This window comes from Hyla sarda, chromosome 2 (genome assembly GCF_029499605.1).
Source record: "Hyla sarda isolate aHylSar1 chromosome 2, aHylSar1.hap1, whole genome shotgun sequence".
Lineage (NCBI taxonomy): Eukaryota > Metazoa > Chordata > Amphibia > Anura > Hylidae > Hyla > Hyla sarda.
The window spans coordinates 79,845,567-79,989,745 of NC_079190.1; the positions used below are offsets into that span (position 1 = coordinate 79,845,567).

Here is a 144,179-nt window from a genome sequence, read left to right on the forward strand (position 1 = left end):
TCCACTGCAATCCGTTCCTGTGCCTTCCACCGTGAAGGCTATGCAAGTTGACAGGTCTCGCTTGACATCTCAAGAGAGGACACAACGCCGCATGGAGAACCTTTGCCTGTACTGTGCCAGTACCGGACATTTCTTGAAGGATTGTCCTATCCGACCTCCACGTCAGGAAAGACGCACGCTGACTCCGCACAAAGGTGAGACAGCTCTTGATGTGAACTCTGCTTCTCCACGTCTTACTGTGCCTGTGCGGATTTCTTCTTCTACCTTCTCCTTCTCAGCTATGGCCTTCTTGGATTCCGGATCTGCAGGAAATTTTATTTTGGCCTCTTTCATCAACAGGTTCAACATCCCGGTGACCAGTCTCGCCAGACCCCTCTACATCGCCTCTGTTAATAATGAAAGATTGGACTGTACTGTGCGTTACCGCACGGAACTCCTCTTAATGTGCATCGGACCCCATTAGAAAAAATTTAATTTCTGGTCCTCTCTAACTGCACTTCGGAAATTCTTCTTGGATTACCGTGGCTTCAACGCCATTCCCCAACCCTCGATTGGACCTCCGGGGAAATTAAGAACTGGGGTACTTCTTGCCACAAGGACTGTCTTAAGCCTGCTCCCTGTACTGTCAGTCAAGACCCTGTGGTTCCTCCGATATCTGGTCTCCCCTGATATCTGATATCTGGATTATGCTGATGTTTTTTGCAAAAAGCAAGCAGAGACTTTGCCTCCTCACAGGCCTTATGACTGTCCTATTGACCTCCTCCCTGGTACTACTCCACCCCGGGGCAGAATCTATCCTCTGTCTGCTCCGGAAACACAAGCCATGTCGGAGTACATCCAAGAGAATTAAAAAAAGGGGTTTATCCGCAAGTCTTCCTCCCCTGCCGGAGCTGGATTTTTTTTCGCTTCCAAAAAAGACGGCTCCTTACGCCCTTGCATTGATTACCGCGGACTTAATAAAATCACTGTAAAAAAACGCTATCCCCTACCTCTTATCTCGGAACTCTTTGATCGCCTACGAGGCGCCCACATCTTTACCAAGCTGGACTTAAGAGGTGCATATAATCTCATCCGCATAAGGGAGGGGGACGAGTGGAAGACCGCATTTAACACCAGAGATGGACACTTTGAATATCTGGTTATGCCCTTTGGGCTTTGGAACGCCCCTGCCGTCTTCCAAGACTTTGTAAATGAAATTTTTCGTGATCTTCTATATATCTGTGTTGTGGTTTACCTAGACGATATTCAGATTTTTTCTGCTAACCTAGAAGAACACCGCCAGCATGTCCGCATGGTTCTTTAGAGACTTCGGGACAATCAATTATATTCCAAAATGTAAAAATGTCTCTTTGAATGTCAATCTCTTCCCTTCCTAGGATACTTAGTCTCTGGTCAGGGACTACAAATGGACCCAGATAAACTATCAGCCGTATTGGATTGGCCACGCCCCTCCGGACTCCGTGCTATCCAACGTTTTTTGGGGTTTGCCAATTATTACAGACAATTTATTCCGCACTTTTCCACTATTGTGGCTCCTATCGTGGCCCTAACCAAGAAAAACGCCAACCCTAAGTCCTGGCCTCCTCAAGCGGAAGACGCATTCAATCATCTCAAGACTGCCTTTTCTTCTGCTCCCGTACTCTCCAGACCTGATCCATCTAAGCCTTTCTCGCTGGAGGTAGACTCCTCCTCGGTGGGAGCTGGAGCAGTACTCCTACAAAAAAATTCTTCCGGGCATGCTGTTACTTGTGGTTTCTTTTCTAGGACCTTCTCTCCGGCGGAGAAAAACTACTCCATTGGGGATCGAGAACTACTGGCCATAAAATTGTCGCTTGAGGAATGGAGGCACCTGCTGGAGGGATCCAAATATCCAGTTATTATATACACTGATCACAAGAATCTCTCTTATCTTCAGTCTGCCCAACGGCTGAACCCTCGCCAGGCTAGGTGGTTGTTGTTCTTTGCCCGTTTTAACTTTGAAATTCATTTTCGCCCTGCTGACAAGAACATTAGGGCTGATGCCCTCTCTCGTTCATCGGATGCCTCTGAAGTGGAAGCTTCCCCGCAACACATTATTCCTCCGGACTGTCTGATCTCCACTTCTCCAGCTTCCATCAGACAAACTCCTCCAGGGAAGACCTTCGTCTCTCCACGCCAGCGCCTCAGGATTCTCAAGTGGGGACACTCCTCACACCTCGCAGGCCATGCTGGCATCAAAAAATCCATCCAGCTCATCTCTCGATTTTATTGGTGGCCTACCCTGGAAGCTGATGTTGTTGATTTCGTGCAGGCTTGTACAGTCTGTGCCCGGGACAAGACTCTTCGCCAGAAGCCTGCTGGTCTCCTCCATCCTCTGCCTGTTCCTGAAAGACCATGGTCTCAGATTGGTATGGACTTTATTACTGACTTACCTTTCTCCCATGGCAACACAGTTATTTGGGTGGTCGTTGATCGATTCTCCAAGATGGCACATTTTATCCATCTTCCAGGTCTTCCTTCTGCGCCTCAGTTGGCGAAACAATTTTTTATACACATTTTTCGCCTTCACGGGCTGCCCACGCATATCGTCTCGGATAGAGGCGTTCAATTTGTGTCTAAATTCTGGAGGGCCCTCTGTAATCAGCTCAAAATCAAATTAAACTTCTCGTCTTCTTATCATCCCCAATCCAATGGGCAAGTAGAAAGAATTAATCAGGTTCTGGGTGACTATTTGCAACATTTTGTTTCCTCCCGCCAGGATGACTGGGCAGATCTTCTACCATGGGCCGAATTCTCGTACAATTTCAGAGTCTCTGAATCTTCCGCTAAATCCCCATTCTTCGTGGTGTACGGCCGTCACCCTCTTCCCCCCCTTCCCACTCCCATGCCCTCTGGTTTGCCCGCTGTTGATGAGGTGACTCGGGAATTCTCCACCATATGGAAAGAGACTCAAAACTCTCTCTTACAGGCCTTATCCCGGATGAAAAAACATGCCGATAGGAAAAGAAGAATTCCCCCCATTTTTTTTCCTGGAGACAAAGTGTGGCTCTCCGCCAAGTATGTCCGCTTTCGTGTCCCCAGTTATAAACTGGGACCACGTTATCTTGGTCCTTTCAAAATCAAGTGCCAAATCAACCCTGTCTCTTACAAACTCCTTCTTCCTCCTTCTCTCCGTATTCCCAATGCTTTCCATGTCTCTCTCCTTAAACCACTCATCCTTAACCGCTTCTCTCCCAAAGTTGTTTCTCCCACTCCAGTTTCCGGGTCCTCTGACGTTTTTTCGGTGAAAGAAATTCTGGCATCCAAGACGGTCAGAGGTAAAAAAAAAAATTTGGGTTGATTGGGAGAATTGAGGCCCAGAGGAGAGATCATGGGAACCTGAGGACAACATCCTGGACAAGAATCTTATCCTCAAATTCTCAGGTTCCAAAAAGAGGGGGAGACCCAAGGGGGGGGGGTACTGTTACGCCGAGCGCTCCGGGTCCCCGCTTCTCCCCGGAGCGCTCACAGCGTTCTCCTATTCACAGCGCCCCGGTCAGACCTGCTAATGTTCCCAGCCGGGATGCGATTCGCGATGCGGGACGCGCCCGCTCGCGATGCGCATCCCGACTCGCTTACCAGACCCGTTCCCCGTCTGTGCTGTCCCGGCGCGCGCGGCCCCGCTCCTTAGGGCGCGCGCGCGCCGGGTCTTTGCGATTTAAAGGGCCGGTGCGCCACTGATTGGCGCATAAGGTTTTAATCAGTACCTTCACCTGTGCACTTCCCTACTTATACCTCACTTCCCATGCACTCCCTTGCCGGATCTTGTTGCCATTGTGCCAGTGAAAGCGTTTCCTTGTGTGTTCCTAGCCTGTGTTCCAGACCTCCTGCCGTTGCCCCTGACTACGATCCTTGCTCCCTGCCCTGACCTTCTGCTACGTCCGACCTTGCTCTTGTCTACTCCCTTGTACCGCGCTTATCTCAGCAGTCAGAGAGGTTGAGCCGTTGCCGGTGGATACGACCTGGTTGCTACCGCCGCTGCAAGACCATCCCGCTTTGCAGCGGGCTCTGGTGAATACCAGTAGCAACTTAGAACCGGTCCACCGACACGGTCCACGTCAATCCCTCTCTGGCACAGAGGATCCACCTCCAGCCAGCCGAATCGTGACAATTCATTTCTATGGGAGAGCTGAAAAGACCTGAATACAGCACTCGGGCATCATCGGCGCTCTCATAGAAATGCATGGAGTGCGTGCCATCTACCCGTAGACAACACACGCTCCTCAGTGAGATCACAGGGGTCCCAGCAGTTGAACCACCCACGACCAGCTACTTATCCCCTATCCTGTGGATAGGGAATAAGTACATTTTTGCCAGAGTTCTCTTTTAATCTCTCTTTTTTATGGCATTCCTTCAAGGGATTTTGACATTTTGAAGCCATGAAAAAAAAAATGTATTCCTGTTTTTGTTTCTGGAAAAAATGGAAATTTTAATTAAAAAAAAAAAAAAAAAGGAAGTGAAATATTTCACAAATTGAAATCCTTTCAATACTGGATGTTGGTCTCACCATTTTACTAAGAGGAGGAAAAGGAAACACCATTTAATCATCAGCCAGACAGCAAACATTAGCTGTGATGGGAGAGAACATTGAGGGTAGCAGATATGCAGCAGATTTCGCACAGCGTGAGTATATGCTATGTGTGACCCTACCCTAAAGGAAAACTGACTGACTTGTCAATCAATTAAAGAGAGACGCTGGAGAGACTATGCCACAGACACATCAGGTGCTACATCTCCCTTAAATTCACACTCAGCATATATGCTGGGGATTTTATGCTGAAGATGTCATGCTCAGTGTGTTCAATTATTTATTTATAGGGCTGGGCGGTATATCGGTTCATACTGAATACCGATTTTTTTCCCCTCACGATATGAATTTTGCCCATACCGCAATACCGGTTGGGCTCCTCTCCCCCTCAAATGAGTGAATTATCAGCGCGGTCCCCATATCGGGGAACTAATCATATTTGACCCGCAAGCGCTACTCTGCTTACCCCCCCCCCCCCTGAATTATCAGCACAGATAATCTGTCCCCACATCATGTCACCCGCGTGCGCTCCTCTGCTCATCCTCATACGATTTGCGGACCGCTGGCGCTAGAAATCTGTACTACAAATAACGCAGCAAAAATAAGCAAAACAATCTTTAACTTACCTTCCGACGTGGTCCCTCCGCTGTGGTCCTGGGGATGGGAACGTCACAGAGCTGTTAGCCTATCACCGGCCGCAGCGATGTCCCGCCTCAGTTTTTCCTACCTTATCCTTGTGGGCAAGGAAAATCAACAAAAGAAGAAGCTTTTGTCCTCATATGCCGACCCCAAATCCCCTCCTCCTATTCCGACCTCATATCTTGGCCTCATATTTTGTTCTCATATCTCAACCCCATATCCCGTCCCCATATCCTGACCCCATATCCCGTCCCCATAGCTAATCCTTATTTCTGATCCTCATATTCCATCCCCAGGTGGGGCCGTGTTGTGGTAAAGATATTGTAAGCAAAAAATAAAACGGGCGTGGCTTAAAAGGGTGGGCGTGTCTTTGTGAAATGGGATATGGCATACAGGGAGAGTGTTGCTTACCAGCCGGACTGACGCATTCACCAGGAGACGCAGAGTGGTGCTTGTGGAGTAAGGTACCTGAAGTCCTATATACTTTCATGGGACTTGAAACAAAAACCGCATCCTTCACATATGGGGGCAGGTTAGGGGTTAATTTATCTATTATATATTTTTATTTCACATATAAGTAACATGTGACCAAGTATTATCAAAATATCTCCAGCTGTTTGGAAGTTATGCAGTAACATATATTTCCCATAGACATCTTTAGAGGTTTGGAAGTGATGCTGCAACATATACACACGTTGAGATTTATATATATACATGTATATATATATATATATATATATATATATATAGGCAGCTACTGAGTCACAAATGTAATCTTGAAAATACTCCCTTAATACCTGCATCCTGTTTTGCCAACGTGTTACCAATGCCTTAATACTGACTATGGCCATATGGTGGCAGCCTTGTCACATCTTTTTCTTCTATAATTTCTTGATGCAAAGTGGAATTTTCAGATCTGCACCACCAATCCACTCAGCTACAACCATTTAATAAAAATACAGACCAATTTTCACACTGGTATTTTTTTTTCCAGACAATTCATAACATTTTGTAGGAAGGGAGCTTAGATTGCTTTGGATCTGCCCTAAGATTTCTGTTATTAGACACCATTCCAGGAAAAGGCCCTATTCAAATTAATGAAGGTAAGCAATAATATGGCTGTATCCCTTTATACTCACCCATCACACTTAATAGCGACTTATCAGATACTAACATGGTGGGGCCCACCCACTGTGCTCAGGGGAGTAGTTTACAAAGTGAAAACTGTCCCCTCATGCTCTTTTTAACTACATCTCTGTTCTAAGGATACAGATGTAGTTAAATTTTATAGAAGAACATTTTATGTACCAATGAATGCCATACTTCACTGGGTGGATGGACTTCTGGATGGCTAGTGAATGGCCACCCTGTTCAAACAAGACTGAAAGTCAGCAAGGAAGTGGTGGAGTGATGATTTGGGACAGAATATTGGAAATATTTGGGACAGAATATTGGAGAGTGGGTCTCTTTAGGATCCATGAGGGTTTTGAAATGACCCCTGAAAAATACGTGGAGTTTCAAATTTTCTCTCATGGTATAAAAAGAAGAATTGTGTTTTTCAAAATAAAATAATTCTCATTCAAGACAATGTACCATTGTTTTCTGCAAAAAACTCTATTTACTCCTTGTTTCCTATGGGCCTAAACAGATAAACAAATCATGGTTTGGTCACCACCATCTTCTGACCTCAATCCTATTGAGAATCTGTGGATCATCCTTAAAAGGAAGATCAATGAAAAAATCTATGAGAAAATATATGGCCGATCAGTATACCTCAAAACAGTGAGGCAGTAAGGGGGTATGACCTGGCAGCAGAGTCGGATGGCCACATGGTGTGAGAGCTCTGTCTTCAAAGCCTGAGAGATCGACTTAACCCAGCATCATCATTTTTGTATCTTTCTGTACCCAAAACCTTCCTGATCATGCCGATATGAAGAAAAAAGGCAGCTAAGCAGGGTACGCTTGCTAAATTCAACTTTACCTGCAAGTTCCCTACCTCAAAAAATGGCCTCAATCGTCACTATGGCTCCACGCTGCTCACTTCACAGCCAGACCTGCAACAGGATGTGTTGCCTCACAGTCTGAGCGGAGTTCGCCGGTCCACTTCAGACTTGACGCTGCATCGCAGCACTTCTCCAGGAAGAAGCAAGGATGATTCTTCTCCACCGTCTCCGGCCTCTGGGGGCCACGGGAAGGACACCCAAGATAGCAGGAGTTGGTTTGACCCCTTGTCTTCCGGAATACAGTCAGCAGCGGCTTCTCCTTCGTCAAACCTGGCTAAACAGCGCTCGCGCCTGTCGCAACCTAAGGTGAACTACCTAACACCAGATAGGGTCTTGAGGGGCACATTAGGGGAGGAGAAATGCCACTTCCTAGCTGCACTCCAGGTAACTGATCAAACTCTCACTGGTACTGCAATGAAATCTATGATGTTAGCCCTGCACCAGACTTTCCTAAAGGACATTTCTGGAGTTATCACCCCTCTGCAATCCTCTGTAGGGGAGCTGGATGAGAGAGTGACCCATATTGAAAATAAGCTAGAGGAATTCTCTATATTGCGAACACCCTGGTTGAGTCACACACTGACCTGAATGAAGAGGTCGTTGTGCTCCGTGCAAAGATAGCTGACCTGGAGGACAGGAGTTGGCACAAAAATTTTAAGCTATGGGGTTTTTCCGGTTCGCCTATTGATTTGCAGAGGAGATCTTACACATACCTCAAAGATCTCATCCACAGCGAGTGAAGAAGGACTGGGTGACCAAATTATCCAGTTGGATTCATTTCCCAAATGTACTCATTCCACTCAGGTGATGGGATGGCTGTCCCTCTTGGCCTCAGGAAGGACCTTGCCCTCAACCACCATACAGGCTCTCGGGGTCCAATATTACAACAGGACCCGGATCTTCAAAAGGTACTTCCCAAACAACCTCAAGTGACTGCGAGAAGAAGCAAGTCCTTGAGAGATTTGCTGGTAAGAAGCCACTATGTGTCTCCTCGATCCTCATATATCTTTTCGTCAAAAGGCCCGAAATGGGGATCGGTACCATGTGGAGATTGCTCAGTTTGCCATCAGGTTGAGAGGACAGACTCCTTTGCGGACTCCAGTGGGGAGAAGAAATTCCGTATAGTTCATCATATCAACTGTAAAACGATGGCAGTGATCTATTATGCCAGATGTCCTTGCGACTTATCTACGTGGGAATGACCTCTAGGCAAATGCGGGTGAGGATACAAGAACATTTGCGCGATATCAGATCTGCAATGAAAGTTGAGCTAACTGACTATGAAGGAATATCAAAACTAAAACCAATCCCACGTCATTTCAGGATCACACATAATGGACAATGGAATCTATATAAATTTAGAGGAATAGACCGACTGCATTTGGGCATTCGAGGAGGAGACATCCAGAAACAACTTGGCAAATAGGAATGTAAGTGGATCATCTCTCTAAAGACAACATCTCCTCTGGAGTTAAATGAGAACACTAGTTTCTCATGTTTCTTATATAATTTTCACCATCTCTGACTAGGGCTTGTTTCTATGTTTTTATTATTAGGGTAGGTTTTAGTAGTGGGGACAGACACAGGAGCATATTGGGAGGAGCTATAGATGTTGACTTGATTTGGGTTATCAGGTTGTACCAAAAAACATGTATTATTATTTTACTAACTGATGATATTTATTTTTACATAGATATACAGTGTTGGATATGAACTTACCTGGATCCATGGGAAATTTCATCATCTGCTGCGCCTATGGAGCAATTAAAAATTATGTTCATTATTAATCATGTTTTGGTCACCTATATACACTTGTTTTGCCTTATTTTATAGGAAACACGATAGGCACAGTTATTTTTATGAATTATATATTTTTCATATTTATTTATTATGATATATTAATTATCACTCATTAGTTACACTACAGTAGTTAGAGCACAGACATGTTCGTGATTAACCATATTTTTGTCACTCACACACATTTTCCTGGGTCATATATTATGAGTAAAATGACAGGCATGTTTATTATTATGAATTATATATATATTTTTACATTTATTTATTATGTTATGTTAATTATCAGTCACACTACAATAGCCTGAGTACAGACATCTCCTATGAATTTTATCTCATAGGGATGTCATCACATTTTTTGTCACACACCACATATTTCACCCATCTATTTTATTACACTTTTAGTATATATTTATATAGATATCATTATGTTTATTTAATTCATTTTTGGCACAGAATTTATCAACTGTAGTGTACACAGTATTTATTATGTCTTAGGTTTATTGATTAGTGTCTATATTTATTTATGAGTCACTTTTAGCTCATATTCATTATTCACCTTATATTGTTACTATTTATTTTGTAGTGTTATTAAGATTGAGTGTGGCACTCAATTGTGCACGTCATTATATATTTGTGTTCTGCATATATCTGCACGTATTTATTTATGTTTTCACTTTAGTTTTTCATTTTGCATGTTTCACCTCACATCACAATTTTTCTCTATGCCTAGTTCACACACTGCATTTCATAATTGATTACTTCTTTTATTCTCATTCCACTATTTATGCACTCACTCACTCACCCACTTATTTCACCCCACTTATTTATGGACATTTATCAACGGGTTTAGTCAGGTTTTCTTTACTATAATTGTCGCAAAATTGTCGCAACTGCGACTACACAATTTTTCGTGTGACATTTTGACTGGAAAGCGAGAAAAGCAAGTTTTCCTAAAATTTACTATGTAGTAATAATTTTAAAATGGACTATGGGTAGTCAGGTATTTATTAACTGCGACAGTCGCAACTGCGCAAAAAAAAGTCGCAACAGCGTTAAAAATTGACTAAATTTACTCCAGCTCAAACATGGAGCAGAAAAAGCTACTACCAAAGTAAAAAAGGAAAAATTGCTTACGTGAAAGAAAATTATCAACAAGCTGAAACCAGTTGATAAATACGTCGCACATAAGCAAAAAAAAAGTAAGGAAAAAATTACTAAAAAAAAGAATACATAAGCAAACATTGATAAATGTCCCTCATTGTTCACACTGAGGAATTGGGGCGGAAATCAAGCAGAAATTTTCTGCCTCAAAATATTGTTACTTTTCCACAAGAACGCGCTGAATTTCGCGCGGAATTGGTGCGCAATTGGCGCGGAATTGGAGCGGAATTCCACACGCGGAAATGAAAATTTCAAGCGGAGGGGAGGAGAAGAGTAGAATATATATATATATATATATATATATATATATATATAATCCTCTTTTTTTTTCAATTCAATTCTGCGCGAATTCTGCGTGATTTCCGCGCCATTTCCGCGCCAATTCCGTGTGAAAATGATTCTGACTGAAAAAAAAAATTAACATTGATCTCCATGGGAGTAAGACGCTGATTCCGCCTGAAAGAAAGGACATGTTCTTTCTTCAAGCGGAACAGACTTCCTCGTCAGAATTCTGCTTGAGGAAATTCCTCAGTGTGAACTGAGGGGCAGAAATTCTGCAGAGCTCTATGGGGATTTTCACTGCTGAATGAATTGGAGAGAAAAAAGCGAGCAGAATTACTCGTGGAAATTCCTCTCCAATTCCTCAGTGTGAAGATACCCTATCATTTTGCTCATTTATTGCTATGTTTATGTGCTTGTTTTCATTGTATTACCTAGAAAGATGTTAAGGGTGGTTTGCCCTGTTAAAAAATGGCCACGGGGCGGCTGTGCGCTTGAATGCGCATGCGCAGGTCTCGAGCCTCTCCGGATGCGGTCCTCCTCCCACGGGTGACGTCGCGTTAATGCCGGGCATGGCATACCAAGCGCCATAACGGAAGGCGCCACTGCATTATTGGTCAGTATCAAGGGCTCCCCCTATAAATAGCTCCTTGTGTCCCCCCTCCTCATCCCTCCTGGACGAAGCGGAGCGAAACGCGTTGGAGTGTGAGGTGGGGGAACACCGAAGCTCATATCATACCTATCACTGATGGGTATTTTTTGCTGCAAATATATAGGATTGGCACTTGCTTTGTCTGTATTATTTGAGCGCTACCTCCTATTAAAGGAGCATGCTATACTACACATATAGGCCCAGATTTATCAAACTGTGTGAGGAAAAGAATAGAGTGATTTTCTCACAAGAACCAATCACAGCTCAGCTTTCACTTTACCAGAGCTTGCTAGCTGAGCTGTGATTGGTTGCTGTGGCAAAATCACTCTATTTTTTCTCTCACACAGTTTGATAAATCTGGGCCATAATCTGTGACTGCAGCTGTTGCTAATTTTAGGTTGCTACCATATTACATTATGCCTTGAGTGGAGAGTTTATAATACTATACCCACATTTTCTGGATTGTGGCAACAAGTCTGTATGACTTGGCATACTACCCATGTGTTAATATATTGAATTTAAGATACTTAGTTGACACTGGTGTTCACCCCCCGCTTATTTTTTAACCTGTCTGTGTGCTATATGTTTTTATGGGTTGGGAATCAATAGGCTGTCCTTTATTATTAATATTGTCTATTATCAATAAAATTTGCTATTTTTCATACATTTGTGTATGCTATTTATTTATATACTGTAGGGGGTTTCTTTTGCGTTGTAGGTTGTTTATGATTTTGAGTAATACCCCCCTATTTGCGGTGATATTACTGAATTTGTATTTGTGGTCATATTTATGTAGGTTTCTCTCTATGTGTGAGCCTCATGCTTCTCATTTTGCTGTCACTTTTCAAATTTTCTTTTTTTTAAATGTTTTTTATATCAACTGCATGTGCGTGTTTTGCCCTGTTCACCATGATTGCCTAGCCTACGTACCTGGGAGGTGTGTGTGCTATATATATTTTTTTTATGGTTATAAAACTTACTAGCATTAATGCAAATGGTCTGAATGCTGCTGTCACGATTCGGCAGGCTGGAGGTGGATCCTCTGTGCCAGAGAGGGATAGGCGTGGACCGTGCTAGTGGACCGGTTCTAAGCTGCTACTGGTTTTCACCAGAGCCCGCCGCAAAGCGGGATGGTCTTGCAGCGGCGGTAGCAACCAGGTCGTATCCACTAGCAACGGCTCAACCTCTCTGACTGCTGAAGATTGGCGCGGTACAAGGGAGTAGACAAGAGCAAGGTCGGACGTAGCAGAAGGTCGGGGCAGGCAGCAAGAATCGTAGTCAATATGGCAATAGCAGGAGGTCAAGTACACAGTATGGACAAACACAGTAAACGCTTTCTCTAGGCACTAAGGCAACAAGATCCGGCAGGGGAGTGCAGGGGCAGTGATCAGATATAGTCTGGGAGCAGGTGGAAGCCAATTAAGCTTATTGGGCCAGGCACCAATCATTGGTGCACTGGCCCTTTAAGTCTCAGAGAGCTGGCGCGCGCGCGCCCTAGAGAGCGGAGCCGCGCGCGCCAGCACATGACAGCAGGGGACCGGGACGGGTAAGTGACCTGGGATGCGATTCGCGAGCGGGCGCGTCCCGCTGTGCGAATCGCATCCCCGACGGCCATGACAGTGCAGCGCTCCCGGTCAGCGGGACTGACCGGGGCGCTGCGGGGAGAGAGACGCCGTGAGCGCTCCGGGGAGGAGCGGGGACCCGGAGCGCTAGGCGTAACAGTACCCCCCCCCTTAGGTCTCCCCTTTTCTTTGTCCGGTAACTGCCTCCCCTGGGATGAGGACACCGGGAAAGAATGGAGGGTTTCCTCAACGGCAGGCAGTACAGCAGGAGTGGGAATGGGGAGGGAGGGCAGAGGGCGAAGCCTGGCACGGGGCAGTGTGACACCAGGACGGGGGCCATGAGGAGGCACTGAGGCTTGCCTGACGGGACTGGGAGGGGGGGAGAGGCACTTCCTATGGCAGGCAGAGTCCCAGTTCTTGATCTCCCCGGTGGTCCAATCAAGGGTGGGAGAATGAAGCCGGAGCCATGGCAGACCGAGGAGGACCTCAGAGGTACAGTTGGGAAGGACGAAGAACTCAATGACTTCATGATGGGGTCCTATACACATCAGGAGGGGTTCTGTGCGGTAACGCACGGTGCAATCCAACCTGACTCCGTTGACCGCGGAAATGTAGAGCGGCTTGACGAGACGGGTCACCGGGATGCGGAATTTATTCACCAAGGAATCCAGAATAAAATTCCCAGAGGCACCAGAGTCCAAGCAGGCCACGGCTGAGAGGGAGGAGTTGGCTGAAGGAGAAATCCGCACGGGCACCGTGAGACGTGGAGAAGCCGACTTTGAATCAAGAGACGCCACACCCACGAGAGCTGGGTGCGAGCGTGCGTTTCCCAGACGTGGAAGACGAATAGGGCAATCCACCAAGAAATGTTCGGTACTGGCACAGTACAGACAAAGATTTTCTTCCCTACGGCGATTCCTCTCTTCCTGGGTCAGGCGAGACCGATCCACTTGCATGGCCTCCTCGGCGGGAGGCCCAGGCGTAGATTGCAACAGAGACTGTGGGAGAGGTGCCCAGAGATCTAAGTCTTTTTCCTGGCGGAGCTCTTGATGTCTCTCAGAAAAACGCATGTCAATGCGGGTGGCCAAATGGATAAGTTCTTGCAGGTTGGCAGGAATCTCTTGTGCGGCCAGCACATCCTTGATGCGACTGGATAGGCCTTTTTTAAAGGTCGCGCAGAGAGCCTCGTTATTCCATGATAATTCGGAAGCAAGAGTACGAAATTGGATGGCGTACTCGCCCACTGAAGAATTACCCTGGGCCAGGTTCAGCAGGGCAGTCTCGGCAGAAGAAGCTCGGGCAGGTTCCTCAAAGACACTTCGAATTTCCGAGAAGAAGGAGTGTACAGAGGCAGTGACGGGGTCATTGCGGTCCCAGAGCGGTGTGGCCCATGACAGAGCTTTCCCAGACAGAAGGCTGACTACGAAAGCCACCTTAGACCTTTCAGTAGGAAACTGGTCCGACATCATCTCCAAGTGCAGGGAACATTGCGAAAGAAAGCCACGGCAAAACTTAGAGTCCCCATCAAATTTGTCCGGCAGGGACAAGCGGAGGCTAGGAGCGGCCACTCGCTGCGGAAGAGGTGCAGGAGCCGGCGGAGGAGATGGTTGTTGCTGCTGTAGCTGTGACTGAAATTGCTGTAGCTGTGACTGAAGCTGCTGTAGCTGCGACTGAAGTTGCTGTGTCATGGTGGTCAAGTACGACAGCTGGTGATCTTGTTGGGCGATCTGTCGGGCTTGCTGGGCGACCAGCGTAGTGAGGTCAGAGACAACTGGCAGGGGAACCTCAGCGGGATCCATGGCCGGATCTACTGTCGGCCGGATCTACTGTCACGATTCGGCAGGCTGGAGGTGGATCCTCTGTGCCAGAGAGGGATAGGCGTGGACCGTGCTAGTGGACCGGTTCTAAGCTGCTACTGGTTTTCACCAGAGCCCGCCGCAAAGCGGGATGGTCTTGCAGCGGCGGTAGCAACCAGGTCGTATCCACTAGCAACGGCTCAATCTCTCTGACTGCTGAAGATTGGCGCGGTACAAGGGAGTAGACAAGAGCAAGGTCGGACGTAGCAGAAGGTCGGGGCAGGCAGCAAGAATCGTAGTCAATATGGCAATAGCAGGAGGTCAAGTACACAGTATGGACAAACACAGTAAACGCTTTCTCTAGGCACTAAGGCAACAAGATCCGGCAGGGGAGTGCAGGGGCAGTGATCAGATATAGTCTGGGAGCAGGTGGAAGCCAATTAAGCTAATTGGGCCAGGCACCAATCATTGGTGCACTGGCCCTTTAAGTCTCAGAGAGCTGGCGCGCGCGCGCCCTAGAGAGCGGAGCCGCGCGCGCCAGCACATGACAGCAGGGGACCGGGACGGGTAAGTGACCTGGGATGCGATTCGCGAGCGGGCGCGTCCCGCTGTGCGAATCGCATCCCCGACGGCCATGACAGTGCAGCGCTCCCGGTCAGCGGGACTGACCGGGGCGCTGCGGGGAGAGAGACGCCGTGAGCGCTCCGGGGAGGAGCGGGGACCCGGAGCGCTAGGCGTAACAGCTGCATTAAAGGTCTTTTTTGTGTAAAGATCATTCAATATTTAGAAAAAAAAGACCTCACTGATAGTAGAAGCACACCAAAGGATAATCAAGTCCAAATTTTATTAAAAGACAAAAAATAGTTTACAAAAAACACCCACGAAATGCACACATAGTAGTTCATCAATTAATGACTTAAACCACATTAAAAATATTTAAAAAGTCTGGCTGACAAGAGTCATTGCACAACCTAGGGGAGGGGCCACGAACCCCCTCACCTACACTAACACCCGTCCTCATATATCACAAATAAATATAATAATAGATACACTAATCAGTAATCCAGTCTGAGTACAGATATGCAATATAACAAAAAATATAGCTTATAAGGTGCAAAATAATGTGCAATATATCATATAAAGTAAAAGTGCTTGATACCTATGAGATAATAGGATAAAACAGTAATATCAAATCACAATCATGAGAAGTTGCAACTCAAAGTAAGCTATCAATACTTGCATATCCTAATATCCCATATTAGAAGCGAGCGTCCCAGACCGGAGTAAAGCTAGTGTAAAAAATAGGGGAGGACGGGGTCACCAGAGACCCCACGTGTTCCGTTGCCCAAATGGCAACTTCCTCAGGGGTGTGAGGTGCCCCCTATCCCCCTCATATATATCTTATCTATTGAACCACTTGCCAGAGCCATTTGTTTGGATAGTAATATTACAGGCATATACATTGGTGACGCCCATCATGTTATATCTTTATATGCGGATGATGTCATCCTGTCTATCGAGCCCCTTGCGATCTGTCCCCGAAGTAATGAAATATATTAAAACTTTTGGTTCCCTATCATATTATTTATTAAATAGCTCCAAAATTCAAGCCCTCCCGATCAATTTGCCAGTAACAGATGAGTCCACCTTGAGAGCTTTATACAGCTTTGAGTGGCAATCCTCCCATATCCATTATCTAGGGGACATTCTTACTCATCCTCTCGTATCGCTTTACACAGCTAACTATGTACCCCTGTTATCCTCTTTGATGACCAAAGCTGACGCATGATCGAAAGCAATGATTTCATGGATTGGTAGGGTTGCTACAATAAAAATGTTCCTCTTACCTAAACTTTTATATACATTCAGAACCCTCCTTATTCCTCTCCACCAAATGTTTTTTGTGGCTGCACAACGCCTCCTCACTCATTTTTTATTTGCGGGGAAATAGCCTAGATTATCTCCCACTATCCTCACTAAATCGAAACTTGTGGGTGGGCTAGGTTCTCCGGACATTACAGGGCTATTACATCTCCACATTGGTAACCTCTATTAGAGAGTGGTGGCAAGACAAATGTCTCCCTTCCTTGGGTCCAGATTGAAAGTCACTCGATTACCCCATACTCTCTCTGAGATTTACTCTCTCTCCCTTTCTGGAATTTACCTCCTTTAACTAAACCTCTTGTCAGAGTGTCATATCTAGCCTGAAAACATTATCTTGCATGCACAGCTACGCAGCTCCCCACAGATGTGGGTACTATCTCGCTGTCACTGATACAGACCTCCATTCCTGATCTTGACCTAAAACATTGGTTGGGAGCAGGGATTAAGCAATTACATGACCTTTGAGAAGGCAATGCAGTGATGACATTTGAATCCTTGTGTGCCAAATACCCTATTTCCACAAGATTTTGATAAATACTTGCAAATTAGGCACTTCACTCAGGCTATAGCTACTCAGTCACATGGTATAGATACTACCAGGATACAGTTCCTTTTCTCTAAACGGAAGGGCTTAAGGCCTATATATACTGCCTTGGTAGGGTCTGAGTCTTGTGCAAAACACTACCCCCTCAAATTATGGGAGCTAGACTTGGGTCACTTGTTTCCCATCAGTGAATGGCATCAGACTTTTAAACGGATCCATAAAAGAATTGCAATGTAATGTTCTTCCCACATTGAGAGGGCCTTTAAAACTATCTTAAAATGGTACTATATGCGTGATAAACTAGCTAGGGTATACCCTGGAACCTCAAATCTTTGTTGGCGTAATTGCGGCCATAGGGGTTCCCTGTTTCACATACTCTGGACCTGTGTGGAAGATGACTGGGACCGTACCAGGAAGCGGAGTCTAAGGTGCCGCTGGTCTTCACCAGAGCCCGCCGCAAAGCAGGATGGACTTGCTGCTGCAAGCAGCACCCAGGTCGCTACCCCTGGCACGGCTCGACCACACAGGTGGTTGAGTAGATGCGAGGTACAGGAGGGATAAGGCAACGTAGTAGTCTGGATAGCAGAAGGTCAGGGCAGGCGGCACAGTAGCGTAGTCGAAGCGAAGCAGGAGATCAGTAGGCAGGCGGCAGAGGAGCAAGGTTAAGTCACAAGAGCAAGAGATCTGATACACGGCAAGGCAATACAGAGAAACGCTTTCTCAAAGGCACAAGGCAACTAAGATGTGGCAGGGAACTGAGGAGGGTGGAGGAATTTATATATGAGCCACAGGTGGATTACACTAATGAGTGTGCTGGCCCTTTAAATCTTAAAGCTCCGGTGCGCGCGCCCTAGGGGACGGGGACACGCGAGTCGGAGCAGAGAGGCAGAAGAAACACACAGAAAATGATGGACTGGGGCTCGCATGCTGGCGCGTCCTGCGATGCGAGTCCCAGCCCCGTTGGCAGCAGAAGGTAAGGGGACCATGCGCTCACGGCCAGCGTGTGTGGCCGGAGCGCATAACATAACAGTACCCCCCTTTGGTCTCCCCTCCTTTTACGAGAGAGAAAACTCCTGAGAAGGTCATGGTCCAGGATATTCTCCTCAGGCTCCCAAGATCTCTCCTCAGCACCGTAACCCTCCCAGTCGACCCAAAAAAATTGTTTACCTCTCACAGTTTTTGCAGCAAGAATCTGTTTAACTTTGTAGACGTCAGATGAGCCGGAGACAGGTGTGGGGAAAAGATTCTTCTGAGAGAACCGGTTTATGACAAGAGGTTTGAGAGAGAGACGTGTAAGGAATTGGGAATACGTAACATAGCAGGTAGATGGAGTTTGTAGGAGACAGGATTGATCTTTTGTAGAATCTGGAAGGGACCAAGGTAGCAGGGACCGAGCTTGTAACAGGGGATCTTTAAGCGGATGTACTTGGATGAAAGCCACACCATGTCACCAGGAGGACGGAGGAGGTCTTCTACCTTTATCCGCTTGCGCCTTCATGCATGAAGAAGCCTGGGACAACGACTGTCGGGTCTGTTGCCAGATGGTGGAGAAGTCACGGACCAGCTCATCAACAGCAGGCACCCCGGAGGAGACTGGGAGAGGAAGAGGAGAACGGAGATGGAGTCCGTAGAAAACAAAAAAGGGGGACGACCTCGTGGACTCGGAATCCTTATGATTATATGAGAATTCAGCCCAGGGGAGAAGGTCGACCCAATCATCTTGGGGAGCGGAAACAAAATGCCGAAGATAAGTCTCAAGGATTTGATTAACCCTCTCCACCTGACCATTGGACTGAGGGTGGTAGGCCGAGGAGAAGTCCAGATTGATGTCCAGACGGTTGCAAAGAGGAAGGCAGCAGAATGAAATGAGCCATCTTGGAAAACAGATCTACTATGACCCAGATGACAGTGTTATTATCAGAAGGTGGCAAATGAGTGATGAAATCCATGGCGATATGGGACCAGGGAGTCTCTGGAATGGGTAAAGGCTGTAAGAGTCCTGCAGGTCTTTGTCGAGGAGTTTTGTCACGGGCACATGTTACACAGGACCGAACAAAATCAGAAACATTACGTTCAAGATGGGGCAAACAGTAGTGCCGGGAAATAAGAAGTAGAGTCTTGCGTATTCCAGGATGTCCTGCTGTCAAGGAAGAATGACCCCATTTCAGGACCTTGCGTCTGAATCTGGCGGGCACAAAGGATTTTCCCGGAGGAACTTGCTGAATCTCGGCAGGAACAGCAGGAATCAAAAAGTCAGGAGAAATAAACCAATGACGTCAGAGGACCCGGAGAGAGCATCAGCCCTGATGTTCTTGTCTGCTTGAATGAATAAGTTGAACCTAGAAAAGTGACCATCTTGCCTGGTGGGGGTTCGAACGCTGAGCAGACTGAAGTTGTAGAAGATTCTTATGATCAGAGTAGATGCTGACCGGATGAGAAGAACCTTCCAATAAATGTTGCCATTCCTCCAAAGCTAGCTTGATAGCGAGGAGTTCACGATCTCCAATGGATTAATTCCACTCAGCAGGAGAGAATGTCTTGGGGAAGAACCCACGAGTTACTCTCTTGCCCTTGGCGTTTTTCTGAGTGCGAACGGCACCTGCTCCAATAGATGAGGCATCAACCTCCAAAGCAAAGGGCCTCTCCAGATCAGATTTTGTAAGCACGGGAGCAGAGGCAAACTCAGACTTTAAACGGGAGAAGGCCTCTTCAGCCTCTCGAGGCCAAGACTTAGGATTGGATGCCTTTTTAGTGAGAGCTACAATAGGAGCAACCAAGGATGAAAAATGTGGGATAAACTGACGATAATAGTTAGCGAATCCCAGAAAGCGTTGAATTGCACGTAGGCCCAAGGGACGAGGCCAATCAAAAACTGCAGATAACTTATCTGGATCCATCTGCAGGCCCTGATGAGAGACAATGTAGCCAAGAAAAGGAAGACTAGACTTTTCGAATAGGCATTTCTCCAATTTGGCATAGAGGTGATTCTTCCGTAGTCGATGAAGAACCAGACGAACATGAGCACGATGCTCCTCTAAGTTGGAAGAGAAGATCAGGATGTTATCAAGGTATACGACAACACAGGTGTAAAGAAGATATTATTAACGAACTCCTGGAAAACGGCTGAAGCATTGCAGAGACCAAAAGGCATAACAAGATCCTCAAAATGTCCCTCACAGGTATTGAAGGCAGTTTTCCATTCATCTCCCTTGCGGATACGAATGAGGTTATATGCACTGCGTTAGTCCAGCTTGGACACCACATAAACGGTCAAAAAGTTCAGAGATAAGAGGTAGAGGGTAATGGTTCTTGACCGTGATTTTGTTAAGTCCCCTGTAGTCAATGCATGGACAGAGTGAGCTATCCTTCTTCCCTACAAAGAAGAAACCTGCTCCAGCAGGAGAAGGGGACTTACGGATAAATCCCTTTTGGAGATTCTCCAGGATATACTCAGCCATGGCTTTGGTCTCAGGAACTGAAAGAGGATATATCCTCCCACGAGGAGGAGTGGTACCAGGCAGAAGATCAAAAGGGCAGTCGTAAGGACGATATGGAGGCAGAGATTCAGCCTGTTTCTTGCATAAATATCCGAGAAATCTTGGTAAGGTGGCGGCAAGCCAAATAAAGGTGGAAGACGAGAAACAACTTTACGCAGAACAGGTTGGAGGCAAAAATTTTGACTGGATTGTCCACAGGGAATGGCGTTGCAGCCAAGGAATCCCAAGAAGAATCTCAGAAGTACAGTGTGGCAGAACATAGAATTCAATCTTTTCTTTATGCGATACTCCCACTTGCATGAAGAGAGATTCAGTACGGAAGTGAACCTTACAGTCCAGATTTTGTCCATTTACAGAGGAGATGAACAAGGGCTTGGCAAGCCGAGAAAGGGGAAGAAGATACTTGTGGACTAAAGCTGCATCAATAAAGTCACCTGCTGATCCGGAGTCCAAAAATGCTTTAGCGCTGAAGGAAGACTTGGCTGAAGCGAAGACTTGTACAGGAATAGTTAAGCATGGAGAGGTAGTATTCACACCCAGGGACGCCTCTCCCACATACCCTAGGTGCGGACGAACAGTACAGTCCTTGAGAAAGTGCTCCGGGCTAGCACAGTACAAACACAAATTCTCATTGCGTCGTCGTGACCTCTCCTGCTGTGTAAGACGAGGACGATCTCCTTGTATAACTTCTTTGGCAAGAGGCGCAAGAGACAGAAGAGGAGAATGTTGGGACACAGGTGTCAGGCGGGCAGATTCCCTCTCAAAGCGCAATTCCTCCTATGTTTCGGAAAAACGCACATCAATGCGTGTGGCCAAGTGGATAAGTTCAGTCAAAGAAGAGGATCTCGTGCTGCAAGGGCATCTTTAATCCTGCTTGACAGTCCTTTTTTAAATGTGGCACACAAGGCCTCTTCATTCCAGGCAATTTCAGAGGCTAGAATGTGGAACTGAACCGCGTAGTCACCAACGGTAGAATCTCCTTGACAGAGATTCAGCAACGCCATCTCAGCTGAAGAGGCACGTGCAGGTTCCTCAAAGACACTGCAAAATTCTGCCAAGAATGCTGACAAATTGGAGGATACTGGATCACCACGGTCCCAAAGGGGTGTAGCCCAAGCCAGGGCTTTTCCAGAAAGTAGAATAATGACAAAGGCCACCTTACTACGTTCAGTTGGAAACAGTTCAGACATGAGCTCCAAATGTATGGAGCACTGTGTAACAAAGCCTCTGCATGACTTGGAATCCCCATCATACTTGGAAGGCAAAGGCAGGTGCAGCTGGGAACCACGAGAAACTGCAGGAGCTGGAGGTGGGCCAGATTGTGGTACCTGCTGCTGTTGCAAGGCCAAAAGCTGTTGCATCATGGCTGCAAGTTGAGAAAATGAGTGATGTATCACAATGGAGGAAAGATCTGCAACTTCAGGCAGGGGTTCCTCAGCGGGATCCATGGCCGGATCTTACTGTAACACTCATGTTTTTGAAGACAGGAACTCCGGTGTATGGGGATCCGCTGGACCTGTGTGGCAGATGACTCGGACCGTGCCAGGGAGCAGAGTCTAAGGTGCTGCTGGTCTTCACCAGAGCCCGCCGCAAAGCAAGATGGGCTTGCAGCTGTAGGCGACACCCAGGTCGCTACCCCCGGCACGGCTCGACCACACAGGCGGCTGAGGAGATGCCAAGCACAGAAGGGATGAAACAACTCGTAGTCAGGATAGCTGTAGGTCAGGGCAGGCGGCACAGTAGCGTAGTTGGAATGTAGCAGAAGTTCAGCAGGCAGGTGGCAGAGAAGCAAGGTCAAGGTCACAAGAGCAGGAGATCTGATACACAGCAAGGCAATACTATGGAACGCTTTCACTAGGCACAAGGCAACAAAGATCCGGCAGAGAACTGAGGAGGGTGGAGGAATTTATCAACAAGACACAGGTGGTTACACTAATGAGCATACCGGCCCTTTAAATCTTAAAGCTCCGGCGCACGCACGCCCTAAGAGACGGGGACACGCGCGCCGGAGCAGAGAGGCAGAAGCAGAGACAGGGGAAACACCCTGAGAGTGACGGACTGGGGCTCGCATGCGGGTGCGTCCCGCTATGCGAGTCCCAGCCCCGTCAGCAGCAGAAGGTAAGGGGACCATGCGCTCATGGCCAGCGTGTGAGGCCGGCAAAGCGTAACAGGAGGAACTGATAGCATACGATAAGGACAGACATGACATCCCTGGGACTCCTTCAAGGAGTCTCTGGAAAAGTCCCGATGGCTTGCCTGAGAGACTTTGGTTTGTTCTTCTATTTTTTTTTATCATTTAAAATAATATTTGCATGCAGCAAATACCATATTTCTGTTTGAAATTATATGAATGTTTCTCCAAACTGCATTTTGCAGCAAGGGTCCGATCAGCTCTTTTATTTTTTTATTTATTTGAGCCAATTGGACCCTAAAGGAGTCGGATGCAAACGGCTACTATTGGGTCCGGAAGGACCCTATTCACTTGCATGGGGTCCATCAGTGATGCGGTAATTTTACAGGAATTTAGCGGAGGGAAAAATAATGCTATTTTTTTCTCCACTAAACTCCCGTCCTTCTGGCTGGATTGCCGATGGGACTCCAAATAGCCAATATTTTGTGTTCTTTTCAAAATATAGATAACGACAGTGCCATTATCAGTACTTCAGTTTAAAAAAGCATCTGTATTGTGATATAACTGTTGAACATAAAGTAACCCTTTCACTAAATGACCGTTTAGGGACAAAAATAAAAATGCTACGTACAATAATGTGGAACATCTACTATGGAATGGTGAAACTTATCATATTTTGTTGTTTAGTAAACCTGGCCACTCAGCAACCTGAGTTCATATGGCGTATGAGGTCCCTAAATCTTCCTGGCTTCTTCCTACATTCCATAGAGAAGATAGGCAAACGGCAACCATATGAAGACACCGATGTATAGAGAGACTGGCACTTATATAAGGAGACATATATTATAAAGAGCCTGCACATATCTCACATTTTTGTACATATTTTATTGTATCTTTTCATGTGACAACACTGAACAAATGACACTCTGCTACAATGTAAAGTAGTGTACAGCCTGTATAACAGTGTTGAAAGGGGTTGTCCAACCAACTTTTTTGTATTTCACTAAATAGGGCTAAAATAACAATATTTGTAAATATATTACATATTTTTAAATGGCCTCATTCAGAAGATATTCCCCTACCTCTTGCCCCATGCCTTGTTCAACAATACTGTTGTCATTGGTAACATCCCACAGTGTTGCTCATAATCCTGGGTCACGCATGCCCAGCCTATATCTGCTTCCCTATTGCCACACCTAAATCATCCCCGCAGTGGTGACATCAGCATACTTCTGAAGCACCGCCTGTTCACCAAGCCCGTCGCCCAAATAAGATAACGAGTGAAGTATCATTATCATCAGTGTCATCCGCACTACCAGTCTGTGCCACTTCGGTGACACCGAAGTCAGAATCAGTTTAAGGCCCCCGTTACATATGTCCAGCATCAGTTGTCATTTCCCTCCGGCGGTGCAAAAGCTGCGCCGGAGGGAAAATGAAACCAAAACTGATCCCATTCATTTGAATGGAACCATTCACAATCATCCGGCATCTCAGTTTAGAAGCTGGATGATTTGACTCACCGGAATGTCGCATACAGGGGAACGCATATTGCTGTGTTCCCCATCCAGGTGGCTTCAGATGTCGGACCCCATGTTTCTCTATGGAGCGCCGGAGGCATCGCTGGACAGAACTCAAAGTACATTGCAAGCATCAGCTTTTGCCTCCGGTGCTCCATCACTGGCGTGAGTGGGTGGTATTTTTGGAGGGATCACTGTACAGGAAGTACAGTTCTCCAAACTTCCTTAATAAAGCCGTTGAAAAAAGGTAGGCCTAATCCTGGTGGGCTAATGCCTCCAGCATTAGACAGGGTGCCTCCAGCACTAGAACTTCCAACATGCCCGCTGGGACCTGCAGGGAGTTGTAGTTTTGCAATAGCAGAAGGCACCCTGGTTGTGAGACAATGTAGAATTCATTGAACCAGTCTAGAGCCAGGATTTTTTTCATTTTGGCAAGTAATGTACTTTGCCACTATGCTTTCAATTTCCTACCTACTTACCCATATAAGGGTTTGTTTTTTGTGCCACCAATTATACTGTATGACATCACTCATTTTACATCCAAATCTACAATGATAAGCTGTGCTTTAACCCCTTAACGACGCAGGACGTATATTTACGTCCTGCGCCGGCTCCCGCGATATGAAGCGGGATCCCGCATCATATCGCGTCGGTCCCGGCGCTCATCAACGGCCGGGACCCGCGGCTAATACCACACATCGCCGATCGCGGCGATGTGCGGTATTAACCCTTTAGAAGCAGCGGTCAAAGCTGACCGCCGCTTCTAAAGTGAAAGTGAAAGTGATCGGGCTGTTCGGGACCGCCGCGGTGAAATCGCGGCATCCCGAACAGCTGACAGGACACCGGGAGGGCCCTTACCTGCCTCCTCGGTGTCCGATCGGCGAATGACTGCTCCGTGCCTGAGATCCAGGCAGGAGCAGTAAAGCGCCGATAACACTGATCACAGGCGTGTTAAGACACGCCTGTGATCTGTGTAAAAGATCAGTGTGTGCAGTGTTATAGGTCCCTATGGGACCTATAACACAGCATAAAAAATGTAAAAAAAAAAGTGTTAATAAAGGTAATTTAACCCCTTCCCTAATAAAAGTTTGAATCACCCCCCTTTTCCCATAAAAAAAATAAAACAGTGTAAAAAAAAAAAAAACATATGTGGTATTGCCGCGTGTGTAAATGTCCGAACTATAAAAATATATCATTAATTAAACCGCACGGTCAATGGCGTATGCGCAAAAAAATTCCAAAGTCAAAAAAAGCGCATTTTTGGTCACTTTTTATACCATTAAAAAATGAATTAAAAGTGATCAAAAAGTCCAAGCAAAACAAAAATCATACCGATAAAAACTTCCGTCCTCATACCGCCCTGTACGTGGAAAAATAAAAAAGTTTTAGGGGTCAGAAGATGACATTTTTAAACGTATAAATTTTCCTGCATGTAGTTATGATTTTTTCCAGCAGTGCGACAAAATCAAACCTATATAAGTAGGGTATCATTTTAACCGTATGGACCTACAGAATAATGATTAGGTGTAATTTTTACCGAAATATGCACTGCGTAGAAACGGAAGCCCCCAAAATTTACAAAATGGCGTTTTTTCTTCGATTTTGTCGCACAATGATTTTTTTTCCGTTTCGCCGTGCATTTTTGGGTCAAATGACTCATGTCACTGCAAAGTAGAATTGGCGACGCAAAAAATAAGCCATAATATGGATTTTTAGGTGGAAAATTGAAAGGGTTATGATTTTTAAAAGGTAAGGAGGAAAAAACGAAAGTGCAAAAAACGGAAAAACCCTGAGTCCTTAAGGGGTTAAAAAAGAAAGTTAAAAATTAATTTAAAATAAATTTTTTGGGACAGCTTTAGTTTCCATGCAGTGCACTAAAATTATAAAATCTTTATTCTGCAGGTCCATACGATTACAACAATTCTTTCTCTTTTTGTCTGGTATGAAGTGACCAAAAATATGCAATTAATCTAAAAAAACAAACTAAAAAAACACAAAAAAAACACACCCACTACCATTTCCCATCATGGAAAAAACTGAGGCTCTGAAAAACTGATGGTACCTGATGACAACTGATGGTTTTGCCTGATGACAATGTATGCACTTTTTGAGCATCAGTCATGCCATCAGTTGTGAACAGTTTATGTAAAAAACTGAGCCTGACACAACTGACATATGTAAACCTAGCCTAACATAGTTGAGAATGCAGTGAGCACAGAGATCATATCCTTCTAGAATACCCCCTCCCATTGTGACAGAGGATTATGATGTATTTGCTACCTCACGATAAGTAAAACTAATTTAGAACAATGCATTTAAATATTTATTTGTGACAAGGAACTGATTAATTCAGATCAATGTTACTTGTTTAAAACCAGTGCTATTCACAAGGGCACAATAATATGTATTAAGACATGACTCGTCAGTTGGTGGTAGTGAATTATCTAGAGAGAAAACACTGAAATAGTTGTGTGTCACCTAGAAGGGCCTAGTTATAATTTTTGTTAAATGGGCACTCTCATTAAAACTAAATTTTGCTATTGCACTCCTTATGGTAAATAAAAAAGCTCAAGAGCACATTTACCCCATCTCATACACAGACTTTAGACCGAAGCCCAAACACAGGAAGTGCAGCCTGGAGTCTATGGGAAGGGGGCGTGATGGCCATCGTGCCGGGCATGATGTCACGAGGGCCGGCCCTGAACACGGAAGCCCGCAAACAGCGTTCGGAACAATAAACTTCCGGACGCTGGGGAGCGGAGCTTCTGACACAGGGCAGCGGAGTACCCCTTTAAGGACCCATGATGTACCGGTACGTCATGTGTCATGACGTACCGGTACGTCATGTGTCCGCTCCTGTTCTATAACGTGGGGCCACGGACACGGCATTCAAACTTCAACGCTGTGTCTAAAGTGAAAGTAAAACAATGCTGGTTAGCTCAGGGAGCTGTTCGGGATCGCCGCGATTAAATCGCGGCATCCCGAACAGCTCACAGGACAGCCAGAGGGTCCCTACCTGCCTCCATGCTGTCCGATCACCGAATGACTGTACATTGACAGAGATCCAGGCATGAGCAGTCAAGCGGCAGAATCATCGATCAGTGATTTCCTATGAGAAACCACTGATCAATGTAAAAGATCAATGTGTGCAGTGTTATAGCCCCCTATGGGAGCTATAACACTGCAAAAAAAAAGTGAATAATGATCATTTAACACCTTCCCTAATGAAAGTTTGAATCACCCCCCTTTTCCCATTAAAAAAAAAAAAAAAACAGTGTAAATAAAAATAAACATATGTGGTATCGCACCGTGCGGAAATGTCCGAATTATAAAAATTATATAGTTAATTATACCGCACGGTCAATGGCCTACGCGCCAAAAAATTCCAAAGTCCAAAATAGTGCATTTTTGGTCACTTTTTATATCATGAAAAAATGAATAAAAAGCGATCAATAAGTCCTATCAATGCAAAAATGGTGCCGCAAAAAATGAGCTCTCATACGCGGAAAAATAAAAAAGTTATAGGGGTCAGAAGATGACAATTTTAAACGTATTAATTAATTTTTCTGCATGTAGTTAGAATTTTTTCCACAAGTACGACAAAATCAAACCTACATAAGTAGGGTATCATTTTAATCGTTTGGACCTACAGAATAAAGATAAGGTGTCATGTTTGCCGAAAAATGTACTGCATAGAAACGGAAGCCCCCAAAATTACAAAATGGCGTATTTTTTTCTATTTTGTCTCACAATGATTTTTTTCCCCTTTTCGCTGTACATTTTTGGGTAAAATGACTGAAGTCATTACAAAGTAGAATTGGTGGCGCAAAAAATCAGCCATCATATTGATTTTTAGGTGCAAAATTTAAAGGTAAGGAGGAAAAAACGAAAATTCAAAAACAGAAAAACCCCAGGTCCCTAAGGGGTTAAGCTTTATATTACCACTAGACGTTACTATGAGTGTGGCAAAATAGCATATAGCAAAGCCAGCTTTGGTGAGGCTCAGCCCTATAAATATGCTATAAATATGCTGATGGAGTGTTTAGTCTGGAGTGATCTCAATATCACTTGTCTTTTTTTTCAGGCTTTTTTTTCATGTCGGTTATTTTTCTGCACAACTCCGAGCTAAAGAAATTAGTTGTGTGAGTCAAAATGGTTTAGACTTGTTTGTTTAAAATTTTTTTCCACGAATCAAAAGTATAATTTTTCAAACATTACAACAATTATCCTTGTATATCAGCTTGGGTGTTAAATTGATTTAAACCTAATATTGCAAATGTGTTAAAAAGAAAAAAATATATAAACATTAACTATCACAAAAGCATTCAATATTTTATTCATAAAAGTGTTGAACTGTCCAAAATGTTTTCAGGTTATAAGACAAGCTACTTTCACAAAAAACACAATGGCAAACAGTCCCTTGTTAGAAATCACTCCATTTTTGGAATTTCACTCGGCCTCTTGGCTGTCGGTTATTGTGTGAGGCAAACTCACACTTTTTCTCGAGTGATTTTGGAAGTACTACGAGTATTTTTTTGTCGGTAAAACGCCCATTTTTGCATAAAACACGCCCATTTCAGAGTTGCGACTAAAATTTAGGCACAATAACTGAGAAAAAGAGTCGGTTGGACTTTAGTAAATGAGGGCCAATGTGTGTGTGTATGTTTGTGTATGTTCCAGCATCACTTCCAAACGGCTAAAGGTATTAACATGAAACTTGGTACATGTTACTTATATGTTAACTACAAACACAGGATAGGTAATTTAACCCTTGCCCATCCCCATTTGCGAGAGTCTGGGTTTTTGCTTAAAGTTCCATACAAGTCTATGGAAAATATGTTACTGCATAACTTCCAAACAGCTTGAGATATTTCCATAATACATGTTACTTATATGTCGACTAAAAATATAGGATAGTTAATTTAACCCTAACCTACCCTTATTTGCGAGAGGTAGGGTTTTTTGTTTGAAGTCCAATGGGAAATCTATGGGAAATGTATGTTCCAACATATGTCAAATAAAAATATATAAATAGTTAATTTAACCCCTAATCTACCTTCATATGTGAAGGATGGTGTTTTTGTTTCCTATGCAAGTATATAGGACTTCAGGTACCTTACTCCACAAGCTCTGCATCTCCTAATTAATGCGTCAGTCCGGCTGGCAAGCCACACCCTCCCTGCATAACCTACCCCATCTTGCAAAGCCATGCCCACCCTCTAAGCCACACCCCTTTTATTTTCATCTTACAATATCTTTACCACAACGCAGCCCCACCTGAGGACGGGATATGAGGATTAGATATGGGGACGGGATATGGGGATGGGATAAGAGGTCAAGATAAGAGAACAAAATATGAGGACAGGATATGAGGTCGGAACATGAGGAGGGGATTTGGGGTGGGGATATGAGGAGGGTTGGGGTCAGGATTTGAGGAGGGCATATGAGGTAAGGAATTTAAAGGACAGGACATGAGGACAAACGCTTCCTTTATTGCTTTTCCTCCCCCACAAGGTAGGAAAAACTGGGCAGCGCCGGGTACTCAGCTAGTGATTATATGTAGAGTAGGAGCACATGTGCCGTATTTTGCTGTGTATTTGTGTGTTATTTCCTACCCAGTGAAGTCAATGGGTAGCAAAATACGCAGCTGATTTTGCTATCCATTGAATGGGTAGGAAAATACGCAGCAACATATACGGCACGTGTCACCCTACCCTTAAACTGCAAACACACTTTACGTAACTGTCATTTGGACACTTTCAGATATCTCTTCAGACTCTACCACAGTGAATCCCAACCGCGGTGCCGCAGCACACATGTGTGCCGTTCGGCACTGCCCGTGGTGCCGTGGGATTGTGCTGTGATTTTTAAATTTTTTTTAAAATATCCCACCCCGGCCTGCGTGCTTATGACTGGCGGCGCAGGGGGGAAGGGAAGCCTGCGTGCGCACTGCACACACAGCGTCCCCCTGTGTCCCACTCCCTCGTGTCCCCCACCCCCTTGCGTCCCCCTCTACCTTGCGGCACAGTGAGCCAAAAAAGGTGCCCTGGGACCGAACGAGCTTCATCTGCACCGGACTCCTGTGCCTGCCATGGACCTGCGAGCTGCGCAGGCCGGCTTGCTTAAGGTACCGTACCCTTTCCACTCCTCTGTTACCCCTTCTCAACCCTGTCCAAACCCCCCCACCGTCACCCAGGTCCACCCTCTACCCCCCCGTCACTCATGTCCACCCCCCTGTCATCCATGTCCGCCTTGTCCACCTCCCTGTCCATCCCTGTCACCCATGTCCACCCCCCCCGTCACCCAGTCACCCCTGTCCACCCCCAGTCACCCCTGTCCACCCCCCCGTCACCCGTCCACCCTCGTGTCACCCCCGTCCACCCTCGTGTCACCCCTCTCACCCATGTTCACCCCCCTGTGACCCATGTTCACCCTCCCGTTCACCATGTTCACTCCCATGTCACCCTCCTGTCACACATGTCCACCCCATGTCATCCCTGTCACCCATGTTCACCCTCCTGTCACCCATGTTCACCCCGTCACTCCCGTCCACCCTCCTGTCACCCATGTCCACCCCTCGTCACCCATGTCCACCCCCCTCTCACCCATTTCCACCCTCCTGTCATCCATGTCCACTCCCCTGTCCATCCCTGTCACTCATGTTTACCCCCCGTCTACCCTGTCACCCATGTCCACCCTCCTGTTCACCCATCTGTTCCTTTGTCACCCCAGTCACTTCTGTCCCTCTTTTACCCCCTTGTCCACCCCTCTGACCCCGTCTCCCATGTCCACCCTCCTGTCATCGTTGTCCACCCCCCCATTCAACCCTCTGTCACCCCTGTTCACCCTCCATTGTCCACCCCTCTGACCACATCATTGTCACCCATGTCCACCCCCTATTCACCCCTCTGTCACCCCCTATCCCCCGTCACACATGTTCACTCTTCTACACCCATCTATCACCCTTGTACACCTCCCTACACCCCTCTGTACACTCCTCTACACCCCTCTGTCTCCCATGTACACCAATCTATCACCCATGTACACTCCTCCACACCCCTCTGTCACCCATGTTCACTCTTCTAAACCCATTTGTCACCCTTGTACACCTCACTACTAGGGATCGACCGATTATCGGTTTGGCCGATATTATCGGCCGATATTCACGATTTTTGACATTATCGGTATCGTCAATTACTTTGCCGATAATGCAAAGCACACCCCCACCCTCTGAAGGGTTAATAGGGCGGGGCACAACGATCGGTGCCGTACGCTATTAGCCCAGGGTCCCGGCTATCATTAGCCGTGACCCCGTTTTAAATACCGGCGCAGGGCGTACAGGTACGCCCTGCGTCCTTAAGAGGTTAAAATATAAAAATTGTATGGACCTACAGAATAATTATAAAGGTGTCATTTTTACTGAAAAGTGCACTGCGTGGAATTGAAAGCCCCCAAAATTACAAAATGGTGTTTTTGTTTTTTTTTTGTCCCACAAATACATTTTTTTTTTGTCACCATAGATTTTGTGGTGGACTGATTGATGTCATTACAAAGTAAAATTGGTGGTGCAAAAAACAAGCCCTCATATGGGTCTGTAGGTGGAAAATTGAAAGTGTTATGATTAGAAGGGGAGGAAAAATAAACTAAAGTGAAACAATGAAAAATGTCCCAGTCCTCAAGGGGTTAAATAAGGTGCTCAGCTTCCAGTTCCCTGGCTAAGGCTCCATGTTACTGCTCAGGCCAACAGCCTTCCTAGGTACAACCACTGAGCACAGATTGGAGGATGTCACCTAGACAGGAGGCTGAAGAAGCTGTTCTACCACTGCGAGCATGTAGGATAATTCTGAATGTCACTGATCAATCTGATCCAAGTCAGCAGATCTGGAAGATAATTATAACATTCCACAGTAATTATCCCTTTATATATGTCATGGGAGAAATGTTAGTCACACCATTCAGCTGCCTTTCCAAGTCTGCATGAGCAAGTGGAGAATTCTCTTCACACTGTCACCTTTCATTGTCCAGTTTAGCATATGTAAGTATGATTTTCATTCCTAAGTGATGAAATAAATAAGAAAATGATGACTGCATCAGCCAGAATACTGTATACTGATGTGCCTAGTTTATCATTCAATGACATTCCATGACAGCAAGAGTTCTGCATGTGAACCATGATTATTTAACCACACTAGATTACAGATGACCACAAATTAAATCCCCTTTCACACTACCGTGGTCACCCTGTAAATTCTCTTGTAAGTTATCTTCCATTGTAAAATCCTGAAAAAGGCAGTCAAAAAATCCCATGTCAATGGTATTTATGAGTACCCGTTGTCACCAGTTAAAGCCTGTTATGAATGATGTCTGTTATTTTGAAGGGGCAAAAAACAGTGCATGCACAAATTTTTCTCCCGTCAAATTTAACGGTCGAATAACGGACATTAACATTTTAACATTAAAGTCGATGGATGACGGATACCGACAAATGACCATCCGTTAGTACCAGTTATTTGTATATTCCGTTATGATCCATTATTGCTACTGAGCATGTTCAGTAAAGCCTCTCAACCAGAAAGTCAAAAAGGGGTTAAAATTAGCGGACAATAACAGATCATAACGGATAAAATAACCGATCATAACAGATGGCCAAGGTCTGTTATTTTAACAGAATGTGTTGTACAATAATGGACATTGGCCATCCGTTATGATCAGTTATTTGATCTGTGAATTCATGATCCGTTATTGATGATTGACGGGTCAAGAACAGGCAGGATCATGACGGCAGTGTGAAAGTAGCTTAAAGTTTATAGTTAGTAGTATATGGCAGAATGAGCTATGTAGCACGGCTGTGGAACATTATAGGGCCCTCAAATATATGAACAGTATACATTATAGAATACTTAGAATATACAGTCATGGCCGTAAATGTTGGCACCCCTGAAATTTTTCTAGAAAATGAAGTATTCCTCACAGAAAAGGATTGCAGTAACACATGTTTTGCTATACACAGGTTCATTCCTTTTGTGTTTACTGGAACTAAACCAAAAAAGGGACCAAAAATGGACTGGCCAAAATTATTGCCACCCTTAACTTAAAGGGGTATTCCAGGCAAAACCTTTTTTTTATATATATCAACTGGCTCCGGAAAGTTAAACAGATTTGTAAATTACTTCTATTAAAAAATCTTAATCCTTCCAATAGTTATTAGCTTCTGAAGTTTTCTGTCTAACTGCTCAATGATGATGTCACGTCCCGGGAGCTGTGCATGATGGGAGAATATCCCCATAGGAACTGCACAGCTCCCGGGACGTTTTTTAATAGAAGTAATTTACAAATCTGTTTAACTTTCCGGAGCCAGTTGATATATAAAAAAAAGTTTTGGCCTGGAATACCCCCTTAATATTTGGTTGCACACCCTTCGGAAAAAATTACTGAAATCAGCCTCTTCCTATAACCATCAATAAGCTTCTTACACCTCTCAGCCGGAATGTTGGACCATTCTTCCTTTGCAAACTGCTCTAGGTCTCTCTTATTGGAAGGGCGCCTTTTCCCAACAGCAATTTTAAGATCTCTCCACAGGTGTTTAATGGGATGTAGATCTGGACTCATTGCTGGCCACTACAGAACTCTCCAGCGCTTTGTTGCTATCCATTTCTGGGTGCTTTGTGACATACAGTGGGGATCAAAAGTTTGGGCACCCCAGGTAAAAATTTGTATTAATGTGCATAAAGAAGCCAAGGAAAGATTGAAAAATCTCCAAAAGGCATCAAATTACAGATTAGACATTCTTATAATATGTCAACAAAAGTTAGATTTTATTTCCATCATTTACACTTTCAAAATAACAGAAAACAAAAAAAATGGCGTCTGCAAAAGTTTGGGCACCCTGCAGAATTTATAGCATGCACTGCCCCCTTTGCAAAGCTGAGACCTACCAGTGTCATGTATTGTTCTCAATCATCATCTGGGAAGACCAGGTGATGTCAACCTCAAAAGGTTTTAAATGCCCAGACTCATCTGAGCTTGCCCCAACAATCAGCACCATGGGTTCTTCTCAGCAGTTGTCTAGAAATCTGAAACTGAAAATGGTTGACGCTCACAAAGCTGGAGAAGGCTATAAGAAGATAGCAACACGTTTTCAGATGTCAATATCCTCTATTCAGAATGTAATTAAGAAATGGCAGTCATCAGGAACAGTTGAAGTTAAAGCAAGATCTGGAAGACCAAGAAAAATATCAGACAGAACAGCTCGCAGGATTGTGAGAAAAACTATTCAAAACCCACATTTGACTGCACAATCCCTCCAGAAAGATCTGGCAGACACTGGCATTGTGGTACACTATTCCACTATAAAGAGATACTTGTACAAATATGGTCTTCATGGAAGAGTCATCAGAAGAAAACCTCTTCTACGTCCTCACCACAAAAATCAGCGTTTGAACTTTGCAAATGAAAATTTAGACAAATCGGATGCATTTTGGAAACAAGTTCTGTGGACTGATGAGGTTAAAATTGAACTTTTTGGCTGGAATGAGCAAAGGTACTGTTACGCCGAGCACTCCGGGTCCCTGCTCCTCCCCGGAGCGCTCGCGGCGTTCTCCTCTCTGCAGCGCCCCCTTCAGACCAGCTGACCAGGAGCACTGCACTGACACTGCCGGCGGGGATGCGATCCGCATAGCGGGACGCGCCCGCTCGCGGGTCGCATCCCAATCTACTCACCTGTCCCGTTCCCCGGCTGTCACGTCCTGGCGCGCGCGGCTCCACTCTCTAGGGCACGCGCGCGCCAGCTCTCTACGATTTAAAGGGCCAGTGCACCACTAATTGGTGCCTGGCCCAATCAGTGTAATTAGCTTCCATCTGCTCCATGCCTATAAATACTCACTTCCCCTTCCCAGCATTGCCGGATCTTGTTGCCTCAGTGCCAGTGAAAGCGTTTTCTGTGTTTGCCTTACCAGTGTTACCAGACCTTCTGCCGTTGCCCTTGACTACGTACCTTGCCGCATGCCCTGACCTTCTGCTACGTCTGACCTTGCCTCTGTCTAGTCCTCCTGACCCATGCCACTCTCAGCAGTCAGTGAGGTTGAGCCGTTACCGGTGGACACGACCTGGTTGCTACAGCCGCAGCAAGACCATCCCGCTTTGCGGCGGGCTCTGGTGAATACCATTAGCAATTTAGAACCGGTCCACGCCAATCCCTCTCTGATACAGAGGATCCACCTCCAGCCTGCCGAATCCTAACAGGTACGTTTGGAGTAGAAGGGGAAAATAATTTAATGAAAAGAACCTCTGTCCAACTGTTAAGCATGGGGGTGGATCAATCATGCTTTGGGGTTGTATTGCAGTCCAGTGGCACAGGGAACATCTCACGAGTAGATGGAAAAATGGATTCAATAAAATTTCAGCAAATTTTGGATGCTAACTTGATGCCATCTGTGAAAAAGCTGGAGTTAAAGAGAGGATGGCTTCTACAAATGGATAATGATCCTAAACACACCTTGAAAGCCATGTGGGATTACATCAAGAGGCGTAAACTGAAGGTTTTGCCATGGCCTTCACAATCTCCTGACCTCAACATAATTGAAAATCTATGGACAGACCTTAAAAGAGCAGTGCTTGACAGACAGCCCAGAAATCTCAAAGAACTGGAAGACTTTTGTAAGGAAGAATGGGCAAAGATACCTCAAACAAGAATTGAAAGACTCTTGGCTGGCTACAAAAAGCGTTTACAAGCTTTGATACTTGCCAAAAGGGGGCAGTACAAGATATTAACTCTGCAGGGTGCCCAAACTATTGCAGATGCCATTCTTTTTGTTTTCTGTTATTTTGAAAGTGTAAATGATGGAAATAAAATCAAACTTTTGTTTTCATATTATAATAATGTCTAATCTGTAATTTGATGCTTTTTGAAGATTTTTCCATCTTTCCTTGGCATCTTTATGCACATTAATACAAATTTTTACCTGGGGTGCCCAAACTTTTGATCCCCACTGTATGTTTGGGATCATTGTCCTGCTGGAAGACCCAAGATCTCGGATGCAAACCAAGCTTTCTAACACTGGACTGTACAGTGCAACCCAAAATCCGTTGGTAATCCTCAGATTTCATGATGCCTTCCACACATTCAAGGCGCCCAGTGCCAGAGGCAGCAAAGCAACCGCAAAACATCATTGAACCTCCACCATATTTCACTGTAGGTACTGTCTTCTTTTCTTTGTAGGCCTCATTCAGTTTTTGGTAAACAGTAGAATGATCTGCTTTACCAAAAAGCTCTATCTTGGTCTCATCTGTCCACAAGACATTTTCCCAGAAGGATTTTGGCTTACTCAAGTTCACATTGGCAAAATGTAGTCTTGCTTTTTAATGTCTCTGTGTAAGCAGTGGGGTCCTCCCGGGTCTCCTACCATAACATTTAATTTAATTTAAATGTCGACGGATAGTTCGTGCTGACAGTGTTGCTCCCTGAGCCTGCAGGACAGCTTGATTATCTTTGGAACTTGTTTGGGGCTGCTTATGCACCATCCGGACTATCCTGCGTTGACACCTTTCATCAATTTTTCTCTTCCGTCCATGCCCAGGAAGATAAGCTACAGTGCCATGGGTTGCAAACTTCTTGTTAATGTTGCGCACTGTGGACAAAGGCAATATAGATCTCTGGAGATGGACTTGTAACCTTGAGATTGTTGATATTTTTCCACAATTTTGGTTCTCAAGTCCTCAGACAGTTCTCTTTATCTTTCTGTTGTCCATGCTTAGTGTGGTACACACAGACACACAATGCAAAGACTACGTGAAGTTATCTCCTTTTTATCTGCTTTCAGGAAGGATTTCTATATTGCCCACACCTGTTACTTGCCCCCAAGTGAGTTTCAAGGAGCATCACATGCTTGAAACAATCTTATTTTTCCACAATTTTGAAAGGGTGCCAATAATTTTGTCCAGACCATTTTTGGAGTTTGGTGTGACATTATGTCCAATTTGCTTTTTTTCCTCCCTTTTTTGGTTTAGTTCCAATACACACAAAGGGAATAAACATGTGCATAGCAAAACATGTGTTCCTGCAATCCTTTTCTGTGAGAAATACTTCATTTTCTTCATTTCAGGGGTGCCAACATTTACAGCCATGAATGTATAATACTTTTCTGCCCTTCCCCTGTCATGTTATCTGGCTGTCATTTCTAACTACTAATAGAGATTACTATTTTATGAGGGTGCTTATCCTGATTCAGCTTCTGTCAGCAAAGTCAGAAATGGTAGTTCAGCAGTTTTGTTAGGAGGTGAGTGCGCCATTTGATCCCACTCACTGGCCATACAGGCATGATCAATGCATCCTGATCCGTCAAGGAACAAGGCATCATAGATAAGAAAGATAACTCAGCTATTCATGGTGCTTTAGGTTAGGCCTCGTTCACATCAGTATTGTGTTCCATAGTAAGGAGCTCTGTTGCTGAGTCTGTCTAAATTACGGGATATTTTTTTTTCTAACACAACCGACACCTGATGGAAACTTGATGGACCCCATTCAAAGGCAATGGAACCTGTCAGGAGCAGGTGATGTCCATTGTGTTTCCGACCTATTCAGGGTCTATTCAGCTCCCCCAAAAAAAAAACAACGGACAGAGGACAACGCTAGTGTGAACTCAGCCTAAGAAGTATTGTAGTTTGCCCTTTTAAGGACATACAAACTCATTGAGGACTCACACACACAAAACATCTGTCTGGCGATTGGCCCCAGCCCCATCATGTGAGCATAGCTTTAGAAATAGCCAGGCTCTCCCAAAAGACTTACTATAGAATCTTTTTCCTACAGTGAGACGAGGAGAGAAGAGAAGAGCTCAGCTGAGTGCTCCTCCTGGCTTGTTCTAGTGGTCAGTGAGAGTCTCAGCACCCAGAACCCACCTGATCCAAACTTTTGTCATGTTATTGTGGCTTCCAGGGACAAATAAAAGAAAAAAATGAGAAATATTAATTGTGCAATGTAATTTGACCAAAAGTAGGAAAATAGCCGATAACTTATACCGGAATATCGGTATAAGTTATCGGCTATCGGCCTGAAATGTCACAGATTATCGGTATCTGCCCTAAAAAAAAAAAAATCTATATCGGTAGATCCCTAATTCACATCTGTCCATACAATAGGGTGCAATGCTCTGCATATACCCCATGTATTGCGGTATGTGTACTACACACACGTATAGCGGTATGTGTACTACACACACTGTTATACATGGGGAGAATGTGCAGAGCATTGCACCCAAGTGTCTGTACATTCCTATGTTAGCGGACGGGATTGGACAAAGAAAAAAAAAATCATTGGGAGTGGGCTGGAGCAGGATAGAAAAACCAGTCCCACGCAGGGCTCTCCTACATAGTGTATAAGGAGAACAGCAGGCAAGTTTAAAAAACACACACTTTAACCCCTTCCTTATTAAAAGGTTTAACCCCTTAAGGACGCAGGGCTTTTCCGTTTTTGCACTTTCGTTTTTTCATCCTCACCTTTTAAAAATCATAACTCTTTCAATTTTGCACCTAAAAATCCATATTATGGCTTATTTTTTGCGCCACCAATTCTACTTTACAGTGATATCAGTCATTTTATCCAAAAATCTACGGCAAAACGAAAAAAAAAAATCATTGTGAGACGAAATTTAAGAAAAATGCCATTTTGTAACTTTTGGGGGATTCCGTTTCTACGCAGTACATTTTTCGGCAAAAATGACACCTTCTGTTTATTCTGTAGGTCCATACAATTAAAATTATACCCTACTTATATAGGTTTGATTTTGTTGTACTTCTGTAAAATATCATAATTACATGCAGAAAAATGTATACGTTTAAAATTGTTATATTCTGACCCCTATAACTTTTTTATTTTACTGCGTATAGGGCGGTATGAGGGCTAATTTTTTGCGCTGTGATCTGAAGTTTTTAGCGGTACCATTTTTGTATTGATTGGACTTTTTGATAACTTTGTATTTATTTATTTTTTATATAAAAAGTGACAAAAAATACATTATTTTGGACTTTGGAATTTTTTTGCGCATACGCCATTGACCGTGTGTTTTAATTAATTATATATTTTTATAGTTCGGACATTTACGCACGCGGTGATACCACATATGTTTATATTTATTTACATGTTTGTTTGTTTTTTATGGGAAAGGGGGGTGATTTGGACTTTTATTTGGGAAAGGGTTAAATCACATTCATTAACTTTTTTTTTGCAGTGTTATAGCTCCCATAGGGGCTATAACATTGCATACACTGATCTTATACACTGTTCAATGCAAAGCCATAGCTTTGCATTGATCAGTGTTATCGGCGGTCGATTGCTCAAGCCTGCATCTCAGGCTTGGAGCAATCAATCGCCGAAGGGACACGCCGGAGGCAGGTAAGAGGACCTCCGCTCACGTCTTAGCTGATCGGGACACCACATTTTCACTGCGGTGGTCCCGATCAGCCCCACTGAGCAGCCGGGCAGCTTTCACTTTTGTTTTAGATGCGGCGTTCAACTTTGAACGCTGCGTCTAAAGGGTTAATAGCATGCGGCACCGCGATCGCTGCCGCGCGCTGTTAGCCCCGGGTCCCGGCTTCAGATACATGCCAGGACCGACCTGATATGATGCGGAGTCACCGCGTTATATCTCGGGAGCAGGCCAAGGACATAAATATACGTACTTGGTCGTTAAGGGGTTAAATCACCCCCCTTTTCCCAAATTCCATATAAAAAAATATACAAACATAAAAAAAATTAAGATATGTGGTATCGCCACATGCGTAAATGTCCGAAGTATAAAAATATATAGTTAACCTCTTAAGGACCAAGGACGTACCGGTACGTCCTGAGTCCTTTCCCTTTCTATAACGCGGGGCCACGACGTGGCTCCGAGTCATAGCAGGTCGGGCCCGGCCGTTAACGGCCGGGACCCGTGGCTAATAGCGCGTGGCAATGATCACGGTGCAGCGCACTATTAACCCTTTAGACGCGGCGTTCAAAGTTGAATGCCGCGTCTAAAGTCAAAGGAAATCACTGCCAGTTAGCTCAGGGGGCTGTCCGGGATGTTCGCGGCATCTCGAACAGCTGTTAGACACGAGGAGGGTCTCCTACCTTGCCTCCTGGTGTCCGATCGCCGAATAACTGCTCAGTGCCTGAGATCCAGGCATGAGCAGTCAAGCGGCAGAATCATTGATCACTGGTTTCCTATGAGAAACCAGTGATCAATGTAAAAGATCAGTGTGTGCAGTGTTATAGGTCCCTATGGGAGCTATAACATTGCAAATAAAAAGTGGAAAAAAAAAGTGAATAAAGATCATTTAACCCCTTCCCTAATAAGTTTGAATCACCCACCCTTTTCCCATTTAAAAAAGAAAAAAATAAATAAATAAAAATAAACATATGTGGTATCGCCGCGTGCGGAAATGTCCGAATTATAAAAATATATAATTAAACCGCACAGTCAATGGCGTACGTGCAAAAAAATTCTAAAGTCCAAAATAGTGTATTTTTGGTCACTTTTTATATCATGAAAAAATGAATAAAAAGTGATCAACAAGTCCGATCAATACAAAAATGGTACCGCTAAAAACTTCAGATCATGGTGCAAAAAATGAGCCCTCATACTGCCCCATATGCGGAAAAATTTAAAAAGTTATAGGGGTCAGATGACTATTTTAACCCCTTAAGGACTCAGGGTTTTTCCGTTTTTGCACTTTCGTTTTTTCCTCCTTACCTTTTAAAAATCATAACCCTTTCAATTTTCCACCTAAAAATCCATATTATGGCTTATTTTTTGCATCGCCAATTCTACTTTGCAGTGACATTAGTCATTTTACCCAAAAATGCACGGCGAAACGGAAAAAAAAATCATTGTGCGACAAAGTCGAAAAAAAAAACGCCATTTTGTAACTTTTGGGGGCTTTTGTTTCTACGCAGTGCATATTTCGGTAAAAATTACACCTTATCTTTATTCTGTAGGTCCATACGGTTAAAATGATACCCTACTTATATAGGTTTGATTTTGTCGCACTTCTGGAAAAAATCATAACTACATGCAGGAAAATTTATACGTTTAAAAATGTCATCTTCCGACCCCTATAACTTTTTTATTTTTCCATGTATGGGGTGGTATGAGGACTCATTTTTTGCGCCGTGATCTGAAGTTTTTATCGGTATGATTTTTGTTTTGATCGGACTTTTTGATCACTTTTTATTAATTTTTTAATGATATAAAAAGTTACCAAAATACGCTTTTTTGGACTTTGGAATTTTTTTGCGCATACGCCATTGACCGTACGGCTTAATTAATGATATATTTTTATAGTTCGGACATTTACGCACGCGGCGATACCACATATGTTTATTTTTTATTTTTTTTACACTGTTTTATTTTTTTTATGGGAAAAGGGGGGTGATTCAAACTTTTATTAGGGAAGGGGTTAAATGACCTTTATTAACACTTTTTTTTTACATTTTTTTTGCAGTGTTATAGGTCCCATAGGGACCTATAACACTGCACACACTGATCTCTAATGCTGATCACTGGCGTGCATTAACACGCCTGTGATCAGCATTATCGGCGCTTGACTGCTCCTGCCTGGATCTCAGGCACGGAGCAGTCATTCGTCGATCGGACACCGGGGAGGCAGGTAAGAGCCCTCCCGGTGTCCGATCAGCTGTTCGGGACGCCGCGATTTCACCGCGGCGGTCCCGAACAGCCCGACTGAGTAGCCGGGTCACTTTCACTTTCACTTTAGAAGCTTCTAAAGGGTTAATACCGCACATCGCCGCGATCGGCGATGTGTGGTATTAGCCGCGGGTCCCGGCCGTTGATTAGCGCCGGGACCGACGCGATATGATGCGGGATCGCGGCGCGATCCCGCTTCATATCGCGGGAGCCGGCGCAGGACGTAAATATACGTCCTGCGTCGTTAAGGGGTTAAATGTATAAATTTTACTGCATGCAGTTATGATTTTCTCCAGAAGTACGACAAAATCAAACCTAAATAAGTAGGGGATCATTTTAATCGTATGGACCTACAGAATAAAGAGAGTGGGTCATTTTTACCGAAAAATGTACTACGTAGAAACAGAAGCCCCCAAAAGTTACAAAATGGCGTTTTTACAAAAAATTTGTCTCACATTGATTTTTTTTCCTTTTCGCCGTAGATTTTTGGGTAAAATTACTGATGTCATTACAATGTAGAATTGGTTGCGCAAAAAATAAGTCATCATATGGATTTTTAGGTACAAAATTTTAAGAGTTATGATTTTTTAAAGGTAAGGAGGAAAAAATGAAAGTGCAAAAACGGAAAAAAAAACCCTGGTCCTTAAGGGGTTAATTAAACTGCACGGCGAATCGCGTACGCGCAAAAAAAAATCAAAAGTCCAAAACAGCGTATTTTTGGTCACGTTTTATACCATAAAATAAGGAATTAAAAGCATCAAAAAGTCTTATCAAAACAAAAATGATGCTGATTAAAACTTCAGATCACAGCGCAAAAAATGAGCCATCATACCAGCCCGTACGCGGAAAAATAAAAAAGTTATAGGGATCAGAAAGGAAAATTTTAAATGTATACATTTTCGTGCATGTAGTTATGATTCTTTCCAAAAGTACAAAATCAAACCTATATAAGTAGGATATAATTTTTATTGTATGGATCTAAAGAATAAAGATAAGGTGTCATTTTTACCGAAAAATATACTGGGTAGAAACGGAAGCTCCCAAAATTTACTAAATGGTGTTTTTTTCTTCAATTTTGTCGCACAATGATTTTGTTTCCCTTTTTGTTGTAGATTTTTGGCTAAAATGACTGATGGCATTGGTGGCGCAAAAAATAAGCCATCATATGGATTTTTAGGTGCAAAATTGAAAGGGTTATGATTTTTAAAAGGTAAGGAGGAAAAATGAAACAGAAAAACGCTTTTTTGCAAATCTGACCCCTGTCACTTTATGCATTAACAGCAGAGTTTTTTTTTTTTTTTTTTTCAGGACATTCTACTTTAAGATAGTGGTAAACTTTTGTCGATACTTACATAATTTCTTGGTGACAAATTCCAAAATATCATGAAAATGTAATTTTCTACGGAAAATGGATATGTTAAATTATATATTGATTCACAAATATAATATGTCTACTTTATGTTGGCATCATAAAGTTGACATGTTTTTCTTTTTGAAGTCATTAGAGGGCTTCAAAGTATAGCAGTAATTTTCCAAATTTTCATGAAAAATTCAAAAAAAAGGGGCCAGTTCAGTTTGAAGTAGATTTATTGGGCCTTTCTGTGAGGAATACCCTATAAATTACCTCATTATAGAAACTAAACCCCTCAAAGTATTCAATATTACATTCAGAAAGTGTTAACCCTTTAGGTGTTTCACAGGAATAGCAGCAAAGCGGAGGAGAAAACTCAAAGGGGGACATTCATCATTTGCTTTACACCACTGCAATGTTCTAAATGTCCCTACAAATTTAGCGCAATTGTATGCAGTGGAGATTTATTTATTATTTGCGCAAATTACATTTAGACATTTTTTTTGCTCAAAGCCCACTTTTTTTTGCGCAAATCTACACCATCTAATAGGACACGTACAAAAGTGAAAAGTGTCAGATACTATTTCTGCAGCCCACTGGTTTTTATAATTGAGCAAAATTGATCAAGTCCTGTGCACCCTTTTTTAGTAAATTTTTAGCAACTGTGCAAACAATACACCAAGCAAACAGGGGTAAAATCTATTCTACCTTACACCAACATTGATAAATGTCCTCCAAAATCTACATTTTCTTTTTTGCATTAACATGTTCTTGTAGCCCCATTTTCATAAGGGTTAAAAGGAGAAAAAGCCCCCCAAAATGTGTAACCCAATTTCTGTTGAGTAAGGAAATAACTTACATACATCCACAGATGAGGTATCTGTGGGTGCACTACAAGGCTCAGAAGGGAAGGAGCAACTGTGGGATTTTGGAGAGCAAATTTTGCCGAAATGGTTTTTTGGGGGGCATGTTGCATTTAGGAAGCCCCTATGGTGCCAGAATAGCAAAAAACACCCCACATGGCATACTATTTGGGAAAATACAACCCTCAAGGAACGTAACAAGGGGTACAGTGAGCCTTAACACCCCACAGGTGTTTGACGAATTTGCGTTAAAGTCGGACATGAAAATTATTTTTTCCGCTAAAATGATGGTGTTACCCCAAATTTTTCTAACGTCGGCATCTTCTGACGGCACTCCGTTATTGGTAGAATGTCCGCACGGAAATTTACTGTGCGGTCATTCCACCGAGTGAACTTAACAGGAGGTGCATAACCCGTTGATTACAATGGCTAAACTAGGTGACTCCATTCAAGAGGTGACTCCGTTTCAGCAAACTGGGTATTGCATCAGACCCTGCTTTTCAGTCCGCTTGAAATAGCACATGCAGCCCGAACGGAGTCGCAAGGTGACTTAGGGTCCACTGCACCTGTTAGCAGTATGTCGGCATTTCGTTTTTGGCGGGATGTGGACCAATGCGACTAAGGGGAGCAATAGTGCAGTATGGACTCTACTTTTTTTCCACTAAAAAGTATAAGTTAGCGGAGAGCAATGACGCGGTGTGAACGCACCCTGAGGTCCTCTGACCCTTCTGGTGAGGCCGCCACAGCCAGGTGGAGACCGGGATTAGGTTATCAGACAAGCTCGCTGTTGCAGTACTACAACTCCCAGCATTGGCCTGTAATGTTAGGAATTGTAGTTAGGGGACAGGTTGGGGTTCAGAACCCTAAATATAAAGGCAGGGGACACCTTTAAGGAATGTTTCATGATAATTAGGGTGGGTTCACAGCACGTTTTTCAAGTACGGTTCCCGTATACATTTTCATTTTTGAAAACGTATGGAACCGTATTGTAAACCGTATACATAGACAAATAATTGAAAACCGGATGCGTACGGTTTGCTTGCAATACGGTTTTCTCCCGTACTCAAAACTGTAATTGACCACGATTTTGTCTCTGGTTTAAAAACCGTACTGCAACCGCATACTTTTTTTTTTTTACATGGACGTCAATGCACATGTGCATTTGCATCCTAGAGTCCCCACCCAAGACCCCTCCCATAGACAAAATTTACAAAAATGTGTTTTAAATTTTTTTTTAAATGGACAGAACTGTTTGCATTTTTTAAAAAAAGCATACGGTTAACTTTTTCCCATACTGTTCCATCAGTTTTTTTGCCATACGGTTTTCTTTAGAAAAACTGATTGAAAACAGTATGGCAAAAACGTGATGTGGAACCGGTGCATTCACACCACGTTTTTGCAATACAGTTCCCGTATCAGGTTTTTGAGGAAAAACGGATTCTTCAAAACGTGTGTACAAATTTTAACCCGTATACAATTAAAAAACGTATACGGTTTGAAAACTGACATCCGGTTGCATCCGTTTTTTGAGAAAAAAACGTATACGTTAACTTTTCACTCCATTTTGAATAAAGTTTTACTTGCTTGATTGAAATTCCAAGAAAAAAAACTGTGCAAAGTCAAAAACCGTATGGAGAAAACTGTATGGAACTGTATGCACATACAGTTCTGTACGGTTCCCATTGGCTCCCATGTTTTAAAAAAACGTATACGGTTTAATACAGTTTTTCAACCGGACCTAAAACCGTGGTAGGCTGGGTTCACACTACGTTTTTCAACTACGGTTCCCGCATACGTTTTCTATCAAAAACCGTATGGGAAAAAAAACGGATGGAACAGTATGGGAAAAGTAAACCGTATGCGTTTTTAAGCAGTATACTGTTTTTAAAAGTGCATACAGTTCCGTCAGTTTTTATAGAAAAAAAAACATACGTTTTTGAAAATTTTGTCAATTTTTAATGGGAGGGGTCTTGGGTGGGGACTTTAGGATTCAAATGCGCATGTGCAAAGTAAAAATGTATACGTTTTTCCCATATGGAACCGTATACATGTGCGTTTCCCATTGACGTCCATGTTAAAAAAAACGTATGCGGTTGCAGTACGGTTTTTAAACCGGAGTCAAAACCGTGGTTGACCACAATTTTGTCTCCGGTTTAAAAACCGTACTGCAACCGCATACGTTTTTTTTTTAACATGGGAAAAACTTATACGTTTTTACTTTGCACATGCGCATTTGAATCCTAAAGTCCCACCCAAGACCCCTCCCTTTAAAAATGGACATTTTCAAATACGTATGGGTTTTTTTTCTATAAAAACTGACGGAACTGTATGCACTTATAAAAACAGTATACTGTTTAAAAACGCATACGGTTTACTGTTCCATCCGTTTTTTCCCCATACGGTTTTTGATAGAAAACGTATGCGGGAACCGTAGTTGAAAAACGTAGAGTGAACCCAGCCGCAGACTACGGTTTTGGGTACAGGAAAAAAAACCTGACAAAACCGAACAGGATGCAAAACGGCATCTTTTGGCATACGGTTTTGAATGGAGAGTCAATGCATAAGTTTTCCAATACGGTTCCATACGGTTTTCACATAGAAAATGTATACAGGAACTGTATTGCAAAAACGTGGTGTGAATGCACCCCATAGGAACACACATTTGTGCTCCAGTTTCTGTCAGGGTTCAGTAATGTTCCCGTAGGTCGTGTCTCGCTCCTGTACACACTACTATGCGTCTTCTTCACACGACGACTAATATTCCTGTCAGGTTTTACCGAGGCGCCCTGAAGCTTATCTCCAGCCGTTACTAACTACGTCACTCGTCGTCTCGTCCAATCACGTTGAGGTTCCCCGTCTCCGGGCGATCCCATAGGTGGAGACATGGGCGTGGCCTGTGAAGCCCAGAGAAGACCCAATGTAACCAGATACCGGCCGAGGCTGCGGTCACTGCTCGGCGAGGACGTCTTGGCAGAGTACGGGCAGCGCTTCTGGAGCCCTGGCTTCCCTATTAGTTCTTCTCGGCGTTGTGTGGAACCAGCTGAGGGGGCGCCATGCTGCCCGAGGATGGAAGATTATCAAGACGTGTCGCTTAGAGAGCAGCTATTTCACGAATGGGTCCGGGAATGCATAGTGAGTGCGGGGTGTAAACGGTTAAACGGTGCGGGAGGGGGCTGTGTTAACCCTTCAGTTCACTGCTTCAAATGAGGTGAGCAGTGCAGAATGTGAGGGGTTAATTTACTTTGTCGCCATTGGGGAGGGAAACTACCTGTGGCTGTGCAAACCCAGTGACGGTACATGCTGGGACTTCTAGTTCTCCACCCTTGTACCCTACTCTATATCCGGGATCAGGAAGCAGATGTGATTGTGGTCAGTGATGGGCCTGACCAGTGCCTGAGGGTCCTGGACTAGTGGGGGATGGTGGGTCATCCTAGATTAGTGTTTCCCAAGCAGTCTGCCTCCAGTTGTTGGAAAACTACAACTCCCAGCATGCCCGGACAGCCGAAGGCTGTCCGGGCATGCTGGGAGTTGTAGTTTTCCAACAACTGAAGTCACATTGCTTGGGAAAAACTGTCCTAGATCCTGTCTATTAATATATTATCTTCTCTTTATACTTGCGATGTAGTGTGTTATGAAGGAAAATGGAAACGTGTGTGTGTGTGTGTATATATATATATATATATATATATATATATATATATATATATACATTTTTGTTACAGTAGATTCAGTTTTGCTCTATGCAGAAACGTAGCCAGCTACGCTATTGTGTATGCCAAAAAAAAAAAAAAAAAAAAAAAATATATACACACACACACGTTATGGTCCATTTGTGTGTTTTTATTTTTTATTTTTATTTTTTATATTTTTTTATAATATGACATGGATGGAATGGAAAATGGATGGAATCCCTTACTGTATGTATTTAAAAAAAAAAATTATAAATAAAAGTTTAAGTGAAAACAAAACCACGGTGTTAACGCACCCTTATATGGCTGTGCGTTTTGATGTGGTTTTCCTGTATTTTTTTTATTTTTTTTTACAAAAACACATAAAAAAAAAAAAAAAAAAAAAAAAAAAAGGCTCCATCGTTGCAAGAAAAAAGACCTTTGGAGATCTATCACAGACCTTGTCCAGAGGATAAGTTGCTGAGTTGCCCAGAGCAACCAATCAGATCGCCTCAGCAAGCGGATTGGTTGTTATGGGCAACTCAGCAACTTTTTCCTCTGGACAGGTTTTGATAAATCTACCCCCCGGTTTGCTTTTGTGTTGCAAAACTCCCCCCAAATTTTTTTTTAAATAAATAAATGTTTTACTCGTAACTACGACCATATTTTTGAACCTCAGAATTAGGGATCGACCGATATTGTTTTTTTAGGGCCGATACCGATAATCGGTGGAGGTTAGGGCCGATAGCTGATAACTTATACCGATATTCCGGTATAAGTTATCGGCTATTTAACCCCCTGCGACACCGCTGCAGATCATTGATTTAAAGCGGGCGCTTTAAATCAATGATCTGCAGTGGCTTTTGCGGGGCTATAGGCCGCCGCCGTCACCACCCGCTTCTCTCCCCCTACCTGTCAGGGTGGTCCGGGCTATCCATCCATCGTTCCTGTAGTGTCCGGGGGCGTTCCGGGTGGAGGGTGGTCCGGTCCGGGCTGTCCTTCTTCTCCGGTGGTCATCTTCTCCACTCCGGGCAGGCTCCGGCCTAGTACGCTGCATAGACGCCGCTGCGCAGCGACGCACCTGACGTAGAGGCGTCTATGCAGCGTACTAGGCCAGAGCCTGCCCGGAGTGGAGAAGAAGACCTTGGGAGAAGGACAGCCCGGACCGGTTCACTCTTCACCCGGAATGCCCCCAGACACTACAGGAAGGAAGGAAGGATGGATGGCCCGGACCACCCCCATTACGGGTAAGTTTAATTTTTTTTATTGACTCCGAGGGTGGGGGAGGGGGGGGCGTTTGCGGTGCGGGTGGCGGGGCATTATCGGCTTATCGGCAAGGTAATTGCCGATACCGATAATGCCCAAAATCGTGATTATTGGCCGATAATATCGGCCATACCAATAATCGGTCGATCCCTAATATATATATATATGCGCAGAATCCATGCTGATTTATTTGTCCAACGTCAAGGGGGGGGGGGGGGGGATCACTTTTGAAAAACCCATTTCCTTTGACTTCAATGGGAAGCAGGACACCACTCAAAAGAGAAGTGACAGCTCATGTCTTTTCCAGGCGGTCAAGCTCTGTAGCTCCCATTGAGATCAATAGGAGCTTCAGGGATGTTTGTCTGCTTGGTCCCCCAAACCCCCAATTCTTACAATTCTTGTAACATTTGTAGGGTATACTTCCCGCAAAATTAAATCTAGTTCATTGGAACAACTCAATGGGGGACATGTATCAAAGATTTTACCCCTGCTTTGTGTGTATTATTTTGCGCAAGCCCTTTTTTTGCGCAATTTTGTTGCGCACGTTTTGGTAGAGCATGTCCTCCAGATGTGGCTGAATCGGGGTACCTTGGAGTGACATCTATAGTACACATGGATTTATTAACTGCATACTTTTTTTTTACACCAAAAATTTTGCCGCAAGAGCTGTTTTTTTTGCGCAAATATAAACCATCTTGGACTTAATGTAGCAAGATGCTCTAAATCATTGATTCTATTTTCCAAAGAGTGGATTGAGGAGATCACTATATTTACCCGCAATTTATGAAGCTCATTGCACTTGATTGATAAATTTAGCTCTTCTGCACATAATTTAGAATTCGGGAAAAGGGGTAAAATGCTTCTACCATACACAAATAATGATACATGTCCCCCAATGACCTCACAGAAAAAACTTAACGCAATAGATCAGCTGCTTCCATGCATTTCAGAACCGTGCATGATGGTAACATATCTTCCTTTTGTATCTATGGCATTGAGCAAGTATTTATGGGACCACACTAAGGATGCTTGCGCAGGAAATTGTTAGAACGTGAAGCATACTGGCGATTCACACTAGGTACTCGTCCACCACAAGGTATGACCCTAAGGCGTGAATTGCTGTCTCATTATTAGTGTCAGTTTTGCCTTCCGTTCAGACACTGCGTTTTTCCTGCTTTGTGATGCATTTATTATTTTTTGAATTTTGACATATTTATTATAGTGGTTTTCTCACTATGCATTCATACTATTGTAATGCATTGCCATGTATCATGTATCACCGGTGTTTGTTTAATAACTATGAGGGACATTTATCAATGTTTGCTTATGTATTCTTTTTTTTTTTTTAACTTTTTCCTTACTTTTTTTTTTTTTTTTTTGCTTATGTGTGACTTATTTATCAACTGGTTTCAGCCTGTTGATGATTTTCTTTCACGTAAGCAATTTTTCCTTTTTTTACTTTGGTAGTAGCTTTTTCTGCTCCACGTTTGAGCTGGAGTAAATTTAGTCAATTTTTAACCCTGTTGCGACTGTCGCAGTTAATAAATACCTGACTACCCGTAGTCCATTTTAAAATTATTACTACGTAGTTCATTTTTGGAAAACTTGCTTTTGTCGCTTTCCAGTCAAAATGTTGCACGAAAAATCGCGTAGTCGCAGCTGCGACAATTATAGTAAAGAAAACCTGACTAAACCCGTTGATAAATGTCCATATATGTTTTTAGCATTTGTATACTGATACTATTGTTGAGGTAATTTACCTGTCTCAGGTATTCCGCTTATAATTTGCAGTTGATTGGTTGGGAGTTTTCTCCTCCCACTGTGCACACTATATAACGGAACTCTAGCCTTTGATCAGGCATCACTGATGAAGCGTGTGCCTGAAACGCGTCTGATGACATGCTAACATTTGCTATACTTGCGTTTATTGTGGATTGTTGAATAAGGCCCCTTTCACACCACAGGTATCATCCTGTGAAAAACCTCTGTTAGGCTGGGTTCACACTACGTTTTCCCCCATACGGGAGCGCATACGGCAGGGGGGAGCTAAAAGCTCGCGCTCCCGTATGTCACCGTATGCGCTCCCATATGTCATTCATTTCAATGAGCCGGCCGGAGTGAAACGTTCAGTCCGGTCGGCTCATTTTTGCGCCGTATGCGCTTTTACAACCGGACCTAAAACCGTGGTTGACCACAGTTTTAGGTCCGGTTGTAAAAGCGCATACGGCGCAAAAATGAGCCGACCGGACTGAACGTTTCACTCCGGTCGGCTCATTGAAATGAATGACATACGGTGACATACGGGAGCACGAGGTTTTAGCTCCCCCCTGCCGTATGCGCTCCCGTATGGGAGAAAACGTAGTGTGAACCCACCCTTATTACTCCCAGCAAAAAGTCCTGAAAACGGCCATCAAAAAATCCCATTCATGTCATTGGGATTTTTTGAACATCCATTTGCATCAGTTATGTCTGTTTTTACTAATGTCGGTTATTTTTGCTGGCACAAAAGATTAAAAAAACACAAAAAAAAAAAAACATGCAGTAATTTTTGGTCCGGTGAAAAACTGGACATTAAATTTAACATTGAAGTCTATGGGAACCGGGTGTTAAAAAATAAATAAATAAAATAAAATTAAAAAAAAAACATCCGTTATCCTCAGTTATTGTCAGGTTTTTTAACATCCGTTTTTTGTACTGAGCATGCTCAGTACAGCTTTACATAAAAAGGGTTGAAACCTGATAAAACACAAACGGATAGAACTTGTAATAACTGGTCATCAGTTATAATCCGTTATTACCAGTTATTGCATCCGTTTGTTTTTTCCCATCTGTTATTGTAAAATAACGGCAATAAAAAAGCAGGATGATACCTGTAGTGTGAAATTTTCTGACGTTGCTGGATCATTGCTTCTTTTCCTGAACCCAAACCCCCCACGCCTGGAGATAATGGTGGCGCAGCACGCCGGTGAGGTTTTTGCTCATGCGCGCAGTCGTTGTGAGAATAGATCTGTTACATAATAAGATGGTTCCTATAAGACGGATGACTTCCACCACGGATGATCAGTCCTGTTGGTAGCAAAAATTGTAACAAATTAGAATTGAGTCAGAATCTGTCATCTCCTCCCGACATTCACTGTCTATATAGGTGTAATTGTGCGCACATGCCTCACACCGGTCATCCTGCCCTCTGTCTACCTTCACTTGTTACTGGCTGGGAAGTCAAATATGAGGTGTGACAGGTCGCTCTGACAGCATGTTCCTCCTGTGTATGTTGTCAGGCAGATATCAGTGACAGGGGAGGAAAGGCTGCAGGATCGCTCCAGGATGTACAGAGAAGCCCAGGTCCCTTATAGCTCCTGCATCAGTGTCAGTCTTGTATATGAAACCTGACCACACTTGGTGCCACGACCTATGCAAAAATGTATGTGTTGTCATTCAGGCTTTTCAAGCTTTTTAAGAGCTGGGTAGGTCAAAGCTGCAAGACATGTACCCCCTATCCAGCATCTGGATCATTCTGGAGTTACGACTGACACGCTGGATACCAAGAACCTTGCCATTCACAACCATTGGATTGTTTCTGGAATTGCTGATTATCTGACTGTTTGGTAAAACCAGGGTGCCTCCAGCTGTTGCAAAACGACAGCTCCCAGCATGCACAGACAGCCTTCGGCTGTCCGTGCATGCTGGGAGTTGTCGTTTTGCAACAGCTGGAGCCACCCTGGTTTCAACACACACTGGTCTTACAAATGGTGCTATAGAAAAAAGGTTACAACATTCCCTATAGTTTCAGGAAAAACTCAGCATTTAGAGTGTTCTCTGCAGATCACGTTCACACACTATGATGGGGCTGAGAAGGGTTGTACAGTAGATCCAATCAAACAAAGAGTCTGAAATCAATATCATTTAAAAAAAAAAATTTTTTTTGCAACAGCTGGAGGCACCCTGGTTGGGAAACACTGGTCTAAGCACAACAAATTCTCTACTGTGATAAGTGGGGGGGGGGGGGGGGTGAATTGGCAAGAATCTGGCGATACAATATGTATCACGATACACTTAGGACAATACAATATATCTCGATTCTGTCTCAAAGATGATATATTGTGATTTTTTTTTTTTGTGAATAGCATGGCTCTTGTCGTAGTCCTTACTCCCTGGTTTATTATAGAAGTCAAAATGAGTCCAATTGTCTGCTTAGTAAATCCCCGGAGACTCTCGTATCTCTTTCTCATTGCCAGCCATGTTTTGAAGCAGCGTTCACTCTGCAGCAGCTACCGCGAGACTACAGAGCAAACAGGTGGGAGACCATACGCAGGACGACTCTCGCGGGATCTCGTTGTTTCTCCGCTGTGGGTAGGACAGAGCTGGTGAATAACAGGCTCTTGTGTGGTGCGCTGCCAACTAGTGGTCGGGAGTTTAAGTGTTATACAAAAGTAAGACTGTGAAATACAGTAAATGTTACTTATAAATAGTTTATAAAAGATCGATTTGAACATATTTTGAATTGATACTTGTATTGTCCAATGAAATATCGCGAAATTTGACAGAATCTTTTTTTTTTTTTTTTTCCCCCCGACACCTCTAGTGGTAAGTATTAGGTCTGAACAGGTTTTCAGCCGCTAGTAGTAATATGGAATAGGATTCTGAAGATGTGAGGTCATTGAACAATGGGGGGAGATTTATCAAAACCTGTGCAAAGGAAAAGTTGCCCATTGCAACCAATCAGATCGATTCTTACATTTTGCAGAGGCCTTGTGAAAAATGAAAGAAGCGATCTCATTGGTTGCTATGGGCAACTGGACAACTTTTCCTTTGTACGTGTATATGGTTGAAGGATTACTTGTATCCTGTATGTTACTGTATCCTCTCCACTATATTCTTTGAGTGCTCGGTGCACAGGATGGTTATTCTTTTCCTCCGCTCACTAGGTGTCACAGAACACTGGGCAGCTGAGAATGTTCCATAGACGTCACTGAGCCTCATACCTCCGGGCCGGGGTTATCTGCCTTGCAGCGTCTAGTCTTTTGTTTAGTGTCTTGTTCACTATATGCGCAAGGGAGGAAGTAGTTTTTATTTAGCAGTAGTGACTGCGTTTGTGTTTACATTTTATTTTAAGCTATACACACACACACACACACACACACACACAGAGATGTGGAAATTTATTTAAAAAAAAAAAACTACTTGTCCACGGGACTAAAATGGAGCAAAATCTACTTGTCCCTCATGACGATCCACTTGTCCGGATCAACTTGTCAATTTTCGCTTTTACGCTCTCGTTTTTCCTCCTCGCCCTATAATTGCAATAACCAACTACTATAATGATAACTTTTAATTTTCCGTAACATATGCTCCGAAATAAAAAGAAAAAATATAGGTGAAGTGAAATTGAAATAGTGAAAGATAATTTAGTAAATTTTGTGATTTTCTTTTCTACACAATTTACCTTGTGGTTGAGATAACATGTTGTTTTGATACTTTTGGACGGCCTGATTACAGCAATACCAGATTTGTATAGTTTCTGTCATGTTTTACTAATTAAAAAAAAAAAAAACAGAACTTATTCAAATTTTTTTTTTTAATTGCCTTTTTCTGACTCCTGTGTTTTTTTTCTTTTTGCATACCAGGCTATGTGAGGGCTCATTTATTTTTAGCACCATAATCTGTTTTTTTTGTATCCGTACTGTACTATTTTGGTATTGATCTGACTTTTTAGGGTCTATTTACATGTACAGTATTCTGCGCAGATTTGATGCGCAGGATTTTGTACTGCAGATTTCAATGTAAACTGACTGGAAGTCTTGCACATCAAATATGCGCAGAGTACTATACATGTGAATAGACCCTTAATTGCTTTTTTCTGGGATATTATAAAAATTTCAATTCTGTGTTTTATTTTATTTATTTTTTACATTTACGTTATTTACCGTACGGGATACATAATGTTATGTTTTAACAGTTCGTGCAGTTACGCATGCACTGGTGTTTATGTCTACATGTTTTTGATTTGAACTTTTAATATTGAAGGGGTTAATGTTTCTTTTTAAACTTCTATTAAAACATTATTATTTTTTTTACACTTTATTTGACTCTTAGGAGGAATCATTAGATTCCTCATGCAGATCAATAGAGTTCTATTGAACTCCATTGATCTGTGTGCTCTGTCATCCATTGATAGAGCCTAGTCCAGCCAGGCTCTATCAATGACAGAGTCACGGGACAGCAGGGAACAGAGGTAAGCACTCTAGCTACCTCTATAATGGATTCCCCCCGCGATATCGCTGCGGGGGGGGGGGGGGGGATCCATCCCACTAGATCACCAGGGATCATTCACATGTCCCTTTAGACGCCGCTGTCAGCGGCGATCTAAAGGGTTAATGTCAGCTGCGGTGATCGACGCATGCTGGCTATTAACAGCGGCCCCCAGCTACTGAAAACAGCTGAGGGCTGCAGAGTCCGGAGGCCGCTTCATACGCCCTTCTGAGCGCTGCCGTGCTTGTCGGGGGGCTTTCAGGTCCAGCCCTGCTTGCCTGAAGCAGGACTAAGGACCGGAAAAATTCAGCTGCCCGGACCCCAGAACTGAATGTCCCGGGCGTCGGGCGATAGGAATTCCACATAACTGGAAAATATATGTGTATGTATGTATGTATGATATATAATTAGTGTGTGTTGGATGCTAGAAACAGTTTCCATTGCATGCCATACAGCAGACTCCATTTCTTATTGGAATTCAGAATTCATGTTACACAATATGTAGTTTGGTTTTTGGCTGGATACAGTACTGCAGATTACTATATTGTATACAGCAAAAAAAAAAAGTTAATAGAATGGATACAAGTGAAACATGGATAAATGACAACTAGAGATGAGCAAAGTTACGATAATTCGATTCGTCAGGAACCTCGCGGCTTGGCGTTTTCTGACTTTATCCTGCATAAATGAGTTCAGCTTTCAGGTGCTCCGGTGGCTGGAAAAGGTGGATACAGTCCTAGGAGACTCATCTCTAATGACAACATTCCATTTGTCTACTTGGCATCTTAGAAAACGATGTTAAAGTTTTTAGGAGTATAAAAAATGTGTGAGTTAAACGTAGTCTTGCGAACAGGACCTCAAGATGGTGCACACTCAACCGCGGTTCCATCCGTTTGTTTTAGTGAGTGCCAGTGGTAGACGAGCACTGTACTGGGCTATCTTTATAGGGGTACTCTGGTGCTGACATCTTATCCCCTATCCAAAGGATAGGGTATAAGATGCCTCATCGCAGGGGTCACACCCTCTCCCATAGGCTTGCATTGAGGGGGCCTAACGTGACATCACACGGGGGCGGAGCCATGACGTCACAATATTGCGGCCCTGTGATTTGAAGTTGTCAGAACATGCTCCGGGGGCTGATGGTAACAGGTGCTGCGTGAAAGATCACGGGGTCCCCAGCGGCGATAGGGGATAAGATGTCTTAGCGCCGGAGTACACCTTTTAAGGGTATGTTCACACTGATTAATATTTGCGCAGAATTCTTGCTGAGAAAATCCGCTCAAAAATGACCGTTTTTTTCCGTGAGGAATGCCACACAGAAATCAGTGCGGAATTCAGCGCGGCATAGGAGACATTATTTAAAAAAAAATTGATTTTTTTTTTTTTTCCGCGAATTCCACGCAATTTCCGCGCGAAAGTGTGGTGGACTGAATTTTTTTTTTACATTGAGTTCTATGGGGTTAGGACGTGAATTCCGCATGAAGAAAGGAAATGTTCATTCTTCATGCAAAACGGAATTCAGTGACAGAATTCCGCTAGCGGAAATTCCTTAGTGTGAACTGAGGAGCAGAAATTTCATTGCGTACATACATACAGTGTGAACATACCCTAACACTCCCATAGAGAATGAATGACATAGTTGTCGAGGCTTGGACTTATTTACATCAGTAGACAGGACAGTGTTTACCCAAACAGTGTGTGTCTCCAGCTGTGGCAAAACTACAACTCCCAGCATGCCCAGGCAGCCGGTGGCTGCCTGGGCATGCTGGGAGTTGTAGTTTTGCCACAGCTGGAGACACACACTGTTTTGGTAAACACTGAGGGGATAAGTGACTATGTTGGTATAACGCTTTTACTGCCGATTGAGGATTATTTTAAATGCTGTAGCTCGGGCTCTTTTCACACTGTGTTTTTGCAGTGTCCGCCAGACGTCTGCACTACACCTTCCAGCAAATGAATCCAAACTCCGATGTAAACCTTCCTCAAATGGACTTCAAAATGACAGCCTGTTGATACTTTTGTCTGGCAAACATGGTGTAAAAACGGCCAAACCTTGGTATTGTTGCTGACCGTGCACAATATTTTCCAACCAAAGTCCAATGGCCACTCTCTGCAGTGTAATGTCACCGGCACTATATACCTTGCAGCACAGTCACCAAGTTTTTATCCTAACCTTTGGAATCGAATAGTTGTCTCAAAGCATGAATGTGCTGCCAACAATTTGCAATATTTGTCTTAAGAATCTAGAAGCACTTTGAATACTGGTGTATTTATTGACACCACATCACCATATACTATGATTTTTACCTATTTGAAGTCAGACCCCTTAAAAATATTTTGATTTCCCAGAAAAGTCCCTGTCAGTATTTAAAAAAAAAAAAAAAAAAATTGAATCCATCAAGTCCAAGTGTTCAGGTCTGGACGGATTAATAGGACGCAATGAAAACTCCTCCACCTCCAATCACGGCAATAACAAGCACTGCCAGGATGTTATGGATCGTTGGTTTATCAGTTTATTCAAATAAAAAACGTACAACGCTTTTCCAATATTTCCAATATTTGAGTTTTTCAAATAAAAAGTGTACCTGAGGAAGGAGGCAGTGCGCCTCCTTCCTCAGGTACACTTTTTATTTGAATAAATTCATACTGTGATCCATCACATCCTTGCCGCGCCTGTGATCGGAGGAGAAGGTGGAGTTTTTATTGAATTCTATTGCGCTTTGAGTGCTTGGGAGGAGCAGCAGCCGTGGAAGGATACCCCTATACTTTTCCACCTTTTTATGTGTGTGGTGCCTGCAGACGCACAACCACATTTGGTGAGTTGTTCTGACTCATTTGCACTTTACCATTGTTGGGAGGTATTCATACAAGGGAGCGCCTCTTGTCCATTTGTCTTTCGATTAGTAGGCCGAGCCAAGAGAAGTGCGTGCTTAGGCTCGGTTCACGCTGTGGTATTTCAGAGCATTTTAAAATTCTGCATGGTTATTCCAGTGCAGCAGGGTCCCATTGCTAGCAATGGGATTCCATTGCCCAGTGCACACTACGGAATTTAGCTTCTGAAATTCCACTGCCAAAAGATAGTCTTGTCCATTCTCTAGGCGGAATCTGCTTCACAGACATTGCCATCTATGGCTGCACTCGGAAGCGCCGGACTGAATTTTTGCTTCCAGGTCTTTGTAAGTGTGAACCGTTGTGTTCTCTCCCCGCTATGTGCTACATGACCAGGACTGACTTTTCATGTAAATCTATGGAACTGGGAGCGCTGCTTGTACTGCAAATCTAGTCTAGTTCTTTTTTACATTTCTAGCATATTGGTCTCTTGTTATGATACAACTGGGGACTACAGTCATATCACATCATTGGTTTTTGTGATCTACTTGTAAACCAGCCCTTGTTTTAGATCTATATAGAAGTAGGAAAAAAAGGTCCAAAAAAGGCGCCTAGTGCATTACCCTTGGAGACAACAAAAGTCTCCCCACATAAAATGGACAATCACCTGGAGCGTGTTTTAAATACCCATATAACCCTGAATCAGAGGTACAAGAAAAAGATGACCTTCATTCAGGCGCTCAGGTTTCCAGAGGAAGCTCACAACCAAGTCATGGAAGTGAATTAAAGTTCAAGCTTATTGGTTCAAAGCAGCAATAACACATTTTGGGTGTACAAACCCCTTCTTCAGGTTGACAGATTAATCATCTGTCAATTTGAAAAAGGGGTTTTGTATAGGGATTGACCGATATCGATTTATTTTTATTTTATTTATTTTAAATTTTTTTTAGGGCAGATACTGATAATCTGTGGAGGTTAGGGCCGATAACTTATACCGATATTCCGGTATAAGTTATCGGCTATTTATCCCCCCGCGACACCGCTGCAGATCATTGATTTAAAGTGGGCGCTTTAAATCAATGAATTGCAGCAGCTTTTGCAGCGCCATAGGCCACCGCCCTCCTCTCTCTTCCTGCCTGTCCGGGGGTCCTCCTGAGTCCTATCACCGCGACCACCGTGCCGCACCCCCCACTGCACCTCGTCGCACACCCCACCGCACAGCCCCGGCCCCATTGGCTCCCCCATCCCCGGTTTTAGAATTACCTGGACCCGGAGTCCACTCTACATCTGGCTCCGGTGGCGTCCTCCTGAGCTGTCACTGTGCGCTTTGACGGTGATGTCACGTCACTCGTCATTGCGCACAGCGTAACGCAGGAAGCAGCAGGAGCCAGAAGTAGCATGGACCCCGGCCCCCAGGAACAGGTAATTATAAAACCGGGGATGGGGGAGGCAATGGGTCTGGGGCGGTGCAGTGGGGGGTGGGTCAGTTCGGGGGCGGTCGCGGTGCGGTGGGTGGTGCGGCACGGTGGGTGGGGCTTTATCGGATTATCGACAAGGTAATTGCCGATAACGCCCAAAATCGTGAATATCGGTCGATCCCTAGTTTTGTACACCCCGAAACGCGGTACTGCTGCTTTGTACCAATAAACTTGAACTTTAAGGCACTTCCATGACTTGGTTGTGAGCTTGTTATAAATGTCGGTCTTCATATGTACGTGTATAACATATAATTATTATTATTATAATTTTTTTTTTTTTTGTAAACTGCTGACACAGTATCCTTGAATGACCTACCAAGATTCAGCCATACACAGTAAGTCAAGTATTTTATTGGTCAGTGTTTACATGTTATTCTATATATAGGTGTAGGTTGCACAAGAGCCCGTATCCTCAGTGCGGTCCATCCTGTAGGTACGGGCGGGTTTATTGGATTGACCTTTCCCCCACTATCATCAACTCCTTGTAATCTATTACTGTGTCTAATGTTTTTCCAATAAATCCTGTTCCCTGGTCACAGTGCCCCTGTCCTCTCAACCTTTGATACTAGGTTATGCTAGGTGGTGTTATTCTCTAACCTGGGTCCATATTGTACAGAGTGCAAACTTCATTTTAAAGGAAAACTGTCATCTGTTCACCCACACTAAACCAATACCCTGGGTTATAGTGTGGGTGAACAGGAGAATGATGAGAGGTTAATGGGTTAAATACGTACCTGCACTCCGGAGATCTGTCTCTCCGAAGATCGGCTTCCATCTTCATTGAATTGAGCTCTGGAGGCGGGCCCATCGGCTCAATTTGAATGATTGTCCTGCGTCACGTGAGTTCAGTCGGCACAGCGTTCACGTGACCTGCGACAATAAATATTCATATTGAGTCGGCTGGCCCGCCTCCAGCGCTCAATTCACTGAAGATGGATGTGGATCTTCTGAGGGGCAGATCTCCCGAGTGCAGGTATGTATTTAACCCATTAACTCCTCATCGGTCTCCTGTTCACCCACACTATAACCCAGTGTATTTGGTTTTGTGTGGGTGAACAGATGACAGTTTTCCTTTTAAAGGTATTTTCTATGCGTTTGTTTTAAGCTCCCACTAGATTTATTATTACATTTTATTGATTGTTTTTCTAGAAAGCGCAAAGATGATTTGTTGTGGGATTGTTGATCCTCTGTATATGTAGCAGTTATTTCTAAAGTCATAGCAACAATAAAGGTGCAGTCACACCACGTTTGTGCAATACGGCCGCTGGTGGTGTGAATGCACCCTTACAGCTACTAGTGAATTTAGCTTCGGTGCTGATGGTCACTGATTGATTTGCCTTAACTTGCACCACAGTTAAGCAGTAAATATGTATGTAAATAAATAGCATTAGGTACACCTTCAAAGTAGTGTGTACGTGGCCCTTCAGACAAAATTATTTATTTATTGAGAAAAAAAAATTTTTTATGGCAAGGCTTCAACTAGGACGCTGGAAACCTTCCTAGAGATTCTAGTCCATGTTGATGAAAAGGTATCATGCAGTTGCTTCAGAATTTTTGGCAGCGCGTCCTCCTGTTCAGCCAAGTCCTACAGATGTTCTATATGGTTGAGATTTAACCCCTACTGGGTTGAGCTGATGAGCGTTCTGTGTTATAGGTTGTGTCGAATCGAATTTACTTTAAGTTCGCTCTCTAGTTGTGTCACCGCGATCAGATTCTAGTTGTTACTAATATGAACAATAAAAAAAAAAATATAAATAAAACTCTCTACTTCACTCTCCTTGGACTAACATGTCTGACATTGCAATTTGCCAGGTACAACCGAAATGAAGGTTCCTTTAACCAAGGTCAAGGTTTTGTTATGTTTGCACATAGTTTTTGCACTATGTTGATGATTCTGATATTTCCCTTTTTATGATTAGTCAATGTAACAAAATCAGAACATTGTGTAACGTTATGGCTTTATTTGTGGATGACTTGGAGGAAAGTGACATAATTTCAACTACTGCTGCATGTTGTTTACCAGGCACCTCATAATATGTGTTTTGTGGTCTCTCCTTATGAGGTGAAATTGGCTCTGTTCTTCTTAACCCCTTAATGACAATGGACGTAAATGTACGTCATGGTGACGTGGTACTTACATAGTTAGTACGGTTGAAAAAAAGACATATACGTCCATTAAGATCAACCAGGGAATTGAAGGGTAGGGGTGTGGCGCGATATTGGGGAAGGGATGGGATTTTATATTTCTTCATAAGCATTAATGTTATTTTGTTCCAGGAATGTATCTAACCCTGTTTTAAAGCTGTTAATTGTTCCTGCTGTGACCAGTTCCTGAGGTAGACTGTTCCATAAGTTCACAGTTCTTATGGTAAAGAAGGCGTGTCGCCCCTTGAGACTAAACCTTTTCTTCTCCAGACAGAGGGAGTGCCCCCTCGTCCTTTGGGGCGTTTAACCTGGAACAGTTTTTCTCCATATTTTTTGTATGGGCCATTAATATACTTATATACGTTTATCATATCCCCCCTTAAACGTCTCTTCTCAAGACTAAACAATTGTAACTCCTTTAATCGCTCCTCATAGCTAAGATGTTCCATGCCCCATATTAGTTTAGTCGCGCGTCTCTGCTCCCTTTCTAGCTCCACAGTGTCCCTTTTATGGACAGGTGCCCAAAACTGAACAGCATATTCCAGGTGAGGCCGTACCAATGCTTTATAAAGGGGGAGTATTATGTCCCTGTCCCTCGAGTCCTTGCCTCTTTTTATACATGACAATATCCTGCCGGCCTTGGAAGCAGCAGCCTGACATTGCATGCTATTCTGTAGTCTGTGATCTGCAAGTACACAGAGATTCCCACATGAATAATATTTGTTTGGTTGCGCCATACATTTTATGGTAAAATAAGTGGTCATTACAAAGTACAATTGGTGATGCAAAAAAACAAGCGCTCATATGGGTCTGTGGATGGAAATATAAGAGAGTTATGATTTTTAGAAGGCGAGGAGGAAAAAACAAAAATGCAAAAATAAAATTGGTCTGGTCCTTAAGGGGTTGAAGGGGTACTCTGGTGGAAAGCAATTTTTTTTTTTTCATATCAACTGGCTCCAGATAGTTAAACAGATTTGTAAATTACTTCTGTTAAAAAATCTTAATGCTTCCAGTCCTTATCAGCTGCTGTATATTACAGAGGAAGTTGTATAGTTCTTTTCTGTCTGACCACAGTGCTTTCTGCTGACACCTCTGTCCATGTCAGGAACTGTCCAGAGTAGGAGCAAATTCCTATAGCAAATCTCTCCTGCTTTGGACAGTTCCTGACCTGGACAGAGGTGTCAGTAGAGAGCACTGTGGTCAGACTGGAAAGAACTCAACTTCCTCTGTAGTAGGGATCAACCGATTATCGGTATGGCCGATATTATCGGCCGATAATCACGATTTTGGGGATTATTGGTATCGGCAATTACCTTGCCGATAAGCCAGTAATGCCCCGGCCCACCGCACCGCACCCCCTACCGTAGTGCTGGGCGATATACCGATATGGATTTTTGCCCATACCGCTATACCGGTCTGGCCCCTCCCCCACCCTCCGAGTCAATAAAAAAAAATTTAAACTTACCCGTAATGGGGGTGGTCCGGCCCATCCATCGTTCCTGTAGTGTCCGGGGGCATTCCGGGTGAAGAGTGAACCGGTCCGGGCTGTCCTTCTTCTCCCACGGTCTTCTTCTCCACTCCGGGCAGGCTCCGGCCTAGTATGCTGCATAGATGCCGCTACGCTGTGACGTCAGGTGAGTCGCTGCGCACGGGCGTCACTGCGCAGCGGCGTCTATGCAGCGTACTAGGCCGGAGCCCGCCCGGAGTGGAGAAGAGGACCCCCGGAGAAGAAGTACTGCCCGGACCGGTTCACCCTCCACCCGGAATGCCACCGGACACTACAGGAACGATGGATGGATGGCCTGGACCACCCTGACAGGTAGGGGAGAGAAGCGGGTGGTGGCGGCGGCGGCCTATGGCACCGCAAAAGCCACTGCAGTTCATTGATTTAAAGCGCCCGCTTTAAATCAATGCTCTGCAGCGTTGTCGAGGGGGGATAAATAGCCGATAACTTATACCGGAATATCTGTATAAGTTATCGGCTATCGGCCCTAAAAAAACGATATCTGTCGATTCCTACTCTGTAGTATACAGCAGCTGATAAGTACTGGAAAGGTTAAGATTTTTTTAAAGAAGTAATTTACAAATCTGTATAAGGCTGGGTTCACACTACGTTTTTCAACTAAGGTTCCCGCATACGTTTTCTATCAAAAACCGTATGGGGAAAAAAAACGGATGGAACAGTATGGGAAAAAGTAAACCGTATGGGTTTTTAAACAGTATACTGTTTTTAAAAGTGCATACTGTTCCGTCCGTTTTTGTAGAAAAAAAACCCATACGTTTTTGAAAATTTTGTCCATTTTTAATGGGAGGGGTCTTGGGTGGGGACTTTAGGATTCAAATGCGCATGTGCAAAGTAAAAACGTATACGTTTTTCCCGTATGGAACCGTATACATGTGCATTTCCCATTGACGTCCATGTTAAAAAAACGTATGCGGTTGCAGTACGGTTTTTAAACCGGAATCAAAACCGTGGTTGACCACGATTTTGTCTCCGGTTTAAAAACCGTACTGCAACTGCATACGTTTTTTTAAACATGGACGTCAATGGGAAACGCACATGTATACGGTTCCATACGGGAAAAACGTATACGTTTTTACTTTGCACATGCGCTTTTGAATCCTGAAGTCCCCACCCAAGACCCCTCCCATTAAAAATGGACAAAATTTTCAAAAACGTATGGGTTTTTTTTCTACGAAAACTGACGGAACTGTATGCACTTTTAAAAACAGTATACTGTTTAAAAACCCATAAGGTTTACTTTTTCCCATACTGTTCAATCCGTTTTTTCCCCCATACGGTTTTTGATAGAAAACGTATGCGGGAACCGTAGTTGAAAAACGTAGTGTGAACCCAGCCTAACTTTCTGGCACAAATCTATTTGAAAAAAAATAATAAAAATAGTAAAAAAAAAAAAAAAAAAGTGTTATCCAGAAATAGAACAGATCTAAATTGCTTTGGTGCGTTTAGTTTTATTCTTCTATCTTTGTTACACTTTGATTTTAACATGTTTGAATAAACCTTGGATTTTTTTACTGAATGTGAGCCGGAAGTTTACCTTTTGTTCCTGCTGATTACAACCTTCACTTCAAAGGAATTAAGCCGCAATACAGCAGACAACCTGAGGAGAGGTATGGGGCTGTTTTTTGGAAGTACCGTATTTATCGGCATATAACACGCACTTTTTAGGCTAAAAATTTTAGCCTAAAGTCTATGTGCGTGTTATACGCCGATACACCCCCAGGAAAGGCATGGGGAGAGAGGCTGCCGCTGCCCCGTTGCCTCCCCCCATCCCCGGTGGCATAATTACCTACCTGTTGCCGGGGTCGGGTCCGCGCTGCTGCAGGCCTCCGGCGTGCGTCCCCTGCGTTGTTGCTATGCGCTGCACAGCGCGGCGCATGACGTCAGTGCGCCGCGCCGTGCATAGCAACGACGCAGGGGACGAACGCCGGAGGCCTGCAGCAGCGCGGACCCGACCCCGGCAACAGGTAATTATGCCACCGGGGATGGGGGGAGGCAACTGGCAGCGGCGCCGGCAATGGGTGCCTCTGCCCCTTCTCTCCCCCTGGCTGTCGGCGCCGCTTCTTTCCCCCTGGCTGTCGGCGCCGCTTCTTTCCCCCTGGCTACCGGCGCCGGCAATGGGACGCCGGCACCGATAGTCAGGGGGACAGAACGGGCAGCGGCGCCGATAGCCAGGGGGAGAGAAGGGCCGGCTATCGGCGCCGCTGCCGATACACCCCCAGGAAAGGCAGGGGGAGAGAAGCGGGCAGCGACTGCCTCTCTCCCCCTGCCTTTCCTGGGGGTGTATCGGGGTATACACGCGCACACACACGCACCCTTATTTTGCCATGGATATTTGGGTAAAAAACTTTTTTTACCCAAATATCCTTGGTAAAATGAGGGTGTGTGTTATAGGCCGGTGCGTGGTATACCCCGATAAATACGGTATTCCTGGATAACTCCTTAAAGGGGTTGTGCGCTGCCCTGCAGTTTGGAGCTCCGCTCACAGCGTCCGGAAGTTCATTACTCCGGACCCTGTGTGCGGGCTTCTGTGTTCGCAGCCGCCGGGCGTGACGTCACGCCCGGCCACTTCGTGACGTCTCGCCCGCCCCCTCGTGATGTCACGCCCGCCCCCTCTACCAAAGTCTATGGGAATGGGGTGTGACAACGGTAGCTCCCCCTTCCCATAGACTTTCGTTGAGGGGGCGGGCGAGACGTCACGGAGGGGGCGGGCGAGACGTCACGAAGGGGCCGGGCGTGACGTCACGCCGGGCGGCTGCGAACACAGAAGCCCTCACACAGCGTTCGGAGTAATGAACTTTCGGACGCTGTGAGCGGAGCTCCGAACTGCAGGGCTGCGCACAACCCCTTTTAAAGGGCTTGTTCGCACATCCGTTGTGCTCCGGTAAAGGATGCTCCGTCGGTCAGGATGGGAGTTGAGCAGAAAAAAAATGACATGTCCTATTTTTTTTTTCTCTGCTTACCTCCTATAAAATACTGGATCCTCTACAGACCCCATTTAAAGGGGTACTCCGAGCTTAGTCATCTTATCCCCTATCCATAGGATAGGGGATAAGATGCCTGATCGCGGGGGTCCCGCCGCTGGGGACCCCCTTGATCTTGCACGCCGCACCCCATTAAAATCAGAGCTTGTTTGCTTCGGGTCTGATTACTGTCGATCATGGGGACGGAGCGTTGTAACGTCGTGGCTCTGCCCCCGTGTGACATCACGGCTCTGCCCCTCAATGCAAACCTATTGGATGGGGCGTGACAGCTGTCACGCCCCCTCCCATAGGCTTGCATTGAGGGGGCGGAGCGTGCATATATTGGGGGAGCAGATCCTACACTTGTGGTCCATTGCTAAGGGAGATCCCCAGCATAAAATTCCTTCAGCAGACCACGAGTACCACAATGGCATCCTACACCAGATAGATGGTGTGGAGGTATAACAATTAGAATAATACAAAACAGGAATTTAGGTGCACTACTGTGATAGATGTAAACAATGTCATTGGCTTACCCTCAAAATTTTAACATCAGTGTTGAGGGTTAGCCAATGTCATTGTTTACAAATACCACAGTAGTGCACCTAAATTCCGGTTTTGCTAAATTTATTTAGCAGATTTTTATTTATTTTTTGTTTAAGATCCCACTATTAAAATAGATTCTGCGACGGAGCTCCAACGTATATGTGAACATAGCCTAAAGAGTCTGCACGCTGCATTCCCATGTGCATCGGCCCCGAACCTCACCTACTAGTTTCTACCAGCTTTGTTGTTTCTTTCAGTGAGGGAATAGTTATTTGTGTTTCAGACATAAAGATCCTATTATTGGTGGGATAAAGCCTGCTAAATCGTCAGATTCTCAACATTCCTTTTACATTACACTCACATGGATTTTATCTCTGGGATTTACATTTTTATGCTGTCTGGTGTCTCTTTTGGATCCTTTTTTTTTTTAAAGTCTTTGTAGATGATATTGTCTGTTTTCTGTTATATAAGATTGATATTTCTGTTATTTCATGTGAGGACAAAAAGAAATCTCCTTAGTAGTAAAAATTGGTTCAAAATTCTTATGTTTTATTCTTTATTTTACTGACCATGTGATAACCCACACTAAACCCAATACACAGGGTTATAGTGCAGGTAAACCGGATTACAATAGGGATCACTTATCCGGGTCTGCAGTTTGGTTCTGGAGATACTTGTTGTATTAGCCTCCCGTCTCCATTGCGCAAAACGGCCATTTCTAGACTAGCAATGGAGAAGGACCTTTCATACCCAGCATCTCTGCCTCAATCACCTCTGCACCTATAAGTCCACCCGCCTCATGAATATTCGGAAGACCCCCCCAATGTAAGCGAAGTGAGGCAAGAGGGGATTGAGGCAGGGGAGCTGGGTATGCCGGTTCCCTCCTTCATGATGCAAAGTAGTCGATTAATATCATTTTAGTCACCTGCACTATAACCCTGTGTGTTGGATTTAGTACAGCTGCACCCGCTGTCAGTTTCCCTTTAAATCTTGGTTGGATTCTTATGGATACAGTCAGAGGATACATGGAACTACAATGTGTGCATGCTTTCAAGGAGATCTCCAGCGACATTAAACTTATCCCCTATCCACAGGATAGAGAATAAGTAGCTGATGGCCGGAGGTCTGACCACTGGGACCCGACGCAATCTTTGGGACAGGATCCCGGCTCTCTGTGAGGAGCGTGTATAGTCTACTGGTAGACAGCAGGCCCTCCATTAATGTCTATGGGAGCTCCGATGAAGCACGAGTGCTGTAGTCGGGTCTTTTTGGTGCTCCCATAGATTTGAATGGAGCAAGTGCCGCCTGCAGAACACTCCTCACTGAGGGCCGAGTCCCATCCTGGTGATTGGGGGGGGGGCAGCAGCACTCAAACCCCCCCCCCCCCTGTGGATAGGGAATAAGATTATTTTTGCCGGATTGCTAATTTTAATATTATAAACCACTGTTACAGTAAATTTACATGTACATAATCCACAGAGCCATTGAAGCATTTCAGTCCTGTTGTAACACGTATGTATACACTGCAGATTTTGCCACAACATAATTATGGTTGGAAAGTCTGCAGAGTATTACAGTAGCAGCAGTGGATGGGATATGTAGAAATCTTACCAACACTCTGCGTTAAAAAAATAAAAAAAAAACTGCTGCAAATTTTTGCCATCCGTATATTCTCCCGAAATAATAAAGATGCCTATTCTTTCGGAAAATGACATTTCCGCTAGTGTGACAGTGCAGCAGAATCCCATTAAAAACAATAGGAAGCTGCTGCATCGGAAATTCTGTAGTGTGCATGTCAATGGGAATTTTGCTGTGGATCTTCAGCCAAATCTGCAATTGAGGATTTTTAATTCTTCAATTTTTTTCTTCTTTCTTCAGACTTGTTCACACTGGACCAAACTGTTACAGATTTTATAGCAAATTTTCCCAAGTAACCTTGATTAAAAATCTGCAGCATTTAAGGTCCTGTTCTACCATAGTAACATAATGCGCACCAAAATCCATAGTGTCCAATTTAAACTGTAATCCGCACAGTTTGTTGCATTTTTGGATGCAGGTGCATTGAGGTTTTTTGACTTTCAGCCAAGCCGGTCCTGTCGTGACAGATCATGCATGTTTTTTCCTTTTGTCATGAAAATGCATGAATTACTGTATGTCAGTGGTCTTCAACCTGCGGACCTCCAGATGTTGCAAAACTACAACTCCCAGCATGCACGGACAGCCGTTGGCTGTCCGTGCATGCTGGGAGTTGTAGTTTTGCAACATCTGGAGGCCCGCAGGTTGAATACCACTGCTGTATGTGACATCAAATTGGATGTAAATGGATGATTAAATGGGCTTTTTTTGTCATCTGTTATTAGATCATTGAACTGAATGTCATCTATGGGGGGGGGGGGTTTATTGCTCTATCAACATATAATTAATTTATATTTTGTATTGAATAATGGGAAATACTGTATTCTGATGAGATGAGAACACCTTCTGCGAGATGTGTAAGCATAGAAGGGAAGGGAACCTAGAGATGCCTGGATACAGTCTGTGCATTTTCCCATTGGTCTGCGTCTTGCTGCATTGCTGTGCTGTGTTATCAGACAGCTGGAGGTCATCACATCCCTACTCTCCTCCCATGTGTTCACCGCACCAGACAGACAGCCATGGGCCTGAATGTCAATGACTAGATCACCTCTCCTTGGTCTGATCAGTGGATCAGCTATGTGTTATATGCTGCAGTGTGTCAATTGCCAGCTGATAAGTCACCTCTAAAGATTTTGCTTCATATTTTATGTTTACGTTTAGATTGTGTTTTTTCCTTCTTTCCTGTATGACATAGTGTTCTTCTATGGGACTACACTGGAACAAAACCTATTTTGAGAGAGAACCCCCAAAACACTGATACATTCCCTATTAGTTTATAGCAAGTGTTAAAGGGAACCTGTCACATTGAAAATACAGCCTGAAGGTATCATGTCATAGAGCAGAAGGAGCTGAACACACACACACACATATATATTACACCTTGTCACTTTTTCATATAAATCTCTTAATATTCTGGGCTAAGCAGTCAAGTAGGCGGAGCTACCCAGTGACAGCTGTATATAGAGTACTTCCGCCCACATGACTTTTGCCCCGAATGAGCAGCAACTTCCATGAATAAATGACAAGTTATTCTAGAACTTTTCCCACAAAACTACCGTATATATGAATTTGCTCAGCTCCTCCTGCTCTATAACCTGATACCTGCAGATCGGACTGTATATCAACATGACAAGTTCCTTTTAAATAGGATGCATTGGCCCAGATTTACAATTTTATTTATTATACTGATATACTATTATTGTTGCTATTGTATATGTTTTTAATATTGTGCATTTGATATATATATATATATATATATATATATATATATATATATATATATATATATATATATATATAAATAATACATACAGTATTTGTATGAATTACTTACCTTACCGTGGACGCATTACTTCTCAAATACATTGCTTCACGACCTAGTTGAATACATATTAGATATGTCTTTTAGTGATGCACCGAAAGGGAAATTTTGGACCAAACCCCCCCCCCTTTTCTTTTTTTAAAATAGTTTTGGTTACATATTACACTTTTGGGATGTGATGTGACCAAAATCAGCAATTTTATGTTCACAGTGCAGGATGAGATACCAAATTATGTTTTTATTTTTTATATGTAAAAAGGGAAAAGGAGGGCGATTTTAAACTTTTAATACGGAAGGGGTTAATGGGTGTTTTTTTTACTTTCCAAAAGAATCACTAGATTCCTAATACAGATCAATGGAATTCCATAGAACTCCATTGATCTGTGTGAAATGCCAGGCTCAATCAAATGAAGAGTTTCGGACACCAGTGATGCTGTGGTAAGCCCTCCGGCTACGTCCACAGTGAATTCCCCCCCCCACACTTGACCACCAGTAAGCATTTACATGTCCCTCTAGATGCCACTGTCAGCTTTGACAGCTGCGATCTAAAGTTTTATTAGCAGGCGCTGAGATCGTTGCATGTCGGCTATTAGCGGTGGCCCCCAGCTACAAGAATTATCAGGGGGCCGCTGGGTGTGGCGCAGGCTCGAGTCAGGAGCCCGAGCCATACACTGTTTATGGCACAATTACGCGGCCGTTAACCAGTTAAATGATGGACATTGGAGCAATCTCTGTCTGTCATTACAGGCAGATGTCAGCTGCTGATAGCAGCAGGCATCTCCTGTTTATGACGCAAACCCGACCCATGACGTACATGTATGTCATGGGTCGAGAAGGGGTTAGGCTATATCGGCGGAAAATTCCTTTGGCCGAAAAGGGCCATTTCGGCTGATTTTCGTCGCCGGAATTTCGTGTACCTCTACTTTTTATTTTCATTTTTGTTTGTTGTATTAACTTGTACCTTAAAATTCCTAATGAAAATTATTAAACCAGAAAACCTTCATGTGTAGGGACAAACCAGACAGTCTCAGTAAATGTAGTCCGCTGTGTCTGTCCTATACATTGTGTCACATTGGCTCTCCTGTTTCCCTGTGTATGTGAGAGGAGCTGATGTAAGTGGTTTTCTCTGTGTTCTAATCCTGGCATCAGGGTGAAAGGACAATAATTTCAATTCGTCAGATTGGGCAATGTTTCTGTAATCCTCCAGTGTGCAGTGACACGCACGAGCGCGCACACACACACACACACACACACACACACGTTCAACTTTGATACTGTCACACTACGGAGTGTGGTCAAACTGACATGTTTTTTTTTTGCTTTGGGTTGATTACAACAATAACCAATTCATATTGTTTGTCATTTTATTAGTTCAGACAATTCCACAAGTGACAATACCAAATATGTTTGTTTTGTTTTTAGTATGTTTACACATATTTTTAGATGAAAAAAGAGGGTGATGTATACTTTTAGTATGGAAAAGGTTAATGTGTATGTGTAAAATTTGTACCTTTCAGGGGACTTGTATTAGGAATCATTAGAATAATTATTTAGATTTTAAATTTCTTAAAATGTAATACCAAATTATATATGTACAGAAAAACACTATTGTGTCCATGTTCACAGCAGGAGACCTGCATCAGAAACCCCATGCCTGTTCATAAGGTCTATATTTGAGTTGCAGATTATATATACTAGGGATGTCCCTATAATGGTATCGGGACCAATACTGGACACTTGCAGGAGTACTTGTACTCGTGGAAATGTCCCCGATACCTAATCGGGTACTCGCCAGCGGGACCCCCTGCAGGTATCACGGAGGTGCCAAACAATTTGGCGCGCCCAGCAGCTGAGAGTGCATCATAGCCAGGACCTGTGGTTAAGGCCGAACATCACTGATCGCTGTGATGTCCGGTGTGAGGTGCAAGCCTGCGCCCCATGCAATTTTGGGAAGGCAGAGCTGGGCAGGACGCAGTTCCTTCCTCGCCCTTCCTTCAGGAAGACATAGATTCTCACAGCCCCGCTCCTGGACGTACATTTTGACAGCTGTGAAAATCTACGTCCAGGGGGCTGGGCAAGCTGTGGGAATCCCTCTCCTCCTAAAGTGGGGTGCATGAAAATCTATGTCCAGGAGCAGGGCTGTGAGACTCGTCCTCCTCCTGAGGGAGGTGCAGAACTGCATCCCGCACAGCTCTGCCCTCCCCTCGCTGTATGTTCGGAAATCTCCGGACAGCTGAGGGGAGGGGCTAAAACTTGCATGGGGCGTAGTTGTGCACCTCTCACTGGCATTAACCCTATAGACACTGCATCTAAAAGTCCTGAAGTTTACTGCCGGTTAATTCAGGGATGCTGATCAGGATCACCGCAGTGAAATTGTGGTGTCCCGATCAGCTGTAATGACGGCCGGAGGTCCCTTACCATGTTCCTTGCCGTCCAATCATCGCTTCTTTACTGCAGCCATCCATGGCAGGCAGTAGTAAAGGAGCACCGATAACACTGATCTATGCTATGGCATATCATTCATTAGTGTATGCAATCTACAGATTGCATGTAATAGTTCCCTATGGGGACAAAAAAAAGTAAAGAATTAAAATAAAATAAAAAGTGTAAATCAATTTTACTAAATGTGAATTAACCCCTTCCCTAAAAAAAAGTTTGAACCCCCCCCCCCCTAATTAAAATAAAATCTTTTTTTTAATATAAAGCCCTTTATCCCACTAAAAAAAAAAAATCTCACATGACAGAAAAAAGTATTGGTTATTGTTATCGGTGAGTACGTAAAAAAAAAAAAGTATCAGGACATCCCTAATATATACTGTATATATCTCTATCTCTGTCTCTCAGCAGAGGAAGCAGAAAGTGTATATTCCTCACATCAGTTTATTAAGGGTAACTCGGATACCTGGTTAACAGTTTGTATTCTGTATCACAAAGCCTTTATATTTTGGCCGGAAATGCAAAGTATTAAAAAATCTACTTCATTGCACAAAACCTTTTGTTCTATGTTATTCCACAGGAAACTGTGTCCACATCTGGATTAGTAAAGAGAACTGCATTTGGAACCTCTCCAATAACTTGTGATGCACTCAGCATCAGCATTACATTGTGCTTGTAAGCTATGTGCACAGTATTGAGAGCTTGTAAGCTATGTGCACAGTACCGCGGCCCTCATACTTCTGAAGTATATATGGTGAAATGCGCGTTATCATTTCAGTGCCAGTTAGCAGTAAGTGATCCCACAAAGCCTCAGTTTTGGCAGCTGCACTAAATACAAAATGTATCTGCAAAACCCCCACTCTTATCAGCTGCTGTATGCTCCAAAGGAAGTTACTTTGTTCTTTTTCTGTCTGACCACAGTGCTCTCTGCTGACAACTCTGTCCATGTCAGGAACTGTCCAGAGCAGGAGCAAATCCCCATAGGAAGCCTCTCCTGCTCTTCACAGTTCCTGACACAGACATAGGTGGCAGCAGAGAGCACTGTGGCCAGACTGGAAAGAACTACACAACTTCCTCTGGAGCATACAGCAGCTGATAAGTACTGGAAGGCTTAAGATGTTTAAAGTAACTTAGAAATCTGTATAACTTTCTGGCACCAGTAGATTTGAAAACCATTTTTCCCCCCCACCAGAGTACCCCTTTAATACACAGCCCTCTTGTTATGTATGTTGGTAATGCAGTTGAATGATTTCACCAGCTATATTTCTGATGTGGTTCTTTGCACTAGATCCTATGACTTCAAAGAGCACTTTTACTGCTTTGTATTTTTTTTATTTTTTATTCGTTACATAAGAGGCTTACTATAGGACAGTAGTAACTAGAAGGATACCATCTCCCTGATGACCTCTTATGTTTGTCTGCACTTCTGTATAATCGTCTACATCCTGTTTTGCACTAATGGTGTTTAAGTATCCGTTGTAATAGGAAAACTGTGTAACGCCCTGTTCCTGTTCTCTTGGCAGATCTGCACCTTACTCTTCACTTCTCTCTACCTCCTCTCGTACATGGTCATCACCAAGTTCAAGAAACATGCGGATTTCACCACGGGTGAGTCACATCTCTGGACAGAGTCTGGCTTATTTGTATAAAAATAGCCAAAAATGAAAAACATTTCTTGACCTGCAGCTGTTTTCAAAGTTATAATGTATTTTTGGTAACTGCATTTTTGTAAGAGCTTAGGGGGAGAGGGAGGCCTTTTTAAAAAATGAAAGAAGCGATCTGATTGGTTGCTATGGGCAATTTAGTTTTTCGTCCCTTGGGACAGGTTTTGATAAAACTCTAGAGCAGTTGTGCCTCTTTTGTTAAAGGGGTTTACCTAGGAAACACTCATCCCCTATATCAGTGTTTTCCAAACAGGGTCCCACCAGTTGTTGCTAAACTACAACTCCCAGCATGCCCGGACAGCCAACGGCTGTCCGGGCATGCTGGGAGTTGTATTTTAGCAACAGCAGGAGGCACCCTGGTTGGCAAAAACTGCCCTAAATGAAGAATATGGGATGAAAGTCAGTGAAGGGGTCCTACGGCCACAGTCATGAAAACCGGGGTCCTGTTTCCCCTCTGGCTGAATGGCGCAGCAGTTGGATGTGTGTTCTGTATAAGTCAGACAGATGGTTAAAGGGTATTCAGGGTATCTCTACATGAACAATAGGGTCAAGCAGGGACACTCTCTCTATCCTTCTTTCCCCCAGAAAGAGTTGGGAGACCGCCATGCACTTTACACAGTTTGGCTGACTTCTGTCTAAAAGTGTAGAGGCACCTTAAAGAGTACCCGTCACCAAACTAAACTTTTAATATATTGTTCCCTATGTAATAAGACACTTTGCTATTTACTTGCTGTTAAAAGTCTGTCTTTTTATATGTTTTTAATGTGATTGAAAAAGCGGCCACTAGGTGGCTCTGTTCTGTTCCCTGCCACAAGTCAAACAGTTAGTTTGGGCTCCCCTTCCAGCCTGGCAGGAGACCAAACTCAGGAAGTGCGTGTGGGGCATGGCGAGGCACAGCTCTCAAAGGCTTCAGTGACGTTGCGTCTGCTGGGGAACGCCCACTTTCTCCTGCTGGGAGCTCACACAATGTGAGCAAGGGGAAGGGTATGATACAGAGCTTTTTAAAGCTCAGGACATTTTTTTTTTTTTTTTTTTTTTTTAAGGGCAGGAGGAGTGTTAGGAGTAGTTAGGGAATATAATCTGAGTTGGTTTAGAAAATATGGTTTGATGACAGGTACTCTTTAATTCCGGTTGTGAGATAAGAGAGCCACTTTTGTGCTATATTATCTACTTTAGGGATGTTGCTAACCTCTGAAAAGATCAGAGGCACAGAACACATCCTACACACACACACAAAAACAAACAAAAAAATATATATATATAAATATGTATTTAATAACCCTGTTATACACCAGGAGCAAATATTACCTCCATCCAGTGGTGGAATATTGCCTCCATACCGCTACTGAAAATAACACCCTATGCACATAAATATATTGCCAATGATACCACTACATAATGCTTAAATAATACCACCGCACCATGACCCCTACTTTTACCACTACAGACCATATAAACCAGTGTTTTCCAAATGGTGTGTCTCCAGCTGTTTCAAAACTACAACTCCCAGCCTGTCTGAACAGCCAAAGCCTGTCCGTGCAGGCTGAGAATTGTAGTTTCACAACAACTGTTGACACACTGTTTGGAAAATGCTGATATAGGCCCTCTAAGTGATTACAGTGCAGTTTTATCCAGGTACTCTCAAGTGATGTATTTTTTCAGCTTGGAGTTATTCACTTTCCATTTTCTTCTCCATTCGGCCCAGACAGCCCTGCCGACCCCAACTGATGCGTCTCTTCCTATACACATAGGAAGAGACAGGGACTCCCTCCTGTGACTACTTTCCAAGGTCCCAGCAGCTGTATTTTTAAACTTTTTTTTTTCTTCTCTCTCTGCTGCCGCTGGGCCTTTACAGGGGTGGAGAAGAGCTTATAGCAGTGTTTCCCAACCACGGTGCCTCCAGCTGTTGCAAAACTACAACTCATAGCATTCCCGGACAGCCTTTGGCTGTCCAGGCATGCTGGGAGTTGAAGTTTTGCAACAGCAGGAGGCACCCTAGTTGGGAAACACTAGCTTATAGCCATTGTGACTGTATCTGGATCCCTGCGCAGTCTGCGAACTGTAGTTGGTGATGATAGTTCAGGGATCTCTACAAATTTCCATACCCCCCTTCCCCCTCCACTTTTGGTGCGCCACTTAACTTATTTACTGAATAATCATTCAATTCACTCTATTACTCAAGGTTTACTTTTATTCTGGATGTTGTAATTCCAGGCTCCTCTTGGGTCAGTATATTGTATTACTCAGCATGTCTTATTATAGATCAACAGCAAGACAGATCTGTTAGGTAATTTGTGAATATCATGTAACTTGGGATCAAGGTTCATTTATATCACAAATATAGACAAAATAACATGAGCATTGTCAATATAATAATATATGCAAAACAAAAATCTAGTGCCTACTATTCCCTCCTTCAGGAGTGTCCACATACCAATTGAGAAGCGTTGTTCTATCCCAGTGTTTCCCAACCAGGGTGCCTCCAGCTGTTGCAAGACTACAACTCCCAGCATGCATGGACAGCCGAAGGCTGTCCGAGCATGCTGGGAGTTGTAGTCTTGCAACAGCTGGATGCACCCTGGTTTGGAAACACTGTTCTATTGTGTGGAACTGGTCATCACACTTGAACCAGTTTTTTTTATTTTTATTGTGGTTGCATTTTAGAGATAGATGGCCTAAAGTAAACCCCAATCTGAACTCCTCTCTATACCGGAGACGTAGGTCACAACAAGCTTTGCTTCAGTTTCACTAGTTCATAGGAGAGTATCTGGTCTCATGGAGGCCGCTGACCTTTTGGAAAGTAGAACTCAGCTGTGTCTATGGCTGTCTGCACTCCATCACAGCTAATCAATGCTATCTGCTCTCTTACAGTTGACGTTGAAGATGCCGCCGTTAACAGAATTGCGTAAGTGTTGTGTTTTTTTTTTTTTTTTTTTTTTCTCCCTTTTTGTAGAAATGTGTAACTGATGTAGAATCCTTCCTGGAACAGTCAATATGCAATGCCTCGCTGCCATCAAATATTTACCAAGGTGTTCTCCGTGGTGTTATGAATGATCGCCCTTTCTAGAGAAGTGTCTTTGGTCTCCATTGTGTGTTTTCGTCCAGCTTTCAATATTGCTTAGTACAGCGTTATTCTATTGTCTCCACTGCGGGAGCACAGATTTGTATGCATAAGTATATGATGTATTTAATGCTTTAAAGGGGTAATCTGCCCCTGGACATCTTATCCCCTATCCAAAGGATAGGGGATAAGATGTCTGATCACGGGGGTCCCGCCGCTGGGAACCCCTGCGATCTCCCTACTGCACCTGGCGTTCGTTTAGAGCATTGGGTGCAGCATCGGAGGCTCGTGACATCACGACCTCGCCCCCTCCCATAGACTTGCATTGAGGGGGCGTGGCCATGACGTCACGAGCGGACTGTGAAGTCACTAGCCTCCACCCTGCATCGCCAGTCACTTGGCACGGAGCGAAGTTCACTCTGTGCATCGGATGTCTGGGTGCCGCAGCCGAGATCGTGGGGATCCCCAGCAGTGGGGCCCCCGCGGTCAGACATCTTATCCCCTATCCTTTGGAGAGGGGATAAGATGTCAAGGGGCGGCATACCCCTTTAAAGGGGTACTCCACTGCTCAGCGTTTGGAACAAACTGTTGCGAACGCTGGAGTCAGCGCCGGGAGCTCTTGACGTCATAGCCCCGCCCCCTCATGACATCACGCCCTGCCCCCTCAATGCAAGTCTATGGGAGGGTTGTGACAGCAGTCACGCCCCCTCCCATAGACTTGCATTGAGGGGGCGGGGCGTGATGTCATGAGGGTCAGGACTATGACGTCACGAGCTGCCATCTCCAGTGTACAAAACAGTTTGTTCCAAACGCTGAGCAGCGAAGTACCCCTTTAAAGGCTACAAGGTACACCAAGCTTGTAGGGTAGAAAACAATATAAAAAACTTACACTATAGATATTTCCTATTGGCATATACTCTGAGCAGCTGGGTGACTGTGTGTGATAGGGCAGCACCAGCAAAATGTGGAGGTGGCATTAATGGTTTCACAATATAGGATGCATGAGAGGAGATGTGGGCATTGCTGGGCTGCCAGTTTGGAGATGAGGAATGACCTGTGTGTTGCAGTACACATCCAAGGGCATGCGATCACAGCAAAAATCCAAGATGGAGTAGGCTGCCAAAACCCTGTCCTCCCTAGGTGTTCAGTGATGCAATAGGTTTGCAGGGTCTAGTATGAATACACATGCGAAGAGCGGAGTTGCTGTCTAACTTCCTATTGCCCTTTTGTAACTGAAGGTGAATATACCCTCACAAGCCTTTGTTTGGCAGCTGCTATTGTTGTAGGGAGTCACAGTTCACAATAGCCGGTGACAAACTTTTACGCATTTCCACTTCTCTTCTGACGTCCTGTAGCTGTAGGGGAGAATGAGACCTCGAGAAGGACACAGTACAGTATTATGTGTATTCAGGCTGATCAGATGAGCACATGGCTTCACTTCTGCTGGGTATTCAGACTGTAAGGACGCCTTCACTCGTGCGCTTCCATATTATGGTTGTACGTCTCAGCCTGACCGCGTTTCTGACAATCCCTACTGATAGCTGTCAGGGTCATCACAATAGCGGTCTATCTCCCCAAACCCCCCCCCTTTTTTTTTTTCTTTTTTTTTTTTTTTTTTCTTGTTTCCAGTACTTCAACTATTGTGCCCAGGCATTTCTATTTAGTTCACTCCTATCTCTGTCCTCTGGCAGGTAGCACTTGGTAAGAGGAACGTAGTGCCACAGCATTAAAGGGGTATATGGATCAACTGGCTCCAGAAAGTTAGACAGATTTGTAAATTACTTCTATTAAAATAATCTTAATCCTTCCAGTATTTATCAGCTGCTGAAGTTGAGTTGTTCTTTTCTGTCTGACAACAGTGCTCTCTGCTGACACCTCTGTCTGGACCATAAGAGGTTTGCTATGGGGATTCAATCCTTCTCTGGACAGCTCCCAAGACAGGTGTCATCAGAGAGCAGTTAGACAAAAAAAGAACTGAACTTCAGCAGCTAAGTACTGGAAGGATTAAGATTTTTTTAATAGAAGTAATTTACAAATCTGTTTAACTTTACGGAGCCAGTTGATATATAAAAAAAAATTTTTTCCCCTGGAATACTCCTTTTTAATGGCTGAATCAGTGTAAAGAGATCACCATGTCTGTGGGGTGGCATGGCTCAGAGCCAGGGGCTCTTTCACCCTATGGTGTTGCGGCAGGGGTGGTCCTCAGATGAATCAGGTGGCTGTGACATGCCAAGTGGGCTTGTACAAATTGATCACATGGTATACCGACTACCTGATGTTAGTTTTTATAATTGTGCTAAGAAGCAATAGATCAGCATACAACACGTGGTTGTGCAGCCATGCATTTTCTTCTGTATTTGTGTTGAAACCAAAGTCATGCTGGTGGTACGTGTGTCTGTAATACAGCTGCCAAAAATGTGCATGTAATACGCCTGTGGGAAACTGGCCTAAGGCTGGCTTCACAAATAGTATCTTTAGCCAATAGCAGAAGTGAGTTTAAAGGGGTACTCCACTGCCCCAGCATCCAGAACATTTTGTGCCGATTGTTGGGTGTGGGCTGTGAGGGTTGTGATGTCATGCACACACCCCCTAGTGATGTCACACCACCCCCCCCCTCAATGCAAATTTATGGGAGTGGGGCGTGGCAGCTGCCACGCCCCCTCCCATAGACGTGCATTGAGGGGGCATGGTGTGACATCACTAGGGGGTGTGTTCGTGACATCATGACCCCCATAGCCCGCGTTAGGAACAAAATGTTCCGGATGCTGGGGCAATGGAGTACCCCTTTAAAACAGAAAAATTGCAAATCTATAAATTATATATACATATATATTTTTTTGTTTATCTGTTTTTCTGTATCATTGCCACTCCTAGACTCAGCTAAAACCCTTGGCCAAAATACTGTGTTTGAACCCAACCTCAGTCAAAGCCACGTTTTATCATGCTTTTAGTCTATTGTTCTGTCTTATCCATAACATGTTATTGAGATATAAGCTTAAAGGGGTACTCCGGTGGAGAACATTTTTTTTTTTTAAATCAACTGGTGCCAGAAAGTTAAACAGATTTGTAAATGACTTCTATAAAAAAAAAAAAAAACTTTATCCTTCAAGTACTTTTTAGCAGCTGTATGCTACAGAGGAAATTCTTTTCTTTTTGAATTTCTTTGTTAACTTTTCCACAGTGCTCTCTGCTGACTCCTGATGCCCGAATCAGGAACTTTCCAGAGCAGGAGAAAATCCCCATAGCAAACCTCTCCTGCTCTGGACAGTTCCTGATATGGACAGAGGTGTCAGCAGAGAGCACTGTGGATGAGACAAAAAAAAATTCAAAAAGCAAAGAATTTCCGCTGTAGCATACAGCTGCTAATAAGTACTGGAATGATAAAGATTTTTTTTTAATAGAAGTAATTTAAAAATAAAATGTTTTCCGACCCAGTACCCCTTTAAAAAGCAGTGACTAGTCATGTAGTTACTATAGTTAAATCCAGGAGCTACATTACACGGACCAGTCCCCTTCATGTCACCAGGATTATACGGCATGAAGGTGTCGTGCGTCAGGGTATTGATGTTCTAGGTGCTGAATTTGCTGAGTAGTGGAGATATTGATCTCTTGGGATCAATTATCTTAATGCACATGCTGCACACTGTTACTTTTCTTTATGGATCCCCAATGATCTAATACATTGTTTCTCAACCAGTGTGCCTCCAGCTGTGGCAAAACTACAACTCCCAGCATGCCCGGACAGCCTTTGGCTGTCCGGGCATGCTGGGAGTTGTAGTTTTGCCACAGCTGGAGGCACACTGGTTGGGAAACGCTGCTCTAATAAAACAGTTCGGCTATGCTTGAGTTTTTTTCTGGCCGGACATGAGATGCAAAATTCATGGTGATCCCAGGAAAATGAGTTAAATCAGTTTTCACCACTGGCAGATAGTAAATAGACGGGTATCCAAACTAAAGGGGCAAATCTTACTAATGCCTAGATTTTCATTAATGGAAACTGTATAATATCTTCAGGGTTGTCGGCGATATTCGCAGTCATGGACCTTGCAGGTATTTTTTACTTTTACCTCGGATTGTTAGTGCCATGCATTAGGTGACTGTAGTGCTTTTTATAGGAATTGGGAAGTGCAGGTTGTACTGTGCCCCCTCCTGCCAGGACGCACGTAATGACTGCAGTGTTGTCGTGGTTGCTGATCTCTTCCTAAGTGAATGGCCTTTGCTCTGCCACGCTGTCCTAGGACCTAAGCACATCGCCCCGGGTTTAGACTTTCAACTTGCTGTCATGCTGCGCCTGGCCTCCCGGTGACTCCTTGGCCAGCTGATGTTTCATTAACCCTGTATGTGCCTGCCGAATGCTCTGTATAGCGACATGAATGCTATAAATACCCGCTTCTTGCATTGCTATCTGGTGGGTAGAGATGTTTACATGCTTTCCCAATAGAAGGTGGAGGTTTTAGGAGCTTCTTACGCTTGCTAGAGCAGTATTTCCTAACCAGTGTGCCTCCAGCTGTTGCAAAACTACAACTCCCAGCATGCCCGGACAGCCGAAGGCTGTCCGGGCATGCTGGGAATTGTAGTTTTGCAACAGCTGGAGGCACACTGGTTGGAAAGCACTGTGCTAGAGTGTCTGAGCAATAGTAACTGTAGAAAAGGGGGGGGGGGGGGGGGGGGTTGGAAAGAGACCGGAAGGCGGCACCTCGTGCATTACCCTGGATAGAGGGAGGGGGGAAATGTGCGTCTCACCCCGTATGGGGTTATTAAAGATGGTGTGGATCTGTGCAGCCCAAAGGTCCCAGGTGTAGTCGGATGGTGTCCTGTAGATAAACGGGATACAAATAAGAAAAAAAAAAACAACCTTGGCAGCAGACGCTCAGGATCCCAAAGGAAGTGGTCACACTCAGGTCATAAAGTGGCAAAGTGCAGCAACTTTATTTGATGTACAGCAATAAACAAGACGCGTTTCGGTGGGAAACTACCCCTTCATCAGATTGACTTTAGTATGTACTACAGTCATCTGATGAAGGGGTAGTTTTTTGCAACATCTGGAGGCACACTGGTTTGGGAAATACTGTTCTAAGGGTTTGTGCACGTAAAATAACTCCGCAAAGTACACTGTATACTAATACTTTGACACTATGGACCGTGTTTCAGTGGGGCTAATCTGTAACCTGAATCTCCCAAATACGATCGGGATAAGTGACATGTTGCTTATTTTGGCATTTTAATAAATGAGAATACAAGCCATATTTCAGTGTGAACTGCAACACATTTAACCAATAAAAAAAAACAAACAAAAAAAACAATGTGGCATGCAGTGGATTTTTTTTTTCAGCGCTCATTTTGGGGCATGATGCTCCCTAAATTGGGCACTGAAAAACTGTGTGAACCTGGCCCATAGGTCCCTGCACACAGTATCCGATGAAATACCTGCATGATAAAGTGCCCCTCTGCACAATTGTATATCGGGTCGAATGTATGGGCCTTGACGTTGATGGTGCCTAACTTTTTATTTATTTTTTATTTTTTTTGTCATTACTATAATATTCTTTTCCATCACCATCGTCTCTCATAGCATCACACCAGGTGACTATTTATGTACGGATTTATAAGTAGTCTGAATAAAGGGCACAACGTCTTTAGTGCCGTTTCTTCAGTGTCCTCTATTCGTGATCCATGACGCTCTCTCCAGCTCTTTCATTGTCTCTATTCTCCTTTGAATCCCTTTCACCACACTTCATAGCTCTTGGGCTTTTTAAGATGTCTTTGAAATGTGATCCCCCTGCATCTTCTAATCTTCATCCTGCAAGGAGCAAGGTGTTAAAGTGCAGTAATGGAAAACTTAAAGGGGCACTCCATTTTTTTTTATTTGACAGGGGCTGTGAAGTTAGTGTAGTCCATAATATAGTGTCCGTACCTGTGTGTGATGGTTTTCTCACAATTTTGTAATTTTTCTCCCCAATATTTATTTTTAACAGCATACAAAATGACTGTTGTCTCAGATTTTTCCCAGGTTGTAATGCGGCCAATACCTGATATCACTAGTCAGCTGATGACAGGGAGCCTGTCTGCTTCAATGGGTGGAGGGATCGCTTGGTGGGAGAGAGATCAATCTGCAACTAATGCAACAGCTGTAGGCACCCTGATTGAGCTGCATCCATTCAAAACACCTGTGGTTTTCATTTATGTTTCAATGGGTGGGGTGGCTGATATGTGGGAGGAAAATGGAATTATGGGATTTGTAGGCAAAAAAAGAAAACTGAAACAGGAAATACCAGTTCACAAATAGCTAGCTAGCTATTATGGTAATCTCACAACATAGCCATTTAGCCGCAAGACAAGTGCCGATCCTTCCTAAGCATGTCCATTACTGTCTGGCAGGTATATACTAAAATCACCTTATGGTGGATATCCCATTTAAAGGGGAACTCCACTGGAAAACCATTTTTTTTTTTTTTTTTTTTTTTGGTGCCACAAAGTTAAACAGATTTGTAAATTACTTCTATTAAAAAATCTTAATCCTTCCAGTACTTATCAGCTGATATATGCTACAGAGGAAGTTGTATTTCTTTCTGGAATTCTTTCCTGTCTGACCACAGTCCTCTCTGCTGACACCTCTGTCCATGTCAGGAACTGTCCAGAGTAGGAGCAAATCCCCATAGCAAACCTATCTTGCTCTGGACTATTCCTTATATGGACAGAGGTGTCAGCAGAGAGCACTATGGTCAGACAGAAAATAATTCCAGATAGAAATACAACTTCCTGTGGAGCATACAGCAGCTAAGTACTGGAAGGATTAAGAATAAATAGACGTAATTTACAAATCTGTATAACTTTCTGGCACCAGGTGATATAAAAACATTTGTTTTCCACCAGAGTACCCCTTTTAATTGTGCGGTTCATGTGTTGGACTATTGTCACACAAATGACAATACGTTCTATACTCCTGACGTTATCTCGCTCTGCAACAACCTGTCTGGTGACGGCAGAAATATTTGGTTCGTTTTCATCTTCAGGAAATGATTGGCGTTGTTGTGAAGTCATTATAAATATTCTATATTTTTAGAAAGATTTCAATGCAGTTATACCAGAAAAGTGACATCATTGTGTAGATGAATGTCCCAAATATGTACCAGATTGCGGTGAATTGTGAGCTGCGCTATAAAAGCTTTGCAGAGGAGGCAAACAGAAGCTTTCTGAATATTGAGCAGAGAAAAGGTTTGTACCGAATGGTTCTGTGACACAGTTATGTCAGACAGCTGTTGTTTACAAGCCATACGGCTGGCGTGTGGGCTTAGTGGCTCCCATATGTCACAGTCGTGCAGCATTTGTTTGTCTGGTGATGACTCAGACCACCTACCTAAATGAGCGCAGCCCTCCTAAACATGACGTATCCCAACAGAAGAAGGGCTGTATGCAGACTGTGTGTGTGAGCCACTGCTTATATAAACAAATTGCTTTCTAAAAAATGTTTTCATTTTTTTTGTTCTTGCTTCATACTTTATTATAGTGGGGGAAAAATGTCTCCATAGTTCCTCCGAAAAATTCAGCATACTTGTGCAGCCTCTGCAATGTGCTGTATGAGCTCTACTTTCCTTGTACACAGCCTATTTAATTCTTGATAGCAGACTGTTCCCCCCCCCCCCACCTTAACTGAGCTGGTCTATAAACCCCACGTAATCTCTAAAGATGACCATGAATTTTCAGTAACTCCAACATTTATCTCTCCCGAAAGCCATAGAAAGTGTGTGGTCAGCTTAAAGCCTGTTATCACGATATATACATATATATATATATATATATATATATATATATATATATATATATATATTACTCTGCCCACTAATACTGCTAATGCCCTATAACTGGTCATTGGGACAGGCAACTTCTGAGAAGGGTTTTACAGCTGTAATCCACCTACTACTAAGACGTGACAAGCCAGAGGGGCCCACCTCATCCACTGCACACGCTCAGAACTCTGGGAAATGGAAGTGGATGACCTGGGACCCTCACTGGCTGGTCAGTCATGTCTCAGTAGACTCATCTACAGCTAAAGACCGCGACTAGTTCTCAGGTGCTGCTCACCCTGACATCTAGTTACTGAACATTGCGGGATCGGGTGGAGTATAAGAGGTATTATGTGTTCCTGCTGATTTAATAACCTTTTTTCCTGATGGCAGGTTTTCTTCCTTTGCACTGCTTATCATAAGGTTCTGATGCATATAGTAAATGTTTTCATAGACCCCCATTAATTAAATGGAGTATCCTCTCTATGGAATAACAAATGTATGCACTGTGCTAGAGCCCAGCTCCGGACTGTATTCTTTGCTGTATACTCCGCTCCCACTGGATTACTGGCCATTACTTCCCGCTCCTGCAAGGTGTATCTGTGTCCACTCCTGCCCGCTAACATTTTGTCACAGCTTTTAGAGCTGGTACCGTGCCACACCACATGGCAGCATACTGAAAATCTCCCTGTAGTTTATAAAGGCGCAGGTGTGCTCTCTATGAATGTTCTGTCAAAAGATTACTCACATACATAAGCCAAAAAACTGCTTATACTGGCTCAACGTCTACTGTGCATCTAACACTGAAGATGGCATGGATCCAGGTGCCCCAGGCCACAGAGATCACACCCAGGGCATGAACGTGCAGCCCGGCTCAATTTCCTGTTATTTTTTTGGCACGCACAGTACATTGGTCATGTATCATCACTCTTGCCTAGCTGTCACACACACTTTTCTACATACCATAAGCCATAGTCAGTAATATTTAGAATTCTCTTCTCCTACATTACATGCAATCAAAATATTTATTATTATTATATATTATATATAACCATGGAAATGTTATTCCGGATCACAAAGTTTACATTTCACACATATATATACACAATATTTATACAGTAATAACAAGCATAATCTCTGTATACGCCCTTTAAAGGGAGTCTGCCACCCTTTAAAGGGGTTATTCATGGGTCAAAAATGATCTCCTATCCACAGGTTATGGGATAGCTAACTGTCTTGTGCTAGTCTGACAGCTGGCCCCCCATTTATCCTAAGTACAGGGGTCACATGTTACCCAAGTGAATGAGTAGCCGCACATAGCACCCTGTTAATTCTCTATGGGCTTCCCAACATTCGTGAGCTCCATATAGAATAAATGGAGGTCTGGGCGTTCATGTACGTTGCTGCTCCATTCACCCCAGGGACATTTGACCTCCATTCTCTGGATTGTGGGGTCCCAGCAGTCTCACCACCACCAGTCAGCTACCCTGTGAATGAGGGATACAATTTGATCTTAGCCTAATACCTTTAAACAACAATACTGTTTTTGAGTTTGTTGCTATAGCTAAAGCAATCTCTTAAAGGAGAACTCCCATTTATAAAAAAAAGGTTCCCCTATCTCCCGCACTGCGCCCCCCACACTCTGCATGAAAACAGTGGTGTTGACCACAGCAAGAAGCTGCAGCCAACACGCCCCCTCCATGCAGCTTTATGGCAGAGCCAGAGATTGCCAAGTGCCGTGCTATGACACTCACATAGAACTGCATGGAGGGGGGGGTGTTGGCCGCAGCTTTGTGCTGTGGTTCACACGTCCCATTCAGGTGGAGAGTCGGAGCGCCTTTCAGAAGATAATTGGGGGGGGAGGGGTCCCAGTGGTCAGGCCCCCCGCGATCTGACTATTATCCCCTATCCTTAGGATAGGGGATACATTTTATAAACAAGAGTTCTCATTTTAAAGATGGTTCAGGCTTAATGTTAATTACCCCCCTTAATAGTAATGGGGGTGGTACCGCTCTAATGAATAGCTCCGTTGGCCGGCCCCCTCAGGCTTTATTGTTGGCCACTCTGCCTGAATATGTCATCGTAAATCCATTCCAGTAACATCCGGTGCATCACACTGGATGGAGGAGATGGACTGGATTTATTGTCTTATCCTCGGACCTTGTTTTAGTCAATAAGTTGGGGTGTTAGCGCTATATAATATTTAGTAGATTATTACAATTATAGGATTATTACATATGAACTGCTTGAGGAGGAATAACACCTGTGGGTGTCTTATCCATGTTTCTTATTCACCCACTATTATCTGTCTATACAATGGTGAGAGGGCTTTACTAGTGATGACAATAAATATCCTGACTGAGTGATCTAAATATGGCTACACCCATGACTGCAAGATACTACAAGGAGGATTAGAGGCGAGTCACCCACTCTAGTCATCCAATTTCTTGTCTTGCTGGTAAAGAATAGTGAAAAGACTTGCAGTTCTCTAATCTAATGCAGGACAATGAATACTTCATGTATACATCAGTGTTTCCCAACTAGAGTGCCTCCAGCTGCTGCAAAACTACAATTCCCAGCATGCTCGGACAGCCTTCGGCTGTCCGAGCATGCTGGGAGTTGTAGTTTTGCAGCAGCTGGAGGCACTCTAGTTGGGAAACACTGATGTATACAATGACTTCTAAGTCTGCTGAATCTGATCAATCTACCATCCTGCCATGAGCATCTGAATTAAACTTTTTTCTGCAGCATTTGCCTGTATTTTATTTAAAGAGTACCTGTCAACAAAAAAACTTTTGATATTTTGTATATTACTGTATTCCAAACAACTTTCTAATTTCATGTATTTAGCCCCTTAAAGGGGTACTTCGCCCCTAGACATCTTATCCCCTATCCAAAGGATAGGAGATAAGATGTCAGATCGCCGCAGTCTCGCTGCTGGGGACCCCCGGGATCACCGCTGTGGCACCGCGCTATCACTACTGCGCAGAGCGAGTTCGCTCTGTGCGTAATGACGGGCGATACAGGGGACGGAACAGCGTGACGTTATGGCTCCGCCCCTCCTGACATCACGGCCTGCCCCCTTAATATAAGTCTATTGCAGGGGCGTGACGACCGCCATGCCCCCTCCCATAGACTCGTATTGAGGGGGCAGGTCGTGACGTCACGTGGGGCGGAGCCGTGACATAACGATGCTCCGGCCCCTGTACTGCCCGTCATTACGTGCAGAGCAAACTTGCTCTGTGCAGTAATGATGGCGGGGTGCCGCAGCGGTGATCCCGGGGGTCCCCAGCAGTGGGACCGCGACGATCTGACATCTTATCCCCTATCCTTTGGATAGGGGATAAGATGTCTAGGGGTGGAGTACCCCTTTAAGGACTCAGCATTTTTCCGTTTTTGCATTTTCATTTTTTCCTCATCACCTTCTAAAAATCATAGCGCTTTCAATTTTGCACATAAAATTCCATATGATGGCTTATTTTTTGCGCCACCAATTCTACTTTGCAGCAACATTAGTCATTTTACCAAAAAATCCACGTCGAAACGGAAAAAAAATTAATTGTGCGATAAAATTGAAGAGAAAATGTAATTTTGTAACTTTTGGGGGCTTCCGTTTCTACGCAGTGCATTTTTCGGTAAAAATAACACCTTTATCTTTATTCTGTGGGTTTCTTATGGTGAAAATGATACCCCACTTATTAGGGATTGACCGATTATCGGTTTGGCCGATATTATCGGCCGATATTCACGATTTTGGACATTATTGGTATCGGCAATTACTTTACTTGGCAATTACTTTACTTGTACATAGTTGGCATCCACAATATCAAGTGTGAGCCTCAGATCTTGCAAAAATGCCATCACTCTTCTGCCTATCGCACACTCATTTAGTGTTTTTCTGTGCACAAAAACACACACTGGCCCCCTGATACAAATGTGTGCATTGTAACATTCTTAGGAAACTGGTTGCAAACTTTTCAGAATATTAAAGGGGTATTCCAGGCAAAAACTTTTTTTTATATATCAACTGGCTACGGAAAGTTAAACAGATTTGTAAATTACTGCTATTAAAAAAAATCTTAATCCTTCCAATAGTTATTAGCTTCTGAAGTTTTCTGTCTAACTGCTCATTGGTGATGTCACGTCCCGGGAGCTGTGCATGCTGGGAGAATATCCCCATAGGAACTGCACAGCTCCCGGGACGTGAGTCATCAGAGAGCAGTTAGACAGAAAACAACAACTCAACTTCAGAAGCTAATAACTATTGGAAGGATTAAGATTATTTAATCAAAGTAATTTACAAATCTGTTTAACTTTCCAAAGCCAGTTGTTATATAAAAAAAAGTTTTGGCCTGGAATACCCCTTTAAAAGGAATAATTGAACATTTGTAATCATAGCCTGTATTGGGGTTGGTACCCCTGAAGCATAGCTTCCGTCAGAGATATGTGCACTGACCCCCATGTGCTTGTTTACTAGTAATAGTGTTGTGTGTTTATTTCCAGGCTCTGGATGTGCACCTTCACACTCGCTGTGTCCATGGGGGCCGTGCTCCTGCTGCCCTTCTCCATCATCAGTAATGAAGTGCTACTCTCTATGCCGCACAACTACTACATCCAGTGGCTCAATGGATCCCTCATCCATGGTGAGTGCAAGCAAACACTGTGACACTTATGTGAAGGAACAATAATTATACAGCAGACAATGTAAGAAAAGTGTAAGGAATGTACACGATGAACACATAAAGCTTGAAGTGAAATGGTTCAGCGAGATGCACGTAATTGGCTTCATTATTGTCAGACCAGAAATAATTTAGCATGTAATATATTGTGGAATTCGAAGAATTTGTTTAAAAATATCCAGCAGTACAAAAGACCTAAATAAAGATAAATTCTTCGCTGATTTATAGGCCTTAAAGAGTACCTATCATGAACTATACTCTCCAGAATCCCATCCCCCCCCCCCCAATCTGTCCCTGACTCTCACTGACACTATCCCTGTGTATCTTATAATTCAAAAGTGTCCTAGTCCTAATGTGAGGGAGGAAGGGGGCGTTGCCCGGCATAGAGACTGTGAACACAGCGGGCTGGAAGCCCTGAATCTTCTCCTCTGTTTACTACTACATGTGCAGAGAGAAGAAAGATCGGAGCTCAGATAGTAAAATGAATGAGGACATGCAGTAAGGCTGGGTTCACACTACGTTTTCTCCCATACAGGAGCGCATACGGCAGGGGGGAGCTAAAACCTTGCGCTCCCGTATGCCTTCGTATGCGCTCCCGTGTGTCATTCATTTCAATGAGCCGGCCGGAGTGAAACGTTCGGTCCGGTCGGCTCATTTTTGCGCCGTATGTGCTTTTCCCCCGGACCTAAAACTGTGGTCAACCACGGTTTGAGGTCCGGTCGTAAAAGCGCATACTGCGCAAAAATGAGCCGACCGGACCGAACGTTTCACTCCGGCCGGCTCATTGAAATGAATGACACACGGGAGCACATACGGGAGCATGAGGTTTTAGCTCCCCCCTGCCGTTATGCGCTCCCGTATGGGAGAAAACGTAGTGTGAACCAACCCTCAGGCAGAGTCAGGAGTATGGGAGCAGTGCTGAGCTTGTCGGTGTCCCGGCTGCAGTCTGAGATTTGGAAAGTGGAAAATTAAATAGAAAGAAGCATATTTTTTTTAATAACATTCAATTGGAAAGTTATTCTGCATATATTAATCTATAATATATCTTTTTATATGAAAGTACCCTTTAAATTAGCTTTTTTCCACATTTTGCCTTGTTCTTGTAGCATTTTAAAAAGATTCTGTCACGGGGTTCACATTTGAATGTTCTGGCGGGCACTAGGACTGCTTGGAAACGGTCTGTCTCATAAACTGCAATGCATTTCCGAGAGGAATCTGCAGGGCATGATTATTCTTTCTCCAGAAGCCAGAATTGGAATTTCTGATTCTGCCGTGTGCACAGTGCAGCAGTATCCAATTGAAAACAATAGGACTCTGCTGCAGTGGAATTTTCAAGCAGAATATTCCTGTAAAATTCCGCCATGTGAACATGGCCTATGAGTGAAAACTGCCAAGAAGTTTCACAATATTACTGGCGTGCTTTGGATGTCAAAATTGGGTGAAATTTGTAAACTCCCCTAGTATTGTGCTGTAATATGTGGTGGATGTGAATCCACCACATGTGAATTTTGTCTTAGACGTATAGGCATTAGAGACACATGTAGTTGGTGAGTGAAGAGCCATATGTGACAAGCTATTATCAATTTAACCACCAACCCAAAAGGGCGGGTAAGGGGCCATCAATACTTCAGACCTCAAAAAACCCCAGGAATCTCGAACACCACTCTTATCCTACCCTAACAAGTAACTTTTAATTTATCACCATTAAAATATCTATTTTATTGATAAGTTACCCTTTAGGGGTAGGCTAGGCTAAGAGCGGGGTTAATGATTCCTGGCTTCGGCCCTGGTTATTTTTTTTTTGTTTTGAAGCTATTATCAAGCCCCCAGAGTCATTGTGGGACTGTTCCTGTAGTCAAACTTATCTAACTTCATATACCTGCAGCCTTGTAGTTGAGCAGTTCTTTCATACAGTTAAGATCTGCGTCATCTTGTATTCTGCTATGGATTTAGTCTATTATTATGTCCCATCTCCGCAGGAGAATATATCCTCTGTGTGTGCTCTTGGCCTAAATCGTGCAAATCACACGGCACATCCTGTCCCACATTCTTGTATCTGCAGCCAAAAAAAAGCAGCGTAAACTACCTCCAAGGGAAATCATTCTTATCATTGCAAATATACTTTATAATATTGATAATGCTATGATCATAGGCTGAGTCAATTGTGTGGCAGATCTCTGAAACACTTATTTGGCCTAAAAATACTCATGACCTCATGCATAAAACATTCTGTCCATCCCAGAGTTAACGCTTTTTTCCCTCTCCTTTAAAGGCCTGTGGAACCTGGTGTTTCTATTCTCCAATCTGTCTTTAGTGTTTCTGATGCCGTTTGCATATTTCTTCACGGAAGCAGAAGGATTTGCAGGATCAAAAAAGGTAAAGCTGTGTAGGCTTGTGTAGGAGTCTTCCCTTAATCCTTTCCCAACCCACAATGTATATTAACGTAATAACCTATTTCAGTAGCCAGGGGCCGCAGCTATTAGCTCATCTTATTAGTTCTTTAGATGACAACTGAAATGGTTGGTAACAATATAGAAAAAGAAAGTCATAGATCAGCTCACCATTTCCTAAAACAGCAGCAGGCACTTAGTATCTGGTTCGGGAGCACGGATGCAGGGAACCGCTATTCCCCGTAGACCTAGAGGCATATGGAAAGGTAGTAGATCCAGATTCCCAGCAAAAATAAAATAAAACTTAACGTTTAATTACTAAATTATAAAAATTGGTATTCCAGTTAAAGAAAATGTAAAGTGACATGTCACTCTAAAAATACACAGGAGTGAATCGCCGACGCATCATGGCAATGATACCACCCATCAGAGATGTTTAAATAACAAAATACAAATGAATCAAACTGGGGCTGCAACGATTATTCGATAAAATTGATAACATTCGATAACTGGATTCGTTGTCGACGAATCCAGTTATCGAATAATCGGCTGATTCATTGGCGCCGGTGGTCAGAAGGCTGCTGCGGGCAGGGCGGTGAGATGCTAGGCCGCACCACCACAGTCTCTGATCATAAAGTCCCTGTCCCACCCTCCGCTGACCAACTGCTTACCAATCACACGTGCAGGGGAGGTAATCCCGACAACTGAAGGCCCCCCTCGGATGAGCAGTCACAGGCCCGCCCACTGCTCACACTGCCAGTAGCAAACTGAGCACTCCAGCAGTGACCACAGTGGTCCCACAGTGTAAGCAAATATCCCATTCCCATTATATAAGTGGTGTGCAAACATCCCCCCCCCAACTACAGTCTTAACAGCATGCACAATCCCCAAACAAGTCTGTTCCATGATGGGAGTAGTAGTCCTCCCTCACCACTGCAGTAGTCTGCTGTTGTCACCTCTTCTGAGCATGCTCAGAAGTAATGACTGATATTATAAACCGGGTGCAAATGGATGACATAAAGGCTCATCCGTCAGCCATAGACTTCAATGTTAAAAATAACGGCCGTTAATTTACCCGTTTTTTGTGACGGAAGAAAAATTTGTGCATGTGCCGTTTTTCTTCCGTCACAATTAACGTCAGTTATTCATGACGGACTATAACGGGTCATAAAGGATAATCAAAAAATCCCATAGACTTTAATGGGATTGTTTAACGGCCTTTAACGTGGCTTTTCTAACGGACATTTGTAACGGAGGAATTGTTATAGTGTGAAAGCAGCCTTAGTTGTGTGAACTAGAAATCGGTCATTCAATCAATTATCCTGTCATCTTTTCTCTAGCTCTTGTGTGAACCCGCCTAATGGTGATGGGATGGTCATTTCTAGTCTACTATACCCTGCGTCATACTTGTAAGCTTTTATTTAACTGGCTATGTATTTTTTCTCTCCTGCTTCCAGGGAGTCATGTCCAGAGTATATGAAACCTCGGTGGTTCTTCTGCTTCTCACCCTCCTGGTCTTCGGCATTCTCTGGGTGGCATCAGCAATTGTAGATGATGATGCAGCCGGAAGGGAATCTCTCTATGGTATGTCTTTTTTAGTTGAGTACGAAGATGCTGATGTCTTAGGGTTTTGTATTATAAATAATATAATAATGCAACTAGACAGAACTTAGTTTGTTGACTTGCAGAGAAATTGCCACATTTCTCTTTAGTCCTGCTTATGTAGGGACACATTTACAATTCAATGGAAATCAATTAAAAAGAAAAAGGAACAAGTCACAGACACTTTACTCTCAGCAAACTTTGTCTCACTGCCCCATAGACTTATACCTGGCCGTTCTCCTGATTGGTGTGGGGACACCGACCAATCAAAACACGGCCAAAATAATCTCTTATAACATCATAGAGACTTATCATAAGCTTTGATCGGTTTCATCTACTGCAGCAAAATTACAGTGAGGAGATAAAGGACTCCCTTCTACTCATTCATTCTAGCGATCTGTGGGGGTCTCGGCACCGTGACTGATCAAGACTTTTCACATGTCTCTATACAGTGTTTCCCAACTAGGGTGCCTACAGCTGTTGCAAAATTACAACTCCCAGCATGCCTGGACAGCCGTTGGCTGTCCAGGCATGCTGGGAGTTGTAGTTTTGCAACAGCTGGAGGCACCCTGGTTGGGAATCACTCCTCTATTACATGTAAAAAAAAAAAAAAATAGTTATAGTAATACTGTAAAAGCTCTCCCTTGTGGAGAAGTGGCAACCATGGACACCGTTTTCCTCTCTCCTTTCAGATCTCTGGGAATACTACCTCCCATACCTGTACTCGGGCATCTCTCTCTTTGGTGTACTGCTTCTTTTATGTAAGTATGATGTGAATTTACATTTTTTTCCCATCAGATAGGGTTAAAAGTGAGCTTAAATGAGCTAATCTGTTACTATGGTTATAGTTGTATCCTACATAGTTTATATGTAGTTGATAGTTTAAGCCAGTATTTCTCAATCAGGGGGCCTACAGATGTTGCAAAACTACAACTCCCAGCATGCCTGGACAACCTTTGGCTGTCCGGGCATGCTGGGAGTTGTAATTTTGCAACACCTGGAGGCACCCTGGTTGGAGAACACTGGTTTAAGCAGAGGTCTTTAGATTCTTATGAACAGTAGTATCCTTTGTGTTGGTTGGCCCTGGAGGCGATAAGGTCAGTATATTGCGGTCACATGAAGAGTATGTATGGACTTCCTACCAATTAGCTTGGAGAGAGGCTAAAATGTTGTGTATGTGGGTGACTAAAAGTTTTCCTCAAACCGTCACCATTCTTTAATTTTCTTATATTTTTGTAGTTTGTACACCATTAGGACTATCCCGGATGTTCTCAGTTACTGGAAAACTGCTTGTCAAACCTCGGGTAAGTATATATGTCTGTTAAGGCTTGTCCTTTTCATTCATTTCTGCTGTGTTTACTTTGAATTGCCAAATATTTATTCCAAAACAAAGTGGCTGTTATTGATGGTAGTGAATTAGAAAAGGTTACATGAGATTACAAAAACACACACATAAATGTATGAATGTATATGTACACACACACACTGACACACACATAAATGTGTGTGTGTGTGTGTGTGTATATAATATATATACACACACATACACACATACACACACACACACATACACACACACACACACACACACACACACACACACACACACATACACACACACACACACACACACACATACATACACACATATACACACACACACATATACACACATATACACACACACACATATACACATACACACACAGTGATCCCTCAACTTACAACAGCCTCCACATACAATAGTTTCAACATACAATGGTCTTTTCTGGACCATTGTAAGTTGAAACCAGACTCAACATACAATTCTACAGACAGTCCAGATCTATGAAATGTGTCAATGGCTGGAAAAACTGACCAATCAGAATGAACATTCACTGGTAAAACCCCTGTATTACTGAAGAGCATGCACTGAATTCCTGTCTGGTAGCGCCCACTACAGTACAAGGAGGTATTACATGTTCTGTACTCTTTACCTGTGCCACAGCTGCTCCTTTGGACACCAGGTGAGGGCGGCTCCATTTTCCTTTTTTAGGACATTGCGTGTTCTGTACAGGACCCTGAAGAAGCTCCTGTCCTCTACATAGTCAGGGATTTACAGCTTCCAGAAGATCTTTTTTTTACTTTTATATATGTATGGACTTGCTTTATCTAGATTAGTTATATATTTATTTTTGTTTATTCCTCACTTTTTCCTATTTTTGGATGACATTTTGGTGGCTTCAGAAACAATTATCAGGTTTCCATAGAGTTATGGTTTCAACATACAATGGTCGTCCTGGAACCGATTACTATTGTAACTTGAGGGACCACTGTATATAATAGTGTGTGTGTGTGTGTGTGTGTGTGTGTGACAATAGTCTTGACTAGAAATTCCCATGACTTGTGTAGTTGTTGATTTATTGGGCAGTACATTTACATGTGAACACGGCTCAAGCTGTACTCTTAGTTTTGGTGACTTTTGTCCTCACAGCTGCTGGAGAATTTAGAGGAACACCTGAGCTGTACTGCATTTGAAGAAGCGGCCATATCCCGTAAGATCTCCAGTAAGTATCGGATCTGTGAGTTGAGTATTGCTCAGTGACATCATTTCCTGCCTCATCACTTTTTTATACTTTTTTATTTTACAGCGAAGGCATCTTGCTGGCTTAACCTGAACATGGAGGCTCTACAGAAAAGGCTATTAGCTATAAAGAGCCACAGAAGAACATTAGGTGAGAATGGCTTTGCTTGGACTGTGTAAGGATGCCTTTACTCAATAGATCATTACTGTATGTTATCTGTCGGAAACCATAGAAGAATTGTGCACACATGATCTGTCATCTATCCTGTCTCATTCTATGGATGATATCACAATGAGAACTCCATTCAAGTATTGTAAAGGTGATGTAGTCTGCAGTCTAATGTCACTTAAAGGGGTACACCACTGGCCAGTGTTCCAAATGCTGTATTTGCACTGCAAGGGTTGGTCACGCTCCTCGTGACATCATGGCCATGCCCCCTAAATGCAAGTCTATGGGAAGGAGCGTGATGGCAGTTGTCTATTTTTTTTTTGTTATAAATAAATGGCTTTGCATTGTGCTGTATAGACCTCTATACAGTTCCAGTCTTAGTCGTCCTCCACAAGTAACAAGGAAACCATGCCATCTGGTGGCCGACTTTGATATGCCTGAAAACAAAAAAATATAAAAGGAAAAGATATTGGCTTTGATATCTATTAATTTCACAAAACAAAATGACTTTAATATTTGAAATAATTGTTATTTTCTTTCCTTTAGAGATGAGAAGGAAAGCCTCTCCATGGCAGCGTAATTTGGTCTACCCCTTGGCCATGTTATTGCTTCTTGCACTCACGGTATGGCTACTTGCTGTTCCTTATTATTTACACCACTAGAATATTATGGCTAGAGCAAAGTTGTAGCTTCTATATGTATTACATCTATGACTGTAGAGCAGTGTTTCCCTACCAGCCTTTGGCTGTCCAGGCATGCTGGGAGTTGTAGTTTTGCAACAGCTGGAGGCTCCCTGGTTGGGAAATGCTGCTGTAGAGTGCTGAGTATTCTAGTGTCACTAGCTATTGATATTAGAAAATACTGAAGTATGATGATAGGGGGGTATAGTGATTTTTATGTTTTTATATATTTGTATATATTTTTTTGTTTAAATATTATAATTCAGGCTTTATTTAAAAGGATGAAAATTGACCTAGCAGCAAAGGGGTTAAACTACTGATCTGGACCTAGAACGATATATTTTCCCTGTTCACAATTGCATACATCTTGCATGTAAATTCAGATAATGCAATATCTCCTTGGTTACATGGACACCTGATTTGTCCACTTAGACCAGTGTTTCCCAACCAGGGTGCCTCCAGCTGTTGCAAAACTACAACTCCCAGCAGCCAAAGACACTGGGCATTCTGAGAGTTGTAGTGTTGCAACAGCTGGAGGCACCCTGGTTGAGAAACACTGACTTAGAACAATACCTGATCAATAACAGGTGAAGTCCTAGCCAAATAATGATGTGATGCAGTCTATACTGTGTGATTTTTTTACATTTTTTTTTTATATTCTTATTAGTACTAACAAACTAGTGAGATTTAGTTTTTTATCTTAGTGTTGTCTGTTTTTTAAAGTAAAATGTAAAGACAAAATTGTCATTGTTTAAAGTACCTGCAGATACATGTCATATGAGTATTCTTCAGATCTAGTCTGATGTTAGATATTCATTATATTTAAGGGCATCACTGTGCTGATCGTCTGCTTCCACGTCTTAGAACTTCTTATCGATGATGCAGCCATGCCCAAAGGGATGCAGGTACTTGGTTATATATACATAATATGTTCTTTTATTGTCTATAATTGTATTAACTAAAGAAACTTTACATTTGTTTCCCAGGACTCGCGGCTCGGAAAAGTATCTTTCTCCGTCTTTGGGTCTTTTGGAGCAGCTGTGCAAGTCGTCATCATATTGTATCCTTTCTTTGTATGTGTGAAGGTGTATACATAGCTGAATGTATCCATGCTGGTGTTTTAAATGCTGCTATACATTTTCAATAACTGTTGGCCGATCTCCCCATACAAAATAATGTGAGAGGGGTAAGCCGCCACCAGATTTCCTTGCAGTGGCTTATCTATCTTTAAACAATAAGGTCGGGCATTTAAAATCCAAATCGCCCATCCTTCTCCCCTCTGACATCTGTTGCAGGAGATTTGGGAGGCAGCAATACATCTTAGACAAAAGGCAGAACCTGCCGGTGGCTGCGCATTTGACCGACGTTAGGAGGTGTACGGACACCTTAAAGGGGTACTCTGCCCCTGGACATTTTATAGCCTTTACAAATGATAGATACAATGTTTAATTGCCGCTGATCCGGCCAATGGGACCCCCGTGATCTCCAGCTCGGCACCCCGATGTTCTCAACATTTATGTTCAGAAACCTGGCATTGCGCGGCAGTGTTTGTGATGTCATGACCCCTACATTCATGTCTAAGTCACCACCATGGCTGCCTGTAACCAGCGTTCTTAACATATGTTCAGAACACCAGGGTTCTGGTGCGGAGTACCCCTTTAAGGCCAACTGGTACTGCAGGAATTTTCCCCTCACAATGCTGCATATCAATGTTCTCTGCTCCAGGTAAAACAGTATTATCCTTAACCCCACACCAGCTACTTGATGGCCGCGTCTGTTGTTGGGTTTTACAGCTCTCCCTTCTTTATAAGACTCCTGCCTCAGAAACACAACACAACCATGACCAAAGTAAGAACTTTTTATTTGTCCTTAATTGTGGTAATGTATTTTGGAAAACGAAGAAAGACTGTAAATTAGTCATGATACCTTTTAGTAACAGCCATTCATAAGGCTTAGGTTGGCCAAAACAGGAAAAACACTTAAAGGGAACCAGTCACATTTAAAATGCAGTTTAAATAGCAGGCATCATATTATTCGTATGTTTCATAATGGGAAAAGTTCCTGGAAAACCTGCTGTTTATTTGTGTAAATCTCTGCTTATTCTGGGCTAAGTAGTCAAGTGGGTGGTCCTACTAAGAGAGTGACAGCTGTCTGTTTGCGCATTCATATGCATATAGCGGTCAATCGCTGAGTAGGACCGTCCACTTGACTACTCAGTTCAGGATGAGCAGAGATTTACATTAATAAATGAAAGTTATCCTGGAACCTTTCCCACAAAACTATATATCAGTCTGCTCATCCTCCTGCTCTGGAACTTGATGCTTCAGATTGGACTGCATTTTTTATGTGGCAGATCAACTTAAGTAAAGCAGTACACAGTGCACAATGATATTAATGTCTGTTCCTCTCTGCTCTGACTAGGGAAAGAGCCGTGACTTTTTTTTTTTTGTCTGGGTAGAAAATATGCCTTCCCAACATACTCCTTAGAACAACCCTCTAAGCAAATGAAAATGTCAATTCCCAGCATTGTCTGGGAACACCTGGTCAATCTGCACCTTATGCTGGGTTTATGCAGTGTTGTTGTCAGTATATTTTATCCAAACAGTCACAAAAGTGTCAACCAATATTCTTAACCAGGATTTATAGTTACACTGAGAGTGCTGTATAGCACTTTTTATTCATAGCACTTGGAGACGCTATAATTATATAGTGTTGCAGTACAGTATAGCACCTTATAATTAACACTTATAGGTGATATGGTAGTTTTTCCCAATGAGGGTGCCTCCAGCTGTTGCAAAACTACAACTCCTAGCATGTCCAGACAGCCTTTGGCTCTGAAACTTTTTCTTCCAACCGCATGTTCTTTGGTTTTACAGCATAAACATCTTGGTTATGGTGCTGGATACCACTAATGCTTTAAAGGGGTTGTCTGGTTTACAATACTCATTTCAAGTAGCATTTTGTAAGCTAATAAGAGTCCTCTGTTGCAGATCCTCATGTATAGGAGAGTGGTCTTGATGATGAGAATGAGCCTATCAATGGATAGTGCTGCGTAATGCTTCGCTCCTTCTGCGTTATCGCTACATGTAATGTAAATTTTGCTTTCTTATATAGATCATTGGAAACTGTGTGTCCTTGCTTGTTCTCAGCTCTGCTCTGCCAGTCTTCTCCAGAACATTAGGTAAGTATTATAATGACAAATTATTTTGATTAAAGAATCTTTCTTACAGAAACTTGGTTAAATGGGTACTCAGTGGAATTATTATTTTTATTTTTTTTAATAAACTGGTGCCAGAAAGTTAAACAGATTTGTAAATTACTTCTATTAAAAAATCTTTACCCTTCCAGTACTTTTTAGCAGCTGTATGCTACAGAGGAAATTTTATTTTCTTTTTGAATTTCTTTTTTGTCTGTCTACCGTTCTCTCTGCTGACACTTCTGTCCGTATCAGGAACTGTCCAGAGTAGCATAGGTTTGCTATGAAGATTTTCTCCTGCTCTGGACAGTTCCTGATATGGGCATCAGGTGTCAGCAGAAAGCACTGTGGACAAGGCAAAAAAGAAATTAAAAAAGAAAAGAATTTCCTCTCTAGCATACAGCTGCTAAAAAGTACTGGTAAGGGTAAAGATTTTTTAACATAAGTAATTTTACAAATCTGTTTAACTTTCTGGCACCAGTTGATTTAAAAAAAAAAAAAAAAAAAAAAAAAAAAAAAGTTTTCCAACAGAGTACCCCTTTAAAGGACATCTGCAGCGAGATTAACACTTATCCCCTATCCACAGGATAGGGGTTAAGTGTTTGATTGCAGGGGGTCCGACCGCTGGGACCCCGTGTGATCTCCTGTACGGGGCCGCGGCTGTCCCATGCAGGGGGCGTGCCAGCTGCAGCATGACGTTGCAGTCGGCACGCCTCCTCCATACATCTCTATGGGAGAGGCGGTGAGGCAGCATTCGTGCCTCCCCGTCTCCCCCATAGAACTGTATGGGGACGGGGAGGAGACGGGGCGTCACCGTCGACCTCTAGGTCGACGCTACGCGCCTTGGCGCTCACCATGAGCGCTAATGGTGGCACCCCGTTAGGGAGATCGAGGGGGGTCCCAGCGGTCGGACCCCCGCAATCAAACACTTATCCCCTATCCTGTGGATAGGGGATAAGTGTCATACCGCTGCAGTTCTCCTTTAAGAAATTTTCAATATTGCAGTAAATGAAGTTAAGCTATGAACTATGGTTACCGTCTATCCACAGGACTGGTGACAATTGTATGATCTTTCAGGGTTCGACTACTGGTCCCAAACGTATCATAAGAAGGGGTCCTGAATCCCTTGTTTGAATAGAGCATTAGTTTAATATACGTACTACTGATCCAGTCACATCTGTGGAACTGAACATAAGTGCCATACTCTATTTCCATCAATCACATAGACCAGTGTTTCCCAACCAGGGTGCCTCCAGCTGTTGCAAAACTACAACTCCCAGCATGGGAGTTGTAGTTTTGCAACAGCTGGAGGCAGCCTCTTTTGGAAACACTGACATAGACAGTAAATAGAGACGTAATGCATATGCATGACTGCCACTTCATTCAAATAGGGGACTTTAGGCCCTCATTCTAATGAACGGAGGGATTGGACCCCTAATGATCACATATGTATAGTGTGGATACATGATAAATCTGAACAAGGTTTCTAACTGCCTGCATTGAGAGGAGAGCCAGAACATGTGCCCCATATAATGCATCTGATGGTAAAAGCCCCAGTGAAGAATAAAATGATTTACAAACCTACAGAGACTGGACTCTGTTCTCAGCAGCTAGTTAACTTGAAAAATTGATAAAATTGGAAAATTACTCTGGCTACAAAGCATTGTGATGTAGGAGCCTAACATTATTCATGGCTGGCTGATATGTACGTAACCTTTTCTTTGTACGTTATTTTTTAGGTATCACTAAATTTGACCTTTTGGGTGACTTTGGACGTTTTAACTGGCTGGGAAATTTTTACCTGATTTTCCTATATAACATCTTGTTTGCCGGCCTCACCACACTTTGCCTAGTGAAGAAGTTTACCTGGGCCATGCAAGCTGAGCTTATCCGTGCATTTGGTAAGATGTGCTGTCTGGAACAGAACTGGATTTATTAGGATTTAATTACGTGGCAGGCATAATGGGTAAACCACCACCTATGAGTCGTGATATTATTGCTCTGAAAGCCCTGTCAGAAGCAATTACGCAGTGCATCCCCTTGCAGATGTGGCAGGCATAATGGGTATACTACCGCCTATGTGCTGAAATATTATTGCTCTGAAGCCGTGACAAAAACAATAGTCATGCAGTGCTTCCCCCTGCAGACGTGGCAGGCATAACCGGTATACCACTGCCTATGTTTGGCGATATTATTGCTCTGAAAGCGCGTCAGTACCAATAATTGCGCAGTGCATCCACCTGCTGACGTGGCAGGCATAATACCACTAAGTGTAGATATTATTGCTCAGCCAGAATGTTCCAGTAACATAATTCGCAGTGCATTCCCCTGCAGACGTGACAGGTAACCAGTAACACACCACCTGTGTAAGGATATCGCTCTGAAAATGAGTCCGCAACAAAATATTATTACTTAGATGACTTACCAATAACAATAATTACACAGTGCAACCACCTGCAGACGTGACAGGCATACCGGGTATACTACCAAATATGGGTCGGGAATATTATTGCTCTGAAGATTTGTCCTTAACAATAATTACACAGTACCTCCCCCTGCAACTGTAGCAGGCATAACGGGTATGCTACCGCCTATGTGTCGTGCTAGTCTTATCCTGAAGACTTGTCGGTTACAACTGCATCCCCCTGCAGAAGGGGAAGGCATGATGGGTATACTAACACCTATGACACGATATTATTGCTCTGAAGACGTGTCAGTCGCAATAACTACGCAGTGCGTCCTCCTGCAAAGGTGACAGGCCTTATGAGTATACAACCGCCTATGTGTGGTGATGTTATTGCTCTGAAATTGTGTCTGTAACAATAACTACACATTGCCTCCCCCTGCAAACGTGGCAGGCATGAGGGGTAAACAACCTCCATCGAGTCGTGATGTAATAGTTCTGAAGACAGTTGTGAGGTAGAGGCTAAATGTAACATGACAAGCTAATCGGGGGGGACACCAATACTATTGATACAAGAGTGTAACATATCGGCTATAGTAATATGTGTGTGCACCTAAGTACCGCACTGTCAATCAAGGAAGTGTGTCCATGACATAGGTGGTGATGATGCATGGACACAGCAGGACTAGTATGTGTCCAAGCAGGCAGAGGGGGCAGTTGTTTGACTGGCTTTTTCAGTATGAAATACTAAACATTTTCTAATGAAAATGTTGGTTATACATGCTTTACAACATATCAAAAGTTTTTGTATCTGACAGTGCCCATTTAAGCCCCACAGGCACAAACTGGAAACTGCCACTGCAGATACTGCCGCCGCCCGGCAGATGCACCCACTACCCAAACAGGCACGCTGAGTGCCGAAGGAGCCGGCGGGAACCATGAACGCACGTCACCTGGACTTTGTCCATATGCGTTTGCTTCTCCAAGATCCCGCCACTGCTGCGGCCAGAGCGAGGGCGTTTCATGTACCTCCCCATATACCTTACCACTCAGATGTCGGGCGACCAAGCAGTAACTCTGGTTGCTGCCCCTGCCCATCTGACAGGAACAGCGAGACTCCAACCGAGTGGCTGCCAGAGCTCTGAAAAGTGGCAGGAAATTCAAACATCGGATGCTTCTGCAGTCATGTTACAAAACGCCCGACACTCCCTGCCCTGTATGCAGGGGGGGCATTATATACTCACGCCCCTCTCACAAACACAGCCTTCATGGGCTTACACATACTACTCAGGAACTACTTCATGAGTGGATGTGCAATTGTTAATAAAAAATGCTGAATATCCATATGAACAGTCTTTGAGGGTTAAGCTATGTAAAATATGTAATAGTGCACTTTAGCCTTTTATTTCTGCAGGGGGGAAAAGTAAGTAATATCTTTACCTCCTGTAGACACTGGAATGTTGGAGGGATGATAGAATTTTTCAGGTTTATGACTAAGCACATTTGGTGCAATGCCTGGTCCTGCCTAATCTCTGGGCAACTGCTTAAGTTCTTTACCGCTCCAGTATTCTTATGTAACCACTTGTTTTATGCTTGAGATTTCTCTCACCTTGTGCAAAGGAGCAGTCAGGAAGTTGCCCATAGTAACCCCAATTGGATTGCAATTTTCCTTTTCAATAATGAAGGCTGCAATCTGGTTGCTATTCAACAATTTCAATGGGGAAGCACAATTCTGACACCTCGAGCTAATAAAATGGACATGGACAAAAAAATAAATAAACTACAGTGTTTCCCAACCAGGTTGCCTCCAGATGTTGCAAAACTACAACTCCCAGCATGGCCGGACAGCCTTTGGCTGTCCGGTCATGCTGGGAGTTGTAGTTTTGCAACACCTGGAGGCACCTTGGTTGGGAAACACTGGTCCGTGCCATGTATTGGCCTTCCACAACCTATGGTGCTCCAGCTTTGCAAATCTACAATCCTATCCTTGCATACAAATCCAGACTTTAATGGAAAACTCCAATGGGAGAGGTTTTTATTTAAAAAAAAATAAAAATAAAATTTATATCTAACAAAATGTCCATAGTTAAAGAAAAAAACAAAAAACATCTACTTATCTCCAGCGCTCCCGCCGTGCCTCTGGTTTCCGGCAAAGTGTAATTCTGCAGCTCAGTGAATCGCTGACTGAGGGGAGACAGAACTGCTGTCAGAGTATACTGGGAGTTGTAGTTTTGCAACAGCTGGAGGTCCACAGTGTGGAGACCTCTGCCTTACAGGATACCTTTTACCATATACCTTTCATGAAAAAGATTGGCTGACAAATATAAAGACCTTGTATAGATTTCAGTGTACATTTGACACACTATATTTGTGATTTGTAAATATGCAAATTAGCCCCGCAAAGTTTAAGTGTAGAGATGAGCGAACTTACAGTAAATTCGATTCGTCATGAACTTCTCGGCTCGGCAGTTGATGACTTATCCTGCGTCAAATTAGTTCAGCCTTCAGGTGCTCCGGTGGGCTAGAAAAGGTGGATACAGTCCTAGGAGACTCTTTCCTAGGACTGTGTCCACATTTTCCAGCCCACCGGAGCACCTGAAGGCTGTACTAATTTAGGCAGGAAAAGTCATCAACTGCCGAGCCGAGAAGTTTGTGGCTAATCGAATTTACTGTAAGTTCGCTCATCTCTAGTCACAAACTTCTCGGCTCGGCAGTTGATGACTTATCCTGCGTCAAATTAGTTCAGCCTTCAGGTGCTCCGGTGGGCTGGAAAAGGTGGATACAGTCCTAGGACACTCTTTCCTAGGAATGTATCCACCTTTTCCAGCCCACCGGAGCACCTGAAAGCTGAACTAATTTAGGCAGGAAAAGTCATCAACTGCCATGCCGAGAAGTTCGTGACGAATCGAATTTGCTGTAAGTTCGCTCATCTCTATTTAAGTGGTTCCCTGATCCCTTTTTTTTTTCTTCCATTTTAGGACTGGACAGATTATCTCTGCCTGTGAACAGAATTCGTAGTCAAGGAAAAGCCTGACTTAACCTCCATGGCGTTACCTTTCAATATCAAACACCTGGTATCCAGGTTCTTGGGTCCATGGATGGATCGGACAATATCTGCTCAGATGGTGGTTCTAGCTTTGCCGACCTAAGTAAGGCCAATTCCTAAATGGACGTCATGGGACAGGAACACTGGATCAGGCGCCATCTGCTATGTCCTGGATTTATCAGGATGAAATTGTTAGCAGTGTCTTGCTGGCTCCTGTTCAAGATGAAGATCTGATGTTTCCAAATAATCTGAGCCAGTTCTTGCAGGAGTGAAATCTCCCCCTTTTTACATTGCTTGAATATGATTTCTGCTGCTAAAGAGTAGTAAAGGAGAAGAGATAGACTTGGATTTATTTTTATTTTTATTAGATATCTAATTTTTTTTTTATATAAATAAGCGTATGTTTGTTCACGGACCATAGACTACCTTTGTTTGTAGCAATAGACTTGGAAGGTTTATTTTGCAAGATGAATTGAATGCGTTCTACACTAACGCCACCATCTTGGATGGATGACGACCCTTTTAGATGAAGTCACAAGACTTTGTGAGTCTCTTCGCTCTACTTGTGCCCGTTTACATGAACTCCACTCCAGCCCATAGGGGGCGTCTTGTTGCCATCGCATCAGCCTCTGGTGTCCTTCATTAATAAGAGTTCACCAGGGTATTATAAAACCAGTAAACTAAGAGACTCCGCGGACCCTCCTGATGAGGAGACCGGCTCTTTTATGTCTTCTGTGTCTTTTTTTTTTTTTACTCCTTCGAGATTTTTAAGTGTTTTGTAGTGGGGTCCTGTCTGTTCCGGAATGTGTGTAATATGTCGGAGAGCTTGTCTCTCGTGTCTATAGGAGCATTAGTGTGAATATGTCTCATGCAGTGTCTTTCTCTGTTTTTAGTTATGCAATGCCTTTCTGCAGATGTTCTAGACTTGAAGTATTTATTTTGTGTCTATGTTCTTGACGCACAGTGACAAAAAAAAAAATCATTTAAAAAAAAAAAAAAAAAAAACTTAAATCAGTCAAGACACCTCTCACCCTGATATCATTCCTATCATATAGTCACCCTAAGACCGCTCTCACACAAGCATATTTTGCATCTGTATTGCTTTTTGCAGGGGTCAAGTCCTGGGGAAAAAAATGTGTGGGAACTCGCCCAAGATTTCCACTCAAGGGCTGATTCCTGCTAATATGAACAGTGTTCCTGCTGTCAAAAAAAGTGCAGGAACTCAGTTCCCATGCGTTCCTGAAGGACTTTTTTTTGTTTTTTTGTGCCGATTGTTATATGGAGCTCATGTTAAAGCGTACTTCCGTATGTGGCTCTGTAGGATATGTGTTTAAAGTTTGCACCACCTTCCGCGCTCGAGACTTGCGCAAGGCTTCAGTGATTTGCTGGCAGTCCCATTCAAGTTTATAGGACTTCCGGAAAATCTGTGCCCTGATCGCTAAAGCCTTGACACATTTAAAAACATAAACCACAATCGAATGTACACGTAAATTTATGGGGCTCTTTCTGTGGGTGTATAAAATGTATGCACATTTTTCAAAAACATAGGATGTGCTACTTCAGTGTTTCCCAAGCAGTGTGCCTCCAGCTGTTGCAAAACTACACTTCCCAGCATGCCCGGACAGCCGTTGGCTGTCCGGGCATGCTGGGAAGTGTAGTTTTGCAACAGCTGGAGGCGCACTGCTTGGGAAACACTGTGCAACTTTTTATCCATTCAATGTGAAGTCTGTAAAAGAGGGATTCGAATACACAACACATACAGTTCTCTGATCTGTGTGACCTCAGTATTATATTGATTTTTGCCTACCTTTTTGTTGAATTCTAATAGCTTGTCTAGAAGACGGACAGTCTTTTAATTTTTTATTTTTTTCCTGTGAAATTCTAATGTGATATCGTCCCTAATACATCTCTATTTCAGATCCGTACTACAGACATATACCTATATACTTGTGTGAAATTGGCCTAAAGTTTGGTTGTTGGATATGTACCGTATTTATCGGCGTAGAACATCTATAACACCTAAAGTCTACCTGCGTGTTATACGCCGATAAGCCGCTGCAGTTCAATGATTTAAAGCGGACGCTTTAAATCAATGAACTGCAGCGGCTTTGCAGGTGAAGAGACCGCCACCGCTGCCGGCTTCTCTGCCCCTGCCTGTCCTGGGGTCTAGAGCCCTGCTGCCGGCCCTTCTCTCTCCCCCTGGCTATTGGCGCCGGCACCGATAGTCAGGGGGAGAGAACGGGCAGCGGCGCCGATAACGAGCGGGAGAGAAGCGGCGACAGCAGGGCTCTAGACCCCAGGAAAGGCAGGGGGAGAGAAGTGGGCAGCGACGGCCTCTCTCCCCCTGCCTTTCCTGGGGGTGTATCAGGGTATACGCATGCACACACACGCACCCTCATTTTACTAAGGATATTTGGGTAAAAAACTTTTTTTACCCAAATATCCTTGGTAAAATGAGGGTGCGTGTTATAGGCCGGTGCGTGGTATACCCCGATAAATACGGTATATCACTCAACAAAGAGATTTAGGGGGAGATTTATCAAAATCTGTCCAGAGAAAAAATTGCTGAGTTGCCCATAGCAACCAATCAGATCACTGCTTTCATTTTTGAAAAGGCCTCTGAAAAATGAAAGAAGCGATCTGATTGGTTGCTATGGGCAACTCAGCAACTTTTCCTCAGGACAGGTTTTGATAAATTTCCCCCTTAGTTCCTATAGCTGCACACAGGTTTTATTGGATCGCAGTGTATCAGTGACTATAGTTCAGGGAATTTTAATAACATTTTTATTATGGGGGAGAGGTAGCACAGCATGGTTACACCGCTTTATTGGTTCCAGTAAACCACATATCAGCTTATCAACCTTAATCGAATCGCTCTTTTTCAGGTTGATTTCTAAGTTTACTTCTATATGAATGTTTACTGACGAAACAATAAAGCGTACATTAAAAGTTGCCTTATAAATAAAACATAATTGGTTAACAAAAATTAATTTACAAAGTTAAAGGGGTTATCCAGGAAAACTTTTTTTTATATATATATATCAACTGGCTCCAAGAAAGGTAAACAGATTTGTAGATTACTTCTATTAAAAAATCTTAATCCTTTCAGTACTTAAGAGCGTCTGAAGTTAAGGTTTTTCTTTTCTGTCTAAATCCTCTCTGATGACACGTGTCTCGGGAACCGTCCAGTTTAGAAGAGGTTTGCTATAGGGATTTGCTTCTAAACTGGGCGTTTCCTGAGACACGTGTCATCAGAGAGGACTTAGACAGAAAAGAACAACCTTAACTTCAGAAGCTCATAAGTACTGAAAGGATTAAGATTTTTTAATAGAAGTAATTTACAAATCTGTTTAACTTTCTGGAGCCAGTTGATATATATAAAAAAAAAGTTTTTCCCTGGAATACCCCTTTAAAGGAAAGTTTTATACACTGCAGTTTTATTTCTTTTATTTAAAAAGCACAAAAAAAAATAAATCTGTTGCATGCCAGGAAAAAAATGCACGTGTTGCACCACAAATAGCCATTTTATTTTTTTATTTTTTTAAGCACATTTTGAACAGGTGAAACATTTAGAAATGGATTTCGCATTTGTTAAATCTTTTTACAGGAATAACACATGCTGTTTTTCAAATATCTTTATTTTTTTATTTTTTAATAACCTCCTCTGGCCTTCAAAAAGCGTGTGAATGTGAACCCTGCGTAATGTAGATTTTGGAATATTACAAGGCAACTTTTCATCTGCAACCAATGTAGTATTTCATGTTGTTGATATATCCCCTTTTTAGCTACTATAACACATGGGATTTGTATTTCATTTTTAACAGGTTTTAATAGAAGGGGTTGTCCCAGCACGCTCCTCCAGCCTGTTTGCAGTGGCCTGAGGTGGTGGGGAAAGCCAAAATCAGTCGTAACCTGGCAGTTATGTTAAAGGTGTAGTTCTCATTGCCTTTAAACGGACAAACTAGGTAGCCCCACAGGATACTCTGCTTACGTAAGTCTGGAAGTTACGTAAGCAGCAGCGCTACGCCGTTTGCGTAATTCCCATTCAATGGTAGTTATGCAAAATTGCAAAACTTCCCAGCTTTGACTGTTTTCAGCTTTCTCGACCACCTCCGGTCGCTGCAGACAGGCCAGAGGAGCAGAAAAAGCCAGGAGGCAAAAAAAAAAAAACACTTTTCAGGCTGTTGCTAAAGCCACCAATAGGTGGCAGCAGACTTTCATTTTTTTTCCTCTTTATTAAAGCTGTGTTTTCCAAAACTGTCTCCAGCTGTTGCAAAACTACAACTCTTAGCATGCCCATACTGGGAGTTGTAGTTTTGCAACAGCTGGAAACACACCGTTTTGGAAAACAGTGTTAGAGCAAATGACACAAGCCATTGAGTTTAATGTAGCGTACTGTGCTTTATTCTTCTCACTATATTTAATTTCATAAAAGAATAGTAAATACCTGGTCCCTGACCTAGACTGAAAATTGTTGTGGTAATGTAAATAAGACATGAAATATTAAAACCACCCAAATCCCTCCCTGCTTTGGCCTTAATTCCATCATTTTGCTCTTGGGGACCACATTTTAAGTCTTTTTTTTAAGAATTGAGTAATTTTAATTATTTTTACCTAATATATATTTATTATTAATAAATAAATATATATATATATATATATATATATATATATATACATATATAACAAAAACCAGATTGGAGCAGCACATCCTATTGTATCATAGTGCTGGTGCAAGCGGCGGAAAGAGCCTGGTCAAGGCAAGTCAGTCATCTAGGGAGGATGCCGCAGCACACAAAAGTAGTTTGAGTGTAAAAAACTGTGGTTTATTCCATGAAAATACAAGCAAGCGACGTTTCAGCTGCCAGTGCAGCCTTTTTCAAGCTGAAACGTCGCTTGCTTGTATTTTCATGGAATAAACCACTGTTTTTTACACTCAAACTACTTTTGTGTGCTGCGGCATCCTCTATATATAATATATATATATATATATATATATATATAAATATTATGTGTGTGTAGACTACATTGAAGACCTTAAGCTCGTATTGACAGCTCTTTTATATGGGGCCTAAAGAAAAATAATGGGTGCACCTGTTTATTGACTCCCTTTGGCTGTCCGGGCCTGTTGGGAGTTGCAGTTTTACAACAGCTGGAGGAACCCTGTTTGGGAAACGCAGGGATAAGGAGTGCCATTCTGCTCAGACTCATTGAGTGCAGTTGTACCCACTGTCTTCCCTGTAGTGGCAAGTCCTCTTTGTTCCTGGCTTAAAGGGGTACTCCACTGGGAAAAAAAAAATTTTTATCATCAACTGGTGCCGGAAATTTATACAGATTTGAAAATTACTTCTATTCAAAAATACAGAGGAAGTTCTTTTCTTTTTGAAATTCCTTACAGTCTGACCATTTTAGGAGCTGTCCAGAGTAGGAACAAATCCCCATAGCAAACCTCTCCTGCTCTGGACAGTTCCTGACATGGACAGAGGTGTCAGCAGAGAACACAGTGGTCAGACAGGAAAGAAATTAAAAAAGAAAAGAACTTCTTGTGGAACATACAGCAGCTGATAAGTACTGGAAGGATTAAGATTTTTTTTTAAATAGAAGTCATTTACAAATCTGTTTTAACTATCTGATTTAAAAAATAAATCCAAAGAAGCAGCAGCACACAAGGTATATGGTGCAAAAAAGGTTTGTGGTTGATTGCATCAGTGCAGACAGAGCAACGTTTCTGCGACCTCTTCGTCGCCTTTCTCAAGCTCGAAGGCGACGAAGAAACGTTGCTCTGTCTGCACTGATGCAATAAACCACAAACCTTTTTTGCACCATATACCTTGTGTGCTGCTGCTTCTTTGGATTTACTTATTGGGATCCCGACACCAAGGCTCCTACACAGCGTGCACCAGCTACCTGAAGTACTATATTGGTTGTGCTGCTCTCCTGGGATATCTGATTTAAAAAATATATATATGTTTTCCAGGGGAGTACCCCTTTAAGACTATGTTCATTCAGACTTTCATATGTATGAAATAAAGCTTCAAGTTTTTACAGTACCATGGATTGCTAGATCCTTTTTCTAATATCCTAAAGATAGTGTATTTCAGAAACCTGGGTAAAACACTTATAGGGGTACTCTGCCCCTAGACAACTTGTAGGGGGGTCCCAGCGGCCAGACCCCCCCCCCCCCCCCCATGATCTCCGGCCTGGCACCCCGGTAATCCGCTGCACGTAGCAAACTATGATCCGTGCCGGATTACGTGTGGCCACTGCCGTCATGACCCCTTGCATCGACATTGATGGAGGTGGGGGGGGGGGGGGGGGGCGTGACAACCATGGCCCCCGCAGTCTAGCAAAGCCAGAGATCACGGGGGTCCCATTGGACATCTTAACCCGTATCCTTTTTATAGCTGTTAAAAAGGCTATGGGCGGAGTACCACTTTAAGGCTAAGTTCACACACAACTGATTTGATTTATTTATTTTTTGGGGAAAAAATTTCTGACTCCATCCCATTTATCTGAATGTGACAGAAACCTATGTGCATACTTCCGAAATAACATTATTCATATGTATAAAGTAAATTCCCCCTCACAGCAGTTTCTTCAACAAATCCACCAGATGTGCAATCTACCAAGTATTAGTCTTGTCTGTTTATTGTTTTTATTGTTTTAGTTAATTGATGACAAATCTGTATATAAGATATGTCTTACCTGCATCCAAACAGCAATAATGTTCTGTTGGATTCACAATCATTGGCAGCCCTCTAGTGGAAGCCTTAGCTTACTGCAACCTGTTGTGCAAGCTTCTAAACCACCCACTGTCAGATGCTGTCACTACTGTGGAAAACCCTGACTTAAGTGCAAACGAAATAACCAAATCCTTATATTTATTAGGGGGTGAGGCCACAGGAGCAGCCATTGTGCGCAAGAATTTGGCCTCATCCTAAATTACTGCCTATGCGTGCTGCGGCTGGCATGTGTGGGTGAAACCTCGCCTGCATGCAGTGGCCAATGGCTGTATGTCTGCGTTGTTTTGTCCACGTGCAGCAGCTGTAACGCCATAGCACTTTTTAATTTCTTTTTACTTTGCCGAATTCTCTCTTGTATATTCCACAATTCTGTATGTACTTGCTGTGATTGTACCGCAATTTTATGTGATCTCTTTGCCCATCCTTGTCAGTGTATAATAGTTCAGTGCCACCAGTTCACACTGTGATTTGTAAACCCCAGTGCGGCCGTACTGTGTATTTGTGTTTCTGTGATGGGATAAATCAGTGTTTTCCAACCAGGGTTCCTCCAGCTGTTTCAAAACTACAACTCCCAGCATGCTCGGACAGCCTTTGGCTGTCCGAGCATGCTGGGAGTTGTAGTTTTGCAACAGCTGGAGCACCCTGGATGGGAAACACTGCAATTAAATAACAAATTGTGGACTTATTCCTGTTTTTTTCTTTAGTTTTCAGTTCTACGGAGTTTGTATTATTTTGACTAGAAAGAAAATAGACATCAGGAAGGTGAGAGGTGTATTTAGTGTTATCCGGCAAGATCTTCCTTTCAGTGTTGAGGATGATAGGCGTCACGTAGGTCTGGATGATAGAAGATAGTGGTGAATGTGAATGTATATTCCTGCACAATGAAATGTCCATTATGCCTCTGCGTATTCTGTATGATAAAGAAAAGAATGTTTAATTGTAAATTCTATGCTGTATAAGAAATTACTTCCCTGCTGATTTGGGGTACATCCAAATATAGATCATTTTATTCTCCAAATTCAGAAAAATGACGCTTTAAAGATAGATTATTTGCACAGTCTTTGCCCAAGGGAATTTTTTATTTAACGAAAACTGCTATATGGATGTACCCAAAGATAAGTCCGTGGGCTATTTTCCAGCTTCAGGGTCCATTTACACGGGTGGATTACCTGCAAAATGTTCGCAGCGTATTTGCTATGGAAAGTCCGCTGTGGATTTTGCGAACATTGACTTCAATGGGTCAGCAGAAAATCTGCAGTAGAGGTAGGTTTGCAGATTTTCCTTCAGACCCATTGAAGTCAATGGTGGCAAAATCCGCTGTGGATTTTTCACAGAAAATATGCTGTGGAAATTCCAAAGGTAATCCGCCCATGTGAACGGACCCTATGGCGTCGTTCACACATGCTTATTTTTGATGCTGCCCATTGGCTTCAATTGGCCGTTAAATCTGTTGAAGCAAATCTGCAGCAGATCTGCACCAGAAAATACGCCTATGTGAACGGACCCTATTAAAGGATTTATTTTCAGGTGCTGCATATTTATTGTATTATGCTACAGTGAACCTAGCCCCTAGCTATGGAAGGTCCAGTACTAAATAAGAGTGTATTTTTGCATCATTATTATGGCCACTAGTCCTGGCATAATCCACCCACCAGATAACCTTGGGGACTGGGTCTTCAGACCTGCAGTCAGGCTGGGACCTGAGGCCATGATACAGTTATTAAAGGGGTACTCCGGTGAAAACCTTTTTTCTTTTAAATCAACTGGTGGCAGAAAGTTAATATCAGTGTTCCAAAAGGAAAGGAATTTCCTCTGTAGCATTCAGCAGCTATTAAGTACTGGAAGGATTAAGATTTTTTTAATAGAAGTAATTTACAAATATGTTTAACTTTCTGCCACCAGTTGATTTAAAAGAAAAAAGGGTTTTCACCGGAGTACCCCTTTAAAGTGTGTATGTATAATGTCAGTGTCAAACTGTCCTTTTTATAGGGGTTGTCCCGTATAAAAAAATAAAGTCCCCATGTGCAGGATAAGTGTCAGAACGCGAGGGGTCTGACTGCTGGGACCCCCCACAATCTCCCATACAATGCCCCGACTCTCTGCATGAATGGAGTGGGTCGAAGCTGTGGTCAACACGTCCCCTCCATGTTTCTCATGCATGGAGGGGGCATGATGGCCACTGCTTGAAGTGGTCGACACTTCATTAATGTAGGGGGGCAGCAGGCAGGCAGGAGATCGCATGGGTCCCAGCGGTTGGACCCCCTGTGATCTGACACGTATAAGTTGGTTGGTTGTTTTTTAACTGGATAACGCCTTTAAGGGGTACTCCTATGTAAAATCCGCTCGCAGAGGGAAAAGTAAAAAACAAAACAAAAAACATTCTCTTAACTCTCTTGCTCCCTTGTCACCACCAGTATATCACCGAACTCTGTTCCTGGTGTTAAACGCTTCGAGGTTTGGTGGCGTCACATGGCTGGTCATCCAGTCAGCGGCTGAGGAGACATGTTACTGTGGCCGCTAATAGATTGAGCGACTGCGTGATGTCACATCTCCAAACTCTGATGTGCTGAACACCAAGAACAGAGTTTAATATTTCAGGCGGGTAAATGGGAGCGAGAAACGTAAGTGTTTTTTATTTTATTTTTTTTTTTTTTTACTGTCCCCCTCCCTAAGTGGATTACATAGGGTTAGATCACATTATTGCTGCCTCCTACTTTGCACTACCATTATACTATTAGGGTTTCCTAGAATATGTCAAAATCCATCCCTAAGTAGTTCTGAGAGCTGCCCTGCTGAAGTGGTATTCTGCTCAAGGTTTAGATATGCCTGTGTAGGACAATTTTTAAGAGTACCCAATGGTTTGTATTGGGGCACAGCCAAGGGCAGAAATACTAAGGATGATGCAATAAATTGAAATAAATACAACTAAGCTGTAAAGAAAAAAATAAAATGACGCCCATACAATTGTTATACATGGTGGTATTTGTATTCATCGGAAGCTAGAAATGCCCAAGGGGGAAAAATACTTCAGATAAAGTATGGATGTGTACTGATTTATGTATATTTTTGTTTTAGTAAAAGCATAAAACGCTATTTTCAAATAATTAAAATGTCTTCCTGTTTTGTACATGGAAGTCTTGCTGGTTTTTATGTAAGAAAAGTACAGTGATCCCTCAACTTACAATGGCCTCAACATACAATAGTTTCAGCATACAATGGTCTTTTCTGGACCATTGTAAGTTGAAACCAGACTCAACATACAATGCTACAGACAGTCCAGATCTGCGAGACATGTCAATGGCCAGAAGAACTGACCAATCAGAATGGGCAATTTACTGGTAAAACCCCTGTATTACTGAAGTGTATGCACTGACTGGCTGTCTAGTAGCGCCCCCTACAGTACAGAGAGGTATTACATGTTCTGTACTCTTTACCTGTACCAGGGTTACCTGCTCCTTTGGACACCAGGTAAGGGCGACTCCATGTTACATTTTTAGGACATTGCGTGTACAGGACCCTGAAGAAGCTCCTGTCCTCTACATAGACCAGTGTTTCCCAAGCAGGGTGCCTCCAGCTGTTGCAAAACTACAACTCCCAGCATGCCCGGACAGCCTTTGGCTGGCCGGGCATGCTGGGAGTTCTAGTTTTGCAACAGCTGGAGGCTCCCTTCTTGGAAAACTCTAAAATAGACAGTGATTTACAGTTCCCAGTAGATCTTTATTACTTTTATATGTAAGGATTTGCTTTATCTATATTAATTATCTACTTATTTTTCTTTAACACTTTTTCCTATTTTTGGATGACATTTTGGGGCTACAGAACCAATTACCAGGTTTCCATAGAGTTCTGGTCTCAACATACAATGGTTTCAACATGGACCTGGAACCAATTAATACTGTAACTTGAGGGACCACTGTATATAACGTTACAACGGCTGCATTTTGCCATGTGTTGTCAGATCTATTGAATTTATTACTAGTTAAGTAAACTGGACACTGCAGAAAAAAAAATACATAAGATGTACCTTTTAGGAAGTTTCACACACAGTATTTTGGTCTGTATTTATAGTCAAAACACTATATAAGCTTTCGATTATAGTTTTTCTTAGTTCTACTCCTGGTTTTAGCTAAAAATACTGACCAAAATACCACATGTAACCCCACCCTTGAAGGTGCTGTCCTGGATTAGAAAAACATGGCAGCTACTGTAGATGGGCCTAACCTAAAATGCTTCACACAACCTTTGGTTAGGGGTGGCGCTGTTTTTAAGTTTAGCCCAGGACAAGAAAGTTTCTGTTCTCAGCGGAACATTTTTCCTAAAGATGTCCAGTAGCAGTTGTTCTTTATATTATACATTAAGTTATCCCAGCTGCTGCTAAACCTTTTTTTTTTAAAGGGAACGGCTTCTGCGTCAGTCACAACTGATTTATATGAACATTTTACATCGTTTTTAAAATAAATTAATATAATTAAAAACGTGGTATCGCCACATGCATAAATGTCCGAACTATCAAAATAAAATATAAGGTTAGTTAAATAGTACGGTCGATGGTGTACACACACAAAAAAAATAAAAAATAATTGTGCATTTTTGGTCACTTCATATACCATAAAAAAAATTATATAAAGCGATCAAGAAGTCCCATCAAAAGAAAAATGTAACCGATAAAAACTACAGAGCATGGTGCAAAAAAAATTACTCCTCATATAGCCGTGTATGTGGAAAAATAAAGTTATAGGGGTCAGAAGATGATAATTTTTAATATACTAATTTTGGTGCATGTAGTTTTATAATTTGTTTTTAAAGTAGTAAAATAAAACCTACATGAATTGGGTATCATTGTAACTACAGAATAAATATAAGGTGTGATTTTTACCAAACAGTGCCCTGTGTAGAAATGGAAGCCCCCAAAATTGCGTATTTTTTTTTTTCATTTCAACGCAGAAATACGTGTTGTGTTTTTTTTTTTTTTGGCCACAGATTGTTATAAAATACGGGATGTCATTACAAAAGTATGATTGGTGATGCAAACAACAAGCCCTTATATGGGCTTGTAGGTGCAAAATTAAAGCGTTATGGTTTTTAGAAAGAGGTGGAAAAAAACGAAAGTGCAAAAATGAAAATTGGCTGGGTCCTTAAAGGGGTACTCCGGCGCTAAGACATCTTATCCCCTATCTTAAGGATAGGGGATAAGATGCTTGATCACGGTGGTCCCCCATGATCTTCCACGCCGCACCCTGTTAGAATCAGTCCCCGGAGCGTGTTCGCTCCGGGTCTGATTATTGGCGATCATGGGGACGGAGCATAGTGATGTCACGGCTCTGCCCTGTGTGACGTTACACTCCGCCCCCTCAATGCAAGCCTATGGAGGATGCGTGGCAGCTGTCACGCCCCCTCCCATAGGCTTGCATTGGGGGGGGGTGGAGCGTGATGTCACACGGGGGCGGAGCCGTGACATCACTATACTCCGTCCCTGTGATCACCAGTAATCAGACCCTGAGCGAGCACGCTCCAGGGGCTGATTCTAACTGGGTGCGGTGTGGAAGATCACGGGGGTCCCCAGCGGCGGGATTCCTGCGATCAGGCATCTTATCCCCTGTCCTTAGGATAGGGGATAAGATGTCTTAGCGCCGGAGTACCCCTTTAAGGCCAAAATGGGCTGAGTCCTTAAGGGGTTAAACAATAAAGCCCAGGGCTCTTTTTAAATTTTTCATAAAACCCAGCTACCCTCCAGTTCTTAAAAACTTATCCTCATGATATCTGACCCCCTCTCTACCTGCTGCATGTAGTGGTGTGTTGGCACATGCTCCATGCATGTCTATTGGAGTGCCTGCGATCCCTTCTACAGATCTAATCCCTTTAATTCCTTGTTGGCAGGTACCAATATGACCATCAAGCAGCTGTGAGTCTTAGGATTGTTTTGAAGTCTGGCTTTTCTTAGTTACCAGAGCTCAGTTCTCTTGTCTTCCTCCACTGCCCTGCATAGAAAGCAGTTCCTCACACACCTCCATAGATCTTACTAATAAATACTGCGTTATCTGCTGCCTCGCTAGTTTATCCTTCTTATTTATTATTTGTGTTTTATATAGTTCTCGTATGCACTTTAATAAGCTTGTATATGTAAAGAGAGAATATAGTACTACATAGAAATTTTCTTGCTCTACCACTCATTTTTATGAATTTCTGTGTAGTTGGAGCTCTCCCTACCTATATATACAAGCTTATTGAAGTGCATAAAGAAAGTAAATGCTGTGCAAAGTATCAATGTAAGCCTGGAAGGACGGCAATGGAAATTGCACTCTACAGAAGGTGGATACGGAGATAAGCAGAAGAATTAACAGCAGGGGGCGCTACCAACAACATCATGGTAATATATTGCACAACAGAAACTTTTTTTTTTTTAAATAATAACTTGTGTTGCATATATAAATACACACTATTTTTGTGGAAGAACCCCTTTGTTGTTTTTTTTAACTGAAGTAGTGATCCAAAATAAGGCAAGCTTATGGACCAATCAGAGCCATGTCCAGAGAGCAGTTACAGCTGTATGGCGCTACTGCTATATGGTCAGTGATGTTCTCTCCTAAAAGCATTGTTTAGAACTATCCATCAATAAAAGCAGTCAAAGTAAATGATGTCCCAAAATGGTGGCAATAAAACAGCCCTCTCCCATAAGAAAAGAAAGCCCCTACAACTATTTTAACATACAGCAGAACTTATATAAAATACAATTTAAAAAGAAAAAGAAAGTTATTATCCTTATTGTATAGGACAGTGTTTCCCAACCAGGGTCCCTCCAGCTGTTGCAAAACTACAGCTCCCAGCATGCCCAGACAGCCAACGGCTGTCTGGATATGCTGCGAGTTCTGATTTTGCAACAGCTGGAGGGACCCTGGTTGGGAAACACTGTCCTATGAGATAAAGCTGGGGAATGAGTTATAAAAAAAAAAAAAAACAGCAAAAAAAAAAGTCAAGCAGTAAATTAATGTACCCTAAATTGGTGCAAAAAATTATTCTGTACAACACAAATCCATCATACAGCTTTGTTATTAAAAATTCCCTAAAAAAATTGGTCTTGGAATGCATTATTGAAATTTTTTATTATTTTGTTTTTTCTTTAATGAAGGCCCCAAATATATTGTAAAGTGTCAGCATTTGGTCAGGTGGGACAGCTTAGGACAAAGGAGTATAGGAATAATCCGGTTCCCTGTTTTTGACGCTGCATTGTACTCTGCATCACTTACACCCCTTCCTGGCTGCACGCACTTTATGTAATGGGAAAAATGTCCTGCCTCGCTCTCAGACCTTGCGTCTTATTCCTCCCTCTGGTGGAAATCTCCTGGCAGGGTCTCCTCGTTTGTTCACCAGCCGTAATAATTGTAAATGCCAGCCGCATCCCCCTCACTGACTGGCACCATCGTTTGTTCACTTTTCCTGTAACAAAGATCCCAGATTGGATAAACGTAGGCTGCAGCAATAAAGGCCAGCTCCATGACTAGGAACGAGAAATAGTTCTGCGCCATCATAGGGGCCTAAAAATACTTACGTGTTATTCTATATACTCACTAGCCACTTTATTAGGTACACTTTGTTAGTACCGGGTTTCATTCTTCCTGGCATACTTTCTAAAAGGTGCTGAAAACATTCATAGATCTTGCTCCTTATGGACGTGATGGCATCACAGAGTTGCTGCAGATTTGTTGGCTGCACATCCATGGTGCAAATCTCCCATTCTACCACATCCCAGTGGTGATCTATTGGATTGAGATTTGATGACTGTGGAGCCATTGGAGTCCAGTGACCTCTGTGTCATGTATGAGATGATGTAAGCTTTGTGACATGATGCATTATCCTGCTGAAAGTAGAAGATGGGTCTAGTGTGGTCATAAAGGGATGGACATAATCGGCAACAATACTCAGGTAGGCGGTTATGTTTAAATGATGCTCAATTGGTCTTAAGGGGCCCAAAGTGTGCCAAGAAAATGTCCCCCACACTATTACAACCCCCCCCCCCCACCACCACCCTAAACTGTTTTATACAAAGTAGGATGGATCCATGCTTCCATGTTGTTTATGCCAAATTCTGACATTTGAATGTCACAGCTGGACTCAGACCAGCCCGTCAGGTACCAACAACCTTGCTACATTTAAAGTCACTTAAAGGGTTACTCCGGCGCTAAGACATCTTATCCCCTATCCAAAGGCGGGACCCCAGTGATCTTGCACGCAGCACCCCGCTATAATCAGTCCCCGGAGCATGTTCGCTCCGGGTCTGGTTGCTGGCGATCACGAGGGCCGGAGCATTGTGATATCACAGCCCCGCCCTGTGTGACATCACGCTCCGCCCCCTCAATGCAAGCCTATGGGAGGGGGCCTGTCATTGTGACATCACAATGCTCCGGCCCCTGTGAACGCCAGTAATCGGACCCGGAGCGAAAACATGCTCCGGGGACTGATTATAACGGGGTGCTGCGTGCAAGATCACAGGGGTCCTCAGCGGTGGGACCCCTGTGATCAGGCATCTTATCCCCTATCCTTTGGACCCCTTTAAATCCCATTTATTTTCTGTTCTGATGCACGGGTTGAACTTCTGCAAGTTCTGCGGGTTGAACTTCTGATCACGTCTACATGCCTAAATGCATTGAGTTGCTGCCATCTGATTGGCTGATTTAGCCATTTGTGTTAATAAGAAATTAAAAAGGTGAGATGCCCTAATTTACTATTGTAAACCAAATTTTTTTTTGTCGGGCTGTGCGCCAGATTCTGGCGCATTGTGCCAAAAGTTCTGTCTGCACCAGAATTTGTGCCAGAATTGAAAAAAACGGACCAACTCTCCATTTTACTTAGAAAATCAGAAAAAGGGGGCCTAGAAAGAGGGCCTGCCCACCAAAAAGAGTGCATGCCCCGAACATTTTCACAAAAATCTAACCTATTTACTAAGGTTTCCACAGAAAATGTAGTGGATTTGTGCTGAGGAAAACCCTACAGATCAGAGCATGTGTAAGAATGCAAAACGTAGGGAAAAGTGCAAAATGTAGGGAAACTTGAGTAAATACCATGGAAAATTAAAACCCACAAAGAAAACTACACTCCACTTTTAGTAAATCAGGGCCATTATGTACTGTATTCTATGCTAGTCGGTAGGAAATGATATCAATGCAGGCATGATCAAGTGGGCTGTACACATAGTTCCATAGTGAGCTGAACAAGTGAACAGTGAGCTAAGTACCCGGCAGCAGGTTTTGGTGACCTGTAGCATTGTGATCTGCTTGCCTTCACAAAGAAATCCTTTGCTTACAGAACTGGGCTTTTCCTTAGGTCAGTATGCAGAACCAACACTTATCTGGCTGGACTTTGACCAGTGGTGATAATAAACTTGTTTTGATTGTTTCCTAGATCTAGGTTAAGATAATGGTTTTATATTGTATAGCAAGCGCAACCCTTCCCCTGCTAGTTACAGCTGCTCAAGGAGTTGTCATCCCAAAGTATATAGAATAATAGGTAAGATGTTTGGTGTGGTCAGTAGGAACCATATACGCTGCATGAATAAATACACTACCTAATAAAACATATACAGTGGGGAGAAGAAGTATTTGATAGACTGCTGACTGTCTTCCTACTTACAAAGCATGTAGAGATTTTTATTATAACTACTCCTTAACTGTGAGAGACGGAATCTAAAAAAAATCCAGAAAATCATTGTATGATTTTCAAAAAATAAATTAGCATTTTATTCCATAACATAGGTATTTGATACATCGGAAAAGCAGAACTTAATATTTGGTACAGAAACCTTTGTTTGCAGTTACAGAGATCAAATGTTTCCTGTAGTTCTTGGCAAGGTTTGCACACACTGCAGCAGGGATTTTGGCCCACTCCTCCATTCAGACCTTCTCCAGATCCTTTAGGTTACGGGGTTGTCGCTGGGCAATACGGAGATTTTTTTATTAGGTTCAGGTCTGGAGACTAGCTAGGCCACTCCAGGACCTTGAAATGCTTCTTATGGAGCCCCTCCTTAGTTGCCCTGGCTGTGTGTTTCGAGTCGACATTCTGGAAGACCCAGCCACAACCCATCTTCAATGCTCTTACTGAGGCAAGGAGGTTGTTGGCTAAGATCTCACGATACATGGCCCAAACCATCCTCCCCTCAATACGGTGCAGTCGTCCTGTCCCCTTTGCAGAAAAGCAGCCCCAAAGAATGACGTTTCTACCTCCATGCTTCACGGTTGGGATGGTGTTCTTGGGGTTGTACTCATCCTTCTTTTTCCTTTAAGAACGGCGTGTGGAGTTTAGACCAAAAAGCTCTATTTTTGTCTCATCAGACCACATGACCTTCTCCTATTCTGCCTCACGATCATCCAGAGGGTCACTGGCAACTTTAGACTGGCTTGGACATGTGCTGGCTAGAGCAGGGGGACCTTGTGTGCACTGCAGGATTTTAACCCATGACGGCATAGTGTGTTACTAATGGTTTTCTTGGAGACTGTGGTCCCAGCTCTCTTCAGGTCATTCTGTGTAGTATATATCTAAGGCTGGGTTCACACTACGATTTGTAACTACGGTTCCCGTATACGGCTGGGAGGAGGGGGGCGGGGCTGAATCGCGGTGCCCACACTCAGCCGTATAGGGGAACCATATTTAATGCATGTCTATGAGCCGGCCGGAGTGAACTGCAGCCTCCGGTCGGCTGCTTTTTCGTCCGTATGCGGTTTCCCGACCGTAGGGAAAAACGCGGTCAACCACGTTTTTGCTTGTGGTCGGGAAACCGCATACGGCCAAAAAAGCAGCCGACCGGAGGCTGCGGTTCACTCATAGACATGCATTAAATACGGTTCCCCTATACGGCTGAGTGCGGGCACCGCGATTAAGCCCCGCCCCCTCCTTCCAGCCGTATACGGGAACCGTAGTTACAAATCGTAGTGTGAACCCAGCCTAACTGTGACATAGAAAGATATACTGTTAGCATGTGGTGCTGGTTCTGGTAGTTTTTATGTCTGCAATCCTGTGAACATTATTATGAGATATATGTTGTTATTTTAAAAGTAATATAATAAAAGCAAATTTTTTATGAATTTGTATCAACTTGGTTCTTTTTGGTATACAGGGTGGGCCATTTATATGGATACACCTTAATAAAATGGGAATGGTTGGTGATATTAACTTCCTGTTTGTGGCACATTAGTAAATGTGAGGGGGGAAACTTTTCAAGATGGGTGGTGATCATGGCAGCCATTTTGAAGTCGGCCATTTTGAATCAAACTTATTTTTCAATAGGAAGAGGGTCATGTGACACATCATTGTTTTTCTTGTGAAATTCCCAATAAGTTTGATGTGTCACATGACCCTCTTCCTATTGAAAAAACAAAAGTTGGATTCAAAATGGCCGCCATGGTCACCACCCATCTTGAAAAGTTTCCCCCCTCACATATACTAATGTGCTACAAACAGGAAGTTAATATCACCAACCATTCCCATTTTATTAAGGTGTATCCATATAAATGGCCCACCCTGTACAATATTGCTTATATCAAGTTGCCTTTTACTCTTGATGATGATGAGAGTCTAATTGTTTGCCGTAGTATTATGCATATTTACATAGGCATTAACCGGTATATCTGGTTGGAGCTATATAGTGTAACGTACATTCTGTGCAGAAGTAGAAAAAAAGAAAGGCCCAGAGGAGGCGCCTTGTGCGTTACCCTAATTAAAACAAAGATCAGCCCCACACAAAAGTGGGGGCAGGGTAAGAATCTATAAAGTGGCCACTCATCTGGAGCGTATATTATATATGCATGTAACCTCAAACTGAGGTATGATGGGCAGGGGGATCCCGTGCAAGTTCACAGGTCTTCAGGATGGAACCGGATGGAAATCCTGTATAGAGATTAGATGCGGCAAGGAAAAAATTACCTTCAAAAAGGTGCCCAGGTATCCATGGAAAGATCAAAACCAGGTCATGGAAGTGGAGTAAAGCTTCAAATTTACTGGAGTATACAGAAATTACGCGTTTCAGGGTATACAAACCCCTTCTTCAGATTAGGCAAATTCATAGAACAACATACATATCTTGGCTTTATAAATGCACACTAATAAAAAACAAAATAATGCCGCTGCTCTGATGTGGAGAGAGCGGTGGCATTTTTTTTGTGTCTAATACAGAGCCGCAAAGATCAGCTTGCTGGCTTTGTATTACTTTCACTGCAGGAACGCGCTCCTTAGAGACGCTTCCCTTGCAACCAACGTGCTGCCCGGCTCTGTCAACATCAGAAGCTGGGGCACGTTGCTTTCTGTTTACAAGCCGTGGAGCGCAGGGCATCCTCTAGATGCGGACCAAGCCTCATCTTGGTCCTCAACCGGACGAATTTGAACATGCTCCTTCCTATCATATCATGTTTTTTTACAATATAAAGATCATTTCTAAACTTCTTTCAATCGCTTATAGCTACATTGTAGCTAAGTAACCATCTAATGATATTTATCTGACTTTCTTGGAATATTCATCCAGTTTTTTCAGTGTGTGTCACTTTGATCTGACCACCATCTTGTTATTTATTAGTGTGCATATATAAAGCCAAGATATGTACGTTGTTGTATGAATTTGCCTAATCTGAAGAAGAGGTTTGGATACCCTGAAACGCGTCATTTCTGTGTACTCCAATAAACTTGAAGCTTTACTTCACTTCCATGACCTGGTTGTGACCTTTCCATGGATACCTGGGCGCCTTTTTGCAGGTAATTTTTTCCTTGCTGCATCTAAACTCTTCAGGTCATTGACCAGGACCTGCCATGTAGTTCTGGGCTGATCCCTCACCTTCCTCATCATCATTGATGCCCGATGAGGTGAGATCTTGCATGGAGCCTCAGACCGAGGGAGATTTACCGTCATCTTGAGATTTACCGTCATAATTGCACCAACAGTTGTTGCCTGTTCACCAAGCTGCTTGCCTATTGTCCTGTAGCCCATCCCAGCCTTGTGCAGGTCTACAATTTTATCCCTGATGTCCTTACACAGCTCTCTGGTCTTGGCCATTGTGGAGAGGTTGGAGTCTGTTTGATTGAGTGTGTGGACAGGTGTCTTTTATACAGATAATGAGTTGGTGCAGATAATGAGAACAGGAGGGCTTCTTAAAGGGATACTCTGGCCCTAAGACATCTTATCCCCTATCCAAAGGATAGGGGATAAGATGTCTGATCGCGGGGTTCCCGCCACTGGGGACCCCGGCAATCGCGCATGCAGCACCCATCTGTGTGAGCTGCACACAACGCTGAAGCCTCCGAGTCTGCCGGGTCACGACTACGGGGCGGGAGTATCGTGATGTCACGACTCCGCCCCTGTGTCACGCCCTGTGTCACGTGACGTCACGCCCTGCCCCCGCAATGCAAGTCTATGGCAGGGGGCGTCACACGAACTAAATGGCAGGACCTGGTCAATGACCTGAAGAGAGCTGGGACCACAGTCTCCAAGAAAACCATTAGTAACACACTACGCCGTCATGGATTCAAATCCTGCAGCATACTCAAGGCCCCCCTCCTCAAGCCAGCACATGTCCAAGCCAGTGATAAGTTTGCCAGTGACCATCTGGATGATCCAGAGGAGGAATAGGAGAAGGTCATGTGGTCTGATGAGACAAAAAATAGAGCTTTTGGAAATAGAAATACGCCGTGTTTTGAGGAAAAAGAAGGATGAGTAGAAAACCATCCCAACCGTGAAGCATGGAGGTAGAACATCATTCTTGGGGCTGCTTTTCTGTAAAGGGGACAGGATGACTGTACTGTATTGAGGGGAGGATGGATGGGGCCATGTATCGTGAGATCTTAGGGACCTCCTTCCCTCAGTAAGAGCATTGAAGATGGGTCGTGGCTGGGTCTTCCAGAATGATTACCTGAAACACACAGCCAGGGCAACTAAGGAGTGGCTCCATAAGAAACATCTCAAGGTTCTGGAGTGGTTTAGCTAGTCTCCAGACCTGAATCCAATAGAAAATCTTTGCGATCTCCTGAATGGGGCTCCAGCAGTCTGCTAGAAGGGGGTGTATCGACCCCCGCATGGAGCGGCGGCTGGCACGCCCCCTCCATGTATCCCATAGAGGAATATGGAGGGGGCGTTTCGGCAGTGGCTTCCTGCGGGGGTCGAAGCGGCCGCTTCTGGCAGACTGCAGGGGTACCGTTCGGAAGATCGCGGGGTGTCCATAAGTTATGTTTTACTGCAATACTCTTTTAACTGAAGAAACAGATAGGGGGCATCCCTGCAGTATGGCAATAATTAGAAATGAGCAAGCCAAATCTGTAGAACCCAGTTTCGCTAAGACCTTTGCTAATATTCACTAAACTTTATTTTAGCCACTTTTCCAAGCTCAAGGCCAGCAATGGCGCTATTATAGGAGAAGGGACAAGGAACACATGGCATTTTGGCACCATTTCAGCACAGGATGAAGAAGTATGAACAATAAGATGACATCAGAATACTATGCAGCAAGATCACATGACCCCAAGTTAGCCAATCATTGCATGACTACAGCTCCCTGGCCAATCAGGAGATCACATTAGGTGCGTCTAAGAGGCTAAAAAATCCTATGCAGTTTAATTTGTTCTACGTATGTTCCCAAATTTAATTGTTTGACAAAAATGTCTTCAATAAAAAGATTGAACTGAACAAAAACCCTAAGCACTGCATTGAAGCCGCCATCTTAGAGAAAGAGCTGAGCAGTGAGCAGTGCACAGAATAACTTACTGTGGAACTACTGAGAAGAGTGGTAGGGACAATGATCATGACAATATAGATTTGGACATAACGAGGGAACCAGGTGTGGAGGAGGTGACCTGTTCAGGGCAGGAGGGTAGTGGTACTGTCAGCGATAGCAATGTGAGGGGCACAGTCAGGTGGGGTGTACTTTTCCAGTATTCTGTCATGTGGAAACTCTTTTCTACCTTCCCAGATGCAGAAAATGTGGCACAGTGGTGTGTCTGCAAGCATAAAGTGAGCTGTGGCCATGGTACAAGTATAAACTACGGGAGAGGTTTACTAAAACCTCTGTAAAGAAAGAGTTATGCAGTTGCCCAAAGCAACCCATCAGCTTGCATCTTTCATTTACAGAGGCCTTTTTAAAAATGATAGAAAAGATTGGATTGGTTGCTATGGGCAACTGCACCACTATTCCTCTACACAGCTTTTTATAATTCCCCCCTACATCTCTATGTAGGCATATGGGGGGGGGGGGGGGGAGATTAATCAAAACGAGCTGAGAAAAAGTTGACCAGTTGCCCATAGCAATCAATCAGATTGTTTGTTTCTTTTTTTTTTTTTTGGCCTTTGCTTCTTTCATTTAAAAAAAAAAAAAAAAAAATCTGATTGGTTACTATGCGCAACTGGTCAACTTTTCCTCTGGAGGTTTTAATAAATCTCCCCCATGGAGCAACATCACAAGACTGCGTGGAACAATTGAGATGCCTAACAATGTGAGGAAAACCTTGTCCCTGCTGCTGCTCCAGATCCTTCTCAGCAGCCAGGCCTTGTCCACAGGCAGTGCAGTCTTTTTCTTGTCTTCCTCCTCTATCCCTATCATTTTTTTTCTCCAAAAGTCTCATTTTAAGCCTTTTAAGTTTTTCTAGAATATGCACTGTATTTCACACTACGTACAAGGCTTAAATGGGCATTGTCAGATCACAAAACATTTTATATGTTGTTACTGATAATAATTAAAGAGAAAAAGTGGAGAGGGTCCAGCTCCTGGGTGGAAGTATCCAAAAAAACTTAACCTTTAATGGCAACTAATTAAAACATGGAAATTCGCCACAAGGTGGCAAGTGACATGTCACTTAAAAACAAAAGGGGGGTGAAATGCCGACGCGTTTCGAGCAGTTGCTCTTAGTCATGGCGTTGGTACCTTGTCACACGGGGGTTTAAATACCCACTGGCATATGGTCGGGTCCCACCGTGGAAAAACTCCCCGCCTCCGTCAAACAGGATGTGACGTGGCAAATGGAAGGTAGCTAGAAAGAAAGGAGGGTGCGGCCAGGTAAGATCTAATTAAGTTGAAAAAGATGGCTGATTAACCCATGAGTGACCTGTTTGTCATATGAGTGTACGTATGATGACGTTTAATACATGCAAACAGTGCAGTGTTATTGTATAATGGCCTCTCATGGAGCATACCCGGGTGGCTGAACTGACATAACATAGTCAGCATTAGAAAAACCCTGAGCACACTAAGAAAAAATATAGTAGTAAATAAAACGCATATTGTGAACCCCAACCTATATATACAAAAAACGCATATGAGTGTAATAATATACATGGGAATTTACCCCATAGCAAAATATGACAGTAAATGCTGCGAAAGTAATAAGAAACATATTTTTAGATTAGGCGGGTTAAATACTAGATGTCTACTGCGCAACCACTATGGACCGTATAGCTGTCCAAACACAAAAATCAAAAAAAATAATAAATAAAAAAATATATAATAAATAAAAAAATGAAAATGAGGTATGAGTAAACAATAAATACAAAATGAATAAATATAGACATAAACGCACAGAACGTACAATGTGCACGAGACCACTGATAGAAGGAATATATATGGGCATATACTGAGGCTGCCATGAAATCGTGTTCTCAGAGAGATGATAAATTCATGAATGTTTAAGTATACATGCACATGAGAACCTGCGGATAAGCATGTATTCCGCAAACCATAAATACTAGCACAAGCCACATAAGGGACCCCAGTTTTGACTTTAGATGGTGTCAATCATATCGCATGCAAATTTAAGGGAAAAACCCTGTAAATCATCAACGACCTAAGTGGTCAAAACCGAGAAAATATATATAAAAATGTAGCATATAACTTAGGTCTCTTAAACGTATACCATGATAGCACCTAAAAACAGCCGAGACAGGGATCGCAGCACAGACCTCAGACGGCGAATATGTCCTACCATAACCAAGACAAAAAATACAAAAGCACCACATAAAACTAGAAGAAAAAATATAAGAAAAAATACTAATTTAGTAAAAATACATGAGGTCATTGAAGGTTAAGTTTTATTGGATACTTCCACCCAGGAGCTGGACCCTCTCCACTCTTTCTCTCAGTTTCACGGGGAGTGGCGGCTCCCTGCCTCCGTGCTCCGGGACTATTGCCTGATGCTTGACACATATGGACTTTGGTGAGCTGATCTATTCCTCTGTGTTTCTCTATAATAATTAAAGACCTTTTGTAATATGGTTCTTAAATTTTTTTTGGAATAGTTAAAAAAAAAAAAAAAACAGCCCCTGAAAATCACACCTCTAGGTGTCCCCATACCTACTATGACACTAACCTTTCCTGCAGCAGCATTAGGCTTGTCCATGAGTAATGGACAAGAGATGACTCATGGACAAGGCTGCATGAGCCGGTGCACCAATCACTTCCCACCACCACAAGAAGGGAAACGGCACTGAGAGGATTTCTAACATTGTGAGCTAATGAAATGAGGTATTTTTATAGTAAATATAGGTGAATTAGATGTACATGGTCAGGATTAGGTACTGAGTAACATATCCATTTTTCTTTTGTGGTCTGGCCAGATATGTTGGAATCGCTGCAGATTTTAAGCTCAGATTTCCGTTTAGGGTTTACATACAGCAGGTCCATTCGAAATGTTTATACAGTTAAACATGTCCGCAATAAAAAATAACAAGATTATCTGTATGAGAAGAAATTGTAGCACATTATTATGTAGGTTGATCTCCTAGAATCATACAGTGCCTCGCTAAATACTATTATTGCAAAGCTACTGGGGGTCAGGCCCTGTATCAATTAGATTTTTTTACCAAAAAACTATAAACAAATTAAATTATTTTGTGTTATTTTTACCTTTTAAGTTTCCCTATTTCGAATTCAGCATTTGTACATGTGTCTTTACACCACTGCAGTTACTCTGACGTGGAGATCCATAAGTGATTGTTTCCTTGCCCTTTATGTCACACAGTCTCTACGATGTGGGGTACTCATGTATTTCCTGACACTGATTACATTGTCTAGGGAGGGTGCGGTGTGCAGCACTGACAGCTTTGTCCGTCCGCCTGGCAGCCCCTGGCACGAGTCAGGAAACCCTGAAAGCTGTGTTACACCTCTGCAGCTGTTCTCTGTGTCTGAGTGCCACTCATAACATCAGCCTGGAGATGTGAAATGCGTGGAAAAGAGAAATGGTCATGACCTATAAGAACATAAGTTCCAGTTACTATATATAATGGTTGGCAGATATGGTTTTAAGTACCATCTCTATGTTTTTGACATTTAGCTCTATGTCTTTTCCCCTGCCTTTTCCCCAACACTCCTACAAAACACCAGCTGTCTCTTTGCTGTCTCAAACATGATGCTGTCTGAAACTTACTTCTTGTATTTCCTCCTTTAACTGCCTAAACCTGACATTTCCATCTTGGTGTGTGGTACTACCATAACACCTTGGCAGTAAGCCAGCTGTCTTACAGTTTTGCTAGACTCTGATCTGTCTTTCACTCTCTATATTCAGTCCCTTTCACACTTGTCACCTGCACATCAAGAACATCTCCAGAATATGCCCTTTTCTTACTGTTGAAACAGCTAAAACTCTCGTTGCTCTAATCTATTCTCCCACCTTTACTATTGTATCTCTTTACTAATCGGTTTTCCCTTCTCCAAACTTTCCCCTCTGTAATCCATTCTAACTGCAGCAGCCAGACTCCTCTTCCTCTCTAGCCATTACACCAATGCCTCCCCGTGTATCAGTCACTTCACTGGTTACCCATTCAGTCCAGAATCCGTACAAAATACCCACAAAGCTCTCCACAGTGCTGCACCTCCCTACATCTCCTCCCTCACCTGTTTACCACCCTACACATGCTCTTCCCTCTCCTAATGATCTAAAACTAACATCTTCTATAATCCGAACCTCTCACTCCCCTCTCCAAGACTTTACTCGTGCTGCACCAGTTCTCTGGAATGTGATACCCCGAATCCTCAGACTTTCACCCAACATCCACAGTTTAAAACATGCCCTAAAGAAATATCTCTTCGAGTAAGTCTATACCATTCCCTAATTAATCTCCCCACTTGTTGATTTTTGTCTCAACCCCATTCCTCATAGATTGTAAGCTCTCGCGAGCAGGGCCCTCGCTTAGATTTATCTTAATTTGTACCCTTTAAATTCTAAAGTACTTAAGAGTTTGCTGGTGCTAGATAAACATTATTATTATTATTAGTTTAGTGTGAAATGAAAAAAAAATTGCACACTTTTACTACCAATTGTGCTTATTGTCCATCTAAAGAAAAGTCTAAACAATGTTTGAATACTGTACATTAATAGTATGTTTGTGTATACAGCTCCTATGTTGATCTATGTGTTTCCATGGTTACAGCCTACAAACAAACCATGTCTGATCCTGCACTCATGGGTTTCCCCTTTCCATCTTTCTTTTATAATTGATAGGTAATACTTCCTTACCTTCAGCTTATAGAAGCTATTCAAATAGCCAAGCATTTTACAATTCCAATAAACTGACTGGGCATATATAGAATATTTTGTTGCATGATGCGTCATGTGGAATACAGGGCTTAAATGGAATCTGTCAGCTGCTAAGAGCTGCAGTCACCATTGGAAAGTTTTTTTTCCCCAGAGCTGATGGTGGTTGCCAAACTTATAAAATTATCTTTTTATTTCACAGCCAATTGTCAAGAAGATGTAGCCAAGCTGGTCAAGTGCCACAGCCTCTCACACCTTCTTACTCGCCCTCACAGCCCTTCCCAGACTGATGTACATGAATTTGAATTTCAATCAAGAAGGGGGTGGGGGGTAAGAATGAGCAAGCAGACATACCAGGCTGTGACACTTGAGCTGCCCCGCCTTCTTGACACTTGACTGAGAAATAACAAGGCGATAATTTTGGCCACCCACAACAGATCCAGGAAAGATACAGTTTGCTTTTATACCCTAACAGCTATCCAAAAGGGTCTGCAGTTCTTAGCAGCAAATACAGCTGACAGATTATCTGAGAGGTGCATGTCACCAGGATTCAAAGTGCACCTAGTAGCCTACTGGTCATGGTCTGCAATTGGGTTGCTTGAAACAGAAATCATACAGCCCCATAGTTTTCATAACAGTCCTAACCTTATGGTTGGGAGGTGCAAAGACTGGCATTAAGGTCTGTATGTGGCTTCTGGGATTTAAAGGGGTATTCCGGGCAAAAACATTTTATCCCCTATCCAAAGGATAGGGGATAAGATGTCTGATCGCGAGGGTCCTGCTGCTGGGACCCCCCGCGATCTCCCTGCAGCACCTGCATGCTATGCGGTAGCTGCGTCTCCAGTTTTGGAAACCTCTGGGTTTCCGGGACTGGGGACATGACGTCACGCCACGCCCCCTCCATTCATGTCTGTGGGAGGGGGTGTGATGGCCGTCATGCCCCCTCGCATAGACATGAATGGAGGGGGCGTGGCGGGGGGTCCCATCAGCGGGCCGCTCGCGATCCTTTGGATAGGGGTTAAAATGTTTTTGCCTGGAATATCCCTTTAAGGTTGTGTATTACTGGCCTAGAGGGAATATTGCTCTAATAGAACTTTCACAGGACCATCCTAATAGATTTTGTACAATATGCATAATTGTGGACTGACATAAAGGGATGAGGATATATCTTATATTCCTTAAGTCAGAGTAGAATACAGAAGGTTAGAAAGGAGTTAAACACAGCTGGGAATGTATTCTTCATTCATTCACTGTGGCTGCCCTATCCCACCCCACTAAACTCCTACAATCTCCTTACACCCAAGCATGCCTTGCTGTGTGCCTCCTGTAATCATGAAAAGCAGGAAGCACAGTTATATGTGAGGAAATAGCAGACCTGTAGTTGCCCTTCTCTAAGCATAGGAGGTGGCCACGAGGGGAAGAATGAAAACAAACGGAACTTTCTACCATCTTTGTAAACGTGTCTCGGAGTTTTCAGGACCATCACAGACATTGTTTAGTATCTCACAGTTTTTGTACAATGTGGGCTGGAGCAATTCTCTGAAACAAAACAAAGAAACCTGTAACAGCTTATCTTTGTTTACCGCCATATATTACTGTACAACTATAAATTTCTATTGCAGGAACATGTTTTGCAGGAACATAAAGCTGCTTCTGTCACTTAAAGTAACCCTGTCACTTAAAAAAAAAACTGTTGACGTTTCAGAAGATTTGATCAGTCGGGGTCGCTTAATCCCCCTGTTCTTGAACTTGGGAACAATTCTTTATGTGTCCGAAAGCTGGTGCAGCGTCATGTACCAGGACAATAGGCCATGCAGCTGAAACAGGTATTACTATCTCTATTCACCATATCATTGGCTATTTGTGTTTTTGCTTATATGTAAATGTGGCTCTATATGCTTGTTGGTATTATGTTTTGCATGCTTTTGTTGCTTATTTATTTATTTGCACTTTACTGCGGATACTTTACTATCAGGCCCTGGGATTGCAAGTCATGATAGACCAAAAAAGGACCACAGGCTGGGATTTAACAGGTGAATAAATGTTTTATGTGTTTATTTTTTATTTTTTTTTTGTGGTAGAGGGGGTTGTTTCTTAGCGCTATAAAGCACACATGTATGTTAAAATATTGATACAATGACATTTGCATGAGCTGTCAAATATAGTTTAGCCTTCCATAGGCTGCTGGGCTTGTTGGTAATCCCATTCTAAAACCATAGGTGTCAATATTGAGTTTGGACGCTTTTGTGGCTGTATAGAGAGCTTTCCACAACATTTTGACCATGTTCGGCCAAAAAAGCATTTGTTAGGTCACACAGACTGATCCTGGATGAGAAGTTGGAGTTCTTCCACACCAAACTGGTCAAACCCTGGCCAGACTTTTCCCACACAGGTAAAAGCATACGATTATGTTAAATGGTTTTCTTTGCTGTAGCATAAAGGCCCCATTCACATTACGCTTGGTGCCAATGTGTTGCCAACAGGCCCATAGACTTTAAAGGGCAAACATAGTCTAATTGTGACTGGTCCATGTGTGTGGGATTGGAAAAAGTAGTTGACCACATATTTCTAACCTATATTTCTATCTAAAAGGACCTTACATAGTTATTAAATGAAAGTCTGCCACAAAACGAAGACTTCCCTCAGTGGAGGAAAATTTGAGCTCTGTACTTGCTTAAATAGTCAGAAGATATTTTAGCTGTATGAGGTCAAGGTTTTTTTTTTTTTTAAAGATGGCCTCTAAAGGGCTACTCTGGCGAAAAACATCTTATCCCCTATGCGCTGCTGAGGACCCCCGCGATCTTTGGGCTGGCAGCATCGGCGTCCTTAACACGTAAGCTTGGAGCTTCCGTATTTGTGACGTCACGCCATGCCCCCTTCATTCATGTCTATGGGAGGGGGCATGACGACTAGTATGTAGCCATCACACCTCCTCCCATAGACATGAATGGAGGGGGCGTGGCAGCTGTAGTCACCAGTCATTTGGCACGGAGCGGAGTTCGCTCCATGTACGGATGACTGGGGTGCCGGAGATCACAGGGAATCCCACCGGCGGGACCCCCGCGATCAGACATCTTATGTTTTTTGCCGAAGTACCCCCTTAATTTTTATAGAAACCATTTTACCACACACAAGTAAGCAACTCATTATATTATTTATGGGTTAATTGCAGAGAAAGAACAAATTCCACTATATGTATTTACACCATTTCAATATGTACCAAATGTAATTTGTTACTTCCTTTTATGTTTATTCAATAATATAAATTAAAATGGCAAAAGCCATTTAATAGATTTGTTGCAACTGAGACTGTATACACGTTGGAAAATAAAATCTGTGCTTATTCAAAACATCTTGATATATTCAGTATCAAGCATTAACACCATGCACAGAAATACACACACTTACACATCTTGACATGCTATCAATACGGTTATTACTGGTTGTCTGAGAAATATTCTGCCATACTAAATGCACTTAGACAGGCATATTATCCCGTTGCAATTACTGACAATGATGTTCCATTTGTGTTCGATGGGAGACAAATCTAGAGATGGTGCAGGCAATGGTAGCACATTTTGATCACGCAGGCTTCTCACTGTAGCATGAGCAAGGTCAATGGAACACCCTGTAGCAGAACAACTAGCTCATAGCTTAATGTTATGCAAGCGCCCTCTGATGGTTTGTGTAGACACTATTCGTCGCCCTAGGCCTGGTATGTGAATTCCAATATAACTAGCAATACAGAATGGATCACTTTTGCGTCCCATTGTTGTGAATAATTTTGTGTAGTATACTCCATGTTACCCAACATGTCTGACTTCTCTTGAAGGACATGGCACAGATACTGAACAATGCTAATACAAAGCTACTAAACAGAAAAATGAGATAATAATATAATAAATTGTATTGAACAAGACTTGAGAACTTTTCCCTCTTTTCCAATACCAGAACAAATATATATCAGAACCACATATTTTTGTTGGTGTTGGAACTTAATTTTTTTGATACTGGGCACCAAATCCTCAGCTTCAAACACAGCCATGGAGTTCAATTATACAATTTTGCCTGCCTCCAGCCACCAGTAGAGGGAGCTCTTGCTTAGGAAGCTACACGGCTCCAGTGGAACTGTGTGGGTTCATATGAAGCAAGCTATCCCTTGTGTCACCAGCTCCCTAAAGGCAATGCCACCACTAAAGCCCTGATAGTGAACCGACTATCAATTACAATTTACATGCCAGGACTGTAGTTATTGTAATGACCAATCAGAACTGAATATGTTACAGATGGTGAGGAACACCAGAATTCAAATTTCCTGGTGAGATCCTAGCAAATATCTGTATTGTTATAAGAATGATGAGTGCGGAGCTGTTCACTAAGTATAAATATGCAATTTTGTCTATTTAGTAATGCAAAATTCCTATCAATCCCTTCCAGCTTCCAAAAACACTGACAAGAAACAAAGTTAGAAAAGTAGTGCCTGTTGAGCTGCGGTGTTGAAATGTAATGTTGTGAGGTTTAATACTGATACAGTGAAGGAATGCAAACAGCTTTCCAATTGTTCTCTGTAAAGTAAAATAGGCATGTGAACCTCGCAGACTATGTATGTCAATGTATATCAGGGAATGTTACATAACAGACTTTCTATGCTATTCCTGTTGTTAGAGCCACTGAAAACAAGCCAACCCCGGGAATTCAGTGCTCTGGCAGTGACCTCAGACAGCTTTTGAGAAGGGAACTTATGTGACAGTCACGTGTTACTGTAGAATGGAACAGGATACGAAAAATTCACTTTACGACACCCTCTGATTCCATCCCTTATCTCTCGGCCTGTCCTCTGTCTCTTTATTCAATGGGCATATGTTTACAAACCTGAGATTTGTTTGAGCTCTGACCCCACAGTCTATGACATGTCCTTCCCATTAACCACTCAGATCACCTTTGTCTTTTTTACACTTGTATTGGAATCTGTCTTGTTTGCTAATAGAAAGCCAACAGGTAAAATAAAATGACTGGGCTCCATAAGGGAAATATATAAAACAACACACTTGTAACACTCACGTTTCAGAAGACAGGAACCCCGGTGGATGTGGATCCGCTGAACCTGTGTGACAGATGACTCGGACCATACCAGGGTGGGGAGTCTAAGGTGCCACTGGTTTTCCACAGAGCCTGCCGCAAAGCGGGATGCGGCAGGCAGCACCCAGGTCGCTACCCCTGGCAAGGCTTGACCACACAGGCGGCTGAGGAGATACAAGGCACAAGAGGGATAAGACAGCTCATAGTCAGGATAGCAGAAGGTCAGGGCAGGCATCACAGTAGCATAGTCAGGAACATAGCAAATGGTCAGTAGGCAGGCGGCAAGGAGCAAGGTCGGGTCATGGAACAAAGAATCAGATACACAGCAAGGCAATAACAGGAATGCTTTCTCTCAGGCTCAAGGCAACAAAGATCCGACAGGGAAGTGAGGAGGGTGGAGGAATTTATCAATGAGCCACAGGTGAATTACACTAATGAGCGCACTGGCCCTTTGAATCTTAAAGCTCTGGTGTGTGCGCGCCCTAGGGGATGGGGACACGCATGCCGTAGCAGAGAGGCAGAGGCGAGGGCAGGAGAAGCACCAGGTGAGTGACGACTGGGGCTTGCATGCAGGCGCGTCCCGCGATGCGAGTCCCAGCCCGCCGGCAGCAGCAGGTAACGGGACCATACGCTCACGGCAAGCGTGTGCGGCCGGAGTGCATAACGTTACAGTACCCCCCTTTTGGTCTCCCCCTCCTTTTACGAGTCAGAAAACTCCTGAGAAGTTCACGGTCCAGGATATTCTCCTCAGGCTCCCAAGATCTCTCCTCAGGACCGTAACCCTCCAGGTCGACCAAAAAAAATTGTTTACCTCTTACAGTTTTTGTAGCAAGAATCTCTTTAACCTTGAAGATTTCAGAAGAGCCGCAGACAGGTGTGGGGACAAGATTCTTCTGAGAAAACCAGTTTAAGACAAGAGGCTTGAGGAGAGAGACGTGGAAGGAATACGTAACGCAGCAGGTAGATGGAGTTTGTAGGAGACAGGGTTGATTTTTTGTAGAATCTGGAAGGGATCAAGGTAGTGAGGACCGAGCTTGTAACAGGGGATCTTGAAGTAGATGTACTTGGATGAAAGCCACACCATGTCACAAGGAGAGAGGGACGGAGGAGTCTTCTACTTTTATCTGCTTGCGCCTTCATGCGTGAAGAAGCCTGGGATAATGACTGTCTGGTCTGTTGCCAAATCGTAGAGAAGTCACGGACCAGCTCATCAACAACAGGCACAACGGAGGAAACTGGGAGAGGAAGAGGAGGATGGAGATGGAGTCCGTAGACAACAAAAAAGGAGGACAACCTCATGGATTCAGAAACCTTATGATTATATGAGAATTCAACCCAGGGGAGAAGGTCGACCCAATCGTCTTGGCGAGCTTAAACAAAATGCCGAAGATAAGTCTCTAGGATTTCATTAACCCTCTCCACTTGACCGTTGGACTGAGGGTGGTAGGCCGAGAAGAAGTCCTGATTGATGTCCAGACGTTTACAAAGGGCTCGCCAAAACTTAGAGACAAACTGCACACCTCGATCCGAAACGATATGCTGAGGAAGACCATGTAAACGAAAGACATGCAACAAGAAGTACTTTTCCAGCTGTGGGGCAGAAGGAAGACCTGGTAGAGGAATGAAATGAGCCATCTTGGAAAACCGATCTACATCGATCCAGATGACAGTGTTATTATGAGATGGAGGCAAATCGGTGTTGAAATCCATGGCGATATGGGACCAGGGAGTCTCTGGAATGGGAAAAGGCTGTAAGAGTCCCGCAGGTCTCTGTCGAGGAGTTTTGTCACGGGCACAAGTTTCACAGGAACGAACAAAATCAGAAACATCACGTCCAAGATGGGGCCACCAGTAATGCTGGGAGATAAGAAGTGGAGTCTTGCGTATTCCAGGATGTTCTGCTGTCAAGGAAGAATGACCCCATTTCAGGACCTTGCATCTCAATCTGGCGGGCACAAAGGATTTCCCGTAGAAACTTGCTGAATCTCGGCAGGAGCGGCAGGAGTCCAACGGTCAGGAGGAATAATATGCCTAGGCGTAGAGTCCAAACCAATTACGTTAGAGGACCTGGAGAGAGCATCAGCCCCGATGTTCTTGTCTACTGGACAGAAGTGAATGAAGAAGTTGAACCTAGAAAAGAACAATAACCACCTTGCCTGGTGGGGGTTTAAATGCTGAGCAGACTGAAGGTATAGAAGATTCTTATGGTTGGAGTAGATGCTGACCGGATAAGAAGAACCTTCCAATAAATGTCACCATTCCTCCAAAGCTAGCTTGATAGCGAGGAGTTCACGATCTCCAATGGAGTAATTCCTCTCAGCAGAAGAGAAGGTCTTGGAGAAGAACCCACGAGTAACAGTCTTGCCCTTGACATTTTTCTGAGAAAGAATGGCTCCCGCTCCCATAGATGAGGCACCTCCAAAGCAAAGGGCCTCTCCGGATCAGGTCTTGTAAGCAGAGCAGAGGCAAATGCAGACTTTAAACGGGAGAAGGCCTGTTCAGCCTCTTGATGCCAAGACTTAGGATTAGATGCCTTCCTAATGAGAGCCACAATAGGAGCAACCAAGGATGAAAAATGTGGGATAAATTGGCGATAATAGTTTACAAATCCCAGAAATCGTTGAATAGCACGTAGGCCCGAAGGACAAGGCCAATCCAATACTGCAGACAATTTATCTGGATCCATCTGCAGGCCCTGGTGAGAGACAATGTAGCCCAAGAATAGCTGAAGAACCAGACGAACATTAGTATGATGCTGCTCTAAGTTGGAAGAGAAGATCAGGATGTCATCGAGGTATACGACAACACAGGTGTAGGGAAGAGCACGGAAGATATCATTGACAAACTCTTGAAAAACGGCTGGAGCATTGTCACGAGTATTGAAGGCCGTTTTCCATTCATCTGCCTTGCGGATACAAATGAGGTTATACGCTCTACGTAAGTCAAACTTGGAGAAGACTTTAGCACCACCTATACGGCCAAAAAGTTCTGAGATAAGAGGTAGAGGGTAACGGTTCTTGACCGTGATTTCTTAAGTCCCCTGTAGTCAATGCATGGAGGGAGTGAGCCATCCTTCTTTCCAACAAAGAAGAAACCAGCTCCAGCAGGAGAAGAGGACTTACGGATAAATCCCTTTTGGAAATTCTCCTGAATATACTCAGCCATGGCTTTGGTCTCAGGAACCGATAGAGAGTATATCCTTCCACGAGGAGGAGGGGTACCAGGCAGATCAATAGGGCAGTCGTAAGGACGATGTGGAGGCAGAGACTCAGCCTGTTTCTTGCAGAAAACGTCAGAGAAATCTTGGTAAGGTGGTGGCAGTCCCGGTAAAGGAGGAGGCAGAACATAGAATTCAATCTTTTCTTTGTGCAAAGAGATTCATCTCTTGCATGACAAGAGATTCAGTATGGAAGTGAACCATACAGTCCAGATTTTGTCCATTAACAGAGGAGATGAACAAGGGCTTAGCAAGCCGAGTAAGATCTTAGATCCAGAAGAACAAAAAACGTGAATACAGATCAATTACTTTGAGGTATAATCAGTTAAAAACTACAACAGTGAAGGCCAAAGGGCCTATACAACAACATATACAACCAATGACACAGAATTAAAACTAGACGCACAAAGATAAGAGACTGCACAAAAAGGGCACTACCTCAAAGAAGGAACCCAAAAAAAAAGGGAACAAAAGAACGGTATAGGGATCACTCAAATGAGTAAAAGCCAACCGTAGATAAGGCATGAATTAAGCATGTTCACATTACCTAGTGGTATGAAAGTGCAAATGAGGAGCGCCACTGCCCAACGTTTCGCCACCAGTAGGCTTCTTCCGGGGCGTGAGATGAAGATGATACTTGTGGACCAAAGAAGCATCAATAATGTCACCTGCTCATCCAGAATCCAAAAATGCTGTAGCACTGAAGGAAGACTTGGCTAAAGCAAAGACTTGTACAGAAATAGTTAAGCGTGTAGAGGTAGTATTCACACCCAGGGATACCTCTCCCACAAACCCTAGGTGCGAGTGTTTCCCGGACGCTGTGGGCGAGCTGTACCTTGAGGAAATGCTCCGGGCAAGCACAATACAAGCACAAATTCTCACTACGTCGTCGTGACCTCTCCTGTTGCGTAAGATGGGAACGATCCACTTGCATAGCCTCTTCGGCAAGAGGCGCAGGAAACAGAAGAGGTGGACTTTGAAACACGGATGCTAGACGAGGATATCTCCTTGTTTGGGCAGGTTTCCTCTCTAAGCGCAGTTCCTTCTGTCTCTCAGCAAAACGCACATCAATGCGAGTGGCCAAATGGATAAGTTCAGTCAAAGAGGATGGAGGATCACGTGCTGCGAGGGCATCCTTAATCCTGCTTGACAGTCCTTTTTTGAATGTGACACACAAGGCATCATCATTCCATCCAAGTTCAGAGGCTAGAGTGCGAAATTGAATTGCGTAGTCACCAACAGAATAATTCCCTTGACAGAGGTTCAGCAAAGCCGTCTCAGCAGAAGAAGCACGTGCGGGTTCCTCAAAGACAAGGCGAAATTCCCCCAAGAAGGCCGACAAATTAGAGGATACCGGATCACCACGGTCCCAAAGGGGTGTAGCCCAGGCCAGGGCTTTTCCAGACAGTAGACTAATGACTACTTTAGCATGTTCTGTCGGAAACTGTTCAGACATGAGCTCCATGTGCATGGAGCACGGTGTACCAAAGCCTCTGCATGACTTGGAATCCCCATCATACTTGAAAGGTAACGGAAAACGTAGCTGGGAGCCGGAAGACACTGCAGGAACCGGTCTTGGAAGTGGGCCAGGTTGCGGTACCTGCTGCTGTTGTAAGGCCAAAAGCTGTGGCATCATAGCAGAAAGTTGCTGCGCCTGTCGGACCAACTGCTGCGACTGAAGTTCCACAACGGAGGGAAGATCCGCGACTTCAGGCCGGGGTACCTCAGCGGGATCCATGGCCGGATCTTACTGTAACACTCATGTTTTAGAAGTCAGGAACCCCGTTGGATGTGGAACCGCTGAATCTAAGTGGCAGATGACTTGGACCGTACCAGGGAGCGGAGGTTTTCACCAGAGCCTGCCACAAAAAGGGACTGACTTGCTGCGGCAGGTGGCACCCAGGTCTCTACCCCTGGCACAGCTCGACCGCACAGGCGGCTGAGGAGATGTGAGGCACAGGAGGGATAAGACAGCTCGTACTCAGGATAGCAGAAGGGCAGGCGGCACAGTAGCGTAGTCAGGAATGTAGCAAATGGTCAGTAGGCAAGCGGCAAGGAGCAAGGTCAGGTCATGGAGCAAAGGATCAGATACACAGCAAGGCAATCCGTATTAAAGTAACCTGGATAGCATGCGGCGAGCACGTACAACTGCACAAGAAAATTTAGATGAATTACTCACGACCACCACGTTCGGGTCTTCTTGGACCTTTGCTTTTTATTCACATGTTATTTTCGGAATCATCACAATTTCTTATCAAGATGCATAGGGGTACGATGGTTTACTGAAAATAACATATGAATAAAAAGCAAAGGTCCAAGAAGACCCGAACGTGGTGGTCGTGAGTAATTCATCTAAATTTTCTTGTGCAGGTGTGCGTGCTCGCCGCATGCTATCCAGGTTAGTTGAATACAGTTTGCATTGGTGGTGAACGATAGCACCACTTACCTGTGATGGACTTGGTATATATATCAGTATTGCTCATACACCATCGTAACCTTTTGTTGTTGAACACAGCAAGGCAATAACAGGAATGCTTTCTCAAGATCTGGCAGGGAAGTGAGGAGGGTGGAGGAATTTATCAATGAGCCACAGGTGAATTACAATAACGAGCGCAAGGGCCCTTTAAATCTTAAAGCTCCGGCGCGCGCCCTAGCGCGCGCAGAGAGGCAGAGGCGGGGGCAGGAGAAGCACCAGGTGAGTGATGGACTGGGGCTTGCATGCGGGCGCGTCCCGCGATGCGAGTCCCAGCCCCGTCGGAAGCAGCAGGTAACGGGACCATGCGCTCACGGCCTTAACATATAACGTAACAACACTTAAATGCCTGTCCAATGGCTCTGTATTTTTTATCTGCCGTAATTACATAGTTTCCTATTGAATCACTAGTGACTAATTGGTATAAATAATCCAAATGAACCAGTTGCTGGAACCACTGTTACTTCTAAGATCTTACTGTTAAAGGAGTACGCTCCTCTTCCTGGCTTTAGCGATGTTCCCTCTAGGCCAGTGATTGGCTAAATGGCCAATTGAGCCTGGTCTTTTTTCCTGGTGTCGGGCTCAATATGTCACATTGCCGTTCAGCCAATCCCTGGTCAAGACAGGACATTGCTGCGGCGCAGCGTGATGTATTGACCACTGGGAACCACCAAGAAGGGTGCACAGGCCCACAATGGAAGCACCGGGAAAGGTAAGTAGATTTTATAACAGGCAGAAATGCTAAACAAAAAAAACCCTATCTCGGAGTACTCTTTTAAGCCAGTCACTTCCAACTATTTCCCACATGGGACCTATGGGGTACAATAAACCAACAGGCTGTATAGCAAAATGTTGAATGTGGCCTGAGACCTTCTTGACATTAAAGGAGAACTCCAGACCATAAAAATTGTCCCCCATAGTGCCGGCAGTAAAAAAATAAAGATGTACATACCTTCCTCCGCTCCCCCGGGGCCTCTGGTAACCGTCTCCGGTCTCCGCCGCAATCCACTTCCTGGTTGCCGGTGGTCGGATGAATCAGCCAATCACCAGCCGTAGCGCAGTCCGACTCGGCCGGCGATAGGCTGATCGGCATTGTGACGTTTTTCTACCCCGGCCGCAGGTGCCGGTGTAGTGAAGAATTTTGTGTCCTGAAGTGTTTTCACACTGCCGCTCAGCCTATCGCCGGCCGAGTCGGACTGCACTGCGGCTGGTGATTGGCTGATTCATCTGACCACCGGCAACCAGGAAGTGGATTGCGGCGGAGACCGGAGACGGTTATCGGAGGCCCTGGGGGAGCGGAGGAAGGTATGTACATCTTTATTTTTTTACTGCCGGCACTATGGGGGACAATTTTTATGGTCTGGAGTTCTCCTCCAAACATAAAAACATGGAATGTGTCAGCAGATAAGAACCATTCAGCTCATCTAGTCTGCCCAATATTATGAATACTATGAATAGTCCCTGGCCCTATCTTTTATGAAG

General features: G+C 43.5%; 1 protein-coding gene across 5 annotated transcripts; it reads left to right on the forward strand.

Annotated features, from left to right (window-relative positions):
* Positions 1-46,749: 46,749 nt before the first annotated feature.
* On the forward strand, positions 46,750-119,141 carry LMBR1L (limb development membrane protein 1 like). Of its 5 annotated transcripts, none has more exons than XR_008889604.1 (19): positions 46,750-47,035; positions 73,986-74,070; positions 76,998-77,031; positions 89,475-89,614; positions 91,923-92,026; positions 93,498-93,624; positions 94,335-94,403; positions 94,882-94,946; positions 96,116-96,188; positions 96,273-96,356; positions 96,921-96,997; positions 97,882-97,959; positions 98,041-98,114; positions 98,812-98,902; positions 100,169-100,235; positions 101,990-102,151; positions 105,633-105,803; positions 113,148-113,205; positions 118,321-119,137. XR_008889604.1 is itself a non-coding variant. In XM_056562213.1 (17 exons), exons 1-17 carry the CDS (start codon positions 46,787-46,789, stop codon positions 105,686-105,688), a joined length of 1,635 nt encoding a protein of 544 aa, XP_056418188.1. In that variant the 5' UTR covers positions 46,750-46,786; the 3' UTR covers positions 105,689-107,302. The 5 variants fall into 5 exon arrangements, 1 of the variants encoding a protein (XP_056418188.1); XR_008889603.1 differs by having other exon boundaries at positions 105,633-106,244; positions 118,321-119,136; XR_008889606.1 differs by lacking the exon at positions 46,750-47,035 and adding an exon at positions 47,056-47,111 and having other exon boundaries at positions 105,633-106,244; positions 118,321-119,141.
* The last annotated feature ends 25,038 nt before the right edge of the window (positions 119,142-144,179 follow it).

Excerpts from the sequence above, each read along its gene's own strand:
- LMBR1L (XM_056562213.1), top strand. The coding sequence starts at position 46,787 with ATGGGCGTGGCCTGTGAAGCCCAGAGAAGACCCAATGTAACCAGATAC. Across the intron at positions 89,615-91,922 it reads CAATGGATCCCTCATCCATG|GCCTGTGGAACCTGGTGTTT; the intron begins GTGAGTGCAAGC and ends TCTCCTTTAAAG. Across the intron at positions 94,404-94,881 it reads TGGTGTACTGCTTCTTTTAT|TTTGTACACCATTAGGACTA; the intron begins GTAAGTATGATG and ends ATATTTTTGTAG.